At 47.8% G+C, this 139,928-nt stretch overlaps 1 protein-coding gene and 3 non-coding genes across 6 annotated transcripts; 2 read left to right on the forward strand and 2 right to left on the reverse strand.

The window, feature by feature from the left end:
* Window positions 1–19,966: 19,966 nt before the first annotated feature.
* On the forward strand, window positions 19,967–109,984 carry SEC14L1 (SEC14 like lipid binding 1). Of its 3 annotated transcripts, XM_069482900.1 has the most exons (19): window positions 19,967–20,485; window positions 23,159–23,263; window positions 56,954–57,058; window positions 57,839–57,931; window positions 89,150–89,299; window positions 89,419–89,550; window positions 91,125–91,253; window positions 92,021–92,264; window positions 93,847–93,956; window positions 95,422–95,611; window positions 97,585–97,673; window positions 98,782–98,852; window positions 99,744–99,915; window positions 100,257–100,391; window positions 102,973–103,107; window positions 105,533–105,784; window positions 106,951–107,129; window positions 107,543–107,644; window positions 109,429–109,984. In XM_069482900.1, the coding sequence occupies exons 4-19, from the start codon at window positions 57,869–57,871 to the stop codon at window positions 109,442–109,444; spliced, it is 2,169 nt and encodes a 722-aa protein (XP_069339001.1). In that variant the 5' UTR covers window positions 19,967–20,485; window positions 23,159–23,263; window positions 56,954–57,058; window positions 57,839–57,868; the 3' UTR covers window positions 109,445–109,984. The 3 variants fall into 3 exon arrangements, with proteins under 3 accessions (XP_069339001.1, XP_069339002.1, XP_069339004.1); XM_069482901.1 differs by lacking the exons at window positions 19,967–20,485; window positions 23,159–23,263 and adding an exon at window positions 55,641–55,779; XM_069482903.1 differs by lacking the exons at window positions 19,967–20,485; window positions 23,159–23,263; window positions 56,954–57,058; window positions 109,429–109,984 and adding an exon at window positions 55,716–55,779 and having other exon boundaries at window positions 107,543–107,960.
* LOC138392773 (small Cajal body-specific RNA 16) lies at window positions 20,521–20,704 on the forward strand. The gene has a single exon (XR_011235049.1). It is a non-coding gene; the product is annotated as a small Cajal body-specific RNA 16 (non-coding RNA).
* Window positions 29,206–29,306, reverse strand: LOC138392794 (small nucleolar RNA U13). Its single transcript, XR_011235065.1, has one exon. It is a non-coding gene; the product is annotated as a small nucleolar RNA U13 (small nucleolar RNA).
* On the reverse strand, window positions 31,504–31,607 carry LOC138392727 (U6 spliceosomal RNA). Its single transcript, XR_011235011.1, has one exon. It is a non-coding gene; the product is annotated as a U6 spliceosomal RNA (small nuclear RNA).
* Window positions 109,985–139,928: the final 29,944 nt, after the last annotated feature.

A 139,928-nucleotide genomic window follows, 5' to 3' on the forward strand; every position in this document is an offset into this window, starting at 1 on the left:
GGTTCCCTCCGTCCATCCGCCCTCCACAGGCTCAGCCGCGCTACCCACGTGTCTTCAGGTAGAGGACTGCCACATTTAGCAAAAATGAATGAATGCACGACTGAATGAAGGACATGCAATTAATGTTAATTTCAGATAAACAATGAAAAAAAGTTTAGTGTGTGTACCAAATATTCCCCTCCGAAAAAAAATCGTTATCTGAAATTCAAATTTAATGGGCTTCCTGTATTTTGTCTGGCAGCCTTATTCCAGTAGGATGGCTGTAACCATCACGACTCCACGCGTCCTCATTCTTTTGCGGCAGAGTCAAGGGAGGGAGCAGCGGAGTCACCAAGCAAGGGACTGACAAGACTCCCCGCCGGCCACCAGGCGCAGGCCCTTTCCTTTCGCCTAGTGGGGCCATCTTGGGTCACATGCTCGCTCCTGAGCCAATCACAGGCTCCAGGAGCACGGCCTGAGCTGATTGGCTCAGGCTCGGGTGCTTGCACCAATTGCTGGCCAGGGCTTCTGGGCCCTGATTGGCTAAGACCCTGGACCCACCTTTGAGTGGGATTTAACACTGTGACATGCTACAAAAAGTTTTTTTTTTTTTGCCCCCTTGGGGCCACAGTGTTTTATTACAAAAATAGAATAAAAACTCCAGAAACAAAAGATCCTTTCTAATTTAATGAAAAAAAAAATTTTTTTTTTATTGTTTTCTGTGCGTGAGTTATATGGAACTTGAAAAGGTCACGCAGCTCCCCAGTTAGAGACGTGGGAGTGACATATGCTTCACGAGGCCCCGGCTCAAAACTAGCGTGAGTTAAATGCAACTCACATGGCAGTTAATGTGTTAAATTCAACATCAAGATAAATTTATGCAACTTGAAGAAAGTACTGTTTGCACAAGAGAAGGAAAAAAAAAAACATCTGGGTCCTCTTGCTCCTGGGCTTTCTCCTGACAATTCTGGACGTGGACATTGATGGAGTGGGGGTGTCTTCTTGACGTTGCCTGGAAGGACTGAAGCCAGCGAATGCTAAGGGCTGACGCTTTTTCCTAGCCTCTAGAAATTGGGACTTTCACAAATCTGAAAGGTTTGGAGATGGAAATAAAGGGGACCTTGTTCCCTCTGGTGAACGTTAACCATTCACTGAGTCTAGTTCTGGGTTTACAGATGTAAACAAGACAAAAATCCTTGCCCTTCAGGCGCTTGTATTCTACTCCTATAGTAGTAACACAACACAATGTGCTAACAGCTGGAATAGCATTCCCCTCCTACACCCCTGCAAAAAAAAAAAAGTGTCACTAGAAGCACAGAAAAGGGACAACCAAGTACTTGGAGGGTTGGGGTGGTAGCAAGAGAAGATAAAGTTCAGACTGAGTCTCGAGTGATGCGTGAGCATTTCCAAGGTGGAAAGGGGCAGGAAAAGGGCCCAGACAGGAAGCAGGCATTTGGTTCCTCGAGCTCACCCTTTTTAGCTGTGTTTTTGTGGTTTTATAACCCACGTGAATCATAACCGAACCTCTACCAACCTAAAGTAAAATCACCGTGACAGTAAGGTAACTGCAGTCACGCCTAACTCAAGGGAGTGTCAGAAATAAACAATGCATGCTGGACTTCATGTGTGCTTACAAGGAGCCACGACCCTGTGCTTGTCTTTTTTCCTCCCTCTCCCTTCTTTCCTCGTCCTTTCTTCCTCCAGCAAAAGGGTGAAATCAGCTTGCAACATTTCCCCACTGGCAGAGGAGCTGGGGAGATGGGGTAGAGGAAAAATATGAGGATTGTTACCAAATGTTTAACTGGTTTATTGAGCAGTCTCAGACTCCAGGGGTATAAACACAAAATGGTTTTGTATTTTCTCTAATCAATGCCTTTAGCCACGCTCTGTCAATTTCCACTTTCCGTCTCCAATCGACATTACAGACAGATCACATATTTTTTTCCTACTGATCATTTTCAGTTATAAGAACTCCTTCCAGTTTTTCTTTTTTTTTTTTTTCCCCTCATCCCCCCTTCCAGTTTTAAACCACAACCCCATGTCCAGTTCAAAGCTCTGAGGTCCCATTCCTGCTACACCAGCCCAGCTGTGGCTCTGAGACAGGAAGGGAGGGGCTTCCCACCTCTCTCAGACTTGGTCTGATTCCAGCTGCCCCGGGTAGCATCTGCTCTCACGCTGGTCTCCATGGAGATAGTGTGCCCATCACCCGCACCCCCACATTTCCTGGAGTGATGTTCAGAATCACACTGGACATCTCTATTACTGAGGATGCCTTCAGAAAGGGATGCCCATGTCTCCCTTCAAGCCCTGCCAGTGGTCCCAGCCTTTTAACACCTTCTCTGGGTAAGGTGTCCCTCCCTTGAGGGCAGTCTGGGCAGTCCATGACTCCTGCCTGTCCTCAAAATCATGGTCATTCACACAGAGCCACAGGAAGCAATGAGGGTCTCTATAGTGCCTTCTAAGGGCTGCAAAGATATGGGGGGGCTCCTCTATCCTTTCTTCCTGGGTGATTACATCCCAGTCCCTACTTGCCCAGCCATCACCAGCTGCTCCAGCCAGATTCCTGCCCTCAGAATGGTCCAGGTGGGAAGCAGACACCAGTTTCTATGCTCACATACATGCCACACTCCTGAGAACCCAGGCCAAGATCCTGGGTACAACTTCTGTGTGCCCCAGTGTGTCCTGAGAGCAAGAATGAAGGAGACTGCAGACTCTGCAGCTCCACAAGCACCAGGTAGGGAGTGAGCTGAGCTGTCCATGACCTCTGCTTGCAGGAACCCCAATTACTGGAGCCTCACTTGTTTGGCTTGGTTGGGAGGGAAACACTGTCTCAGCCAGCTTGGGTTTGGGGGAAGAGTACCTCTCCCCTCCCTCTACTAGAATGACAGCACTATAGAGTAAAATCATAATATATTAATCACTTATAGTCAAAACAATTCCTATACATTATTCCATCTACCTTGAAAGAAATACTCTATTGTTATCTCCATCTTACAATGAGAAAGTTGAGATTTAAGGCAGATAAGTAATTTGCCCAAGATTGCATACTCGGAAGTGCGTATTAATTAGTTTTATTCTGTAACAAAGACACCTCACAAATCTCAATGGTTTATATACAGCAAGGGTGGGCAAACTACCTCCAACAGGCCAAATCTAGCCTAGCACCTGTTTTTCTACAGCCCATGAGTTAAGGATTTTTTTTTTTTTTTTTTTTTTTGAGACAGGACCTCACTCTGTCACCCAGGCTGGAGTGCAGTGGCCTGCAGTTCACTGCAGCCTTGAACTTCTGGGCTCAAGGGATCGTCCTGCCTCAGCCTCCAGAGTAGCTGCGAGTACAGGTACCTACTACCATGCCAGGCTAATTTTTTTATTTCTTGTAGAGATGGGCCTCACTGTGTTTCCCAGGCTGTACATATTTAAATGGTAAAAAAAAAAACAATAAAATAAAATAAGGCATATTTTGTGACATGAGAGAATTGCATAAAATTCTAATTTCAGTGTCCCCAAATAAAGTTTTGTTGGACACAGCCACACTTGTCTGTGTCATGTCCATGGCTGCTTTTGTATGACAGTGGCAGAGTTGAGGAATTGCAAGAGAGACTGGCCCTTTACAGGAAAAGTTTGCCACCCCTGCCAACTTTCATTTTTCTCCCTCGTAGTTCTCCAGGTTGGCTGGGAGTATCTCCAGGCTGCAGGTCGGGTTCAGATTGGCTCCGTCTCCGTCATTCTGGGACCAGCAGCTACCCAGGGTGTGTTCTTCTCATGGCAGATGGAGGAGATCAAGAGGGATGAGCAGAAACACCTGACACCACTGAAGACCAGGCTCACAGTCATGTCCTCCCATGCCCCACGTGCTCTGCCCATTCTAGCGGGAGGAACTACAAAGGCACACGCTGAAGGGCGAGAATTTGTCATTTCGACGCCAAGAGGGAGTAAAGAATTGGAAGCAAGGGTCTCATTCACCGCCGTTGGGGGATTCAGGATTTGAACTCAGGGCTGTCTGACGCAAGAGTCTGTCCTTGTTCCTCTGCTACACTGACTTCTGTCCCGGGCAAACTATTAGGTGCAAGAATAAAAGAATAGAAAAAAGAATGCAGAAAGACTCTCCCATCATTCTTCTCCCACAAGGGCTATTCCAGGGCATCACCAGGCACCATCCCAACATATCACCCTCTTCGAGTAACACAAAAAAGCCAGCAACTGTAAACAAAATCAGAATGGCTTCTGAAGCCTCCGGAAAGCCTCAGCAAGTGCTCGCAAGAGCAACATATTCTTCAGCAACGCCGTGATTAATAACCGAATGCATAGTGGCAGGAGCTTGAAAAATTCTGAAGAGCATCATTTCAATTACTCAGCAGGCGATTCTTGGAGCAAGCTTCTCTCCCAGCCAGAATATCAGTAAGTTATGTGTGTCTGAAAGCTCTTACAAATGAGCGGAAGAAGATGGGAAAATAACACTTTACGATTACCCCTGCTCCGGGTTTTCACCAAGGCAGGGAGGAGCAGACTCATTGCAGACCGGAGCCCATCAGCTGTGAAATAAGAAGCCTCACAGAAGTCGGGGCCATTAGGTGTTTGTTGTGCTGACAGTCAGGGCTGGGAGCAGCGTGGGAGATGGTGACGAATAAATGCCGTGTCACACAACTCCACGAGCCTCCCGCGGCCCAGAGTTGATTCTCCATGTCATAATGAAATCGGACTCTTGCCAGGAAATCGACAGGAGAGAGAGAAGAGATAAAAAACACGGACATGCTACTCGGTCTGCAGCTGCTGTTTCTAAAGAAAGACACGAGCAGCAGAGAAATATAGCGAATAATATGGTGGCGCCGACATGTTGTAGAACGCGCTGGGTGGAGATTTTCTCTGCAAGCTCCACTGGAAATCCAAGAAGCTAAGAAATGGGAAGTGGAGAATCTTTGAATAACCACGTTGGAAATATTGTACTTGACGATATGTCTTCTAGGTTCAAATTCCCCTGTATATGGTCCTGCTGAATGACGCTCCAGATAAAATCAAATTTTCCTGGGCAGGTGTCTTTGCTCACATGTGTAGAGGCGTAGAAACTACCGTTGGTTGAGAACTTATTTGTGTAAGGCACAAAATGCTTTACAGACATGATTCTGCTTCACTCTGCCATGAAATAGGCAGAACCCTGCCTGGGCTACACACGAAGAAACTGAGACCGGGACAGAAAGGTTCAGTAACTTGCCCAAGACAGCCCAGCTCCCAAGTGATAGGGCTGGGGCTGAACGCTGGATCTGAGTACAGACCAGTGTTTTTCATTCGTTATACGGCCTCTCAAAAGAGTAGGTTAAGTGCAGTGGACAGGATTCCTTCGAGGACCCGTGTATCATTCGGGAAAGCGCCCAGTGGCATGCTGCTCAGAGAACTGCAGTGTCTGAGAATCTCCTGGCAGTGTCACCTTGCAGGAAGTTCCCTTTGCTCTGCCACTTCCAAACCAGTTTGAGTCATTCAGATGTTTTCTAAACTTGTATTGTATTACTGCAATAAATCTTTTAACAGTTAAAGAAGTAGGTTAAAATACTTTATCTCCAAGCAGGCATCATTTAGCCAATTCATGTTGCTGCAAAAATTTTTTTGCAAAATTTAAAAATCATCTTCCCAACTATGAGTTCCCTGACTCACCTGCACATCCAACCCTCGAGGAGCTCACCACCCCCAGCCCAGTCATCCCAGTGTGTCCTGACTCCTTCGTCACTGTGATGAGACTTGCAGGACTCTCCTTCAGGGCCCGTCCACTGGCATCCCCCTAAGATATCACCCACTCTTTTCCCGCCTACATTCTATTATGAACATTTTCAAGTATATGGTGAAACTGAGAGTTCTATAGTGAACACCCGTGTACCCACCGTCTCGGTTCCACCATGAACATTTGGCGACCCTTGCTTTATCACACATCCACCCATCCATCCGTCTAGGCATCTGATTTTTGATGCCTTTCAAAGTAAATTAGTCATCAGTACACTTTCCCTAAATAATACGGCATGCCTATCATTAGCTAGAGCTCTACATTTATTTATGTTTTTATCCTTTTGAAGTAAAATTTACATGCAGTGACATGCCCAGATCCTAGAAGTACATTTGTTGAGTTTTGACAAATGTGTATCCCAAACCTCCGTCACCACCCAGAGCATTGCTATCACCCCAGAAAGCTCCCTCATGTTCCAATCAATACCCATCTCCAACTTCCAGAGGCAAAGGAGGTGTGATAATGTCCACATGACTTTGAGATCCATTGGTCTTACCATATACTCCGTCATCTGGAAACATCTGGACTAAAAGAATGGTCGAATGACCTCTTAAAGGTTCATCTAAGGCACTGGATGACGGGTAACATGTTGCAGCTTAGATGTGCTGTCCTCCAGGATACGGTAAATACACTAACTCGATGGCTGACACTTGGGTTGTGTCCACAAGTACTAGGATGCATTGGTCCAGGAAGCAAGGGGAGACCCTGTCACCAACTCTGCAAACTTAGGCTTTGCTAAATTCAAGGTCCTGGTTTCTGCGGAGGTAGAGGGACACTAGAGTTGCTTCCAACAGCGGCTACAGTAAGGGTTCTATTAAACTTGAAACTACAACTACTACCTGCTCATTTTAGCCTCCTCATGCAAGTGGACCAGTGGGCAAAGAAAGGATCTACCATCCTGGCAGGGGTAATTGACCACGAATGCCATGAGGTGCTATGGTTGTTGCTACACAATCGTGGCAGGGAGGGAGATGCATGTTTAGAAACCTGAGTGTTCGCTTTAGTGTCTTGGATGCTTCTGTTCCTATGATAACTGTAAATTGGCAATTTCAACAGCCAAAGCCCATTAAGGACAAGGCAAGTAAGGGCTCAAATCCCCCGTAGATGAAAGTGTGGGTCACGCCACTGGGAAATAAACCTAGACGGGCTGTAAAGATAGTAGAAGGCAAGAGAAATCTAGAAAGGGCAGCAGAGGGGACAGTTGATGTGGATCAGCTTTGGCCTTGAACCAGCTGCAGCATCAGAGACTGTGGCTTGTTCCACTAACGCACCAGCACTAAGTCTGCTCAGAGATGGTGGCTGGCCACCACCTTGAAGGGAACTCTGTGACAAATTGGACTTCAAGGAGAAAGACATGACTGGATGTGAGTGGTGCAAGGGGGGACCTATATCAGACACTTCCTTTGTGTCCCTGCAGATCCTCCCCTCCAGCCGCTTTCCAGGCTCCGAGCAGTTTTGTGACAACCCATTACCCCAAGCTTGTGCAACATTCTTCTTCTTTTTCATCTGGTACTTTTCCAACACCATTTCGGGATACCTGCAGAACAGGGTCAGCACTCACATATCATGTTAGTTATCTGTTGCTGCATAACAAGTCACTCCAAAACTTAACCCAACAACAACCCCTTGTTACCTCCCTCAGGCTGTGGGTCAGGAATTATGGGGGGTGATTCACTGGATGGCTCTGCTGCAGGGTCCTCACAGAGGTACAGTGAGGATGTCGCCCTGGACCGCAGTCATCTGAAGGCTCGACCGAGGCTGGCCGGATGATCCCTGAGACGGTTCACTTGTGGTTGTCAAGTTGGTGCTTCTGTTGGCAGGACGTCTCAGTTCCTTGCCACGTGGCCCTCTCCCCAAGGCCACAAGAGGGTCCCCAGGACATGGAGGTTGGCTTCCTCCAGAGCGGGTGATCCAAGGCACAGAGCAGATGCTGTAGTGTCTTTTGTGACCAGGCCCCAGTACTTGCACTCCACCACTTCTGCAATATCCTCTTGGTCACACAGTCAGCCCTGTTGAACACGGGAGGGGACTGTCACTGGGGGTTGTCTTGGATCTGGCTGCCACACATCTGAACAACCTAGAAGTGCCAAGGACTTCACGCCTAATGAGTCAACTGGGACCCCTGAGAGACAGGATCCAACAGGCAATGCTTCCCCTCTGCCCTTCCAGGCAGATGCTTCCGAGACGTTTCAAAGAGTTCCTGAGAAGGTCTTGGTGAAACCAAGCACCTGTCCCTATGGCAAAATTCATGATATATTCGTCTACTGATTTTCCCTCCTCCCCTGTCCTCTCCACCCATCCTTCACTCCTGCTCCCTGGGACCACTTCCCAAATCATCAAGCCTTTGCCTCTGGCTCTGCTTACCATGTGTGCGTTTCCATGTGTGTTACCATGTGTGCGTTTCCATGTGTGTTACCATGTGTGCGTTTCCATGTGTGTTACCATGTGTGTGTTTCCATGTGTGTTACCATGTGAGTTGGGGAGAGGGGACAGGACTCAGGCCAAGACAGCTATGTAGTATTTGTGGTTGGCTACTTATTTATTGAGGTACGATTATATGGTAAAATGCACAGCTCTTAAGTGTATACTTTGGTGAATTTTGATAAATGTATACACACCCACATGACTAACACCCCAAATCAATGTATAGAGTACTGCCAGCACCCTAGAAAATTCCCTTGTGTCCTTTTTAAGTCCGTCTCCCCCTGCCCCAGAGTCCACTGCTATTCACATTTCCATTCCCATAGACTAATGCTGCCTGTGTTTGCACTTCACGTCTATAAGTGGAGTAGATGTGCAGTATTTCCACTGTGGCAGTGGGTGGAAGACGGCTGCAAATCTTTGTCACTCCTGTCAAGACACAGAGTCTATTTCCCCCTCTCTAGAGTCTGGGCTGGCCTTGTGACTCGTTTTGTCAACAGAATGCTGCAGGTGCCACTGAGACTGCCAGGGCTGGGACTTTGGAACTCTGCAGCTTCCACATTCCATATTTGGGACGCTCCCTCCCAGGGCGGCACCCCTGCTGGCCGCAGCTGGAGCGAGCAGCTGCAGTCGGGCCAAGAAGACCCTCGGAGCGCAGGAGAGGAGCTCGATGCAGCCAACATCAGGCTCAAGGTCATTGAAAAGCCCAAAATGCATGTACTAAAAATAAAAGATGGGAAATACATGAGTCAGACATGCAATTCAAGAAGCCAGAGAAAAAGACAACAAGGAAAAGCTAAAGATAATAGAATAAAAGGGACAATAGGTAAAAGCAAAAATTCTTGAAATAGAAAACAATAGACAGCATCATCAAAACAAGCTTTTTCTTTGAAAAACTGATGAAAAAAAGAAAAACTGTAACCAACTGAAGCAAGAAAAAAAGATAAAAAGACAAATAAACAATGTCAAGAGTGGAAAAGGGGCCTTAGGTCCAGACATAACAGGGATTTCTTTATTATACGTAAATACTATGAACAACTTTATCTCAATACCTCTGAAAATTTAGATGAAATGGACAAGTTTAGGCTGGGCGCGGTGGCTCACGCCTGTAATCCTAGCACTCTGGGAGGCCGAGGCGGGTGGATCGCTCGAGGTCAGGAGTTCGAGACCAGCCTGAGCAAGAGTGAGACCCCGTCTCTACTAAAAATAGAAAGAAATTATATGGACAACTAAAATATATATATACAAAAAATTAGCCGGGCATGGTGGCGCATGCCTGTAGTCCCAGCTACTCGGGAGGCTGAGGCAGTAGGATCGCTTGAGCCCAGGAGTTTGAGGTTGCTGTGAGCTAGGCTGAAGCCACGGCACTCACTCTAGCCCGGGCAACAGAGTGAGACTCTGTCTCAAAAAAAAAAAAAAAAAAAAAAAGAAATGGACAAGTTTATAAATGAATCTAAATTACTCAAGGATAGAAAACCTGAATTAAAAAATTAACATTAAAGATTAAATTGAGGCTGGGTGCTATGGCTCACGCCTGTAACCCTAGCACTCTGGGAGGCCGAGGCGGGTGGATCGTTTGAGCTCAGGAGTTTGAGACCAGCCTGAGCAAGAGTGAGACCCAGTCTCTACTAAAAAATAGAAAGAAATTAGCTGGACAACTAAAATGATATAGAAAAAATTAGCTGGGCTTGGTGGCGCATGCCTGTAGTCCCAGCTACTCGGGAGGCTGAGGCAGGAGGATGGCTTGAGCCCAGGAGTTTGAGGTTGCTGTGAGCTAGGCTGACACCATGGCACTCTAGCCAGGGTGACAGAGCAGGACTCTGCCTCAAAAAAAAAAAAAAAAAGAAAAAGAAAAGAAAAGAAATTGAATCACAATCCATGAGTTTCCTCACCCCCCACCTCCCAAATACCAAGGAACAGACAATCCTTACCTTAAAAAAATTTTTGTTTTAATAAAAAAAAAAAAGAGGGGGTGAGAGGGAGGAGAAGGACTCCCCAATCTAATCTAAAACCCAAACTGGATAAAGGCAGTGTTGAGAAAGGAAATATAAGGCCAACTCACTTATGAAGGTATTAATAGAAGCAAAATACTTAAATTAAATAACAGCAAATTTAACTCAGCAGATATATAATAAAATTTATCATGCTTTATCCCAGGAATACAATAAAAATACATCATACTATCACTTAGCGTTGAAATTAAAGGAGAACAGCTATTATATGTGGCCACCCTCAATAGTCAAAGAAAAAAGAAATTCAATAAAATTCACAGTCATTCTTGATTTTAAAATATTCTAACAAACTAGAATTAGAAAGGAACTTTTTTACTTGATAACCAGGATTCATTAAAGATCTATTACAAATGTACTTAATGCTGAAATTTTAGAAACAGTGGCATTTAAATCACAAGTAAGACAAGAATGGCCCAATTTCTTTTCAACATTGTACTAAACATAGTAGCCGATACAAAAAAGGAAAATGAAGTTTAAGCATTTCAAAAGACAAAGTGTTCTTATATAACTATCCACATAGAAAATCCAGAAAAATCTCCAAACTATTAGAATTAATAATAGAACTCAGTAAGATTGCTAGGTTTCAAGTAAACATAAACATATAAACAGTGGTACCTCTGTATTAGTAATAATAATGGACACGTGTATTACATAAAACACTATATATTAATAATAGCCAATGGAATCAAAGGAAATTTTAATTTAAAAAATAAGATTCCATTAACAATAAGGATATATTCAGAGGGAGCAATCTCCATAAAAATTTTTAAACTTAAACTTTAAAAAATGAGACAACAAAATAAAATATGTACAATAAAACTCCTAGAAGATACAGGACACCCAAGAAGGAACATAAAACAACTTTTTGAAGGACATGAATGAGTAGAGAGACACTCCATATCCACGCAAGGGAAGACAATATTGTATGGACATCAGTTCTCCCCAAAGTAATGTAAAAATTCAGTGCAATCCCAATCAAAAATCCAATAGAGCTTTTCATGAAACTTGACAAGATGATTATAAAATTCATAAGGAAAAGCAAAAGACTAAAAATAATGAAGACATTTCAAACATGCGGAATAATGAGAGATATTCATGAGCAACTGCTCAGAACAGCAGTTGGGAGTTAGCGCCTTGCTTTTGTGGGGCGCTGTGGCAGTGTCAGGTCAAAAGGGGTCAGCCAGGCTTTAGGGACCACCACAGACCGCACAGACGGGGTCTTCTCTGTGGTCTCCATTTCGTCCTCATAATACATATATTCCTTCGGTTGGTTAATAATCCCCAAGGACAGAAAAGACAGTGTTCCACATAGAGATTCAGAAAATGGGGGTGGGGGTTACTTTCCTCTGGGAAGAGAGTTCCAGAAGTTGCAGTTAAAATTTTCCGAAGGAAGAGAACAGAAAGGAAGAGAAAGCACAAAGCAATGTGGAAGGGACTCAGGGCAGATCGGAGCCAACCCCTGTGGAGTTTGCCTTTGGGACGTCAACCAAGCATTAAGTTAGGGTCACAGTCCTGGTGTTCTTGCCCTTGAAATATCCAAGGGATGTTTTAAAAAATTAATTGGAGGTTATTAGGCCGAAATGGGCTTGGATTCCCATGTAAGCAAACCAGAACCCAACTGCGCGTAAACGGCAAAACAAAACTTAAGATTAACCAATCAGAAACCGCCAACTAACCTCTAACCAAGGACTTTAAGGCTACTGCTCAACTTTAACCAATCAAATGTTTTCTTATAAAAATTTTCCCCTTGGACCCCCTCAGTGGAGTCCTGAACCCCCTTTGGATTGGTGCTGCCGTTTGATTCTTGAACTGCCGTTTGCTCAAATAAACTCTTTATATTTTGATATGCCTAAGTTTTTCTCTTAACAGTGAGTTGGGTGCTGATGTGTGACACTGGGTGATCCATGCTGGTCCCCTCTGGGTAGAGGCTTTCTGGAAACTCTACTGAGTGCTGACTCTTTACCTCAAGCGGTAGCAGGTGCAGGGAACGCAGACGTCCCTAACCAGCGGGTGAAACGCAGGCCCCGTGGCCCTGAGCGTAGCTGGGGAGACAGCACGACGTGACAGCCACAGCCGGTGCGGGACAGGGCACGAGGGACCCCCCCCTTCCCTGAGGTGGGACCAAATGATACTTTTCAAACAGTTGAAATGTAAAATAAACCTGTAGCTAATTTTATTCAAACTCGTTAATGAGGGAACCAATAAGCTGTTAAGACCAGTTGAAAGGAGAATTTGAAAATCGACCATATACAGAGGAACCAGGAACACGGGGACAAATTTGCTAATAGTTGCAAAGCTGGGCAGCGTCCTCTAGGGCAATGAAATGTAATGTCTAATGTCATCTGTTCTAGAGGACAGGAACCAATTGTATCTCTGAGGACAAAATCCATTTGCATTGCTGTGGACAAGAATTATTTCAGTTTCCTACTATTTAACTTCTCCCCTTTTAGAGTTGTGCAGTAGCCTCGTCAACAGAAAGGCAAGCCGAGGGACAGACTCCTGTGGACACATGCAATCCCAGGAACCGGCTCACGCTGGAAGCATGCGGGATCTTTTGCCCATTTCCGAGTCCTGGACGATTTCTCCTGGCAGGGGACTAGCTCAGTCTGTTCACACCCGCAGGACCATCTAGGGCTGCGGTCCCCAATCCCCGGTTCGTGGCCCGTTAGGGACTGGGCTGCAGAGCTCCGCCACCCCCCTCACTGTCCCCATCCGTGGAAAATTGTCTTCCGTGACAGCGACTGAGCAACTGAAGCTTTATCTGTATTTACAGCCACTGACTGTTGCCGGCATCAAGGCCTGGACTCCACCTGCCCCCCGCCCCATCTGTGGAAAAACTGTCTTCCAAGAAACTGGTCCCTGGTGCCAAAAATGTTGGGGACCACTGATCTGGGGCATCTCTAATCTGGCACAGCAGAATCGCCCAGGGAGCTTCTAAATATCCTGATTCCCAAGCCACAACCCACACCCGTACCATCAGAGTCTCTGTGGGTGGTGCCTGGCTGCAGCAGCTTTTAAAGCTCCCAGGTGACTCTGATGTGCACCCACAGCTGAGAACCACAGGGCGCCTGCTCCCCACTCCCACCCTCCCACCCCTTCCTCCCCCTTGCTGGGCTTCCTTCACGGCTTGGGGGTGGGGAGGTCACTGCAGCCTCCTCAGGCTCCTGACATGTCCCTAGTATTTTGCAGAAGTGGTTGACTGGGGGGCAGCCCAGGACAACTCCCCTTTCAATGCCCTCTTCCCGGGAGTCCCAAGAGATGGCATCTTTTGAAAGGGTTTTGCTCCAGGACATGGAAGGAACCCACAGCTTGAGAGCAACTAATGATGAGAAATCTATCAGCCTCAGAAAATTGCTTCCTGGCTGTCCCACAGAGTGACAGTAATCACAGAGGCCTCTTAAAGTGCCCCGCTAAATAAATGGTTTTAATAGTAGCGAACCAGCTGCCAGCTCGGAAGCTCGTAACCACCACGTGGGTGGGCTTTGGGGCTGCGTCTTGGTGCCCCCACCCATGCCCGGCAAGAGCATAAATCCAGGCACGACAAGGAGAGGCTTCCGCTCTGGATCCTTTACCAAGAGGGTGATGGCAGATGTCGCTTTCAGTGGCCAGGTGTGTGTTCAGGCTGGAGGCAGTGGCAACCACAAAACTCCCCAGGTCCCCCAGCCCGACCCTAAGGAGCAGCCCCAGGGAAAGGGTCTGGGAGGTTAGGACTGGCCATTACTGGAACTGGCCAGATTTTCTGGCAGAGAAAACCCTGAGCAAATTGCTGGGCCAGAAACCGGGTTGAGGGGGAGGAAGCAATGGCTGATTTGGACTTGGCCACTGGGGTGACCTTAAGGGCATCATTGATTCCAGCAGACCATGGGGCAGTCAGGGAGTCAGAAGCATAAAATTTTTACCCTATTTCTTGTTTGCTGGGTGACCTCAAGCAAGTCAGTTAACCTTTCTGAGCCTTTAAAAAATAAGCACAGTAATACCTCATTCCCAGGTTTCCTTTGAAGTTAAATGACATAATGTATGTGAAAGCACAAAGCTAGGCACCTCCCCAGCTGAGGTTTCCCTCCCTCCCTTCCTCTCTTCCTACCTGAAGAATTAAGGGATTGGATTTGGGGAGACAACAGTCCTAGATCTGCACCGTCCAATGTGGCAGCCACGAGCCCCGCGTGGCTACTGAGCGCTAAAATGTGGCCAGTGTGAATTGAGAGGTGCTGTGAGTGTAAACCACACACTGATTTCTAAGACTTAACACAAAAAATGTAAAATTTGCGTAATAATTTTTATATGATTAAGTGTTGACATGATCATATTTTTTGACTGTTAAACTACATTATTAAAATTAACTTCACCTATTTCTTTTTTTTTTTTTGAGCCAGAGCCTCCCTCTGTCATCTGGGCTAGAGTGCAGTGGTGTCATCATAGCTCACTGTAACCTTGAATTCCTGGGCTCAAGCGACCCTCCTGCCTCAACCTCCTGAGTAGCTAGGACTACAGTCACATGTCACCACGCCTGCCTAATTTTTTTAGATTTTGTAGAGACAGGGTCTCTTGTTATGGTGCTCGGGCTGTTCTTTTTTTTTTTTTTTTTTTTTGAGACAGAGTCTCACTCTGTTGCCCAGGCTAGAGTGAGTGCCGTGGCATCAGCCTAGCTCACAGCAACCTCAAACTCCTGGGCTCAAGCGATCCTCCTGTCTCAGCCTCCCGAGTAGCTGGGACTACAGGCATGCACCACCATGCCCGGCTAATTTTTTCTATATATATTTTTAGCTGTCCATATAATTTCTTTCTATTTTTAGTAGAGATGGGGTCTCGCTCTTGCTCAGGCTGGCCTCGAACTCCTGAGCTCAAACGATCCGCCCACCTCGGCCTCCCAGAGTGCTAGGATTACAGGCGTGAGCCACCACGCCCGGCCTCGGGCTGTTCTTGAACTCCGGGCCTCAAGTGATCCTCCCACCTCAGCCTCCCAAAGTGCTGGGATTGGTGTGAGCCACCACACCCAGCCTCTTTCTATTTTAATGCGGCTACTAGAGAACCTGCAATGACGTGTGTGGCCCGCATGCTATTTCTGTTGGATGGGGCTGAACCCAGATGGAATCAAATGATCCATCCCAAAAGCCACGGGGCCGGCGCGGGCTCCTGATGGGGTCCCATGAGCCTGTGGTGGTGGGGCTTTTCTGAAAAGGGAAAAGCAATAACTGTTTAACCGGGTCACCCCAGCGGCTCCTGTCTGCCTCCCCTGGAGAGCTGGCGTTTCTTCCGTGCCTTCTAAGTGCCTCACATTAATCCCCACTGAATCCTCAGAAGTTCTAAGAGATAATAAATTACTATTCCTGCTTTGCGGAAAAGGTAACAGGCAAGAGGTTAATAAACTTGCCTTAGTTAGAGCGAGCGAGCTGGAGAGCTGGTATGTGGACTGGGGGACGGAGGCCAGGTCGGCACTCCCCTGGCACCATGGCCTGGATGTGGTCCTCCAAATTCACCTGTCGGAAGCTGAATCCCCAGCGCAACAGCTGGGAGGCAGGTCTAGCAGGAGGTGATCAGGGCATGAGGGCCCTGATGAATGCTTTAACGTCGTCCAAAAAAGGGCTTTGGGCCAGCCCTACAAAGCCAGGGCAGAATGCTGTCCTCCCAGAACAGGGCATGTGCTGCGATGTCAGTACAAAGGTACCACTTTCTGTGACACTGTGACAGTCAAACCTCGGGACTCCCCGACCCCGACAGGAAGTGGTGGGGTGCAGAAGGCAGCCCTTGCCAGCTTCTGCCGAAGCCCCTCAGCCTCTGAGTGAGGACGCCCAGAGCCACTCAGAGCAGTGACAGGGCTCTGCCAGTGGCCTCCTGGGCCTGCCTGAGCCGCTCCACTAAAAGGGGCTAAAGAGTTCTAATTAGCATGAGCGGAAATCACTCAGCTGACTACCAGGCAGTGCTCCAACCTTTCTGAGGACTGTTTCCTCCTCTTAATCAGAACTTCTGCAAGATGTGTCACCGCGTGATGAGACTGTTTGTTAAATCACAGTCAAGTGTCCCACAAATCAGTTGATCACTCCCAGTCTGCAGAGTTCCTGTCACAGGTGTGCATGTGCTCAGCGTTCAGAGGGGATGTTTGAAAAGAAATACCCTTCACGGACATCATTGCGGAGTCCCAGCTGGTGCCCGGCCCTTCTCCCTCCAGCCTTCCAACCCCCTGCAAGGCGCTTGCAGCAGACACACAGTCACCCCCCAGTAGCTGCTGTCCTCTTCTGGGCAACAGGAAACCCAGTGTAGGGTCCACCCGAGCCCCACTTTCTTTCTGTGTCCTGACCTAGAAACAGAGTGACCTGTCCACCCCGTGTCTGGCCAGCTGCAAGTTTCCCCTGAAGACGTGACCCAAAACCAGGGCCTTGCACATTCCCAGGCACTGATGAAGCTGTTTAGGTTGTTGATTGAAACACTGAACCATCTACCACACGTAGAAACCAGCCCCTGCCCTGAGCCAAATTCCTGCAACTGTCCTATAATAAACTCCACACCCCGACCCCCCATTGTGGGCACACCTGGGTATAAGATCTCTTTTCTTGATTACCGGCTTGAGGATGCTAAAGCCCTCTGTGCGTAAGGGCCCCTAATAAATGCTCTGGGCTCACCACCTGGGTGTTGAGCACTTTTTTCTTTGGAATCCAAACCAGCCCCATCTTGGGAGGTTTGGGGCAGTCCCTTTCAGGAACTCCCCTGCTGCTGCTTTTGGGGTGACTCTAGCCACAGTTCAACTGGACGGAACACCCAGGTGAAGGCTACACTTTCCAAACTCCCTTGAAGGAAGGTGGACAAACCAAGGTGCTGGCGGGGCTGGTTCCTTCTGGAGGCTCCAGGTGAGAGTCTGTTTCCTTGCCTTTTCCAGCCCCTCCCCTGCTCCCTCTCCCGCTCCCTCTGCCTCTGCTTTCGTTCTCACATCCCCTCTCTATCTCCGACCCCCTGTCTCCCTTTCGTAGGGAGGGACCCTGCAGTTACACTGAGCCCACCTGAATAATCCACGATAATCTCCCCTTCTCAAGCCCCTAACTTCATCACATCTGCTAAGTCCCCTCTGCCGTGTAAGGTGACATATTCACAGGTTCCAAGAGCTGAGATATGGACATCGTGTCCGGGGGTGAATTATTAAGCTAAGCCCAGCGATCATCCTTTTCCTCCCACACCCACCGTGCCACTGTCCCTCGCAGCCTTGCCGATGAGGTCGACTGAAGAAGGCTTTGGTCTTGGAGTTCCCAGATGAGAGCCAGCACCAGACTCTAGCTCAGATATGCCCCACCTTCAGGGGACACGTGTCACATCTCCCCCAAGAACTCTCTCACCACATTCTCTCTGGCAGCAGCGCCGGGATGGGCTGGCAGGTGTGCAGCTCAGCAAGCAGCTGGCCAGGGCTCAGATGTGGATCTCTGCTGCCTGCACCCCTCCCCAACTCCAGGATTCTCCTGGGGTCACCCCCCCTGTCTTGGGGGGGGCAGGGCAAAGGCGATTCTGCAAACCTCCTCTTCTCCAGGAGGCTGAGGATGCTGACAAAGTCCCACCTTCAGAGAGAGCCGTCCCCACTGAGTGGGAGACCAGATGTGCTCATCAAAAGGTGAGTAACAAATAGCGCACAGGACGTGTCGGGTAAGTACGACAAGGAACTGGGACTGATGAGCGTCCAGGAGGAAGCCATCACCTGGGCCAGAGCTGGCTTCAAAGGACAGGTGGGCTCTGCTGACGCGATTGTGCATGGAGCGTCCGGAAGCTGAGTGATCACAATGGTCGGAGCAGGGGGTCTGCGTGGGGACAAAGCTGCGGAAACCGGAGGTCACGTTCATGGGCTGGTGGAGCTGGGCTCTGGGGGGCTCGAATGCCGAGTAAGCTCTGAAACACACACGGACGGCGGTGCGTCGCGGCTGTCCGCCCGACTGAAACGAGGCGCAGAGGACCCAGGCAGGTGTGGTTGTCCCGGCCTCACTGCGCTGGGCGAGCGGACTACGCAGCCTTTCTTCGCACGCCTGTCCACGGCTTGACTCGCTGGGTGCACGTGGGATTTGTTGGGTTTTGTTTTTTTTTCTAATGAAGTAGAAATGGAAAAGGAGGAGGAAAGCAGTTGTTGGGCTTTACCCTGCAGGTCAGACTGAGCGCGGGAGAAGACCTGCCAGGTGCGCAGCGCGTCGGGCTGGTTTCTGGCCCCACCTGTGGTCAGCAGCACCACCAACAGCCACCAGCAGGGGGCACAGGTGGGGCCATGGAGTAGCCGCCTCGAGTTCTCACCTGCCCTGGACACCTTCGTCCCTGGTCCCTTTGGAAGCCGTCCCTCTCCCGCTCCAGGTGGTTCTGACAGGGATGGCAAAAAACAGAACAAGGGAAGCTCTCTTAATAGACGCCCGTCTCCTGGGCGCTCCAGCTCAGGGAAGGCCCCGTCCCCTCCATGAAACTCATGCAGTGGTGCCCGTGGCCCAAGGGACACGCAAGGCTGGAGGCTCCTCTCCCCGAAGACCCCGGTTTCTGCTCCCACCGGGTGAGCCCAATGCCTGCTGAAAGCCACTGTGTTGTTTCCAGACCTGTTTGTGCCAGTTAGACTTATTATATAATTACATGATGTAATTATTATGTAAACTAATGAAATAGGGTAAAACAAAACAAAATTGTTGCTCCTTCCCCAAAGAAAAATCTAAGACGAATATTTCAGAGTGAATAAAGCTAAAAATACTTATTATTGTACTAGACGTGAGCAAGACAACTCTAAGAGATTGAGGGGGGCAGGGGTCATAAAAACCCAAATGAGGTTGCTCTCACGTTATTTTGCAAGCGCCTTTAAGACCCGAGAAAGAAGAGCCAGGCGCCTGTAATCCCAGACACCTGGGAGGCTGAGGCGGGAGGCTTGCTTGAGTTTGAGACCACCCTGGGCAACACAGCAAGACCCTGTCTCTTATCAAATGGGGTTCTGATATATGCTACATCGTAAGGAACCCGGAAAATTTTGTGCTCAAGGAAAGGAGCCAGACACAAAAGGCCACGTATTGTGTGATTTCATTTGTTAATATATGAATGTCCAGAAAAGGCAAATCCACAGAGGTCAGAGGGGCTGGGGGAGGGGAGTGGGGGGTGACTGCGAATGGACACAGGGTTTCTTTATGGAGTGATGAAAACATCTTGGAACTAGATCGAATTGAGGGTTGCACAACATTTGAATACAGTAAAAACAAAACACTGAACTGTATACTTTAAAATGGTTAAAATGAAAAATCATATGTTATGTGGTTTTAAAAAAAGAAAAGTCCGGTCTGCTGCTCTGCTGCTCTGCTGCCCTCCGCACTAGCACCTCTCAGCTGCCTCCGAGCCTGTCCCGACAGGCAAGGTCGGCCTCAGCCCCCTGCCCCGGGGCGCAGACCCAGCGCGGTGCTGGGAGCAGAGCCACGCGGGTTTAAGCCCCTCCGCCACTTCCGGGCGAAGGGCGCCTAGCAGGAGCGGTCCCTGCACCTACTCCCCCGGGACCGCTGGTGAGGCGCAAACGGATGAGGCCCGCACGGCTCCAGGCACCCAGCAGGCTCTCAAGAGATGAGATGTCCCTTCTGCGTCCCTCGCTCTAGGGTCGTCCCCTCTGGCCCAGGCGCTCGTCTCCATTATTCAAATCTCCGCCTGCGTCCCCTTTAAGACCGCCTTGGAGGACCAGATTTAAAGTCGAAGGCGGCCCTCTAGCTTCTGTCTCTATGGTAAGTCCTCGCTTCCGGCCGGAAGTATATGGGCGGAAGTGCTTCCGTGCAGGAGGGTCGGCAGAGAGTGGAGACACGTGCTTTGTTCTGTCCGAGGGGAAACCCACTCTCGCCTCCTACTGGTCGCCGGTCCCCGGCCCGCAGGACGACGCGGGGCGGCCGCAGCTTCTGCTGCCACCGGGCCCTGCCTGCTGAGATGTTAACGGATGTTAATGGAGCTCCCTGGGGGCGGGAGGCACTGACCCGGAGACCAGAGATCCTCCCCGCGGGGCCCGGGACTCCAGGGCCCGCTCCTCCCTTAGCAACCGGGAATTGGACGGGGGCAAAGGGAACTTGGTCCGCACGCAGCCACCGAAATTGTAGTGCGAGGCTGTAAGGAGGCGCTGTGGCCCGCAGAAGAGCCTCGGGGTCCCAGGCCGCCTGAGCTCGGGTTTCTGGGGGTGCGGTAAGTATCGAATGACTTATTCTTTTACTCGTTTTCCCCATGGTTTTCGCAGAAAATGAGAAGTATCCAGTCCCCGACGATTGGCTGAAGCTATGCGAGGATTATATCCTGCTCCTCATTGGTGCGAGCATTCGGAGCGCCCGCAGTTTGCAGAATCCAGGTATGTCAAGCGTGGAGCAAAGTGTGCTAAGGTAGATGGTCTGGGGAAAGGCTCCTGTGTTGTTGAACCCGCCCAGTTGTGGGTGCAACCTTGTACCAGGCAGCCCAACCCTGACCTAAAGAAAATTCCCAGAAGTCTTTCCTGGGATTTGAATTTGCAGTAACAGGTGTGAGCATTCTAGCAGCAGTTTGATGATCATGTATGATACTGCAAACAGGACCTATGATGAAAGAATGCAAGTTAGTATCAGAGAGCAGGTAGTTTTTAAAACTTAATAAACAGTGTTGATGTTATCTGTTTCATGCACTAAATATTTATTGATGCTTTGGCCAGGCACCATGCTAAGTGTTAGGGGAACAGAAGTGAACGAAACAGTCATGGCCCTTGTTCTCAGGTAGCTACAGCCCAGGCAGGGAGATGAAGTTAAATGATCACACTTAATAGAGTGTAATTCAAGCCAAGGTAAATGCTCTGAAGGAAGGCACAGTCGTATAAGAATTTATATCACAAGGAGACTGGAAGGCTTTCCTGAGGATAGGGCCCTTGAGCTGAACTCTGAAGGGTGAGTAGGAGTTTGCTGGGAAGGCCAGGGACAGGGACAGCATGTGCCCAGTGGCCTGACGAGCGGCTGGTGAAGGAACTGAAAGTAGGTCGTTAGAGCCTGGAAAGCAAGGTGGAGAATGGTGTGGGATAAAGCTCAAAAGTAGGAAAGGGCCAGACCACCCAGAGTCTTGTGGCTCAGGTGAGGATTTTGGTCTTTGCCCTGAGAATAGTGGGATAGCATTGTGAATTTTAAACAAGATCATGTGCAAACGTCTGTAATTTTATAAGATCACTTTGTACAGAACAGCGTTGTGGAACCAGAACTTACTGCAGCAGTAAAAGTCATCTGTATCTGTACTGTCCAGAGCAGACACAAGACACATGTCACTGAGCACTTGCAGTGTGGCTGGTGTGACTAAGGGGCCGGATTTTTAACTTGAATAGCTACACGTGGCTAGTGGCAGCTTTGTTGGACAGTGTGGGTCTAGAGCACATTGGAGGGAGTGGCCACGCCTTCGTGGGACATGGCCTGAAGAGAGATCCCCTTTGCATCTCTTGCACCTCCTCCTCTCTAGGATAAAGGCTGAGACAGATTCCGCCTATGGAAATTCATGTTAATTGCTCCTGAGGGTCTCAAACAGTAGCTGTTTGTGGATTTATTTTTATTTATTTATTTATTTATTTTAAGGTGGAGTCTTGCTCTGTCACCCAGGCTGGAGTGCAGTGGCTTGATCATAGCTCACTGCAGCCTTGAACCCCTGAGCTCATGCACTCTTCCTGCCTCATCCTCTGGAGCAGCTGGGACTACAAACATGTGAGATCAGCACCACACCTGCCTAATTTTTTAAAAATCTTTTGAGAGCTGGGGTCTCACTGTGTTGCCCAGTCTGGTCTCAAACTCCTGGCTTCCTACCGTCTCAGCCTCCCGAGTTGCTGAGATTACAGTGGTGAGCAACAGCACCACCCAGCAAGTTTAATGTTTATTTCCTTGACTGTGGTTTCAGCTGCTCCTTCATGAAGCAGCATTCTTGCTTTTGTCCTTGCCTGTTTTGTTGTCAGCAAATACAGGTGACATCGTCAGTGCATTTAAGTATCTACAGTGATCAAAGCGTTAAGTCAGATGCCTTGGAGGCAATTTAAAGAAAAGTATGGACCCTGGAGTTAGGGGCTTCAACTCTAGCAAGGTAGATAACGGTGAGTGCTGTGGTACAAGAGGAAGAAGCATTTTCAATGGGACCCTCAGGGAAGGTGACCTTGTGAGGGAAGCAGAAGCAAAGGCTGTTTCCAGCTGATGAAGCATGTGACAAAGTCAGGAAGCATGAGAGTGCTTGGGAGGCTGTGGGGAGCTCGGGTGGGGGCCGTCCTGGGGAATACATGGCTACAGGGAAGGGAAGGCACACCGAGTGGGAATATATAGACCGGGGCTGGCTTGTAGGGGCTTTCAATGCCAAGAGTTCGGGTGGTGGCCGGGCGCGGTGGCTCACGCCTGTAATTCTAGCACTCTGGGAGGCCGAGGTGGGCGGATCCTTTGAGCTCAGGAGTTCGAGACCAGCCTGAGCAAGAGCGAGACCCCATCTCTACTAAAAATAGAAAGAAATTATATGGACAGCTAAAAATATATATAGAAAAAATTAGCCGGGCATGGTGGTGCATGCCTGTAGTCCCAGCTACTCGGGAGGCTGAGACAGGAGGATCACTTGAGCTCAGGAGTTTGAGGTTGCTGTGAGCTGATGCCACGGCACTCACTCTAGCCTGGGCAACAAAGTGAGACTCTGTCTCAAAAAAAAAAAAAAAAAAAAGAGTGGCTTTGTACCGGCAGGTTTCTGAGGCTGCAGGTGGTGGTCTGTGGTCTACTGATAACAGCCTGGGGAGAGATGGGGTAGGAAGTCCCTGTGACAGTCTTGAGTAGGAGGTGACCAGCCTTGGCTCTGGCAGTGCCATTAGACTTGGAAGGACGAGGGGCAGGTAGATGCAAGGTCCCCATGGGGCAGAATCCCAGGCACTTTCCACACTGTGTTCTGGGTAGAAGGTAGACTTAGATTTTGGAGAATATTTCATCATGCTAATGGTTTTAAATATTCAGGCCTGGTGAAGTAGAATCAAAGCTGATGAAGTGTCCTTTCTTTGCAGGTCAGTTTACTGGAAGATTTGTATGTGTGCTGGCTGGAAATCTGATTCCATTTCTGCTGGTTCTCTGTGCCTGGAATGGGATTGTTTTGGCTTAGGACCTGCCAGGTCTGTTTGGTCAGTTCCTAACTGCATACTTTTTGAGTGTTGGCCTGCTTAAGACCCTGTTTTGTATGGATACAGATAAACGGAATCAGCCCCCGAGCTGACTTGGTTTCTGTGCCCAGTGGCCACGCGTCTTCAGTGTGTAGCCTCTACTGAGACACACGATTGGCAACGCTGTTTCCAACTATTTTGAAAGAGTGACTTCCAGGGCCACATGTTTAGTCGTCTGTAGGAAAAGCGCTCGGGAGGGGGTCTGGGGCCCAGGAGCACTTTAGACCTGTTAGCCCGTGTCCTTATTGTCATTTACGTTTTTTCCTCTGACTTTCAGAGCCTTTTTAGCATCTTCAGCTGTGAAATTCCCTGGGGGGGCTGCAGCATGGCAAAGTTTTGGGGTCTTAACAGGTGCTGTTTGCTGCAGGAAGATGCCTGCCCCTTCCCAAGGCAGGGAAGGGGGGGAGTTTCTTGTAGGCTGTCGGTTTTTTACTGTTTAGTGTGCATGTTTGGGCCACTCATGAAAACATCCACACTGCAGTAAACAGTTACCTACATTCTCCTGTATGTGCTTGTCTGTAGAGGAAGAACATGTATTAATTGCCTTAAGATATGATATGTACTGGAAAAAATAGTATCAATTGATGTTTCTGGAATAAACCACTTTGATGTGCAATTACTGACTCATTCATCTGCGTGGTGTTTTTCCTGTATGCAGAATGTCGGCTTCCTCGCCGTGGCTCTAGGGTGCCTTGGCTGTCCTCAGAATGTAGGTCTGTTCAAGCAGCTGTGGCCTCCTGGGTGCCAAGTTCCTCGGGGAGTTGGTTCGGTCTTGGTTTGGGAGTTTAATCAGGAGCATTAGATCCTGGGCCCCTTGAGCAGTGACGTCTTATGGCACGAACGCAGTTCATAGTGGTAGAGCTGTTTGTAACCGCGAGAGCTTTCCTCTTAACCCGGGGAGGGTGCTTGAGTGTCCCTATGAGTCCAGGAGAGTCTGCCAAGAACAGGGAAATGAGGACAAGACGAGCGTGACCATCCCATGGCAGAGCGGCACGGGCTGAGATGACGACCCTTCCCAGGAGCCTCCACCCCTCAAGGTGCCATCTTGTCTCTGCAGCCCTGTCCTGCTCCAGTCTGCTGAAACGCTGCCTGGAGGTGGCTTCTTAACACTGAGCCACCTCCCCTTTTCTCTGACTAGACCCCAAGACAGCTGATTCTCCTACACAGTAAAGGGCCTGGGTGACGGGTGTGCTGGGCGCCTTTGTGGTGATGGGAGGGAGGCCTGGAATCCACGGGAGGAGACTCGAGAAGGTTTGTTTCACTGCCTGGAGTATTCCCCAGCTGTCCCCTGCTCTGTCATTCAGATCCGGCTCCATGGAGTTGGCGCCTACAGGCCTAGACGTGGTGATGCTGGACTTGTTTTCCCCAAAGAACACATGTCTGAAATAGGCTTCAGTGTCATGGCTGGGCCTTAGCGTTCTTGACTTTCTGTTCCGGATTGTGTGAGGGAGAGCTCAGGTGGGCGGAGTCCTGTCCTTCAACGACGGTACGTTCAGGACTAGCAAGGGATAATGAAATGTGTGGTTAAGTCATTTTTTAATGTTAAAAACTGCCGTGGGACACACAAGACCTTTATCAGGAAAAGTATAAAAATTGAACTAAAGAGTAGTTACAGCGAGTCAAGAGTGTGAACTTCTCTCTTCGTCCACTAGAGGATGTGATCCTACATCAAACTCTTCCTTTCATAACTTGGTACAAAGTTTGGGGTTTTTTTGTTTGTTTTTTTTGTAATTTAGCCAACACCTTCTTTCACCAGAAAGTTATGCAGAAGATTCATCTGCAGGGTTGAGCTCTTGCTTAGGAATCTGTCAGGGCGCCTGGTGGCATACGGTTCCCGGGAAGGGTTTGTCACGTCAGGGACCAGCAGAACGAAGCACAGGCACTCGCACTTGGGCGTCAGAGCACATGCTGATGCATTTCTTGCATTCACTCCGGTGCCAGCTGGTGGGCAGGAACCCAGTGTAATACATACCTGTGTTCGAGGGCCCAGACAAGGTATTACAGGTTTAGAACTATTTCTGGCACCAACATTGCTCATACTCGAAATTGAAAGTTATGTACCAAGACTGAACCAAGTTTGTACAAAGCCAGCACAGTTTAGCTTGCTGGCTGTTACCTGTTAGAACAGTGTTGTTGAACAGGGGGGAAGAGTGATTATTCTGGAAGTGTCATTTCAAGTAGAGGTCTGTATGTTTTCTGGTTTATGAGCCTCGTTTAACAGCTTTCTGGTGGATTAAACATGTTTAGTTGAGCACTTATGCTGACTGCATTAAACAAACGCCTGCCTTCAGGGAGCTTACATTCCAGGACAGGGAGACGGGAAGCAAATCATTGGAAAATGTGGGATAACAGGTGAGTGCTATGGTGAAAGAGAAAGCAACTTGGCTACGCTAGGGCTAGGGCGCCGTCAGGGGTGCCATTTGCAGTTTCAGGTAGGGTGGTCAGGGAGGTGGCCTTTAGCAAAACCCTTAGGTAAGGAAGTAGTAATTCATGGGGCGGCCGGAGGAGCCTCCCAAGCAGAGGGGGCGGCTAGTATGATGGGGAAGGAACTAGAAGGGTTTATGAGGGTACAGGAGGGGCCGGGTCTCACAGGGCCTTACACGCAGGAAAGTGTGGGGCTTGTGCTTTCCTCTGAGTACTGTAGCTCACATTCTCTTCTAACTGTCGCCTTTTGGGGACCATTTTCCCCTAAAAAAGTAGTTTGCATTAGCAGCGTTTCCCATTCTGGTGCTAACAGATTTGCCCATGAGAGGATCCCAGTTCTATGTTTAGGGAGCTTTATCTTCCTCTTGGCCATCGAACCCTGTGTCCCGAGATGAGTGATGTGGACAAAGACATTTGGATGTGACAGGTAAAGTTCCTGGCACAGCCGACCTTCACATGAAGACCTTGTGTCCTCCACCGTGTTCAAGCCAAAGACGGCCTGTCTCAGAGTGACAAGGAGCTCAGCCCTGGGTTTGTCCTCAGCCCGTGCACATCTCATTCATAGAACTCACCCTATTTTGTCATTGTTCCCTTGTCTGTTGCCACCTCTGCACCAGCTCCTTGAGTTTAGGATCCCTGTACTTATTTGATTTTTCAGCAGAATAGATATGTTTATTTCATTTATATCATTATTTAAATTGCTATCAAGAAGAATGCAGAAAGTGCCTTCTGTAATCTTTACAAGCAGGAGGCCTATTTGGGTTTTATGTGGTTACACCCGATGAATGCATACAAAACAATTATTCTGGGAGTTTTTATTTTCAGAGCAATTATGCAGCTACAGCAGAAAAGTAGTTCTTTTATTGCTAATGTGATGAAAGCAGATCCGTGTAAGTCACTGGAAGGTCACATGTCCACAGACTGTCAGCTGTGGAGAGTTATGTAACGTGGTTATGCAATGCCACGTTAGAACTGCAGCCAGCAGCAGGAAAGCATGTAGATTATTGGACTGAATTAAAATAAGACTTCTACTTTTGTTCAACAGCAAATTCCTTGTTAACAAAGCCACGACTTGGGAAAGTGTTGACTTCCACTAGAGGCTCTGGAGGCCACATTCCACCCGTGCGTGGCTTCTGTGCATCAAGCAGATCGCTTAAAGTCAAATTTCTGGCGTGAGCCTATTTGGAAACATTGCTTAGTTGTCATCTTATATCAAGATGAGTTATGGGCAAAGCCCCCCATGAATCCTAATGCACATCTCAGTCCCCTTCACCAACGTGCCAGCTTTGTTCCAAGATACTTCACCCCTTTGAAAGTTAGTGGGAATGACAAAAAGAGTTATTAAGAGGTGAAAATGAAATGAAGGCTTTACTTCCTCTGACTTCATGTTTCTTTTTGTTTTAAATTTTTTCCTAAAGCAAAACATACACTGGTTTAAACTCATAGAACTGAAAGGCTCCTGACACTAAGCCACACTCCCCTGCTCCGGTCCTGCCAGAGAAGGTGTTTTCCACTCCCGCCCTTTCTTGCAAGTCGGCCTGGGCCCTATCTGGGTAGCACACGCTGCCCTGGCCTGTTGACTTCCTTTCTGGTAAATTCACACTGAGCTCTTCCTACTCCCTCTTCTGCTTCTCCTTCCTCATCCTCTGTACTTCCTGTTTGAGTCAGCACTTAGTGTTTACGTGATTAGGCATCTGCAGAGCTCATCCTCCAGCTTGCGCTCCGGTGCACACTGCACTTCCTTTGTTCTGCCTTGTTTTGCTTCCCCCCGACTTGTCTTGCTTCTTCTTTGGATGGGCTTTCTTTGAGCCGCTTGCTAATTCTTCCCACATTTGCTGGTGGCATCTCAGCAGAACTTTACACAAGTTCAATCACATTAATCTAGCTGTAACAATTTTTTCTTAGGTGAGCGAAAGATGACTTCTCCAACAATTGAGTTACGAGTATGGGTTAAAGTTTTGCTACAATCTCGTATGCAAGGGGCAGGGCCCTAGCATGCCAATTCAGAAGTTCATTTTTACGTAGGGCTATTTTCAGGAAAACAAGGGCTGGATTATCGTTAGGCTACATGAAAAAAGAAATGTTGGCTAAAGCTCCTGACAGGCAGTGGGTGGGTGGGTAACTGGTTTCCCAGAAAACTTACCCATCTTGCCAATCTCTACCCAGAAGGAAATTATGAATTACACCAGGTAGAAAGGGCTGTGTCCCAAGCCTAGTTTAGACCAGTCCTTTATTTATTTATTTTTTTATTATTATTTTTTTTATTGCAGCATGTTACAGGGGCAATCCTTTATTTTACAGTCCTTTTTTTTTTTTTTAAACCAGATCATAACTGTCTTGGCTAAATCTCTGTCTTGGTCCAGAAGGCCCACCTCGTTGCATTTTGGTCTAAGAGCTTAAGTGAATTTGTCGTCTGGTTCCAGGCTTCCCAAGCAATGTGCAAAGGAGTCCCCTGGGTATGTCGTCGAAGTGCAGCTTCTGGTTCAGTAGGTCTGGGGTGGGCCTGAGATTCTGCATTTCTCTCAAGCTCCCAGGCTGGGCTGACGCTGTTGGTTTGGGGACCACACCTTGACGAGGGCTTGTCCTTTCTCACAGATGGTGGGACTGACTTAGGTGTAGGCTTACTTTGTAGGACACATGTATAATCCTGACTGCTAGTGCTATTTATGTACACGTTGATGTTGTTCCTTTCAGCGAATTTCCTGCATTAGGGAAGAATTTCCTAGCACAGTCCTGTCACAGTCACGATTTCTTGTAGTTTATTCACCTGGGCTTCTATATTGTGCAAGGTGGCTTCGCTGAGGCTGCTTATTAGCAAGAGGCGGTTAATACCATGCAAAGACCTCCTTGCTGTTTGCTTAATAAAACTGGGGTCACATGTTGGGGAAATAAAAACAATCTCACCGCCCAGAAAACCTCTGCACAAAGGTAGAAGTGAAAGAAAACAGTCTTATTGTTGAATAAGCATAAACCAAAATCTGATGAGCGGCCGGCAACCGCTAACGGAACTGCAAGGACAGAAAGAATCTCCCCGGCACGTAGCTGAGCGGGTGCAGCCCGGTCAGTAGGAAAGTGGGTTTTGCTGTTTGGAGTCAGGTGACAGATAAGTTGGGCCCATCCCCTCCCAGGAGTTACCTTCCTTATTAATTACCGTTCAAAGAGATGACTCTAGGGTCCTTTAGGAAACATAACTTGAGTCGTGAGGCTGGTGAGAGACCTATCTAACCCCTAAAAAGATTTATAAGCGTTTGAAAAAGACAGAGAAGTTCTGCAAGAAAAGGGGTGGAGGGTGTCTTCCCGTTTTCAACAGGGAGAATCAAGTCTTTAATTTCTAGTTTATATTTGCCCTTACACTAGGTGATTAATAAAGCCAAAGAGTTGACTGCTGTCGGGAGAGTTTGTAGAGACCCTAGAACAACAGTATTGTCCCAGAATTTTTTTTTCTGACTGCCTTTCTTTTTTTTTCCCCAGGTCAGACAGGTAATGTGCCGTCGTCACTAGGTTTGAGGGAGGCACATCTCACACATGCGTGTGAAAACCCGACCATCACGCTTATGAACCACAAAAGGTCACGTAACTGCCTTTCGTCACCAGTGTTCTGAGACCGTGAAGCAGAGGCCGTCTAACTCACCGCCGGGCCTTCCTGCAGCTCCAGTCTGCGCCTGCCCTTCCTTGAGATTCCCAAGCCTCTCTGGTGCGCCTGGCCGGCCCGGAAGTGCCTGTCGGCCTGGGACTCTTGTTTCTCATGGGAAGGAGTCTTCGTCCCTGGTGTGACCCTTGTGGTATAAACAGGATTATAGATTAGACATCTCTGTTTATATCCTGGTAGGAAGGAGGGCGATTGTCATTGAGCCCAAGCAAGTAGCTGCTTTGCCAGGGAAAGTAGAGGGACTTTGCAAAGGCATCGTGTCACTGTGTGATCACCCCTAGGAGTGGTTTGGTGGACAGGACCGATCTATATGTGTTGTATTTTCACCAAATGATAGACTCTGCAGTATTCTGTTCAAAGCTCAAGCCTTGGTTTTGCTGTGGAACCACGTGGGAAACCTTACCTGACTGAACCCGAGTCTCCCTTTCCTGTGCACCCCACCGCCGCCGTCTGCCCTCGCTGTGAGAACCAGGTCGGAGCAGATGCCTGTGGTGCTTGCCAGAGGCCCGGGGCCTTCCTGGGAGCACCCCGTTATGCTGTTTACCATTTCTCCATGGAAGGGAAGCCCCTGTCTGCCTCACTTACGTAGGAATGAGCGGGAAGGGGGTCCCAGGACTTCAGGGAGCTGGAGGCCTGGAGTTTGAGGAGAGCGGCTGCTGTGAGGGGAGATGCAGAAAAGAGAAGGCCGGAAAGGGGTGTTTTAGGAGACATTTGAGATAGCCATTCAGCGTAGGGTTGTCAGATTTAGCAAGATTTGCAAGACAAGCAGTTAAATTTGAATTTCAGATGAACAATGAATAATTCTTATAGTGAGTCCCTTGCACGGGCCATGTGGAGTGGAAAGCCCCACCTGTCCTCTTCTTACGCCACCACGACAGTCAACACAGAAGGCTCCTGAGGCCAGAGTGTGGGGGCTTTTGGCCACCCGCTGAGCAAGCAGGCAGTTCAGCAGACACCGGCTGGGTGTCACCTAATCAATCCGGTTCCGACACTGTCTACCTAGAAACGGCTTCAGATCCCGCAGGGCGAGGGCTCAGTCCTCAAGACTGTCTCACTAGCGACACACTCGCAAGTCCAGGCCTCTGGAACTGCTGACCGACTGGCTCCAAGCTGGGGTTCCCACGACCTGCTCCTTGAGTTCCATTAATTTGATAGTGAAGCTCACAGAACTCAGGGAAACACATTTCCTGGTTTATCATAAAGGATATTACAGAGATTACAGATGAAAAGATGCACAGGGAGACATGTGGAAGGGTGCAGAGCGTCCACGCCCTGTCTCGGTGCACCACCCTCCCGGAACCTCCGCGTGTTTAGCTACTGGAAGCTCCCCGACCCCTGTCCTCTGGGCCTTCTGGGGAGACCTCACTGGATAGGCACGATTGGCAACTGCAGGGGGGTGTGACTGGGCTAAAAGGGTGTGATCCGACACTGATAGGCTGAGTGGGGACACGCAGCGAGGCCCGTGTGTTTGGATTCTTGGCCTCTCTCTGCAGCATCCTTCCTCCAGGACGTGGGGCAGGCCCCTTCTGAAATGGGGGTCTTGTGACCCACAACCAGACAAGGCAGGGCAGAGAATTTCTCTATGGAAAGGCAGGGAATTACAGTCCTGCCTTGGGTGGGGGGAAAGGAGGGCGGGAGATCAGGGAGAGAGATCCCATTTTCTGAGGCCTGAAGGTCCCCCACATCACAGCAAGGGCTGTGGGAGCCGCAAGCCAGGAACTGTGGATGAAAACCAATGTACAGCTATCATAATATCACACTTATACTAAGAAAATTTATCTGAAATTCAAAATATAACTGGTGGTTCTGTATTTTATTTGGAAACCTTAATTGAAAAAAAAAAACCTAAGTGATTTTCCAGGGTTTCCGTGGAGGATGCTGCTGTCGGCCTCCTTGCTGGCTGCACTGGGCCTGGGCAGCTGCTCAGACCCTGCTGGGCCCCACGGGGAGATGTTTGCCTCCTACACAACCGCTCCGAGGCCGTGGTCTCCAGCAAAGCAGGGACTGGCCATGTCGAGTTTCACCTCAGCCCTGTGCTCCTGGAACAGGGCCTCGGTTAAAAGACACCCCTGTGCCCTTCCTGTGCTTCTGGAGACTGTTGTGTTTAGTTTTGTTTCTTAAAAATATGAAATGTTTCACAAATTTGCAAGTCATCCTTGCACAGGGGCCGCGCTAATCTCTGTGTCCTTCTGATTTTAGTAGATGTGCTGCCGAAGCCAGCGCTGTTTCTGGAGACGGTTTTGGTGACCTCAGATTTAGATGAGACCTACAAATTGCCATGCGTGGTCTCGCAGGTGATCTGCTGAAATGCTTGTCCCCACTGGTCAATGAGAACAAAGTGCTTGTTATGAAGCAGGGACCTTCACCTGGGTTAAGTTTCACGTCTTCTTCCCCTACCCCACCCTGGCCCCTGAACTTTGGCCTCTCCCCAGTGGAGCCAACACAGGCCCCCCAATCCCCCCCCCCAAGGCTGCTGGGAGCAGAGGACGGCCTGGGCAGCTCTTCTCTGCCCTTCCCTCCTCTCCGCAGGCCTGCTCCCTCCTGGGCTTCTTCACTGCTCCCTGTCAAGGACAAATTCTTTTTGTCTGGCCCCTGAGGCGCTTGCAGACCTCAGGCTGAGCGTCCTGTTGCAGAACAGAGAGCCGCAAACAGCTCCCACCCAAGCTCCACTGGCCCCCACCAGGCCCCCTTCACTTCCGTCTCATTTAACCCCTGAAACGGATTGCTGAGGCTGGTCTCGTTCTTATCTCCACTTTATGGACGGGGACAGAGGCACGTGACTAGCGAGCCCTGGGTTGGGACGAAAAGAAAGAATCCCGCTCGTGTGGTTTCAAACTAATGAAAAATACAAAAATATTAAAAGTATTTTAAGTACAAATTATCTATTATATATCTCCATGCTGTGTTGTATCAAGTTGAGGAAGACATAGGAGGAGAGAAAAAGAGAGAGATTGAGAAAGTCCAAGTGGGCAGGGAAGAGAGAAGAGAAACGGGAATCTGCAGACCAGATCAGAGGTCCCCACCCACGGCGAGGAAAACACGACCTTCTCCAGGCCGAGCGTCTTGGGTGATCCCAGTGATTTAAAGGTGCCGTCCTTGACTTTCTTGCTAACGACAACACAGGATTGTCTCACAGTAGAATTCAAAAGGTTTTATAAGTGCTAGTGGTTGAGTTGGTTTTCAAGCTTGACTTGGAGCTTGCCAACACTATTGGCAACACCTGAAAGTCCCTTTGAGAAGGGGACTTTGCTGACTGATTTTATTCTGTAGTCTCTGCATATGACAATTGGCATTGACGTTTAGTCGGCGTTTGGCCCCCTGCAGCACACACACACCCATGTGCATGTATGCACGCGTGCACACACACACACACACACACACACGCATGGACTCGTACTTCCCCCATTCGAGCAGTTTTATTTTTATTTTTTGTTGAAATGGAGTCTTGCTACGTTGCCCAGGCCGGTCTTGAACTCCTGGCCTCAAGCGATCCTCCCGCCTCGGCCTCCCTAAGTGCTGGGATTACAGGTGTAATCCGCACCCGGCCTCTTCCAGCCCTTTGTGCAAGTGTGTAGTGGGATCAAATAAGCATGTTCAATAAAATCTTGATAAAGCAGCTCCGCGCTGTGGGGCTCTGCCATCGTCCGTATCCGGAGTCTGGAGTTTCTGTGTTAAACATGGTCGGCACAACCTGAGTCCGGCAGGGGGGTGGCCCTGTGTCACCTCTGGACAGGTGGGAGGCCAGCTTGACCCCATGCTGCTCTTGGATCCTTCCCACAGGTAAATAAACAGAGGGCCAGAGAGCTGGGACCCCAGTTTCACAAGATTATTGTATGTGCACATGTTGTCTTATATCCTAAATAATTTTTCATCTCGGTCCTGTTAAAACTGTGGTCATCCCAAGAAAATGAATCTGATGGCTCAGTTGTAAGGGATGTTTTTGTTGTTGTTTTAGAGACAGGGTCTCACTTTGTCACCCAGGTGGCAGCGCAGTGGCTATTCACAGGCACGATGATAGCCTTGAACTCCTGGGCTCAAGAGAGCCTCCTGTCTCTGCCTCCTGAGTAGCTGGAACTGCAGATGCACCGAGTGACGTTGTCTGATGTTTTAACTACCTCCCTTCTGCCAAAAGGCAAAATTACAACAAACTTAGTTTAAAGATCTCAATTGGCTTTATTTTTGATTCTAGAGCCAGGCAACACTTCTTCCCATAAAACAGCCTAAATTTTCAGTGAGCAGAGCAGAGGAACTTAGTTTTGTGGACAGAGAAGGGCTGGAGAAAGCAGAAACAAAGAACAAAGATTGGATTGGTCATTTCGAAGTTACTTTCCTTGTAAGGCAGGGACCAGTTCAGGTTAGTCTTGAGGATTAAAACAGGGAACTTCATTAGCATGCGGGTTGAAGACTGAAACTGGCCTGTTTGGGAAACTAGGCTATTATTTCTCTCTCCTGATTTCTTGGAAGGCCAGATGACAGCTCAGATTCAGTTTGGTGAGCCTGGGTGACTCCATTTTAAGTTTTAGTCTGGTCTTTTGGGGCCTGGTGCAGGAGTTTAGTCCAAAACAATGGCCCCCTGTAATTTTTGTTTAACACTCTGAAAGAGAATGAACTGAAATTAATTGTCCAAAGGTATATTTTTTCTCTGCTTTTTATAGTTTTTATTTTTCACTCCTGGCCTTGGAAGCATATACTGTGTCATATATTCTAAAGGAACAAGAGAGTCCATGCATACTTAGCATCTACTAATTTCCAGCCACCAAAGAGCCCTCAGCCTCATTACAGTCTGACACTGTTAGCTGTTACATTAATTAATGCATAAAATGCTCCTATCCTCATATGCCTATTTTTTGAAAGTGGTATCATAATTCATAGTTTGTAGGCTTGCAAACATTTTCCTTGGGCTCCCCTGTGCTTCTTAATAATGTACTTTCTGTGCAAACAGCACAATAGTTGGAACTGGCTGCAGGCCAACTGCTTCCTTTTAACTTTTGTCATGTTACCCAGAATAGAGGCGTGGACTTGTTTACTTGGTCTTCCTTGAGGAACGTTCTTTGTCTTCCAAGGAATACATGAGAAGAGTTCCTGTCCCATAACAGGAAGCTCTGAACCGTGACTTTTCCGCTAATTAGGCCGGTTGACTGAGCTCCGGAGATAAAATATGTTCTTGGTTGCCCAGTTGCAGGGAGAGGAAGTGGTTTATATGTCGGACTGTAAGAAAAACGATTGTTTCCGAGGAGGAGTCCTCAGTCTCCCTTTAGAGAGCCTTGATCTTGCAAAGATCGATTATGGAAGTGGCTCTGGGAATAGCCACTCACCTGGTGATAATGCTGTGGGAGGAGTCAGCCGGCAGCCACCGCTATAAACGTAAGAGACATGATGCATCTCGGCTATTTAATTCTCAAAATTAGCCCAAGATGGCAAGCAACCAGAGACGAAAAGGAGAAATCGATTAAACAAACTGTGGCACAACTGTACAGTGGAAAGATGCTTATGATATTTTGATGAGTAAGGACAACACGTTTTCCACATACTGTATGATTCTATTTATACAAAATCCAAAAGCAGGCAGGAGTAATTTTAGGGTAAGCCAGGCATGATGGTGTGAGACTATAGTCTTGGCTACCCGGGGAGGCTAGGATGGGAGGATCACTTGAGCCCAGGAGTTTGAGACCATGCTATGATCACACCTGTGAATAGCCACTGCACTCCAGCCTGAGCAACATGGCGAGACCCTGTGTCTCAAAAAAATAATAATTCTAGAGTGCTAGAAGTCAGAAAACTGATTATTTGGGGGAGAAGGATATAGGCTGGGAAGGGGGTCAGGAAGCTTTGGGGACATGCTCCTGATCTGGAGTCACACGATGGTTAATTGGGTATATGCATATGTAGAAACACACCTAAAATTTGTACATTTCACTCTATGTAAATTATATCTCAATAAAAAAGAAAACATTATGTGATTTCATTTGTAACGTTCAAGAGCAGGAAAGCTAGGCTATGATGTTAGAAGTCAAGATAAGGTTCTCTTTGGGGAGGGTGTTACTGAGAATAGGACGGGCTTCTAGGGGCTGTCATGGTCACCTTTGAGTTCTTAATTGGAGTTGCAGTCACACAGTATGCTGTCTTTGTGATGATCCAGCTGCATAGTGGGGATTTGTGCTTTTCTGCTAGACGTCTATAAAAGTTTATTTAAAAATATTAGGTACAGTGTGGTCCTGTGCTTATTTATTTATTTATTTTTTTTAAGCCCAGGCTGGAGTCAGAGGCATGATCATAGCTCACTGTAACCTCCAGCACCTGGGCTCAAGTGGTCCCCCTGGCTTAGCCTCCTGGGTAGCTGGTACTACACATGGGTGCCACCACACCTGGCAAATTTTTAAAACTTTTTTTAGAGATGGGGTCTGGCTGTGTTGCCCAGGCTGGCGTTGAACTCCTGGCCTCAGGTGATCCTCTTGCCTTCACCTCCCAAAGTGCTGGGCTGGTCCTGTGCTTTTATGTTGAAAATATATATGTAAAGAAAAAGAACTAGAAGGCACTCACCGTATTAGTTTCCTATACTGTTCTAACAAGTTATGGTAAACCCACAAACTTAGTGGCTTAAAACAACACAAATGTATTATCTTACAGTTCTGGAAGTCAGAAGTCTGACTTGGGCCTTAGTGAACTGAAATTAAAGTACAGGCAGGACCCTGTGATTACACTGGCCTCCCTGGATAAGCCGGGCAAATCTTCCTCGTTTAAGGTCAGCTGGCCAGCACCCTTAACTGCCCTTTGCATGTGACCTAACATAGTCACAGGTCCCACGGCTTAGAATGTAGACATCTTGGGGGAGGGGCATCACTTTGCCAACCACAGGCATATAATAAAAAGTTAAGAACGATAATTTCTAAGTGGTAAGATTACCCCAACCTCTTTTTCTTATCTTTATTTTCGAAAGTTTTCCTGGAAATACACATATTGCTTTTGAGATGAGAAAAGTTAGGTCTCAGTTATCTACATTGATGATATCTTTATAAGGTGTGTTAAACTGCCTCCCAGGACGGCCCTGAGCAGCTAATTGTGTATCTGAACGATTAATGTTGAAAAAAGATTAATTAAAAAGCACTTAAGCCTTGAGCAGATTATCATCTGCTATCGCTGCCCTTGGAAATCTTCTATTCTTTCCAGGAATGCACAGAGATCTTATCCAGAAAGACAGCTTTTCTGCTTAAAACATTAAATTTTTAAGTAAAAGGATGGTGTACTCTAGAAAAATATGTGAAACAAATGAATTCTTTTATGGGGACAGAGTATTGGTAATTTGCCAGTGATAGCTTAATGTTCCTTTCTGCCTGCAAGGAAGGTCGCCTTCCCTGTGTTTCTGAGAGGTCAGTGCCACCTCGCCCACAGAACCCCAGAGTCTCACCTCTCTGCCCTCCCAGCCAGCCCTCCCTTCCTGGGTACTTTGCTGGGACACAGGCTGAATGCACCCAAAAATCATCTGCAGCAACACACTCGATAAGAATGAGTTAGAAAGAGACACCAGCCAAAGTAAGTCTCCCTGATAATCTACCCCTGAGACACTCCGGGGCTGAAGTTATCACCGTCTCTAGGACAAACAGTTCAGATCAGAAATAAAGATCCTTAAGGCTTCTGCAGCAGAGAGTTAGACCTGATAGTTAGGTCTTATTATTCCCACCTTATGCAGACAGTCAATCTCTTATCCTACTCACAGGCCTAAAATACTCCCCAGGCACAGCCTTCTGGTCCCAGGAGAGAGATTCTGGCTGCAAAATGCAGGTGCCAATAAAATCAGCAAAGGGCGCCTTGGGTGGGAAGGAGGTGCAGGTGTCAGCCTGCAGGGCCCGCCCGAAGCAAGATGTCTTTCATAACACTGTGTGGCCACCTGGCTAGCTGAGAAATAATCCCAGGAGTCACTCCCTTCCCTCCCCTCCCCCCTTCCTGATTCAAGAGGCAGGCACAGACTTTAAACAAGCCATTAAGTCCCGATAGCACTGTCTGGAGGCTGGCAGCTATAAACCGCAGGAACACAGGTCTCTTCTCAGTTCCTGATAGCAGAGCTGTCTTCTTGTTCTGCCTTTAGTCATTCAATTGCTCCAGAAAACTGTCCCCTTCCTACTCCTTCCTGTGTCTGACCAAGCACCAGGTACAAACTGGTAAATGCAAATGTGGTTTTTTTCCATAACCTGCGGCGGCATCTGCAGCTGTATATTTTGTTTAAAGCTCCAGGCCTTTGTGGTTAACCTTTCCAAGTTCGGGCAGGGGTGTTTCACCAATGATCCCACTTGTTTCAGGCCCTTTGGGGATTAGACCCTTGTTCTTGGCTGTGTGTGTGGGCGGAGGGCGGTGGAGGTCTCGGGCCTTCATTCTGAGTGGCTACTGCTCCTCCCTGATGGGGGAAGGTGCCTGCCACCTCCGAAAAAAGGGATATTTTTGGTGCTGACTACCCTGGGAGTTGTTGCAACCAAAGCAGCGTGTTCTTTTACTTTCAAAACACAAGAAACAAATCACTGTTTCTTAAAGAAAAGGAACTGAGAGAGGCCGTGGGAGATGTTTTCCAAGTGTCTCGGTGTACTTGGCAGAAAGAAGCAAGAACACTTATATTTAAAATACTCTTTATCAACGCCTGTTTGAAGTCAGCTTATTGTGTGGTAAAGAAAACTAAAAGAAGAATGAGAAAGTTTTGACTTTCATAGTTTTAAACCTTGCAAAAATTCACATCAATTTAAGCATTTTGAGGGTTCTTGCTGTTGCAAGAAATTGGTGTGGCTGAGGAACCCCTCAATAAGGCAGAATATTATTGATACGAGAACTGTAATAACGATATTAGCAAAACCTAGACCCAAAACCCACAGGAAAGAGGAATTAATTCTGACCCTTGGATCTAGGTGTTACACAGAGGAACTGAACCAGGAAGGATGGTGTGGGATTTTGGAGGGCAGAGATTGGGAGAAAAGACCTTCCAGGTGGAAGAGGCTCCAAGTTCTGGAGAGGGAGCCAGGGAGGGAGGTGTGTGCTCCTCTCTGGACAGGCAGCCGCGTGAGGGACCAGGTTTATAGCCTTTGGCTCTTGGGGCACCGTCAAACTGAAATCTCATATTTTTATCAATTTTCATAGTGTGCTTTACAATTCTGACAAGCAACAGACATAAATTTGCTAAAAAAGTCAAGGATTTTGATTTGGAATTTCAAGAGACATTTTTATTAGTAACAGGATGTTTGAACAATCCTGGAATTTCATAGACTTTTCTGCAACCTCCTCACATATCTCCGAGGAGCTACCTGGCAGGATGCATAGTAGGTATCTGACTGTAGGTATCCTCCTTAACCCCGCGGATGCGAGTCGGGGCTGGGGCCGTGGTGGGAGGATTTTTGGACCGTGATTCCAGGCCAACACCCGCTCTTTACAAAATGCAATGGTAAGCATGGTTTTCATTTGCCGGAATTGGTTATCTCTGGCATTTGCTGAGTGCCATCTACCCAGCAGTTTTCAGTTCTCTCTGTTCTAATGCAATGGAAGTAAGCTGTATGCAGAGGCACTTTTTGGGTGGGTGCATGCAGAAATCCAGTCAACGTCTTTGCAAGAGACTGGTATTTTTAAAAGCCCCAATAAGCTGTTCTCACAGGCTGAACGAATGTTTTGACAGCCTAATGGTGATCGATGTGCTCTCTGTCTTTTAGATGGGGCTGATGAATTATAGAGGAACCTCACAGATCAACCCTGAGAAGAGAATTCTCCCCATGGACTTGGCCTGTCACCAGTGAGTTACTCAAGAAAACCCAGCCCCTGTTGACCTTGCCGTCTCCTGCAGGAAGAGACATTCGGTAGGGCCGAGGGATAAGGAAGTCTGTCATTGTGATGGAGTCAGCGAAAGGACTTAGTTTGGGGCCTTGAGGTCTTGGAGAGTCCTTTAAACTGTCTCCCGGGCTTTCTTCTTCATTTTCACCAACGGGGTGAGTCTGTGTACAATGGCCGGGTGATCGGGCCTGTTACAATCGGCCTCCCTAGGACCCAGCACGATGAGCAGACCCTAAAAACAAGACCTGCCTGACAGATCGTCCGTCCTCCTGCACAAAGTTGGCACTGAAGTTCTCTTGAACCTAGGACCGGAAGCCCAAGGCTGCACAAGGGTGTGTTTCATCTGCGTCAGCTTCAGGGTCAAGTAGACGGCAGGGATCATTTGATTTTTCCCATCTGGGCACACAGTAGGCCAGCAGATCCACCTGGCTCTCATTGGTCATCGCAGGGCCCCAGTGGCTGGAGGTGTGTGGCCACTCAGAGTCATTTGGGGTGGGCACAGCAGGCCGCTCTTCAGAAGGGGTTGGAGAGCTGCTTCTCCCTCTTCCTTCACCCTACGGCCCTCTCACCCAGGCGGTCTCGCAAGGGGGTCCATTGCCACCCGGGCTTTGTCTCCCTTCTTCTCCTGGAGGACAATAAATCAGTGCTCTTAAAGTCTGTCTCCCAGCCAGGTCCCTTCAGAGAGCGAAGGGGGCGTTGTTAATAATTACCTCAGTCACTAGGCATAAACCGAGACTATCTCAGGCCAACCTGGGTGTGTGTCACCCTAATTATAAGGGAACAAATGTGACTCATTAATGAAACTCTTAATCTCCACCCAGTTAAGGACTGTCCTCTGAGCCATGCACATTCCAAGGACAATGGACATTTTTCATTATGTAATAGTATCCCGGGTGCCGCTGGGTCCAAATGAACACGGTACAGAGCAGTTCCAGCTGTCATTTAACTCAGGGAGAGCCTTGGCCCCAGCCAGAGAAGGCCATGCTTCCCTAAGTCGACGTTATAATTATGCATCTCGAAAGCCTCCTTCCTTTGATTGTTCTAGTGCTCGTGGCAGGCACACATGCAGGCACCTCGAAGCTGCTGTCTATATTTAGCTGCCATTAGCATCGCCTCTGTACCGAGTTCCCATCTTATTATGCGGGGAGCACAGGCTTTGACTGGCAAGGTAATCCCAGGAGATTTAAAAAGAGAAAGAAAGAACTAGTACCTCGCAGTAACCATCCCACCATCTTCAACACGATGAAGGCAGCCTGGCTTTGCTGACTTCCTAAGTGGGGTCCCACAAGCTATCTTAACATCCAGGAAAAATGACTGTCCGCATGCAGCGAAGGAAGGAGGAAAATACAGCTTGGAAGATCACTAGGCCACCTGTCCTTTGGGGCTATGGGTGAATTCCAGGGTCTGTCCTACCCTGGAAAGAATACCTTTCAGGAGTTGGAAGGAGGGCTCTCACATCACACCCAGTCCTCATCAGCATTAGATTAAACAAGAAAGTTAGCTGGAGGAAAATTGTACAGGAGCTGGTGTCCTTGTGCAAGAGCAGACTGGGCTGTTGTCAAGGACCTGAGCTGTCTGGCAGGACAAGAAGCAACATTTCTTTTATCCACCCACAGGATAAAAGAGTATGTATTTAATGAAATAATTTATGCGGAGTGATGCAAAATACCATCCATAACTGCAGGTAATTAATGTGTTCATCCATAAGAAGAGGCTGCCGTCTGATTAGTCTCAAAGGGCCCTTATGCTCGAGCACTTCACACTTCTCTTATGTCTGTCATGCCTGGATTACATAAACCCACCTGTGCTCCACCTGCCCTTACAGAAACTGACTGTTGGGAAAATCAGAGCTTTTACAGATACATTCTGCTCCAATGCCAAAGAAAAGGCAGCAGCTTGGGACATCAAGAACAGCTTCAGGAAGCTGACCTTGGGGACTTTTCCCAGGCTGAACTGACCCTAGGTGTGGATCTGCCCTTACTAAAAATATTTTCCTTTATTGCACCAAAAACAATTTCAGGTCTGTTGTCATACTGCCTCAGAGGTCATCGGTTGGAGATCAGAGCTGGCAAGCATCTTTGCAAAAATGTGAAACTCGAAGGGCCCATTAGACACATACATCGAGGAACAGGATATTTTAATTACCTTGATTGGCCACGCACGTCTGAGCTCAGCTGAGAATTTACCTGGAGCGTGTCACATGCCGTCTGTGATGGATGAGAACAGAGGTCCTCCAACTTCATTGAGTGTCTGCTTGTTCTGCTCCTTATCTGAGGCTGTCCTGAAGGTTTTGAACCTTCTCCTCACTTTCTGAGTGCAGGCACCTTTCCAACACAGGAATATAAAACCTGCTGGAGTTCAGATGTGGGATTTAGATTCAACTAATTGCATGTTCCTGCAGGAGACCTTAAGTCAGAACTGACTTAGGTGGAGAAAGAGGCAGAGAACAGGGCCTCGTTCCGTTGGCACAGATTGCGGCGGAGGGAGCTTGGTTCTGGAGACAGGAGCAAGGCAGCCACATCCTGGCTTGGCAGCTCCCGTGGGAGCCAGTTCTTCAGTGTGATTCCGGGAGTGGGCTGTCCCTGGAAGCCTGCCTAGTGCCTGTGTCTCTGGCCCTCCCAACGGTTATGTGAGCTCTCTCTATCCCTTCCTAAGCCTCTTTTGGTATGAATTAGCTGGAGTGGATCCTGTTGTCTGCAACCGTGAACCCCATGGCTAATATAGACAAGCAAGAAGGGAGGCTGTGAAAAGAGATGCCAGGAAGTGTAGAAGAGTCCAGAAAGAGACATAATGGCCACCATTTGTTGAGGCCACACCATGTGCACTATCTTTAACTCTTACGACTGGGCTAGGCATTATCATTCCCGTTTTACAGATGAGGAAATAGCCTCAGAAAGGTTAAGGGGCCTGCCCAAGGCCACACAGTCTTTAACAGTGAATCAGGAAATTGAACCCAGATCTTTCGTGCTCAAAGCCCAGGCTCTCCCCACCGTGTTTGTCTGCCTGGGCCAATGCTGCCTGCAGAAAGGAGTGGAAACTCCTGTCCCTGTCCCTTCTGCTCCTCTTGGCTTCCAACTCTCAGGGCCCAGACGTTTGGCTACTGTAACAACCCAGTTTACTCGTATGGGCTTAAAAGGTAGTGGCAGCTCTCATTAGTCAGGAACAGCCCATACATTAGAACACACTGATATTCTGGGAGAAATACCCAGAATAGACGACAACCTGCAGAGAGTCCACCGCTCAGGGGATGGGACCACAGGAGCTGTTTACCTTCTGCATTCAATAATCGTGCTATTTGAATTTTTTTTTAATACAAAGTAGTGTATAGGAGAAGCCAGGGCTGGTCACTGGGCTAACTGGTGAGCGGCTCCCTGGCCATACCGGGAAGGGGTGTGTGCTGGCCACAGGCACCTCCTGCTTGCTGGGCCCTCTTGCTCACCTCTCAGTTCTTATTTCCATAAACACATCAGCAATGGGGAGGGCTGACGTGGCAGAGGGACAGACAGGACATATGACCCTTGTACATAACACAGAAGTCAGGGGTGTGATCCTTTCAGCTACTTGTACCCTATCCTCAGTGCATAAACCTATCCCATATTTATCATCTTGTGGTTTTTTAGTTTCTGTCGGGTTTTGTTTTTTGCTGTGTGTTTTAAATTGATTCAATAAATCATGTGATCTGAACATCCTAAAAAAAAAAAAAAACAAAGTAGTGTATTGGTTTTGTAATCCTATTATTGCAATTAATGCCACCAAATCAGTTGTTTAAGGGGGATGGGAAGGCAAGAAAACATAAATTGTGATTATTATTAGATGGTGAGATTATAGGTGATTTTTATTTTCTTTATGCGTCTCTGCATGACACGTTTCTAAAATGAGCATGTGTCCATGTTGCTTTTAGCTATAAGGAGCAGAAAGCCCTGACTCGCACTGGGTTGCACCGTGAAGTTGTGGACGAGTGCACACACCCGGAAGTCGAGCAGAGGAGGAGCCCGGGCACGGCCAGAACAGCCACATCACCCTCTTGACTTTTCCACCTCTCCTCTCTGCAGTCTCAGCATCCCTCCGTCAAAGGCCGCTTCCCCTCCTGGGCACACACGGCTGCAGCAGCCCGGGAATCAGTGTGGGCACGACAGCACCCAGACACGGAAACACGGGACTTCTTTTCTGGTGTCTCCTTTTTAAGAGTGTGGGAACCCTTCCAGAAAGCCCTGAACTGTGTCACAGGCCCCCTCCTAAATCGGTCCCTGGCAGGAGGGATGCCTTAGCCTTGAGTCCACCTGCTGGAGCTGCGGCAGGGGCCAGCTTCCCCTGGAGCCGCCGGCATGTGCCGGAGGATGACACCGCGCAACGTCGGGGCCTTGGGAAGGAAGATGTGGGGAAATAGATGCCGGTAGACAGTCTGTGTGTCTGCTAAGGTGTATGTTATTTTATAATTTGAAAAATTTCATTGATTTAAAAACATTTTAAAAATTATCCTTGTTGTGGCCAGAAGTGCCCTTGAGGACTGTGGCAGGAGCTGTGGTGATGGGTTCCTCTATTGAGGAGAACTTCTGCTCCTCATGGAAAATAATCGTAGCCAGACACGAGCGAAAACCCTGTCTTGCAACTGCTTCAGGACATTGCCCTGTCTCTGGGAACCTCAGGAACCAAACAGGTCCCACCTGGAAGTCACGGGGCCCAGATTTCCTTAGGTGCATATCACGGGGTCACACGAGGCAGGCCACTGAACTAACGTCCCTCTCTTAAGCCGTGGTGGCTCAAAATTAACTTTTGTCCTTAGCCGTGAAAAGTGCTAAACTTTTATCAGACATTATTTGATGCGGACTTCTTAAAAATCTAAGAAGTCTACATGAAATGGTCTTGAAGGTGACTCCAATTCCAGCATTGCAAATCTGAGGGCTGGAGTAAGAGAAGCCACTTGGAGGCAACTTGGGTTTACAGAGTCTGTAAATTTTCTCAGTGTTCCTTTCAGCAAGTTGGAACCAGCTGAGGAGAAACCATTTATTCCTTTCAGCGTGTTGTACAGTGGCTTAACCGCTTAAAGCAAGGGCCGCAGAACTAAGACGGCGAATTCGATGTCTTCCCTCAGAGAATGAGGCTCTGATACTTTGTTTTGGGATCCAAATTGACCTGGCAGCCTTTCCTGCTAGGATGTAAGAACAAGCGGATTGACAGAAAAAGAAAAAACCCTTTCTATGATTCTCACCAAGTTAAAGATACCTTTATTTTCATTCGGCATTCTCAAATGGGAACTTAATCCCTAGATTCCGAAATTGTAGGGTTTTTTTTTTTCTTCCTCCTAACATGTCACATGCTGGGCACTCAGGAGCTACGTCATAAGTCTCAGAGGAATGAATGGAACCTTACCGAGTCATACAGGCTATGGCCACTTGCTATGTAAAGAACTTATGACTCAAAGCAGTTCAACTGCTACACAGGGACTGTATGGAAATGTTTTAGGGCCAATGTGTTTTTGGTTTGCTGGTCACCAGAGTGTCCGGGGACACGGGCACCTACCTCAGTCAGGTGTTCACTTGGGGGGCCTTCTTGAGTGGGATGGCCCTGGCCATCCCATGAGCCTCACGTGCTTAGGGCTGATGGGCTTTTTACCATGACACCTGGACAGACAAATCTGGAAACTGGAGAACTAGAAGAAAAAACAAAAAGGGAAAACCGTGAGTTCAACAGAAGAAAGTGAGCGGAGCAGGAACTCCCCTGTGAGTGCTGGAGTCAGAGTGTTGGGTTCAGATTTTGTGCTCTGAAAGTCACTTATTCTCCCTGTGCCTTGCTGTCCCCATCGGCGAATGGGCTGTTAGGAAGATCGGTGATGACGCACGTAAAGTGCCTGGCACGGGGCCTGATAGAATTGGTGCGCAACAGAGGGAGCTACCATTGTTCTTGGAGGGAGCTGTTATTAATCTGCAACCAAAGGGAACAGGGCACTGTGTTGACATGTCATATGGGGAGAGGGGAACTGTCAACTGGCTCCAAAGTTCTGATCTATAAGGACTAAACAACCAGACTGCCTTGTGCCTCAGTTTCCCTGGGTGTGGAATAAGCTCAGGTTGCCAGCATCATAGGGTGTCCTCGAATGCTTCCTTGTACGGTTAAGAGGCTGGTCCCCAGCGAAGCCCTCTGTGTGTCCAAGCGTGCTGTGGCAGTAAAGTCGAGCTCTCACAGGTGTGCCTGAATCTTTGAACAAGGCCAGTCCTGACAAAGGCAGCGTCCTTGTTCTTTTCAGAGCCTGGGGTCTACAGAGTGACAAGCAGGGCAGCTCCGCCATTCCCTTGGCCTCATTTGCTTCATGGGTGACAGAGGTGTGTGGGTCAGGCAAGATTGAGCACCCGTGGGGTCCGGGAGGCCGACTCTGTGGGGTGCGGGCTCCTCATCACTGCACCGTGCTTGACAAGGTTGATGCTAGTGGCAGGACAGTGAACAGGAGTGTGTCCCCTCCCTCCAATGGGGGTTTGTTTTCTAAACAGCTGTAGAGGGTAGACTGTGGCCTCCAAAAAAGATGTGTCCAAGTCCTAACCCCTGTACCTGTGAAAGTGACCTTATTTGGAAAATAGTGTCTTTGAAGATGTAATTAAGTTAAGGAGCTCAAGATGAGAGCATAGGATTTAGGCTAACCCTAAATCCAATGACAGTTGGCCTTAGAAAGGAGAGAGAGGTTTGACTCATGGAGGCACAGGGGAGAAGGTGGAAGCCGAGCCTAGAGGGATGCGGCCACAAGCCAAGGAATGCCTGGGGCCGCCAGCAGCTGGTGAGACAGGAAACCCCCCCTGCAGGCCCTGAACCAAGGCCTCTAACAAAACCAGGAAAACAGAATGCAGTGAAGAAATAGGTTAAGACCAGTAAGAGCCAAGATGGCTAGAGAACGACCTCTGCTCGCCCTTGTAACTCATTATGCTCTGCTTATTATGAGTTACATGCTAATGGAAACTTCCACTGGCGCCATGACAGCTTACAATCACCATGACAACCGTAGAAGTTACCTCTATATAGCATGAAAAGAGGAGGAACCCCTATTCCTGGAAATCTTGCACTTTACCCAGAACGTCCATGAATAACCTACCCCTTGTTAGCATACAATCAAGAAATAGCCATAAATAGACTTTGCCAGCATTGTTATCGCCCCTGCACTGTCTGTGGGGTCACCTGCTTGCTGTTTGTTTGGTAAATGTTGCTTTGCTTTCCAAAGTAAGGCTTGTGCTTGAATTCTTTCCTGCACGAAGCCAAGAACCCTCTTGGCCTAAGGCCAGACACCTGTTTTGGGGTCCACTTTCCAGAGTCAGAATGACCCTCCCAACTTCACTTTGCCTACTTTGATGCAGCTGTGTGGCACTTTGTTTCAAATGCCGGGTCAGGACTGAAGTTAGCCAGTCCAGCAACGCGTCCCCAGGCTGTGCAGCTGCCAGTCACACAGCTGGAGGTGGGGCTGGACTCACTGCTTTTAATTGGCAAAGTGTCGGCCTTGCCAACACCTTGATTTCACCTCCAGAACTGTGGCCTCCAGAAGCGTGAGAGAATGGATTTCTGTTGTTTTAAGCCACACAGTTTGTGGTCATTTGTTAGGGCAGTACACCAACAACCGTGGGCACTTCCTGAGCCTTGTGTTGTCCCTGGGGATATGGAGAAAGGTCATGCGGGTTCTTGGTTTTGCGTCAGTGTGGTTGTACATTTCTGGGGTGCAGCAGAACCCCCCACCATCACGAAGACATCTGAAGGTCACACCTTGGCACGAGCACAGCACTTGACCAGAGGCCCAGGACAAGGCTGGGCTGGCAGGCACAGACCCTTTTAGGTGCAGTTATGCATTCACAATTTAGTGTTTTAGGGCTGAGTGAGCTTTCTGAACTCGGAGGGGTGTCAGAGACTGTGAGGCCCAGCTAAGCAAGGTAACTGTCTCTCTGTGCACCCCCCGCCCCTTGGAGTCTATTTAGCTGGTAATTATAGAAGGTGGTTTACCAAGAAGGACCCCTGCATATTTTCAGCCTGTCTGTGCTAAGAGCCGTATAAATGAGGACTGGTCTTTTGAACAATTCTCATATTGTTTTTCTGTTTGGGGTAAATTTAAGATGGGGAAGAATTTATCTAAATATAGAGGATGATGCTGGTAACCAACTAGAGGCGTAGGGAGGTGATAATAATAATCTATGTGTACAGAACATTCTGGAGGCAGAGCTGTAGGATGCCTGGCAGTGGGGTGCATTTACATAGAGCCTAACCATTTACAAAGTGTTTTCATAAACATTTTCTTATCCGAGCTTAACAACCCAGCGAGATACATTTCCTGACACCAAATTCCATCAACATCCAATTTAAACATTTTTTCCCCTTTCCTTTGGAGGAGAAAAACCCTAAAAGCTGCTTTGTGCTACTGTGATGTCTCCATCAGGCACACAGGCCCTGCCACGGTGGGGAGGGATACAAGATGGAATCTTCAGCGAGGTGTGAAATGAGCAGATGTGTGACTCTCAGCTGGAGGTCACACTGTGTGCAGGGAACCTTCTGGGGCAGAGCTGTAGGATGCCTGGCTGCGGGATGCATCCCGAATAAGAAATGGAACAGAAACCCTCTCAAGGTGAAACGGGAGATTTGCGGGGCCGAGTGGTCCTCTCTTTCAGCCACAACTAAGAGACAGTGGGAAAGCTCTGGGCTCTGGTGACCTTCCCGTGTCTTCCCCACGTGGTCGTCTCTGCCCGCAGAACGAAGGTGAGAGGTGTTTTCCGTAGTTAGCCTTGGGAAGGCTGCTCCAAGTAAATGGATTGAGGATGCTCTGCTGTTCATTCCTTACCCAGTGCCCCTTGTCACCTGGCCTTTGGTCCATCCCTTCCTGGAAGCCAGTTAAAAGCAGCACGTCCAACCCCAGCTGTGTGACCGGCAGCCACACCTTCCGGGGACTCACTGCTGCACTTACTAACCAAAGTCCTGACCTGGCACATGAAAGAAAGTGACACAAGTGGCGTCAGAGTAGGCAAAGCGAGGACTATGTTTTATGAAACAAACAAGCCAAAAAGAAATATGATTGGGTTGGCTATTTTTTATTTCTCTGAGCTGGAAGCAAAAGGCCTTGGGGTAATCCTTTGTTGTCCTAAATCTCATGGAATGCACGCTATGCTTCTCTCTGCAGAAACTCTCCACCCGGGCTGAGCCCCTTCCCTGAACTTGATGTCCCTGCTTGGTGACACAAAGTATACAAGAGCTGTCTAGAGGGGGTGGGGGGGCGAGAGCATCACCCCCAAGGCTGCTTCAGCTCCATCCATATGACAGGGAGGCATGTTTAATGCACTCAGAATAAAGGCCCGATCAAACGCTTGTTCAGTTCAATCCAGCCATTATTTAATAGAGTTCTGGAAAATGCCAGGTGCTATGAAAAATAGAAGAAAATGAATGGCAATGGTCCCAGTCCCCAAACAACACATATTAAATATGTATGTGAAATTAGTCAATGCAATTTAAGGCATTAGGCCTTACAGTGCAAGTGCAAAGTCCAACGGGTGATGGAAAGAGCCATCAGAAAAGGCTTCCGGGTGGAGCAGCAGTGGGCTGCTGGGGACCTGGGCTGCGTTTCAGCTGTCGGAGTTCTGTCCTGTAGAGCAGGCTGAGCACCTTGACGGCAACCTGCTCTCCTGTAGTGTGTCTTTCTATACCCCAGTGCTCACTACGGCGTCTGAGTAAATGAAGGTGCTCAATAAATGTTTGTTCAATCAGCAAAGGAAGGAATAAACAGAGTGGAGATGAAAATAAAATCATTCTGGACAAAGGGACTTTGGGGACAAGATTTATAGAGGATCTCGAACAGCAGGCTTTGACGCTTAAATTTAATTCTGTAGTCAACGTAGATTCTGGGAAAGGGAGTGAGGTTGTATTTTTGTTCTTGAGAGAGAATTGTGCCAGCAGCGTGCAGGGTGCCCTGAAAGGAGGAAGACTCTGAGTCAGGGAAACCAATTAAGTTATAGGGAGCTTTGCCTCCCCAGATTGCCATGAAATATTTTAGGAATATATAAGGCTGGAAGATAACTTTTGCAGATCTGGCTTCTTGGCCTGCAGTTTTCCCAGGTTGGGAATGATGCAATGAATTAGCTCAAGGCCACTGGATCCCTGCCAGGGCTCAATTAGGAAATTGTGCCTGTAGGGTAACCTACATTTTCCGTACTTTTCCAGGCTGGAAACTTCACCAGATGGCCCATGTCAGGAGACTCTGTCATGCCTTGCAAGGCTGTCCTTAACTCTTTTACCATCCAGTGGGAAAGTGGTCTCTTCCAGAAGTGGGCTCTGACATGTCCCTGTAACTGACTGAAGTGGAAGCACAAATGCCAGGGCGTGTGAGGCCACCAGAGAATAAGAAGTAAGTGCCACCGGGCCTCTCGGTACAGCCTTGATAATTAGCTAACCTTGACTCAGCATTGTTCAAAGGGATTGTTCAGACTTATCTCTGGCTGCTTTTGCTGTGGTGGAGAAGAGGCTGGACTCTGGAAGCTGCAATTTTAGTTACGATCATCACGTGCCCCCCAGTGTCTTCTCTGCACCCTCCCCTAGTCTACACCCCCACGCTGCCGGTGTCGGCACCTTCTCATACTTTCCTTGAGATATTGCCCAACACTGTGCTAAGAACAACGGAGAAGACATGGCCCAAGGAACGAGGAGGTGTCCCTACCTCGGGTTAACCCTGCTGGGGAAGATGTAATCTGATAATTCTCGTCCACCTGCTGGTGGCTTTGCAGGTGTGAGCCGGCCGCTCACACTGCATTCTGAGTTTCAGACTCAGGCCCTTGAGGGGGGGACAGCTGAGCAACCAAAGGAACCAGAGTGCCTTGCGATGGGTGTCAGGACGTGGCATCCTCAGCCTCGCCCCAAGGGCACCTGATAAGTGTGGCCCTTACACAGCGTCCATCAAGGCTGCCAGCCACAACAGACAGGTGAGGAGCTTACTAATAAAAATGCTCATTAATCAAGGTGTTTTGGAATACACACTTTCATAATACGACTGTAAAGAGGGAGTCTGAGGAAGCGAGGAGATGTGCTCTTACAGTCAGGGCAGCGCTGTTCTCATCTCTACTCGAGTGCTGCTGTCCCACCAAACCTCCCTTCGCTCTGTTCCCCGATGCCATTGATGGGTTTGGTGGGGGGCCTTGAAGAGCATTAATTCCGCCCTTCCCAGCCTACAGATGACACTATAGCCCGGAGAATAGAGAAAGGAGGAGTGCTACTTGGACAAAACTTGCAACGCTTGCACAATTCTTATGTTTTGTTTATGTTTTCTGTAAAAAGGTTGTGTCCCGTCACAGTGACTTGAGCATGTACAATCACCATCCTGGTTTCCATATTCTCTCCTCAACCCACTGTTGAATTCATGTCCAGCCAGGACACAAGTGACCCTCTTGTCACCAAGACCAGGACCTCTCTTATTTCTTATTCTGTTCAGCATCTTTGGCCTTTGGTGCTGTGGACTCCGCACAACTTTACACTCTCTCCCGGTGAGCAAGACACCATTTCTTTCTTCTAGTTTTTCTTCCACCTCTCTAACTGCGGATCAGCACCTACTCTGGTTCTTGTTCATGTCCTGACTCTTAGGATTCCGCCCTTGGTTTTCTTTGCATCTGTGTGCACACACGTCTGAGGGACGCGATGCTCCCACGAGTAACTGCACTGCCTCCTCGGACAGCTCCCGCCCTGTCCCACTGTCTGCCCCATGAGGCCTTCTTCAACTCCCCAGTCACTGCCGCGCACGGCAATTTCCTGTTTCTCATTGGCAGCACTTACCAGACTGCACATCTCCCCTCCTTTTGTTTCCAGATATTTCAAACACACATTCACACTACATTTTAATAGTGTGATGACATCCTTGATGAGAGACATTGTTAGTTGCCACCAACATTCATCCTCTGCTTCTTTTGTAGTAAAAAAAAGTCATAATTTTTAGCTGCATATGTGGCCACTTGGAACACGGGCTACATTTCCCAGCCTTTCTTGCACTTAGATGCACCCATGTGGCTAAGTCTGGCCAGTGGGATGTATGGGGAAGAGTGTGTGTGTGTGTGTGTGTGTGCACACTATCTCCAAGGAAGCATCCTTCGAGGGTGGGGGGAGATTTGATTTTCACCCTCTCCTCCTACTTGTTGGCCGGAGGCGAAAGACACATTGTAACAGCAAAGCAGCAACACGGGAGGGGCCTGAGTCCCTGACCATGAGAAATGCGACCACCTGCATCCACACAGCTGCACCGTCAGGACTGGGATCCGAGACCTCCTGTGTCGGTGTGACTCAGGATTGGACCCCAGAAATTCTAGTTCAGGAAGATCAGACTGTTACCCAACAACCGGCTTCACTGTTTGCTTCAGGAAATTTGTGAAAAAGAATTTATTCTGACAAAAGATGGTTCATCTTGGCACATAACCCCCTTCTCAGGATGACAGATTGCTCACCGGGGCAGACAGCGCACTTATCAAACAACGTGAATCTTCCAGACCTTGTTGTGCTCACCAGGCCTAAACCATGATATCACAACCTTGGCCCCGTCCTACCCAGATCCCAGCACCGAGAGACCTGCCTGGAACACTTGAGCCAAGGTCCCCAACCCCTGGGCCTCCTGTCGTGACACACCAAGAGTGCTCCCGGTGTGGCCCCGGTTAAGGAAGGTGCTGTTCTTCCCTGCTGCAGTTGGTTTACTCAGCTAAGCTTTTGTTCATCAGCAGTTGACAGGGAACACGCAGGTGCCATCTCAGCCCTGGACTTCAATCATGTGAGAGGGACCCACTCTTCTATCTCACCATGTCGCTTTTACTGTGGGCTCTTGGTCGCTGGCAGCAAACCTGACCCCTGTATACACCCTACGTCCCCCTCCACGCCACAGTCATCTTTATGCATCACACAGTGTCTGACACACAACAGGAGCGCAGGGCAGTGTGTGGACACGATGAAGACTGCATCTTTTCGTTTCACTCTGCAGCACGTTGCACAGTAGAATTTCTTATAGATTATGGACACCTGCCCAATAAAACTGATTTTCAAACAAACATACCATAAGTTGCACGTCTAAACAAGTGTTGCTTTCTTCAAATTATTCACCTTGGGGATTTTTTAAAAGTATTTTAACGATACAGTTATTGCTTAAGACATTTTCAAATACCTCTTTTGTAATTATATCTCGATCTGCCATCCTCAGTGATGACAAACTGTCTTTTTTGTTAAGAAACATTTTATCATGGATAATTTCAAGTGTATACAAAAGTGGACAGAATAGTTTCATGAACAGTGATCAATTCAGGACCAACCTATTTCGTCTCCTCCTTTTCTTCATCTGGATTATTTTTTTTTTTTTTTTTTTTTGTTGAGACAGAGTCTCACTTTGTTGCCCAGGCTAGAGTGAGTGCCGTGGCGTCAGCTTAGCTCACAGCAACCTCAGACGCCTCGGCTTAAGCGATCCTACTGCCTCAGCCTCCTGAGTAGCTGGGACTACAGGCACGCGCCACTATGCCCGGCTAATTTTTTTCTATATAGATTTTTAGTTGTCCGTGTAATGTCTTTCTATTTTTAGTAGAGACGGGGTCTCGCTCTTGCTCAGGCTGGTCTCGAACTCCTGACCTCGAGCGATCCACCCGCCTCGGCCTCCCAGAGTGCTAGGATTACAGGCGTGAGCCACCGCGCCCGGCCCTTCTGGATTATTTTGAAGCTAATCCTAAGCATCATATCATTTCACCCAAAAATATTTCAGTGTGAACCCTAAAAGATAAGGCTTCTTTAAAAAATATTAGCCATAATATCATTACCTCACCTCAAAAATTAATAATTTCTAAGTGTCATTGTATGTTTGAATAGCATTTAAATTTTCCTGTTTTTTAAAATTTTTTATTTTATTCTATTTCATTTTAGGGACAGTCTCACTCTATTGCCCAGGCTGGAGTGCAGTGACCAGATCATAGCTCATTGCAACCTGAGCTCAAGCGATCCTCCATCTCAGCCTTCCGAGAAGCTAGGACTGCAGGTGCGCACCACCATACCCAGCTAACTTACTTATTTTTGTAGAGATGGGGTCTTGCTATGTTGCCCAGGCTGGTCTCAAACGCCTAGCCTCAAGTGATCCTCCTACCTTGACCTCCCAAAGTGCTGGGATTACAGGCATGAGATTACACTGTGCTGGGCATAAATATTTTTTTAGTATTTGTTCAAATCAAGATGGAAATAAAGTTCGTATTTTGCAATTGGTTGATGTTACAAGTCTGTTTTTTCTTCAAAACTTTGTGGGTTGTTTTCAGGATCAGGATCATCAAATTTGATAAAATTTTTAATTTAAGTATAATACACTTGGCCGGGCGCGGTGGCTCACGCCTGTAATCCTAGCACTCTGGGAGGCCGAGGCGGGTGGATCGCTCGAGGTCAGGAGTTCGAGACCAGCCTGAGCAAGAGCGAGACCCCCATCTCTACTAAAAATAGAAAGAAATTATATGGACAACTAAAATATATATATACAAAAAATTAGCCGGGCATGGTGGCGCATGCCTGTAGTCCCAGCTACTCGGGAGGCTGAGGCAATAGGATCGCTTAAGCCCAGGAGTTTGAGGTTGCTGTGAGCTAGACTGACGCCACGGCACTCACTCTAGCCCGGGCAACAGAGCGAGACTCTGTCTCAAAAAAAAAAAAAAAAAAGTATAATACACTTGGAAAAAGTTTACACAACTCATAAGTGTATGGCTAATACATTTCTTAGTGTCTTTAACCTATAGGTTGTCTATAGATTGGCCCTTTCTCTTTTTTCCTTTAGAATTTATTTGATAAAGAACATGTTTGAAAACACAAAAACAAATTTTTTAAATTAAAAATAAAAAAAACAGGTCGGGCGCGGTGGCTCATGCCTGTAATCCTAGTACTCTGGGAGGCCGAGGCGGGTGGATCGGAGTGGCCAGGAGTTCGAGACCAGCCTGAGCAAGAGCGAGACCCCGTCTCTACTAAAAATAGAAAGAAATTAGCTGAATAACTAAAAATATATACATAAAAAATGAGCCGGGCATGGTGGCACATGCCTGTAGTCCCAGGTGCTCAGGAGGCTGAGGCAAGAGAATTGCTTGAGCCCAGGAGTTTGAGGTTGCTGTGAGCTAGGCTGATGCCACGGCACTCTAGCCTGGGCAACAGAGCGAGACTCCGTCTCAGAAAACAAAAAAATTTAAAACAGAAAAAAGTTTGTCTTGTAGTGTTTGCCACAGTCTATCCTTTGCCAATAGTCCCCTACCGTGTCCTTTGGCATGTTCCTCTGTTCTCTGCTTCCTGGAAATCAGCGGTGCTGGAGCTTATCGTGGCCAGACCATTCCAGTAGGTGCTGCGGCTTACTCCAGTCAGGAGGCCCACTGTGCCTGGGCTGTCGCTTTTTCAAAGCATCTTTTGCAGGTGGATGTGATGTCTACAAACAGGCAAAAAGCTAGTGAGACTGAGTCTAGTGAATGATGGAGATCAAGCTGGAAAGTGACGGTTCGCGTTGAAAAACAAGGTGTGATCAGGTAATGAATGATTTGCCCATGTGGCTGGTAAACTGGCTCTGAAGGAAATTCCAGAACAGTTCCAAAAATGTTCTGTGATGGCAGCATGACACGTACAGCCGCCCAGGGTGACTAATGTCTCGGAACAACAGTGACACTGATGCTGAAATGGTATGTTGGTTACAAAGTCAGCTTTGCTGCGTGGGTGGACATGCGAGGTGTCCCTTCCAGGTCACTGGCTCCTCCTAAGGACCCCTAAATGTCCCGTGTACAACCACTTAGGTTCTAAAGTCGGAGCTGAAGTGCGGCTCCCTGCCAGAAGGCGAGAGCCCTCAGCACCCGCCGGGACCCGGGCCCGCGCAGGGCAGGCGCGGACGGCTTGCCACAGCCGGGGCTGACAGGGATGCTGCCCGCTGCGCGGCCTCGTTCGCCTCAGCGCCACTGCTCGGCAAGAATGCGGCCGGGCGGCCTGTTGCTTCAGAGCAGATGACAAAAAATGAGGAAGCACAGCGGGAAGACTCCAGGGCCGCCGGAGGCGGGCCTCGGAGCGGGCGCCCAGCCGCCGGCCCCGCTGTCTGCACATCCTGCAGACTTCCCCGCGCCAGCCCGCCCGGCGGAAGCGCTCCCCGGACTCGCAGCCCCCACGGCGCCTCACTCCACCTCCGCCTGCTACTCGCGGAGCCCCGCCCCCGCATGACCCCGCCCCGTGACGCAGAACTGGGCGGAGCCACGGGGCCTCCGGCGAAACCAGCTGTGCAATAGGGCTGACGTCTTCTCCGAGCTCCTCCCGCGCCCGCCGGCCTGGAGCTTGCGCCTGTGCAGCTCGGGCCCGGCCCGGTTGTCACCCCCTCCTCCTCCCTAGCAACTGTCGCCCGCTCCCACCTCGGCCGCGTTCGCGCATGCGCGCCCCTTCCGGCACTCGGCCCCGCCCTCCCCGTCACCCGTAACAACCACTCGTGCCCTCGCCGCGCCCCTCCCCGTTCCCTCCCCCCCAGCCCCCTCCCCGGAACCGGCGGTCGAGCTGCGGCCGCCGAGCAGTGGAACGGCGACGGCAGCACGGAGCCGCCGGCATGAGCGCCCCCCGCCACCCCGCGTCCCGGCCCCGGCCTTTCTGACAAGAGGTAGGCGCGCGTCTCCGCGGTGGGCTCCGAGCGCGCCCCGCGCCCCGCCCCCGCCCCGCCGGGGTCCGGCGCCTCCCGGGTGGGCCCCGGACCCTCGGCTTCCTGCCCGTCGCTCGCGTCCTGCCCCGGCCCCGGTTCTCTTCGGCCCAACTCCCCTCCTCGCCCCTCGCCGCTCCTCCCGTCCCCCGCCCCCACCCGCCAGGCTGCCCACTCCCGAGCCCCTTCTTGCGGGGAGCAGAGTTCGGGTCCGGAGCCCGTCCCCGGCCCGCGTCCTCCGGATCGCCCCAGCCGCGTCCCCTTGGGAGCAGCCGCGCAGGACCCCTGCGGAGCGGTCCCGAGTATCCGCCCCCAGCCCCTCCCCAGCCTGCTTGGGACGTATCCCCTGGGTCTGGCCATTGGCTCATTTTAAACTCCAATTGTCATGCAATAGAGGCAGCCCGGATCCTTGATGCCACTTAGCCGTTGTTACTCCGGATGCCCGCGTAGGGCGTTTATCTGGACCAGAGCATCAGAAGCCGGGAACTGGCAGGAGTTCAGAAGCTCGTGAATTAGCAGGTTCTTTAGTGTAGTCACTTGGGTTCTGCCAGGCAGTGGAATCCTGAGTGGATATCACAGTTTCTTAAACGAGCATTATGCTGTTTTGCATTCTCTACACCTGTTCGTACCTGGGTAATTGTCCTCCTCTTATCTGGGCGATAACCTAAAATTAATTTTCCCAATTAAATTTTAAAAACATGATTAGATTCCCACTGCGCACCAACATTTGTAAGGTTTGCAAAAGCGAAATAGAACGTGGCCCCAGTGCACCAGGACGCATCGGTCCCAGAATCAAGATTTACGAAAGCTTTAACTTGAGTTTGGAGGAGAACTCAAGACTTTGGCTCCAGTTCTCACGATTTTAGAGTTGGAAGTCATTCAAAATCATCTCCCCCAAAACCTCGTTTTACAGAGATGAAACTGCGCCCTGGGGAATTCAGACGACTTACTTGAGGTCCCCACAGTTTTTCCTTAGCAGTTTTCCCTCTGTCAAGTGGTGCTGTTTTCCGCTATAATCTGCTCCTTGTGCGAGGTATGCCACGAATACCAAAAAGAGTTCCAGACCTGTTTAAATGTAATAATATAGATAGAAATTTTCTGAAATAAAATATATTTTCCTAACTTTTTTTTTAAACAGCTAGACTGTGGGCTCTTTGAGGATATTCCATTTTGTACTTTTGAATATCCTCTCACCATATTCGGCATAAAATACCATTCTTAATGATTATCCTCAGCAGGACAGGTAGGCTCTTTTGAATTATTTTTCTTCCGCACGTTTAAATAGGGGAATAAAGACTCACCGACGACTCGAAATAGAAGTATGTTTTCAGAAAATCCTCTGGGCTGGCACTAGAGTGTGATTATGTACCTCGCAGGAGGATTCCTTGACCTGTGAATTAGGCTTGAGCATTTAATTGACTACTTACAGATATCGCAGCCATTTGAGGCTGGGGATTTCAGCGGAGCCTCTAGCCAGAGTACTTGGGATCTCTGCCACTTGAAGACAGGTCTTCAAAATTGTAGTGTACACAGAAAAAAGGAATTGACGAAAGTTTCCTTTGAAGCTGGCTTTTGAGGATTATTCCATAATTTGAGACACAGTAGTATTTTTCCACTTTTACTTTTGTTTTCCCAGAGCTGATGTCTTAACATGTGACCATTTTTATTTGTCTCCTAGTAGAAGTTGTTCAAGAGAAAATGACTTAAACATTAATTCTATCGGTTATTAGAATAATGGAATCATGATGTTTCCTTGCTGGAAAGGACTCAGTTCATCTAACCCATGCAGAGGAGGGGAATGGAGGCCTCCACCCTCACACTGTGCTGTTTCTCTCACTCTGCTGGGGCTTTCTTCTCCTTTTCTTATTATCTTACTACTTCCCCCTCCCTTGTGTATGTAAGTATCATCTTCTGATGACCTATTGTGGCCTCTTTCTGTCCTTAGAATGTGGTATGATGTGTCAGTGGAGACTTAATTTTTTCTGTATGGTGGTTATTTATCACATATGTTTATGTTTTGCAGGTGTGAGAGGATTGCTATTACATTACAATCATGGTGCAGAAATACCAGTCACCAGTGAGGGTGTATAAACACCCCTTTGAATTAATTATGGCTGTAAGTACTTTACATTTCAATTTATTCTTCGGCTTATTTTTTTAAATACAGTATTAGAATTTGATGATCTGTAAACAACGTTTATTGTTTGTTTTCATTGCTTCACTTATACTTATTCTGTTTTTATGCTTATGAATTATATCTATGGTCTGTAAAATGTTTTTAAAATATGAGCCTCTGAAAATTAAAATCTATGTGTTTTTAAAAAATGCACCCCAGGGTAATGTATGAATTTCAGTTATTTCTCCCTTTGAAAATACAGAAGTGGGATTCTGACTAAATACTTCTTCCTCTGGGTTTTGCTCTTTTTTTCCTTTATTAAAATAGAAAAGGGATATGAAGTGTGATTTCTTCCTGCTGCTGCTTATTTGAAGAGTGCCCTGGTTATGGGTGAACTCACTTTATATAGTCTTAGAACTGATCATTATAGCATGGAATTGTACTTATATTGTTCAAACGACTCTGTTGAATGAGTTTTTCCTCCTAATATCAAATCCATGAGTCAAATTAGAATTCCACAAATGGGGTAACTAAAGTCTTAATTTTCTTTATTTACCTGGAGAATTTGGCTGAAAATAGGCATTTTACTAGATGCAAAACAAAAATCTTTTCTGATCACTTTTGTATTACAATAGGGTATTCCTTCTCTTTCCTTCTCTTTTGGGTTATTATTAAGACATAATATGCATACAGGCAAATACATACAGGAAAACACTTCTATCATAAACATACACCTGATAAAAATATGTACGGCAAACTGAACATACCTGTTACTGGCACCAATATCAGAACATAAGGAGCCCAGAAAAAAGTCCCACTCATCCCCTCACGCCTGCAGTTAGCCACTGTCTGGACTCTAACACCATAAGTGACTGTTCCCTGCTTATGTTCTTTATATAAATAGAAGCTCAGTGTTTTAGCATCTGGCCGCTTCTGCTCAGCATCATGTTTGTGAGATGTATCTAGATCAGTTTTAAAAAACAAAACAAAAACTCAAGTGCTCTCAAGGGAACAATTTAGGGGAGGTTTTTGTTTTTTTTTTTTAATTGGGGTATAATTTATGCACAATAAAATGTTCACATGTCAGATGTCCAGTTTGATCAATTTTAATAAAAGAGTCACCCACACCCTCTATCAAAACAGAGAGCATTTGCATCGATTACTCCAGAAAGTTCCCTTGTGCCTCTTCTCTGTCAGGTGTGAGGCTTTTGTTTGTGTTTATGTGCGGGTATTTGTATTAAATATATTTTAAAAGATCTATATTTTTGTTAAATATGTTTAAGTAGGACTGTTCAGTATTTTATTGACTTATCAGAAAGGTGGTTCCTATTTGCATGTTATCTGTGTTGTTTTGGCTTTTGGTTGTATGGAGCGAAGACTCATTCCAGCCAGCTTGAGAGGAGTTTTGTTAGTGGGAACACTTGTGGTGTGATAGGAATCACACAAAAATCCAGGAATTCCAGCGGGAATGGACTGAGCAAGAGCCAGGCTTTGGAGGGTGGTTCCTGGCAGCTCTGGGGGCCTCAGCAGCAGTTGTCCCTGGAGCTTCATTTCACCTCATGGGACTCTGCCTTTCTCTCCCACCACCAGCTGGCTTCTTGGCTAACTCCCAGTTTCCCCAGCCCCGTGGCTTTAGTTCAGGGGCTTTCTTAGCTGGCCAAAACCCCTCTGGCCCCAGTTCAACTTTGTGGCATTTTCTTTCAGTTTCTAAGTGACCAGTTCTTGTCACATTTCCTAGTTCACATTCCCGAGAGAAACTTGATCTGGTTCGTTTTTTCCTCCTGGCCCTAGCATATAGGATATTGGCCAGCTGTGGATCGTGTGCCCTGGTGAATTGCCTGACCCTCCTTCAGTTAGCTGGGCTGACGAGAGTTCAGGGAAGAGGCATCAGGGGTAGTGGAGGCGGAAAGGCAAAGGCAGCTTTGTCTAAAGCAAAGTATCTGTCCCTCTGCCTGGGACTGGGGGCCTGTGGGCAGAGGGTGAGGTGGGACAGGCACTGTTGATGGGGTGATGCTTTCCAGAACATTTGGTGTGATTTAAAAAGCTTGATGCTACCCTGGTAGTTTGAAGCAAAGGCTGGTCTCTTAGCCAAATGTTAGATTTAATAAAGAGGTGTTTTGATTGTCCTATGTTCAAACTTCCTTATTTCCTTAAGGTTGCTATTTTCAAAATTGTGAAGTTTGCCTTGCCAATTTTATGCATGAATTTACAGAAGAACTTGAAATTCAAATTCTCAGCCACCCCCAATCTTTTAAAATTAAGCCATTTTTGAACAGGCTCGTGGTTTACGCCTGCAATCCTAGCACTCTGGGAGGCCGAGGCGGCAGGATCGCTTGAGGTTAGGAGTTCGAGACCAGCAAAAGCGAGACGTTTTCTCTACCAAAAATAGAAAAAATTAGTTGGGAGGCTGAGGCAGGAGGATTGCTTGAGCCCAGGAGTTTGAAGTTGCAGTGAGCTACAATGACTGTACTTACCTGGGGCAATAGAGTGAGACTTGTCTTGGAAAAAAAAAAAAAAAGCCATTTTAAATTTTTTTTGTTTTGAGGCAGTGGTTAATTTTCTTTTTCTTTTCTTTTTTTGTTTTTTCCTGGTCCCACCAGCTTCAGGCAATTTTCTTTTGAATTGTTAGGGAATATTTTTTAATCTGAAAATGAAATATGTTACTTACCTTTTTTTCTCCCAAATTAGAATGTTTATTAAGTTGTTAGTGATTTTTGTAAGGTGTCATTTGCTCCTTTTTTTTGACTGTAATTGTGTGGTATAAAATTCTGAGTATTTACTTTGCTTTATTTTTTTGTCATTGAGGAAAAATAGTGGTATGATAGAGTTAATCTGAAAATATCCTTTTCACCTCGTCATTCAGAGTGAGGAAAGAGATACCCATTTAAGGTGAGAACAGAACCATAGCTTCAGTTGACATATTAGTGGAAATGTCAAAAAGTGGATGTGCCCCAGTAATCACAGTGCGTGGCAGTGCTGGGAGTGGCTGGGAGGTGGTGGTCCTGCGGTCATGGGTAGGGGACCCAAGTCCTGGTTTCTATGGGCTCAGTTCCTCTGAGGAGAGGAACTCGGAGAAAACAGCACCCACTCAACACCCTTGTTTGTTTTAACCAAGAGGCTTGTTATTATTTAGCATTGCCAGGAAATTATTTAGGTGGAAAGTGCCTGGTATAAAATATGTACACGGCAGGGATCAAATATGTTAATTGCATCTTGATTGATTTAACGAAAATTTACCATTTGTTTTCAAGTTCTCATTAACTCATTTGAATTTAAGCATGGTATTTAAACAAGCAAAATCGAAGTTTTCAACAGGCATTTGCAGCATTTGACACGTGTTCTTTGGTTAGATATGAGCCCAGAATCAGAATATTAGAGCTTCCGTGAGTTGGAGAAGTTACCTAGCTCAACCCCGACTTTGAAAGTGAGGAATCTGAGACTCTGAGGCATTAAAGCTCACACAGTTGGTGGCAGAGATCCGATTCTTGAGTTTAGTGTCCTTTTTTTCATACCATGTTTCTCCCTCCCCCGATAATGTATATCCTGAAATATTTTATGGAGGTTCTTGTCCATGAAAATGTCTTTAAATTTTCTAGTCCCAGCCAAAAACATTTCCGAGGGCTACTTTGCCTGGCTTGTGGGGAGGAGAAATGAATCAGCGAAGGACGCTGCAGTTGATTGTGCCGTAAAAGACTGACAGTCTCATGTGGGCAGAGTGATGTGACCCCACAGATTAGGAACCCATGTTAATGGCCCCTTAATAAAGGATTCAAAGGAAAAATGAAGGAGGTGAGAGGGCACACGGTGTAGGAGAGCAGTGTGGGACAGAAACGGTTAGGTGCCCTTACTGGGAGTCCCGTGAGAGGAGGAGGAACTCGAGAGCTCACCTTCTGGACCAGACCTCTGTGGTGACAAGCTGCAGGTGAGACGATGAGTTGGTCTCTGGTCTTTTTTCTGCTGAGGACAGCTGTCATTTGGACCTGCCGGAAGACATAATAGAAGAGGCTCCACTAGGTTCTGTACATCCCAGAATTCATAAGCTTGTCTGGTGACCTTTCTGCCTGGGCTTTCCATTATCGTAACAGATGTGGTCACCTCGTTCTTTCCTCTCTTCACCCTCGCACTCAGCCCAGTCTCCCTGTTCTCCCGGATCCCTTCAGCTTCTCTGGGCCCTCAGCAGACACACAGCTCTGTTCCTGTCTCTCCCAGCCACCGCCATGTTCCAGCCTAAGTCCTTGTTCCTTTGGGTAAGGAAAGGAGAGAGACCAGAGGTTATTTGTTGGTTTCCCTACCTAATGTGTTTTGTGCCTTTAGGTCATCCTGCATTCTGCTGCCACACACTTTCTGTTTCCACAGTCCCCTGTTGAAGGATTTCCTATTATCTGTCCTCTCACTTCTGAACTGTGCTTTTTTTCCTGAGGCCCATTGTGACTGTGTCCTACACAGCCTGTTTAACCTTATTTCATAAATTATGCACACTTCCCAACATGAACTTTAAAAATGGGTTTTTATCCTGTTCCCGTGTGCCTGGACATGCAGTGTCTTTTCTGGTCCCTCCCCTCCCCTCCCCTCTCCTCCCCTCCCCTCCCCTCCCCTCCCCTCCCCTCCTCTCCTCTTCTCTTTTCATACGTCTTTACCTCAGATGTTTGCCTTTCCCCATCTGTCTCTTCAAATCCTGCTCATCTGGTCCCACCCAGCTTCCTGATGCCTCTGGAGATGCCATTCATGTTTCTCTCCCTTCCCTCTGACGTGTTCTCCACCTTGTCGTCAGTATTAGGTACTATCACTTGTGGTTGGAGTTTCTTTTATTCTCAAAGGTTCCCGAGTGGTGTTTTCCAACTATTTTATGTGTTCCTTCGGGGTGGTGACCTTGTCTGTTACTTCTCTTGTTCCAAGTGTTGGTGCTAAGTACATAGAAAGCGCACAGACGTATGCGATCAGCTGATTTCTGTTTGTTCACATGAACTTTGAATACGTGGACTCTGTAAATAGGTTTGGTGGAAACTCAGATCTAAAATATATCCCATCCTGTTTTCAGACAAGGGATTTATGTTTTCTCCATGCAACAGAAGTAACATGCTATGGTACTGCAATTAAACAGTGCCTCCCTTGGGACCAAAGACCTTTTGTGATGAAGCTGGCCAATTGTTTTTTACATCTTCGTAAGTTATCTAAAACCCTGTTGGCAAACACTGCCAAAGCAGTTTAAGCGCTGTGCTTTTCTAGGTTGGATAACCAAAAAACCTATTTGCCAGTGTACAGCTGTTGATTAAATTGCTCCAACAAAATTTGTTTTTGCTGTCCTCATCCTTTTGCTTTATTTTGTTTGTTTCATTCTCTGGCTTTTGAGGCACTTTCCCCTTTCCTCTCAGATGTCTTATGTCTTCCCACTGAGATTAGAGAATGAAAGGAAGAGAAGGAGATTTGCTTTGAGACCAGGTACAAATCCAGGCCTGCCAGAGACGAGCTCTGTAACCTGGTAACTAGGTCAGGGACTAGTGGAAGGCTGCTGCGAGGCGGTACTGGAGTGAAGCAGACTACAGGGGAAAGTGGGTGAGGCAGGGCTTGTTGGTAGCCACAGCCTCCTTCTCCCCCTTTCTCATATCCTGCCCTTTTCCCCACCTCCAAATACCAGGGACAGAGTCAGTTTACATGTAAATAAAGGACTCCACCACGAATGCGTACCTCTTTTAGATCAGTAGGCATTTATATTTAAGCTTTATTTCATCCATTCCAGTTTCATATATTAAACAGTTAAGGAGACATGGGGGACCCTGGGATAGACTTGTATATCTTACAGTGTGAGGAGATCCTGCGCTTCCTTAAGTCGAGCCTGGTCTTTGTGGAGTGAGGGTGTGGTATGCAGAAATCCTGAGGTAGAGCACTTTCTGAGGAGTCGTCTTTGGAACAAAAGCCACCGCACGTGCAGCTGTTTCCAGATGGTTTCTTTGGTTGGTTGAGGCCAGGGAGCCCAGGTCCATCTGGAACTCCTCCATGCTTTGCCCTTTCTTGGTCTGTGTGGCAGCCAGTGGCCTTCTGAAGCTCCATCCACTCACCCTTCCCTTCCTTGCCTGAAAATATCCTGAGCCGCCATCCCCTTTCTCTGACTTTGTTTTCTTCCACTTACTCAAGGCCCACGCACATCCGGTCTTCAGCATTATTTTAGTTATTATGAGATATTTTCATTCCGTCTTTCATCTTCTCAAAGCACATCCTCTTTCTCTCATTCCTAAATTTCATCCCTGCACCTTTTCATATTTCTGATTCTTGTTTCTAAGTTTCTGGTAGTTAGGTGTGATATTGAAATACATGTTTTTTATTAATCAAGGTATTGTTAGATTTTTCAGGCAGCCTAATGTGCATTAGAGTTCATTTTCACTCACATGAATAAGCAATCTAGTTTTTGGGGTAGCTGGCTTAAAACTCAACTTTGTTCAGGTCTGAACGTGGAGGAAAATATTGTTTTTTCTATGATATATTAAGTGTACTGGTCAGTTTTTAGTGGAGGATTGTGCTCTTCTGATTTATAAAATTGTTGAATGCCATAGTGTGAATCAGTCCTATTGCATTTAATAAAAGCTGGGGTGTAATTAGTCAGATTTACTTGGTTTTGAAAATGGACAATTATGGCACTTGCTGCTTTGTACAGAGCCGGACCTTTTCCCTTTTGCTACCTCCCTCCTGACACAGGGTGCATTCTGAATTGTTCTTAATGTGCTAGGATGAAGGCGCTTGTTGCAAAAGGAAAATGTTTCAAAGAGAAATAAACGTGGGCTGGGCGCGGTGGCTCACGCCTGTAATCCTGGCACTCTTGGAGGCTGAGGCGGGAAGATTGCTTGAGCTCAGGGTTCGAGACCAGCCTGAGTAAGAGTGAGACACACCCCCCCTTCCCGTCTCGAAAAAAAATAAACTAAAAAAAAGTATGGATCAGATTCAGCTCCTTGCCTCTCTGATTAACCTGTTTCGTAAAAGCAAACAAAACCAAAACCTTGTATTTTGGAAAATTTCAAGCATACACAAGTAGAGAATTATACAATAAACGCCATGTATCTATCACCCGGTTCTGATATTATCAACATCTTGCCAATATTTTTTTAATCTATTCTCCCCACTTTTTCTTTTCCTGATGTGTTTTATTTATTTATTTATTTATTTATTTATTTTGAGACAGAGTCTCACTTTGTTGCCCAGGCTAGAGTGAGTGCCGTGGCATCTGCCTAGCTCACAGCAACCTCAAACTCCTGAGCTCAAGGGATCCTCCTGTCTCAGCCTCCCGAGTAGTTGGGACTACAGGCATGCACCACCATGCCCGGCTAATTTTTTCTATATATATATTTTTAGCTGTCCATATAATTTCTTTCTATTTTTAGTAGAGATGGGGTCTCGCTCTTGCTCAGGCTGGCCTCGAACTCCTGAGCTCAAACGATCCGCCCACCTCGGCCTCCCAGAGTGCTAGGATTACAGGCGTGAGCCACCGCGCCCAGCCTTTTCCTGATGTGTTAAAAGCAGATTTCAGATATCATTATTTCATCAATAAATACTTAAGCGTGAATCTCTAACTGTTAAGGACCTTTTTCTTTTTTAAACATAATTACTATGTTATTATCACACCTAACAAAAATGCTAATAATTCCTTGATATCATCTAATGCAGAGTCCATGTTCAGATTTTCTCAATTGTCTAAAAAATGTCTTTTTATAAGTTATTTGGATCCTGTTGAAATAAAACCATTTACGTTTGGTTATTATGTTTCTTAAGTCTCCTTTATTTTCTGACATTCTCCCTTCTCTTTTATTTCTTTTTGTGCCATTGATTTGTTAGAGAAACTGGGCTATTTGTCCTGTTCAATTACCTTAACCTTTTGCTGATTTAATTGTTTGTTACAGCAAATAGGCACAAGGAAAAGGCACAGACCTAAATTCAATCAATTCAGCCACTTTTTAGCAGTTTTGTTTGAACATTTGCTGATAGAGGTTGAAACTAATGGTCAAAACCAGCTGCTCCCCTTTGTTCCCATGATTATTCTAGGTAATTTTGAGTTGCAAATAAGATGCAAAATGCTTTTTCCCAAATTAAACTGGGCCATTCTATTTATAGTTACTTTTTAACCCACTGAATTGGTCCTCATATTTTGTACTGAAAGCAGTTGAGAGGGATTAATTTATTGGCAGTGTTTCTTCATAGTGCATGCACCAAATGCTTGGCAGCAGTCTGGCCTGGGGCTGATGAGGTGGTGGTGGTAGTGTTGGAGGTGTCCAGCTGTGCTGGTCAGTCACTCCTTGTCCTTTTCCTTCTTTCATTAGAGCCCTGGATAGGGATATTGGGCTGCTTGGGGAGCCCAATGCACAGAGAAATGCACACCGTGGAGAGGATTTTGGTTGGCAGATAGTATGATTGATCCATCTTTCTTGATTTTTTTTTGACCTTTATAAGAGTGAAACAGACAGCTTTGTGTATTTCTAATGGAATTATTTTACATGTTGTAACAGAAAGCATATATTGCATTGTAATTCTCTTGAAAGGTACGATTTGATGTTAGGAGTACAGTAGGCTCTCTGCATCCACAGATTCCACCAACCTCGGATCAAAAAAATTCAGGGGAAAAAGTAATAAAATAAATGACAAAAGATAATATAAAAAAATACAGTGTAGCAATTATTTACATTGCATTGGATAGTATGAGTACTCTAGAGATGATTTAAAGTATACAGGAGTATGTGCATACATTATATACACATACTGTGCCGCTTTATACTTGATCTTTGCCAAAAGGCCAAGAAGTGATTTCTGTGCCATTTCATATCAGGGACTTGAGCATCTGAGGATTTTTGTATCTGTCGGGGGGTCCTGGAACTAATTTACTGCCCCCAAGGATACCAAGGGATGACAGTACTTGCTTTTTGCAAAAATAAATTAAAAAAAAAAAGTCTTGGCCAGGTGCAGTGGCTCACTCCTGTAATCCTAGCACTCTGGGAGGCAGGGAGGTTTTCTTGAGGTCAGGAGTTTGAGACCAGTGTGAGCAGGAGTGAGATGCCATGTCTACTAAAAAATAGAAAAATCAGCAGGGCATCGTGGCGCACACCTGTAGTCCCAGCTACGGGAGGCTGAGGCAAGGGGATCCTTCAGCCCAGGAGTTTGAGGCTGCATGAGCTATGATGACATATAATTATGTATCATTATAGAAGATAATTTTATGTGTATCTTTATATAGACTGAATCCATTTTCCTTCAGTAATCTGCCTCTCTTCATAGATCTGTACTGCTGTGTTTTTGCAGTGGTGTGTTTTGAGTTACTGATAAGCAACCGATTTGTAAATGTCTTATGTATATTTGATCCAATGGCTGCGTGCTTAGCTCTCTCCCTCCCAAGTTTTTGGCCCACCCCTTCTGATCTTTCTTACGTTTCTTTCTCTGTCCCACTTTCTTGCCTTCTTGGATAGAGATCCCCTCTTCCTTTTCTTCTCATTTTGCTATTTGTGGACCCTCAGTTGCATATTTTGTGTTTCCTGGTCATAATAGGTGCTTTAATTAGTAGTTGGTGCTATTTTAGGCATAGCTATTCAGCTCTTTCACCTGACAGCTCTTCCTGGGCATTTAGCCTCATTTAAACCTGTAGCTTCAACTGCCACTTTGTAAACCAGAGATCTCAAAGCTTTACTCCAGCCTAGATGCCTCTCCAGAGCTTCCAGACTCGTAGCCAGCTGCCTGCTAGACATCTCCATTTCAGTGTGTCAAGGCAGATTTAGTACCTCTGAAACAGAATTCACCCCCGCCTGCCTGCACCAAAAACACAACCCAACAGGAAAACACACAAACACAAACCAGTAAAAAAACCAAACCAATAAAATGCTACTGAGAAGCTCTCCCTTTTCTTCCGAGCAGCTTGTTGTGTTTTGTTTTTTTTTTTTGTTTTTTTTTTTGTTTGTTTTTTGACACAGAGTCTTGCTCTGTTGCCCGGGCTAGAGTGCCGTGGCATCAGCCTAGCTCACAGCAACCTCAAACTCCTGGGCTCACTGCCTCAGCCTCCCGAGTAGCTGGGACTACAGGCATGCGCCACCATGCCCGGCTAATTTTTTTCTATGTATTTTTAGCTGTCCAGATAATTTCTTTCTATTTTTTTAGTAGAGACGGGGTCTTGCTCTTGCTCAGGCTGGTCTCGAACTCCTGGCCACTCCGATCCACCCGCCTCGGCCTCCCAGAGTGCTAGGATTACAGGCGTGAGCCACTGCAGGCAGCCTGAGCAGCTTCTTTTAACAGGGGCCCCACCTTTTATCTTACCCTCAAGGCAGAAACCCAGGCCTCCCTGGCAGCCTTCCCTCCTCACCCCTCTGCTTCATTCAGTGCTGACCAGAGTGGAGCTGGTAGAGGAGTCTCCTAAATGGGTTCTGACTTTGCCCCTTCCAGGGCCCAGTCCCAGCCCACTCCTCACACAACAGCGTCTGGACTCCCACTCCAACCCCCTTGCACCCCATACCATCCTCAGGGCTGCTACCAGAGAGACCTCTAAATTGTCAATCTGACCTTGTCATTTGCTAGTTTGAAATAAGGAAGTGGCTGTGCCTCACCTGGAAGATGAAGTTCAGACCTTTAGCTTGGTGCCCAGGGCCCTTCATCACCTGCCTCCTGCCTTTCCCTGGGGCCTTGTCTCCTTGGGTGAGGCCCGCACATCTACTCCTCAATCTCCTTATGTTGAATTACTCGCCCTTTCCTAACTACACCCGTTTTTTCCATGGCCTCGGTGCCTTTTCACATACCTGCCTGGAATACCTTTCCCCCTCTTAACCTGGCTAACTCTACCTGGTCAGGTTTAGTTGCACCCAGCTGGAGTTCCGTCTCTGTGCGTCATAGGGCCCTGTTACCTCACTGTCCTCTGCTTCATTCTGTCCACTTCCTGGCACTGCACGCATCTCCAGGGTGGGAATCAAACCATCTTGTCTTCAAAATAGATTTGTCTAAAGAATAACTGAGTTTTGGAATGTATGCTTGTGTTTCCTGTGTTACTTCTCCTTCTGGTAATGAAAATTTTGATAAAAGGTCACATTAGAATATATTCTTTCGGTTGACTGTATTTATTACTTAGATTATGCTTCAGAAGAATCTGATGCAAATTATATCTTGGGAATAAAATAGAGTTTATTCAGTGAATTGAAGCTTATAATTACTATAGTTGCCTGAAAAAAACATGTCCTGGTTTATATATCACTTAGTGTTTTGAGTGGCTTTTCTCCCATAGTGATGAATACAAAGTATATAAAAATAAAATTCATTTTAAGTAAGATTCTTGACTCTGATAGAATGGTAACCTAATTTTCCTTTTAGGATTTTTCCAGGTTTAACCTGAGAGGTTGGTTATTACGTGATTTTTTTTTTTCTCAGTGAATAAGTTATTCCATAACATTAGGTAGTCCTAGTCATAAACTCTGTGTGATTCTTTTCTTTTTCCTGGTTCAATGCCTGTGTATGTGTTAAAAACTAAGGCCAGAACTAAACTCTACAAAGTTCATATTTTAAGAAGTACATTGATTTAAGTGATCCTTGTTGTGTTGCAGGATTTATGCCATTAACATTTAGAAAGCTCTTCCTCAAATACCTATTATTTCATTTTGATTTTCTTAACACAAAGTTGGTTCAGAATGCAGATTATAACAATTCTAAATTCTGATTCTTTACTGAATCAGAATTTCTGGAGTTGGGCCCAGCAGCGTATAAAACGATGGTTCTTAAACCAAGCCCTGCAGGTGATTCTGGTGCCTGTGCAGGTTTAAGAACCATTGGTTTAGATCTCCTTAATTTGAATTTTCAGTAAATTGAATAGCAGAAAAGGAGGGTAGTTTCAGTTATAACTTTTTTTTTTGTTTAAAAGTTTTCAAAGGAATGATTTTTTAGCAGGCTGTATGATAGACTCTTACTATATTATGTTTTCTTGTGGAGGATTTAATAGTTACCAGGAGACTGACTGCTTTATGTGCTCCTCCAGACCGCTGTTCCTGTTTATTCAGTGTTACCAAAGTTATATTAACAAGTGTGTACTTCCTTGAACTTGTCTTAATCATTTGTATGACTTCATTTGCTAATTTTCAGGTACAGTAGATTTGTACTGTACATTAAATCTTTTTTGTTGTGGTAATATGTGTGTGTATATATATATATATCATAAAATTTACCATTTTAATCACTTTTAAGTGTACAATGCAGTGGCATTAAGTACATTCACATTGTTGTACCATCACCACCATCCGTCTCCAGAACGTTTTCATCTTCCTAAACTGAAACTCTGTCCCCATTAAACACTGATGCCTAATTATTCCTTTCCCCAGCCCCTGGCAGCCACCATTCTACTTTCTGTCTCTACCAATTGACTACTCTAGTACCTCATTCATATAAGTAGTATCACACGGTATTTGACCTTGTGACTAGGTCTTTTCACTTAGCATCATGTATTTAGGGTTCATCCATGTTGTGGCATGTGTCAGAATTTCCTTCCTTTTCGAGACTGAATTATAGTCCATTGTATGTACCTAACACATTTTGCTTATCCGTTCATTTGTCGATGGACACTTGGGCTGCTTCTACCTTTTGGTTTTGTCTGTGCTGTGCTTTTTTTTTTTTTTTTTTTGAGACAAGGTCTCACTCTGTTGCCTGGGCTAGAGTGCAGTGGTGTCATCATAGCTCACTGTAACCTCAAACTCCTGGGCTCAAGTGATCCTCCTGCCTCAGTCTCCCAAGTAGCTGGGAATATAGGTATAGGAGTGCACCACCACGACAGGATAATTTTTCTGTGTTTTGTAGAAATGGGGCCTCATTCTTACTTAGACTGGTTTCAAACTGCTGGACTCAAGCAATCCTCCTACCTCAGCCTCCCAGAGTGCTAGAATTATAGGCATGAGCCACTGCACCCAGCTTGTTCTGTACATTTTTAAAGGCTAGTTTTTTGCTATAATGTCAATCAAAAATATTTGCATATCTTTTTAGATTTTTTTATTTTATTTTATTTTATTTTATTTTATTTTATTTTTTTTTTGAGACAGTCTCACTCTGTTGCCCAGGCTAGAGTGAGTGCCGTGTCGTCAGCCTAGCTCACAGCAACCTCAAACTCCTGAGCTCAAGTGATCCTCCTGCCTCAGCCTCCCGAGTAGCTGGGACTACAGGCATGCGCCACCATGCTCGGCTAATTTTTTCTATATATATTTTTAGTTGTCCAGATAATTTCTTTCTATTTTATTTTTTATTTTTTTTATTTTTATTTTTTTTTTTTTGAGACAGAGTCTCACTCTGTTGCCCAGGCTAGAGTGAGTGCCGTGGCGTCAGCCTAGCTCACAGCAACCTCAAACTCCTGAGCTCAAGCGATCCTCCTGTCTCAGCCTCCCGAGTAGCTGGGACTACAGGCATGCACCACCATGCCCAGCTAATTTTTTCTATATATATTTTTAGCTGTCCATATAATTTCTTTCTATTTTTAGTAGAGATGGGGTCTCGCTCTTGCTCAGGCTGGTCTCGAACTCCTGAGCTCAAACGATCCGCCCACCTCGGCCTCCCAGAGTGCTAGGATTACAGGCGTGAGCCACCGTGCCTGGCCAAGATTTTTTTCTTTTATATTTGATAGATTCCAGATCCAAGAGGTAAGTTCCTTGAGGGATTCAACCACTGTATTATATTTTCTATTCAAAATACAGCCTTAGTTTACATATCATGCTTGCCATTGCTGTTAATTTGTTAACAAAGAAAGAATAGCACCTAAAAGCAGGTGTAGAGTGATGAGCTGAGGGGTAATCCCTCCAGGAAAAGGTAAGCTCCTGAAGTAAGGGAATGGAAGTGGTAGAGAAAATAGAATATTCTGCAGGTGATCCTACCCCACCTTTAAGTGTTCAAGTCAAGGTATTGCTCCTAATTTTCTTGTCTTTGTTCTTCTAAGTGTGATTTAAATTGTAAATGCTTCAGGGTCTATGAGGCACAACTTGTGTAATAGGCATTTAATAAATAGTACATGATAGATATTTTCCTGATGAATTAAATCAACTCCAACTATCAGCCTAACTGACTCCATGGAGTTTTTATTCTGGTGCATGAAACCAGATAGTATTTCCATAGCTCATTGCATTCTTTTATGTGGGCAAACACATGGCATCTTTAGAAGCTGACAGCTGCAATTCCAAATGCTTTTCTGAAGTCCACAAATTTATCTTTTATACTATGGAAAGTAAAACAGTACTCTGCCAAGTCCAACTTGATTTGAAGAGGAATATGCAAAACTGCTATTTTGTTGTCAGAGATATATTTATACTCAGTTTGCTCTTTATTAGACCAAAAATTTTATGGGGATTAGAAATGGTTTTTGAAAATCATAACATATTTTGGTTTCCATTGGATCCTTTCAGCATGTGATTGCTTTAAATACAAAATTAAACACATGGAAAACAAAGAGAAGTAAAACCTTATAGCACTGTAGACATTCCAGTTTGCCTAGGGCTTAAGTAATTGTGGCATGTGAAGCATTTGACATTCAAGATTTATTGACAGAGACCAGATATCTTAAGTATAAGAATCTATTTAAAGATGTGTACACCTCTATTTTTCCTAACTAATGTCCTTTGATTCTCTAACAGGGATCTGTTAATATTGTACTTTTATTTAGATAATTGAAAAACCACATAAACAGATTATAGATCATCTGGATGTCTGTCCTGTTTATAGCTAAGCATTATCAGACAGTATGGGGTTTGCTTTTATGTTTATTTTGTGTGCAACAGATACTACTATTTTTATGGTTGAAAGCAAATACAAAAAGAATAGAGGTGGAATTAATATGTAAATGATGGGATTGGGGCAAGGTATGTGTATCTCACAGACAGGCAGCTGTACAAATAAAGATTTAAATAGAGCAAAGAGATGTCATCAGACAGCCTGTCACAGTGGGGGCCCCCAGGTTGGAAACAGCTGTGCCCTGCTGCTCAGTCCCATATTGGTTCTGAAGGGGAAATCTGTCTTCACATTGTCATCGTCCCCATTACGTTGTATGCTGTTATTTCAGATTTTATAATTATATGCGGCTTTTTTTTTTTTTTACCTAGTTTGCACCTATTTAACATTATAATAAAAATAACTGTTCAACACTAAAGGTTCAAGGAAACTTTTCTAAAATGGGTTTGTGTATTACTCAAGTTTGATAAGTGATTTCTCTGAGTCGTAGAGATTTTGTGTTCTTTCATGAACCTGAATCAATGAGGTCCTTAAATTAAGTTTTGTTTGAAACCCAACTAGTGGTTGAAAACAACCAGAGGTTAAGAGGGGGAGGGGAATAAACATTCTTATATTATCCCATCGGTGTTTAACATGAGTGGTCTGTTGGCTCATTTTTTTTTTTTTTTTTTTTTTTGAGACAGAGTCTCACTCTGTTGCCCAGGCTAGAGTGAGTGCCGTGGCGTCAGCCTAGCTCACAGCAACCTCAAACTCCTGAGCTCAAGCGATCCTCCTGTCTCAGCCTCCCGAGTAGCTGGGACTACAGGCATGCACCACCATGCCCGGCTAATTTTTTCTATATATATTTTTAGCTGTCCATATAATTTCTTTCTATTTTTAGTAGAGATGGGGTCTCGCTCTTGCTCAGGCTGGTCTCGAACTCCTGAGCTCAAACGATCCGCCCACCTCGGCCTCCCAGAGTGCTAGGATTACAGGCGTGAGCCACCGCGCCCGGCCTCAAGTATTTTTAAATACGCACAGGCAGCCCTTCAATGCAGGGAATCAGCAGTGATGGTCCTTTGATGGTCATTTCAGTTGGGGTAGGTATTGACTGGATGGGCTGAGAATGGAAAATAGGGATGGCAGTGTCTTCATTTTCTTCTGGGTGTAATTTAGAGCTGTGGAAATTAACATGATGTCTGGATTTTGATTCCATTGTTACTAGACAGTAGAAAGATTTAAAAAAAAAGTATGTTTGTAGATTCTCATGGTCATGGTTTCTTTTTCATGAAGGACTTTTTAGAGTGCTTCGTAAGTGATGTTAAGATCCTCAAATACAACTATATCATGTTTTTAACTTTAAAAGTTTAAAACTCTTAAAGTGTTTGAGAATATTAGTCATGTACCAGGGAGGCTAAGTAGGGCCGACTGTATGCCATTAGGGGATGGGAAGTGATTCTAAAACAGGTTCTGCCTTCTGGGGGCTTGTTATTTCCTGGAGAGGGTTGATGCAGCTCATGCCGTTGTAGGAGCCTGCAGCGAGCAACACAGCCATCTCCATGGGCTTTGCTCCCAACCAGAGTGCAGTCTGTGAAAATTGATTACATGAATTGGGGTTATCTTGTCATACCCAACTAAATTAGAGTTGAGGGACCAGGGGAAAAGAAAAGCACTGTCCAGGGATTATCTTGAAGGCCAGCTGCCGAGATGACTTGCTATGATCTTAAAACCAGTTTTACATAGAAGCGGTTGAAATGAACTGCTGTTAACTCTAAGATTAGTTTTACCCACCGCCGTCGTCGTCACTCGTCAGTCAGAGCTTGCAAGTTTTTCAAAACATGTGACACTCCTTTCTCATAAAACTCCAACCTTCTCTTTGCTCATCGGACATAGTGAAGACCACCCAGTCTGTGTGTATGCCTGGAACTGCAATTCTGTTTTCCCAAATAAAACATTTTGTTTAGAGATTCATTTCTGTATTTTTATTTGACCATGACAAGTCCTGTGAGATGATCGCATTGCCTGGGCTCCTGTGTGCTGGACAGGGATCCTACCACTAAACCACTATTTGCAAAACAATTAAAGAACATATGAAAGGTCTAAGAGCAGTAGCTAGCATTTAGAGAGTGCTTATGTGCCAGCGTCTCATTTATTGCTCACACTTCCTTTGTGGGTAGGCTCTTCTTTTATCCCATTTTACAAGTGAGGAAACTGAGGTTGAAGTTGCTTGACAAGTGGTCACTGTGACCTGGCTGCCTAGTCCGCTGACAGTGGTGTGAGCTGACCGGATGTCATGAGCCCCAGCAGGCAGAGCAACTGTGCCCACCTGGAGGCCAGCAGCTGCCGTGCTGAAGACTCTTGGCTTTCCTGATTCAGACCTCTGCTTTTCTCTTCCCCCAACCTTTTTCCACCTCTGATCTGTCTGGTCTGATCTGGTTCCCTGCTGGGTGGTAAAACTTTTCCCCTGGGCTCCATCTTTGATGTCTCACAGGCTTTCTGCTTTCTTGAATGGGAGGCTTTTGCTTATAGGTGTTACCACGGGGGTTCCAATCCAGGTCCATTGACATAGGAGCCCAGGCTTTAATCTGCTCTGCCTCATGCCTCCCCTGTTTGTGTCTTAGTCCTACTATGACATACAGGAGGGGTGGAGGGAAAGGACACTTGACAGCTGAGCCACATACCGGATAATTGGGTGGGCGGAGGTGAGGGTCGGGTAGGAGAGTGGTTGGAAAGTTGCTAGGAAAGCTGGGTTTACAGTTTTCAGCTTGAGGCCATAAAATGTGGGTGCAGTATCAAATCTTTGGTAGATAATTGTGCAGGATTGTCCAGAGGAGGCTTTTGTCCTGAGAACAGTAGATGACTCTCCCAGGACTGTGGGAACAACAGTCTAATGTTTACATTTATTCAGGCCACAGTGGAACTGAGCGATTTGTTTCCTGACATGAGTTCTTTCTTTTCCAAGTAGATTGTGTTTCTTCATTCTGTGGAAAATGTTAATACCATTAGCCTTAAGCCTGATCCTGGGCTACCTGTAACTGAAAACCTTTTCAGAAAACATCTTGTTATTCAGTACCTCTTCCCTGTTTGTTTTATGGAAGTTCTTGTCCCAACTTGAGTCATGTTTATCTTCAGGGCCATATTTTTAGTGAATTAGATAACTGACTAAATCCATGTATTTCCTGTATTCCTATAATAAAGGGAATATTTTACTCCCTGTGCCTAAATTGAAATAAGACTATTTTTCCATCTTTATTTTCCTTTGATCTTTTCTTATAGAAGGAATTTACTTATACCTAATTTCTTTGTTTTAGTTGGCTAATTATAAACTTTTTTTTTGTTGTTGTTTGAGACAGAGTCTGTTTCTGTTGCCCCGGCTAGAGTGAGTGCCGTGGTGTCAGCCTAGCTCACAGCAACCTCAAACTCCTGGGCTCCAGCAATCCTTCTGCCTCAGCCTCCCGAGTAGCTGGGACTCCAGGCGTGTACCACCATGCCAGGCTAATTTTTTTTTTGTATATTTTTAGTTGTCCAGCTAATTTCCTTCTATTTTTAGTTAGGATGGGGTCTCTCTCTTGCTCAGGCTGGTCTCGAACTCTTGAACTCAAACGATCCACCCGCCTCCGCCTCCCAGAGTGCTAGGATTACAGGCATGAGCCACCACACCTGGCTGGTATTTTTTTTTTTTTTTTTTTCTTTTTGCCTTGAGGCACCATGAAAAAGTTACTGAGACAACAGGGGTGCCCTGAACCCTCTGACTTGGAGCACCATGTGACAGTGCTGAAGGACAAATGTACCCAGATAAGCCATTCAGGAATGTCTTAAACCGTTATCTTCAGGACAGTAAATAAAGCATGGAGCTAATGTCTCAGATGTCAATCTTGGGATCTTCTGGAAATATAACAGTTGAACAATAATGGGCCTTATTTGTCTAATTTAAATTAAAATGCAGAAGATGCAATTAAGCATACTAGATTATACTTGGAGTTTTATTTGAAAGCTTGATGACTCTATGTTTATCTATTACATAATGTTAACAGAAGTTTCCAGGTGGTCTTGCCTGAAAGTTCTTAAAGAGGAATATATTACAAGTACTTTGAGACAAAACATTCAAGAAGACCTTGTTAAACCAAGACTTTAGCTGTACAGTTAGTTGCATACATGTTAGGTTCAGCAAGAGAAGGAATAGTTTTTGTGTTTCACCAGGAACAATCTGAAACTGTCCTCCTGTTAATACATTATATCTTAAGCAATAGCTGAGTGGTAGTGTTGCTTTAACCAAATGTAAACATGCTAATGTTTTAGTAAATTAGATGATTATTTTTCTTTTGAGCAAAAATCTTTGTGTTCATGCTTGTTTTGTGCTTATAGCAGTGGTTCAAAACTTAGAAGCCATGATACTCTGCTGCGTATTGTGAAATATGGATATATAGTTAGTTTTCTCATGTGAACCAGGAGCAGTTTTGGTAGGACACATGACTGCCATATGTGCAGTACAAAATCACAACCACAAGCTTACTGCCTTCTGGGGGAGGGGTGGGGGGTGCAGAGCTGTCAAATTACGCTTGCTGGTGCTATCTTAGTTCTGTGCAGTTTGCTTGCCTGCTCCTTTGTCCCCATGCCTTTGTCTTTTGTTCACTGATTTTGGCGGACTGTCATGTACTAGCACTAGTTTGCAGCACCAGAAGAGTTAGGAAAATTGATGTAAAATTTATGGCAGAAAAATCTTAAAATGTATTTAGAACCAATTTCTTTTGCTCTTTTTTTTTTTTTTTTTTTTTTTTTTGATAGGGTCTCACTCTGTCACCCTGGCTACAGTGCAGTGGTGTCATCATAGCTCACAGCAACCTCAAACTCCTGGGTTCAAGCAATCTTCCTCAGCCTCCTAGGTAGCTGGAACTATAGGCTCATGCCACGAGACCTGGCTAATTTTTCTGTTTTTTGTAGAGATGGGGTCTTGCTCTTGCTCTGGATGGTCTTGAACTCCTGATCTGAAGGGATCCTCCTGCCTCCACCTCCCAGAGTGCTAGGATTACAGGCATGAGCCACTGCGCCCGGCCCAATTTTTTTTTGCTCTTTAGGAGGGGATCATTTTGAGAAACTTTTACTCAGAACATTTTAATCCCACTTGCTGGTCAGATCTGCAAGAACACTGCCTTTCAGAATAGAGTCAAGCACAGCTTAGGTATCACTAACTTGAATTATCTTAAGAGGTCAGGAAAAACTGTACTACTGTATGGGTTTTTTTTTTTTTTTTAACACTATTTTTAAAATGTAACATAGATAAATCAGATTAGTGACCTCTGTGGAATTAAAACTTTTTACATGTGATGGCTTTTAATTTTATGGGAATTTATCCCATGTCCTTTATTTTATTTATTTATTTTTTTTGAGACAGAGTCTCACTCTGTTGCCCAGGCTAGAGTGAGTGCCGTGGCGTCAGCCTAGCTCACAGCAACCTCAAACTCCTGAGCTCAAGCGATCCTCCTGTCTCAGCCTCCCGAGTAGCTGGGACTACAGGCATGCACCACCATGCCCGGCTAATTTTTTTTTATATATATTTTTAGCTGTCCATATAATTTCTTTCTATTTTTAGTAGAGATGGGGTCTCGCTCTTGCTCAGGCTGGTCTCGAACTCCTGAGCTCAAACGATCCGCCCACCTCGGCCTCCCAGAGTGCTAGGATTACAGGCGTGAGCCACCACGCCCGGCCCCATGTCCTTTAGAATTGGATCACTGCTGCCTGCCAGTAAAGTCATGAGAAGGCCTGTTAAAGGGAAGGTAGGATAGGTAGAATTCAGTGCAGGCTGGGGTAGAATACACAGGTAGCCATTGGAGGTAAGGGCCTTGCCTTGATGCGGGCCCCCCACCCCTGCTGGAATGAATACCTTGAGTCCATGTGCTGTTTCCTGAGAGAAAATACGTGGATTTTAGAAGACATCTTCAAGTTTCCTTCTCGTATCCTCTAACAAAAATATGTCATGTTTAGAACTCTTGGAACAAAGGAGTGGGTATATGAATGAATGAAAGAGACTATGATATGTGTATGCAGAATTTCTCACACTTCTTACTAGTGTTTTGCCCATTTCCTTTCTGTTGTGTAGCGTAATATATATTGAAATGGCTCCTTTATCAAAAGTAAATATAGCTGTTTTATACCATTGTATGGTAAACTGTGAGAGTGGGTGTTGGGAGAGAGGGATGGTAAAAAGAATATATTCCTGGTCAAAAATGTCTAAAATACTTGGAATTGCAAATGTTTTGGTGTGTGATATATGAGCAACACGTTTACCATCTGTTCTTTCAGCTATAATTAATGCCTCCACAATATTCATCATGATCATACTTTAATGAGAAGGCCCAAGAACAGAAACCCAGGTATCATGATGCCCTTTCCTTAGATTTTATAGCATCATAGGTTGAACTTACAACTTTTCCAGACTAAATGTTACTTTTGGAAAAGTGTGTCATCAGGACCATGGAATTTGTGGTTTTTAAGATGAAGTTTATAATTTAAACTTCAGATGTGTTTGATCTCATAGTAAATGGCTTGGGGTATGTCACAATTTTACATATTCTTTTTTTGTTTGAGTATAGTCATTGTATTTTCTTGTTTGATCTTACCAGCACATTTCCATTGTGCTGTTATAACTTGATACATTTGTCTCACTGAAGACTGGTAATTGAGGAGGATGACTTTGGTTTAGATACAGCACTTAGCTAATATAATTGTACAAGCCCTTTTACAGTTGTTAGTTTGATAAAAGTGGTCTTACAGTAGCTTGAAAATAGCTAATGTGGACTTATCAGTATTTGGATGAATGAATGAGGTATGCCTTAACTATCTGGAATGTAATTTTTCTTTAAAAGGACTTAAGTTTTTATTTTAGTTTTTGTAAATACTTAAAATATGAACACATGTATTCACAAATAGTGTAATTTGAAACCTCAGGTTACTAGTGGGCTAAACAGAAGCAGTTTCTCTTCATAGCCTTCTGATGAGACAAGAGGTAGGATACAAGAGCCCACAGAGGACTGAGCTGTGATAAAACGCTCTCTTCCCTGGGCAGTTGTCACTCATGATCTAGAATTAGCTTGGACATTTATTTGCTTTTGAGTTTCTGCAGTAGGCCACGGCGCTGGAACCTATCGTGGTAGGACCACTTGTGTTTGAACCAGCTTCTGAGTACACTTGCAAACAGATCTGAAAGAGTTTCTCCGTCAGTGCTTTGCTGCCTTTTGCTTTGCTGGCCTTCCTCCCACCAGGAATGTTCCTTTCTCCACAGCTTCAGGGCCCTCTGCCGACGTACTTCCCCAGTAAAGCCTTTTTAAACCGTCCCAACCCAAAGTGGTTTTCTGCTGAGTATCTTAAGCAGTTTTATTGTCAGTGCAGCTCCTTTGCTGTTGTTAGTCACCTCCTCCCGTAGCCCTCTTCTCTTTTGTACAGTTTTAAGTTTTTCTCTCTGCCCTCCCCACACAAGCCGTGCCTGTGTCTTTCACTCTCGTGTCTCCAGAATCCCTAGCATGGGATCTGCATGGTAGGCTCTGTCTACAGCTGTTACTTTGATAGTCGGTGCATTACAGAATTAGAACTCTGAGGGACTTTGGTCAGTTTGCCACATTGTCTCGATGTGGTGAATATTTGTTTCTTTGAGCACTGGCAGCTTCTAAGAGAGACGTAAGCCGTAGTGTTTTCACTTCTGCTTCTTTCCAGGGTAAAACCAGATCTGTTTATAAATAAGTTTGATAGTCATGTCTGGTGCCATAGGCTATCCCGGTTGTATGGAAAACAGCTGGCTTGGTTTGTTGGCTACATTGTCTATGAACATAGTTCAATTTAATAAAGGTAGGTTCTTTAAATGGAAATTCTTTTCAATGGGTTTTCCTGGCAGAGTGCAGCATTCAGCTCGTTAATTCTCAAGTTGAAATTTCTCCTAAAATATGATTTTCTTTAGCACAGTACTAGCTTTTAATATGTCAAAATTGCATTCAAAGGTTGGTTAAAAACTGAAAGTACTGTTGCCAAGCTTCCAAACTGCAGGCTCAGAAATTCCTTTTGAAAGAGAATAGTGGGTGTGGAAGGCAGGGGAGAGCAAGGTGTCCAGAAGGCAGCTTTCCTCTTAGGGCAAGCTGGGAAGGCCCTGGTGGTGTTTCTATTAGGGAAACAATTGCTGTGTTAAAATGAGTGATAAAATGATTACAGTAGTTATTTCTTTTATAAAAGTAATTTTTCCTTTAAAAAGGAGACATCAAAGATCATTTCTCCCTCTCTGAAGAAATTATTTATGGAAGAGTTCATTTTGTTCAGCCTTTGTTGATTTTTGTATTTGATAAATGTTAGATGTGAATAGGAAATGGCTAGATAATACTGCAGCTAGTTTGCAAGAAAAAAAAAAAAGAGAGACATTTGGAAATTACTGCTGCTTTCTGGCACAGTGATTTGAACCCAGTAAGAGTTGAAAGAGGGCTGCTTCTGAGGTTCTCTTAGTGCAGCTCTTAGAAAGCCTGCTGATGGAGGCTGTTTGGCCCAAACAGGGTTTTTAAAATAGGGAACTTCCCATACAACTCCACATTGCTGGCTTCTGTGGAAAAACTTGAGCTCCTGGGGCTGCCACTGCTCAGAGCCCCAGGAAGCTGGAGCTGGGTGGTGAGGTCCCCCTGAGGAGGCCGGTCCCCCGCCTCGTATTGCACACTGGGTCTGCCACCACATTGGGTAGAGCTTTGGGCAAACCTAAGGTTACATTTTCACGTGTAAAATGTGGCAGTGTCACATTTAATCAGTTACTTGGATAAGACCATAAAAACTGTAGGTTGGTTTCTTGATTTGTACCAATCTGTGTAGGCTCTGGCTTTGTGTAATAAAAGCGCTTTTCAATTTTACATGTGGGCTTTCCCCCCTAAAGCTACCTTTTTCCTATTAATGTTTTTCTGAAGTTTTTAATTTGAGAAATTTCCGTTTTTTAAAAAAGTTGATAGAAAAGTACAGTGAACACCTGTGTACATTTCACCCAGATAAATCAACAGATTTGTTTTATCACGCTTTCACACACATACACACACACACACACACACACACACGCACACACACATTTATTTTATAGCAGCATTTGAAAGTAAGTTGCTAGTATCATGATACTTTACCCCTAAATACTAAAGCATGTACTGTCTAAGAATAGATGTTCCCCTACATAGCTGTGATCATTACCACACCCCAGAAATTTAACACTGGTAGAGTAACATTATTTAATATGTAATGCATGTTCCTGTTTTCTCAGTTGTTCCTCACATGTTCTGTACAGCTATTTCTATTCCAATCCAAGAGCTAATACAGCATTGCACTTGGTAGTCCTTTTTAGATGCCTTTATACTAGACATTTCTCTGCTTTTTGTTTATCTTTCAGGATAGTGACATTTTTTTCTAAGAGTTCAGCTGATTGTTGTGTAGAATGTTCCATAATTTGGATTTGTCTGGTGACTTCCTCATGATTAGCTTCAGGTTAACCATTTTTGTTTTGAGGACTACAAGGTCATGTATACGTTCATTGCATCACATCAGATTGTTAGACTGTCCCGTTATTGGTCCTCAGTTCAATCATTTGGTGAAGGTGGTACCTACTAGATCTTTCCATTATAAAGGCGCCTTTGCCCCTTTGTAACTAGTAATCTGCAGGATGATAACTTGAGGCTGACTACCTCCTCTGACCACTTTTCAGTAGCAGCCATGGGTGATCCTTGCCTGAGTCAATTATTGTACACTAGTGGTTGCAGAATGGTGATTTTCTAATTTTGTCATTCCTTCTGTGATTATTAGATGGATGACATTTTCTGTAAGATTTCCTCCCCTGTTCCCTTTTTTTTGAGTATTGCTATATGGTTTGTAAATGCTTTGCCACCTTTTTTCTTTCCGGTGCTCGAATTATTTCAGACACAATGAGTGGAATCCCTTCAGGCTAGTTTCCTGTGTCCTTTGGACATGTTCCATCAGTCATTGAGCGCGCCCTCGCTTTCTGGAAAGAAAGGTTTCTGACTCGCCTGCCGTTTTCTTGCTCCAGACTCGTAATCAGCCATTCCTCAAGAGACACTGATGCTTTCAGTAGGCAGTGGAGCTGAGAGAGCCAGATCTGGGTGCCAGGCGTGCTCACTTCGAGCTGAGGTGTCATTGTTTCTAGGCCCTTCCAAAGGGTAGAGCTAGGGCACAGATTGGTGTTTTTAATAAAATCAGAATGCTTCTGTTTTTCAGGGGCCACTTACACACTTTGTAGGAACTTTTTAGGTTGTAGTTCATGCTGGAAAACTAGGGTGCTGGTATCTGTAAATAGTCCCAGAGATGGAAGTTATATCAAGTTTTTGCAGTCTTCCTTTTGTATAACTCTACAGAAAGTTAAGAGTTTTATATGCTAACAGTGTGCAGAATTCATCGACCGTACATATTTCTGAAAACCAGGCCAAGGTAAGTAAGCGCAGAAACAAAAGGCTGGATTCATTTGTTTATTTAGTAAGCTTTTATTCCATAATTCAAAAAATGTTTATTGAGCAATGACTTTGTTTTAGGCATTGAGGTTCTTACTCTCCTGGGGATAGGAAGAGAAGCAGGACTTGGTTTCTGCCCTGTGGGTGGGTACTCCATTTAGCCGCAGAATGAGGGAGTCGAGGACGTGCTTACTAACCACTTTTGACACTGACAGAGCTGTGGAGGGAGATACTGATTCCCTGTGTTAGCCGCTCCTTGGCCTGAATACCTTAAATGCCATCTGGTTGGACATACCAAGGTAAAAGTGAATGTCTCTGCAAGTATGAGTCTGTGTGGATGGATAGTTTTATAGGGAATGGAAAGTTTTTAGTGTGGTTTAGATTCAAGGCTGGGCTGTGTGGGCAGTGCCTTATGCTGCCCACTCTATTTCAAGAACTTAAAGTATGTTGTAGATATTTTGAAAATGGTCTAATTCAGGTACTTAAATAGGAGAGACCTAGCTTAGGTTGTTACTCGGTAAGAATTTACTCTCCTTTTACCTAACTTAAAAAGAATTGTTTTGTTTGAAGCCCTTATATTCTCAATTTCTTAGTACGTCATAGTTCTGCAATGTACAAAGCCATTTTTTTTTTTTTTAGCATAGTATAATTTAAAAGTCAGGTTAGAGGCTTTCAGTGTCACTATAGAACAGATGATGGTCAGCAATTGTTTTTTCTAGAATCGTTCCTGTGTTCAGTACTTAATAGTAACAGATTCCTAGGGCCTCACATGAAACTGACTGTGGTGTGATCTAAGCAACATCTGAAGTGTTGTTTATTATAAAATGCATTAAGAGACAGATACTGTGTGATTTCAAGATTCTGGAAATAATGGGATTCAGAATATAATTGAGTGGAGGAAGGGAGTAGATAAATATAAAGAATGTATTTTTAACTCTCAAAGTAAGGACATTTAAAAAGCAAATATAATTGGTCACCACACATGGGTTTTGCTTCCTCTCCAGACCCTCCTATACATGACTCTCATATTTTCTGAAAACGTGACTCTAGTCACATGTTAGTGTTCCCTCCTTCCCTGTCCCCTGAAGAGGAGGGCAGGGCCGTCTGTGCCTGGTGACACACTGTCAGTGCTCAGCGGGGACTTACTGGATGAGGAAGCACCTTATCACGGTGTCACTGCAGCGATCCCTAGCCTCCCCTCCTGCCACCTGCCTCCGCTTAGGGTTGTGGGTCCCTGCTCCCACCTGAGGCTTCCTTGCAGTCGCACTCCTGAGCTCTCTTTCCTGGAAGCGCTCTCCCCTTCACTGACTATGAACAGACCGTTGCACACCCTGAAGCCCAGTGTAAATGCTCCTCTTGCAACACCTTTCCCCGTGCTGTCTCTCCACGCAGAGTGTGTACTCTTTCTCCTTCGTTCTTTTTTTTTTTTTTTTTTGAGACAGAGTCTCACTCTGTTGCCCAGGCTAGAGTGAGTGCCGTGGCGTCAGCTTAGCTCACAGCAACCTCAAACTCCTGAGCTCAAGCGATCCTCCTGTCTCAGCCTCCCGAGTAGCTGGGACTACAGGCATGCCCCACCATGCCCGGCTAATTTTTTTTTTTTTTCTATATATATATTTTAGCTGTCCATATAATTTCTTTCTATTTTTAGTAGAGGTGGGGTCTCGCTCTTGCTCAGTCTGGTCTCGAACTCCTGAGCTCAAACGATCCGCCCACCTCGGCCTCCCAGAGTGCTAGGATTACAGGCGTGAGCCACCGCGCCCGGCCTCTCCTTCGTTCTTAATAGCACTTGCTTATTGTTGGGACACTCTCATCGATTTCATCCACTCCCTTTCCTGAATTGTCGACTTCATCTTCCCCTCCTTCCCTCCTGTACTGCCTAGCATGGCGTAGCATACCTTTCTCAGCTTGATGTAACCTTATAATGTTATGGAGAGAAGTGAGATACAAGAAAACTGAGGCTGACTTTGAATGGAATTGTAGTGAAACCCCCATGTAGAGGAATTCCTGTGATACTCTGGTGCCTTCTGGGAGCTTCATGGCGACTCTTGTGATCCAAGTATTGCTTATATTAAGACAGGCAGGTCTGTTCAAGGTAAACATCAGCAAATTTCTCCACAAAAGGCAGTGTTTTTAGTATGATGATACTCTGAAACTGCTTGCACCCTGTTAAAGGTAAAATCAAAGCAGTTTGGGCCATTTTCCTTAATCTTTTTAATACCGTAGATTTCTTTCTTAAGTCTGTTTTTGGTTGTGGTTAAGATAGAAAGTCACAGGACTCTCCCTCATCCCATTTTTAGTTCAGATTGAGCATCCTAATCGGAAGTCGGAAATACTCCAACATCCAAAACGTTTTGAGCACTGACATGACACTCAAAGGAAGTACTCATTGGAGCATTTCTGATTTGGGGTTTTTGAATTTGGGATATTCAACCAGTAAGTATAATGCAAATATTCCAAAATCTGAAAACAAATCCCAAATCTGAAACATTTCTGGTCCCAGGCATTTTGGGTGAGAGAGAACCTGTATAGCCGTAGCAAGAAATGGCATCTGTCAATCAAGGGTGGGGCCAGCCGCAGGGGCAAGCACTGAGCTTCCTTTTTCAGGTTCCTTGTTACAGCCCAAATTCTTCCTACCCTGTGTCCTGTGGTTTCGTTTTTACATGCACCTATGAGCCATTGGATTGCCTAGGTTTTAGTGTGAATTCAGCGATGTCTATAGTTGGTAATCTTTGTAGATTGCTACAGAGTAAATTAAAGCCGGTGACTATGTGCATTTTCTAAAAGTTTTGATATATAGCAAGTCTTTGTCTTTTTTAATTAAGTTTTAAAAATTTTGAGATAATTGTACGTTCACAATATATTAATATATTATCCACAAGGAATAACATGGAAAGATCCCATGTGCTCTTTACCCATTTTCCCCTGTGGTAGCATCTTGTAAAACTGTCAACAACATCATGCTCGGGACATGAATGTTGGTACAGGCATCATGGTAAATGTTCTGCAAGTTTCCCTCTTGTTGTCTTTTTACAGCCACATCTACTACCCTCCTGCCCACACCCTTTCCTTAACCCCAACAACCACTAATCTGTTCTCAATTTCTATAGTTTTGCTCTTTCAAGAATGTTACGTATACAACTGGCAGACCTCTTTTGTAAAATAAATAAATACAAATTTACATAAGTGGAATCATACAATATATAACTGTTTAGGCTTTTTTGCTCAGCATAGTTTTCCAGAGATTCATCCGAGTCTTTGTACATATCAATAGTTCATTCCTCGATGTTGTGTGTGGAAATTAAAAAAAAAAAAACAAAAACAAAACTAGGTGTGGTGGCTCATGGTTGTAACCCCAATACTTTGGGAGGCCGAGGTGAGAGGATCGCTTAAGGCTAGGAGTTTGAGGCTGCAGTGAGCTATGATTATGCTACAACACTCCAGCCTGGGCAAAGTGCAAGACCTTGAGTGCAAGAGCAAAACCTTGTCTCTCAAAAAATGTTCATTCTTTTTTTTTTTTTTTTTTGATGAGTAGTATTCCCATGGTATGGATGTTCCACAGTTTGTTTAGTCATTTAATTTACTCATTGAAGGACATTTCTGAGTTGTTTCCAGTTCATAGCTATTATGAGTAAAGCTGCTATGAATGTTTGTGTACAGGTTTTTATGAGAGCATAAGTATTCTTTCTCTGGGATAAATGTCCAGGAGTGCAGTTGTTGGGCTATATGGTAGTTGCAGGTTCGGGTTTTAAGAAACTACCTACTTGTTTATAGGGTGGTTGTACCATTTTACATTCTTATCAGCTATGTCTGTGTGATTCTGTTTCTCCATGTCCTTACTAGCGTTTGTTGTTGTCCCTATTTTTCATATTAGCCATTCTGATAATTGTATAGTGAGACCCCTTTGTGATTTTGATTTACATTTCCCTAATAGGTCATTTCTCTAATGCAGTGGGCCCCAACCTTTTTGGCACCAGGAACCGCGTTCATGGAAAAGAATCTTTCCACAGGGGCGGCAGGCGGGGGTGCCGCCAGCAGTGGGAGTGATGGGGAGCAGGGTGGGAGCACAGCCCCTTAAATACAGATGAAGCTTCCCTCCCTCGCCTGCCGCTCACCTCCTGCTGTGCAGCCGGCTCCTAAGTTTCATGGAAGATAATTTTCCACAGATGTGGGGGAGGGAGTTTGGGGGGGGTGGTGGCTCAGGTGGTGATGCTCGGCCCAGGGGGTTGAGGACCGCAGCTCTAATGAACATCTTTCACGTGCTTATTTGTCATCTCTATGTTCTCTTTGGTGAAATGTCTGTTCCTGTTGTTTGCCATTTTCTAATTGAATTTTTTTAACTGTTGAGTTTTCTTTGTTTTTTAATTGTGGTAAAAACACAAAAATTTACCATCTTAACCATTTTTAAGTTCAGTAGTGTGTCAGAAGACAAAATTACAACAAATTTAAAGATATTAATTGGCTTTTATTTGTGATTCTAGAATCAGGCAACAACACTTCATTCTATAAAATAGAATTTATATGCCAGTGAGCCGCTGACGAGGTTGGCTTTGTAGACAGAAAAGGCTGATGAAAGCAGGAACAGAGAACAAAAAGCAGATTGGCTGTTTCAAAGTTAGTTTCCTTGTAAAGGTTGGAGCAGATGAATGATCATGCTGGCCAAAACTGGCCTGTTTGGGGGTTTGGCTATTCTCTCTCTCTCCCTCTTGATTTCTTGGAAGGTCAGATAAACAACTTAATTTTGGCTTGGTGGTAGGGAAGTTCAGTAAGGGTGACTCCATTTTTATTTGGTCTGTTGGGCCTAGTGCAAGAGCTCAGTCCAAACCAATGGCCTCCTATAAATTTTATGTAACAATTGTTAACTATATTTACACTGATGTACAACTAACTGTTGAGTTTTGAGGGTTTTTTTCCCCCTTTTTGGTAGAAACAGAGTCTCACTATGTTGCTCAGGCTGGTCTCAAACTACATCCTCCCCCCCTCAGCCTCCCGTAATGTTGGTATTATAGGCATGAGCCACTGTGTCCAGCTAGGAGTTTTTTCTTTGTTCTAAGTACTAGTCCTTTGTCAGATAGACATGTGGCTTATAAATATTTTTTCTCAGTTTGTAGCTTGTTTTTTTTTTATCCTCTTAATAGGGTTCTGTAGCAGAACAAAAGTTTTACATTTTGATGAAGTTCATTTTATCTATTTTCCTTTTCTAGATTATGATTTTGCCTAGCCCTAGATCCCCCAAATTTTCTCCTATTTTTTTCTATTAATAAAAGTTTTAGTTTTATATTTAAGTTCACGATCCATTTTGAGTTTTTATATAAGATGAGAGGTTTAGTAGGTCAAGGTGTTTTTTTGTTTGTTTGTTATTTTGCCTATGGATGTGCAGTTGCTCCAGTAACATGTTTAAAAGGCCGTCCTTGCTTGAATCACTTCGTGCCTTTGTCAAAAATCAGTTGGGGCTGGTCCGAAGATAGTCAGTTATCTCACTTGATTGTTCACAGTCACAGATTGAACTCCTTGTTTTACTACTTTCCCCCCCTCCCCCCCTCCTCACTACTGCACTTGACCAGTAAAAAAAAAAAAAAAATCGGTTGGGCATATTTTTTTGGGTCCACATCTGGATTCCGTATTCTGTCCCATCAGTTTCTGTCTGTTCCTCTACCACATGGTCTTGGTCACTGTAGCTGTATAGTAAGCCTTGCGGCCAGTTTGAGTGGTTCTTCCCAATTTATTCATCTTTTAAAAACTTGTTTTAGCTATTTTAGTTCCTTTGCCTTTCTGTATAAATTTTAAAATAATCTTGTCTATAGCTGGAGAAGAATCTTGCTGGGATTTTGGTGGGAATGATGTTAAACCTGTGTATCCGTGTGGGGAGAACTGACAGCTTCGCTAGGTTGAGTCTTCCAATCCATGAGCATAGAATGGTGTTTTTCTTTTTTAATGAAAGCTTCAGATGTAAAGACACAGAGAGTTGTGATGCCCCCGTTGTCATTTATTGAGAGATGCTTTTGTTGCAGGGAGAATTATCAACAGACTGATTGCATCTTTGTTCAGTCTTTGTTTTATATATATGCTTTTTATTTCACAGGCCTATGAAAGGAGGTTTCCTACATGTCCTTTGATTCCGATGTTCGTGGACAGTGACACTGTGAATGAATTCAAGAGTGAAGATGGGGCTATTCATGTCATTGAAAGGCGCTGCAAACTGGATATAGATGCACCCAGACTGTTGAAGAAGGTAACTAAAAAGGACATCTTAGAAGGCAGTCTCCCAAAAGACAAAATGAACTTGTGCTTACAGCTCCTGTTGCAGTTGGGTGTTATTGATAAACTCTTTTTCTCTTTATGTCTTTAAAGATTGCCGGAGTTGATTATGTTTATTTTGTCCAGAAAAACTCACTGAATTCTCGGGAACGTACTTTGCACATTGAGGCCCATAATGAAACGTTTTCCAATCGGGTCATCATTAATGAGCATTGCTGCTATACAGTGAGTAATCTCCGTCATTCGGCAGAAGATGGCAAGATCGTGCTGACAAGGACTGTTTGATCACTGTTTTAAACAGTGCATCTCTTTGTGTTAGAGGGCTGTTCTTCCTCAGATATTGTTACTCATTTCTGACCCGTGAGATCAGGAGGGTAGCAGGTGTGGTCTCCTGCAGAATGGATTTCATGGTTGTGGCAGTTCAGGCAGCCAAGTGATGCCTTGATTTGTTTTCAACCATTACTTTCACAAGCCACTTCTTTTCTGGTCCCACTATAATACTTTAGAAATATATATTGAAGGACCAAGATGATGTGTACCTTTAGATTAGAGCTGAGAGCATTTATTTGTCTTAGCATCTTCATTGCTTACCACCCTGGTTCAAGAATTTCTTTTACCAAATTGTTAGAATAACTCCTACTGGGTCTCTGCTTCTGTCCTTGCCCTCCTGCACAGTATCCTCAACACTGAATCCAAAGTGATCCATTTAAAGTATGTCAGATGACATCACTTCTCTGGGCTCAAAACCCTGTAATGTCTCCACAGTTCACTCAGAGAAAAAACCCAGAGTCCTTCCCGTGGCTTACACGGCTCCCGCGTTCTCTCCTGATTGCATCTTTCCTGTGCCTCCCTTGGTGTGTGCAGGCCTGCCGGCCTTCCTGCTGTTCCCTGGCCATGAGGCAGGCCTCCCCCAGGGCTTGGCTCCGAGAGGCGATGCCAGGGCTGCTCTGCCCAGATCTCTGCTTGACCCTCTCCCTCACTGCCTCCTCCATGAAGACATCCCTGACTGCCCTGTTTAACTCTGCAGCCTGCCTTCCCATCCTGGTGCTTATAACCCTGTTCCAGCTTTTGTTTATTCCATGGCACTTATTTTCTAACAGCCATGTAGTTTCTTACCTGTAATACTTACGGTTCATCCTCTGTCCCCCATCAGAGAGGAAGGGTTTTTTTGTTCGTAATGGAGGATGCACAGCACGAGTATGTTGAATGCATGAAGGAACCAAGAATGAAAATGAAGCTCTCCTTTTATGGTCATTTTTAGAATATTTTGGAAAAATTATTTGGATATCTTCATGATTTTGAATTTTGCTGTATAATTTTTTTCTGCATGGCTGGGCCCAGTGGCACGCCTGTAATCCTAGCACTCTGGGAGGCCGAGGTGGGAGGATCGCTTGAGATCAGGAGTTCGAGACCAGCCTGAGCAAGAGCGAGACCCCATCTATACTAAAAAAATAGAAAGAAATTAGCTGGACAGCTAAAAATACATAGAAAAAATTAGCCGGGCGTGGTGGCACATGCCTGTATTCCCAGCTACTCGGGAGGCTGAGGCAGAAGGATCGCTTGAGCCTAGGAGTTTGAGGTTGATGTGAGCTAGGCTGACGCCATGGCACTCTAGCCCGGGCAACAGAGCCAGACTCTGTCTCAAAACAAAAAAAAAAAATTTTTTTTTCTGCTGTTTTCATGGTAGTGACATTTTTAGTAAAATGTGTGTTTCTTCTGGTTACCAGTTAACGGAGGAGCTGACAAACGATAACGCAGTTGTCAGGGTAGTTAGTGGGAATCTTTCTCTCTATTTGTAGGTTCACCCTGAAAATGAAGATTGGACCTGTTTTGAACAGTCTGCGAGTTTAGATATTAAATCTTTCTTTGGTTTTGAAAGTACTGTGGAAAAAATTGCAATGAAACAATATACCAGCAACATTAAAAAAGTGAGTTGATCTTGGGATTCTCTCTGAAATGATGGGTTGGCAGTCTTTTTGGAAGGCTGGGGAAGGGGCAGCCATTGCTTACAGAGGAGATGCTTTGACCCTGCCTGTGCCTCAGTTTCAGGTATAAGGGGTCCAGATTGCTAGTGCTGATGGAGGGAGGAGGCGCTTGTAGCTGCTGGCCACAGCACTCTGCTTGGAGTTGCCGGGAAAGGTGGAAGCTGGGGTACAGCAGCAGCTAGCTTACGGCACCCCCAGGTCCCAGCCAGGGTTTGCTGGTGAGGAGTACTGTTGCACTGAGGAGATTCTTACCAGGCAGGCTCGCGGGGGTCCCCAGCCCCCAGATGGTTAGTTCCATCTTGCAGGGAAGACCTTCCCTTCTTGTTTGTGTGCTGCTGCTCACCGGTTATTATGGAATCATGGTTTTGAAATATATCATATGAGATCTTGAAGGCTTATTTTATTTTCAGGGTGCTGTATTAGAAAGAATTTGGGCTGAGACATAAAGCATATATTGAGTAGAAGTACGGTAAATCAGTGTTTTAAAATAGTCCTATGAAAAGTTCCATCTCTTTAGATATTATTTTCCTAAACTTTAGGAGAAGAGGAAGTAAAATAGTTAAGAAAAACAAAAATGCAAGGTGTTTGGCTTTTGTTCCCCTATTTATTTTCATAACAATTCAGTTTTATTAGCGTTTTAAAAACTTGCAAGGGTTGAATTATTTCAATATTGACTATATATTTACCTCAAAATGGGTTTTGTTTTAAAGGGAAAAGAAATCATTGAATACTACCTTCGTCAGTTGGAAGAAGAAGGCATAACCTTTGTGCCCCGTTGGACTCCACCTTCCATCACACCCTCTGCAGAATCAGCATCATCATCTTCATCGTGCAAGAAACAAGCAGCGGCTCTGGCCATCGGCATCCCAGATGCTGCCCTTAAGGAAGGGCTGAGCGGCGAGGCCCTCGGCAGCCCTGGCGGGGCACCTGAGCCCGTGGTGGGCACTCCTGACGGTAGGTGCAGAAGGTGCTCAGTTCAGAGAGCAGGACTAGGGCTGAATGTGGCGTCTGCTGCCTCTGCTCACGCTGCCTGCTCTGTTTCCATGGCACGGTAGATAGCACGTGAAGAAAAGATCCAGCTTTTGTTCCTGGCCCTTGTCCTCTAGCTTATAACATACTCTTTTTATTTTTTCTTAGATTTTTTAATAGGCAGGAAGTGATACCAAGTTATTCTTTTATTGAGACCGGAAAATTATTTCTTTTCATTTATGTCAGGTGAAGGTACCTTCAGTGAATGTGAGGCAACAGTCCTCTCAGCACAGCGATAACATCAGCTAACACTTTGTATGCTTACTGTGTGCCAGGTACTGTTCTCTTCACTCAGGTGATGGTGGGGCCGTTTAGGTAGAAATGCTTATTATCCTCATTTTATACACGGGTTAACTGAGGCACAGGGAACCTGAGTAACTAGCCTAGAGTCACACTGGTAGGCAGTGGCCTGGCTGGGTTGAGCCCAGGTGGGCTGGCTCCAGGCTCTGTGTTTGGTGCCTGTGCTGCCTGTCTTGTTTGTTAAACACACACTGCCTTTTTATTTTTAATTATAGGGTAATGCCCATTGTACAGAGTTTAGAAAACATAGAAAAATAAGAAAATTCTGCCACTCGGAAGTTTTGTTAAGATACTGGTATTTCTATTTCTATACATTCTTCTCTGCAGCCAAACTATGCCTTTTGTTAGCTTTCAACAGGTGGTGGGTGTGGGCAGATGGTTTAGAATACATTTTATTTTTCACCTTTTTTTTTTTTTTTTTTTTTTTGAGACAGAGTCTCACTTTGTTGCCCAGGCTAGAGTGAGTGCCGTGGCGTCAGCCTAGCTCACAGCAACCTCAAACTCCTGGGCTCAAGCGATCCTCCTGCCTCAGCCTCCCGAGTAGCTGGGACTACAGGCATGCGCCACTATGCCCGGCTAATTTTTCTATATATATATTTTTAGTTGTCCATATAATTTCTTTCTATTTTTAGTAGAGACGGGGTCTCGCTCTTGCTCAGGCTGGTCTCGAACTCCTGACCTTGAGCGATCCACCCACCTCGGCCTCCCAGAGTGTTAGGATTACAGGCGTGAGCCACCGCGCCCGGCCTATTTTTCACCTTTTGAAATTTTTTTTGTTTTACTTATTTTGCTATCTCATTCTTCCAGCTTGTTACCTTATCGTGAAAAAGATTTCTCGTATTCTTGAACATAGCAGCTCTATTCCAAATAGATTTAGATCCACTTTTATATATGTATATCATGTAGAGCCTCTCTGTATAACTTTGAATTAAACAGTCATTAAATATCTGTTATGGCCATTGTTCTATTATGTACAGTATTGAGACTTGGCGAATCAGGAAGTTGACCTGTGGTTTAGTCAGTGATTTGATCTTAAAGACTATCACTGAAGTTCTCTAGGGTGTCTGGTTTAAATCTGCCATCTCTGCAGTCTCCTTCGCCTCTGTGACTCTAGGAACACACATTAAGTTCACTGAGCAGGAGGACTTGAGAAGCCTGAAGTGTCGTGTTCTCTGTTGTAAATAATGTCATGTGACTTATGTTCCAGACAAGCTGGATGCAGACTACATCAAGAGATACCTGGGCGATTTGACCCCACTGCAGGAGAGCTGCCTTATTAGGCTTCGCCAGTGGCTCCAGGAGACCCACAAGGGCAAGGTGAGCGTTGGCACCAGCACGCGGGAGTGGTGGCCACATTGACGTCACGGACTCTCTCGTCCTGTCCGTAGTTGCTAAGAGCGAATATTCCCAATTGCCATACCTGGAAATGTTCCTTCCAAACTGAAAGTCATTGAATTTCTGTCTTGTGTGTGGCATCTGAGTCCTTGGTGGCAAGTTATAACGTGTACCCTTCCAAATATAATTAGCTATATTTTTCTAGACTTCACGGAGAATGATCTAGATTAATGTCGAGTTATAAAGCAATAGTGTGTCCCAAATATTCCTAAATTTAAATTTTCAGAGGTTTAAAAGGAGTTCAGGGATTAGAAATGTGTGAGCTTGAATTTTGAGGTTTTTGGTGAAATTTTAGCCTCATGAGGAATTAAATTTTTATAATAAGTCTTATGTAGCAAGCAGAGGCTGATTCGTGTGTGTAGCAAGTTACTGACATTATTTAGTAAAGGGAAGCTAGGCATTGCATGTAGCCAGCCTAATGTCTAATTTTGTCAATCCTGGTTACTGGAGACCAAATTACTATGTACTGTTCAGTACCTGTCATCGAAAAAAAAACCACAGTAATAATAGCTACCATTTGTTTTGTATCATGTATTAGACCCTGTTTTAAGCTTTTTATTAAATCCCCCCAACAGCTCTATGAGGTGCTGTTTTCATCATCTCTGTTTTACATGTGAGGAAACTGAGGCAGAGAGCAGTAACTTGCCCAAGATCTCACAGCAAGTGGTGGGTCAGGATTGAAACCCAGGCCTTTTGGTTCCGGAACCTGCATTCGTAACCACCTCCATATAACTGGTCCTTTCTGAGTGAAGATGGTGCCACATGAGTAGGTCACGTGGTTTGAGCTGCTTTCCCAGGAGTGGGGTGGTGAGTGGGCTCCTGCGCCCACTCTCTTGGTCTGCCAGGGGACCAGCCGTCTGCATGCGGAGGCTGTAGCCATGGAGGAAGGTACCTGGTCCACACCAGACCCAGAACACGGTGTTGGTCTTGTTCTTTCTTCAGGGAGGCTGACTGATCAGTTGACAGTAGTGGAATCTACAGAAGGTTCCTGTAAGTTAGGAGCACCACCACATTACCAAAACCAATGTGTTTGTGTATTCTAATTTTTTATTTAAGTGTGATACATACACAGAAAAGTGTACAGATCACAGTTCATAGATTCATGATAGTTCATGGAATTGAAGTGTTTGCTTAAGAAGTTATGTATGCCTTCACTCTATTGTGCTGAAACTAAAATGGAATACTATAAAGATTATTCAAACTAATAATGTTGGTTTTTTGAAGTATTAAGGAAGATTTTTCTGGTAACAGCTACTTTTGAATAGCATAATAAAGCAGCTCACTGTTGATAAGAAGTGTGAGTTTTACAGTCTTATTCTCCTAGCAACTTGGAGTTTTCCCTTAGCAACTTTTAACATTGCTTGGAAACATCTTCTTCTCTTAATAGATTCCAAAAGATGAGCACATTCTTCGGTTCTTACGTGCTCGGGATTTTAACATTGACAAAGCCAGAGAGATCATGTGTCAGTCCTTAACCTGGCGGAAGCAGCACCAGGTAGACTACATTCTGGAAACCTGGAACCCTCCCCAGGTCCTTCAGGATTACTACGCGGGAGGCTGGCATCATCACGACAAAGGTGTGTGTGCACATGCAGCTATGTTCTGTCATGTCTGTCTGGATGTGTCATTAAAGATACCCTTACAGATGTCCTTCCATAAGTTACATGGAGCCCAGATGGGTGCATTGTCCCTCCTCACTCTCTGAATTTGGAAACTTTCCCTAGCTTGAACACATTGACAGCAAATTTCATCATGGCCACGCTGCCATCCCACCCTGGGCAGCCAGGGAGGGGCTGTGCCTGCTGCTTCTCATGACTTGAATCTCCCTGGGAAATGACTTCACTTCCCTAGCTCAGTGGAGTTCGTTTTGACCTATTAGAAACACTGAAATGTCTGTGGCAGAGTTTTTTCAGTGGCATAGTGCTAACAAAGGAACTTTTCAGTGACTTAAACCCCCACAATAGCCGTAAAAATGTTTAGCCAGGTATTTAATAGTTTACATCAAAACAGTGAAGAACTTCAGTGTTGCTTTGGGGAGTAAGTAAAGCATAGATGAAGGACTTAAGTACACTTAAAATGAAGATAGTTTAAATGAGAAATTTAATAAAAAGAAAACTTTTTTAAAAATGAGAAATTGAAAACACGGTTCATTCGAATTGCTTTTCGTATCACGCCTTGCAGGAAGGACCTGCGCTGTCAAAGGTGCCCTGTCTGTTTCCTGGTCCAGAGTGAGGTGGCCGGACAGGGTGGGATTGCAGGCACTGCAGGGCAGCCGTGAGCGGTCACCACGGACCTGGCCCTTCTGCCTCTGCACAAGCCCTTTCAAAACTGTCTGTATTTCTGACTTAATCTTTTGTGTTTCTCCAGATTAATTGTAGCTTTATTAATTTTTACTGGCAGCATATAATATTTATATTTACTCTGCTTTGTGACCCAACCCTTAAAGGGTTAAAAAGTTTGATAGTAAGACACTGACAAATGTGTCTTATTAAATGTCGGGAGAAACTTTTTATAAATTTGCCTGTCAACAAGGTCTTGGGGCACAAAAAAACATTATGCTGTAAGTAGGATGGTTGTAGAGCCAGAGTCTCCTCGGATATGAAGTTCACTGGGTGATATATACACCCCTGGTGAATGTTACAGCACCCCCTGACCCCTGTGTCAAGATGACACTCTGGATCCTCCATTAATGACAGAAGACAAGTCTTAGCTCCTTTTCAGGACCATGATCCATCTGTGTTCTTTCTGCTACTCCCCTTCGACACTGAGTGGCAGCTGGCTAGGTTGTGCTGACTCCAGGGATACACTCTGGCCTGCAAGATCTTTTTCCCCTCTGAGTAGCTGGTCCTTGGCGATAGGGCATTACCTAATGAGTTAGGGTCCTCTCAGGCTCCATCCGTTAGACTTCCAGGCTATGATGAATTAGAGCCAACCTGTGCTGGTTGGTATGGATTTAAGGATTTCCAGGATCTTCTCATTTATCTTGGTCCTTAGAGTGGGAATTGAGGCTGGCATTTTAAAAATCTTGACATTAACTTTTTAGTAACTTATGAAATAAATTATTTTTCTAAGAAGAGAAATTTTATAAGTGCTCTGTATTCATAGGAAAAGTATGTATGGATGTTCTTGTGTCCCCTGCTGTTGAAAATCAGGGGTCTTGCCCAGCCCTGGTTGTTCAAGTGAGGGGACTGTGCCCAGCCTGTGGGCAGCACAGGTGGTTCCTGCCAAGCCTGGGCGGGGGCCCCAGCTCCGCTCCCCTCTCCGAAGCACGGCCGTCTCCAGGACCCTGCTCAGCTGCCACGCCAGTTGCCTCTTACTCTTTCTTTTACAGTTTTTTGGGGGGAAATGTTGGACACACTACCACACACAGAAATCACAGAAGTAGGAAAGAACTTCTGAGGGTAGGAAAGAACTGCTTCTAAGGGCAGGAAAGAACTTCAGCCTCCTCTGGAATATAAGAGAACACATTTCCTTAAGGTTCTTAGAGTTGTTTCTTCAGCGTCACGTCAGGGATGGTGCTGATAATACCCTCTCTGCCCCTCTCCCGCAGACGGGCGGCCACTGTACGTGCTCAGGCTGGGGCAGATGGACACCAAGGGCCTGGTGCGAGCCCTCGGGGAGGAAGCCCTGCTGAGATACGTAAGTGCGCTTGCCGGGATGCCAGGCTACATTTTGGCTTCACACTTCCTTTCTTTGCCTGCAGGATTGGTTTATTACAATGGATCTATTATAACAAACATGTATTGCTTTTATAGTTAGAAAAGAAATATTAATGTATTTTAAAATTTCAACAAAGGACACAAAAGTTATAAAAATGTTTTTCACCGTGGAAGCATCAGTGAAGCAGGGTGCCTCCGCCCGCTGCCTCAGAGCTGACTCTGAGCGTTGTCTTCCCTTCACTCCCACGGCACGTTGGTCCCCACGCTCCTGAGCTGTCACTCACGTCAGATCTCTTAACCGTGTTCTTTCCACTGGCACGTCCTTAACGCAGGCTCTCAGCGTCTTGCGTCTGGACCGTCAGAGAGGCCTGCTGACCTGTCCTCCCCGTCACTCAGGCCACCCCTTCCTCTGCCGCAGCTGGCGTGTTTCCCCGCCCCAGAGAAGAATAAAGAAAAACTGACAGGCACATCTGTAATCTCATATCTAAAGTACCTGCTGGTGGCATTTTGTTGTATATTCTGTTAGGCCCCCTCCCCCACCAAGTGTGTTTGTGTGTTGTGCATACGAACACATCCATGCGTGTGCACGCACACACGTGAAGGTGTGGGCGGACTTCTTCCGTAGGGGAAGGTTTTGCTCATGTAGATCGAGGGGCTCTCTTACGCCAAGCTGTCAGTTGTTCTAAGACTGCCTTTTCTCTTGGCTGGTACGTGTGGTGCCACAGTGTTCCCACGCGTCACAGACACTTGTCTCCTACTCCCCCGAATGCACTTGTTCCGAAGACAGGTCCCCAGACGGAGTCCTCCCCTGCTCAGCTGGTGACTGCCCTGAACTCTCACTTCACTTCCAATAGCTGGTACCTTCGCCATAGATGTTAGTGTTTATTCTCTTTTGAGAGTAAAATATCTTTTTTTTTGTAATATATTTAGTGTGTATGGATGTGTGAGAGAAAATCTAAATGACTTTTTGGTTTACGTGCTTACTGATAATGCGCTGTACTAATGTCACTCTCTTTCGTAGCTTGATGCGATAGTTTCGCCCTCCTTAGACTAGTCATGGTGAATCTGTGTGGCCCCTTTATGCGCAGGTTCTCTCCATAAATGAAGAAGGGCTAAGACGGTGTGAGGAAAATACAAAAGTCTTCGGTCGCCCTATCAGGTAGGCATGGGATTTTGTTTTTCCTTTCAGCTTATTGAGAATATGAATTAAATATTTCTAGTTGATATTTAGAACCAAAATCTGGTAGTTTACTGTTTTCCAAGGGGTTCTAAAAGGTAGAAAATAGGTAAACATGTAATATGGTCAGGTATGGGGTGGTTGCTGGGTTTTGGTATGTTTTGTGCCGCTAGGTGTTGCTGTCATGTCAGTCTGGGTGGGCTGCGGCCTGCCTGCTTGGCCTGCGTGGTCCTCAGGAGCCCAGGCTGCAGGCTGTTTGCCTGTTTGTTTTTGCCTCCCCCTCCCCAAAATTATTCTGTATTTTTGAACCACACTTCTAGTTACTGTAAACTGTTTTGAAAATGTGCAGTGATTGAGAGGTTGACATTGAGCAGGGTATAGAGGTGGTTCACTGGAGTGTGAGTTCCATGAGGGCAGGGGCTTTGAGGGTTTTTCCTCACTGCTGTATTCTCAGCTCCTGAGACAGCACTTGGCTCATTGAATACTTGTTGAAGAATAGCTCATTGCAGTTCCAGCACCGTGCATGTTAAAATGCCAGATGTGTGGCCTGTGGACAGCAGGGCAGGGAGTGGCTTCACGTGTCTAGGGCAGCACACTGGCCTTGCTTGCTGGATCACTGAGCGTGTCTAAGAGAGATTTTTATTCATTGTCAGTCAGCCGTTGATTGCTTTGATATTTCAAGGATTAGTCCTACCGTACTGATTCTAGTGTTTTACTCAAGTGGATATAAAGAGAGTTCATATCACTATACTTGTTATAAAACTGATATATATTTGGAAATGGCTACCAGTGACAAAAAAGAAAAGAAATACAGGACACAGTTTGCTAAATATGCCGTCTATTGAATAAAACACTTCTCTGGGCAACCTGCAGTTCGTGGACCTGCCTGGTGGACCTGGAGGGGCTGAACATGCGCCACCTGTGGAGGCCGGGAGTGAAGGCCCTGCTGCGCATCATCGAGGTGGTGGAGGCCAACTACCCCGAGACGCTGGGCCGCCTGCTCATCCTCCGGGCGCCCAGGGTGTTTCCTGTCCTCTGGACGCTGGTGGGTGTGGGGCCTGTTTTGTGGTAACTGTTAGCATCTCCAGCCATTCAGAAAGCAGATGTGCACGCATTCATGTGCACATGTCTATGACCTTGTCTTAACCGGTTAGGAAAAAGCAAGCATGAGAAGAGAAAATATTTCAAATTGTTTAAGGAGGGGAACAAAAGCAAGATTTTTCTGAGTGTCCTAATGCCATGCAAATAGACCTTACAGAAAAGTTTATCAAACTAGAAGTTCCCATCCCCCGCCATCCTACTCATAATATCACATTGTAATTTTAATCTTTGAAAATCAGACAGCAAAGCAAACATGGCTAAATGGTCTTTTCTCTTCCCATATAGGTTAGTCCATTCATTGATGACAACACCAGAAGGAAATTCCTCATTTATGCAGGAAATGACTACCAGGGTCCTGGAGGCCTTCTGGATTACATCGATAAAGAGATTATTCCAGATTTCCTGAGTGGGGAGTGCATGGTACGTATCAGGCGTGGAGCTGCACAATTGGCTACTTATAGGGTAGGAGAGGTGGGTGTTGCTTTGCTCAAATAATAGTGAGAACTTTTAGTTTGGATTGTTTTTGTTTTGTTTTTCTTGGCTGTCATCTCTGTGATCCAGGGTTAAACCAAAGAGAACAATTTAGATAATTATTGATAATACACATTTCTTCATTATTAAATACCAAGGAGAATTTGTTTTAGAATCTAATATAATTGCAGCTTGCTTTATTCACATAGCTTTGTGTGTGAATCAGATCTTTTACCTGTTTTAGAGGAGCTGTGCATTAAAAAGGAACTATTTTTTTTTTTTTTTTTTTTTTTTGAGACAGAGTCTCACTCTGTTGCCCAGGCTAGAGTGAGTGCCGTGGCGTCAGCCTAGCTCACAGCAACCTCAAACTCCTGAGCTCAAGCGATCCTCCTGTCTCAGCCTCCCGAGTAGCTGGGACTACAGGCATGCACCACCATGCCCGGCTAATTTTTTCTATATATATTTTTAGCTGTCCATATAATTTCTTTCTATTTTTTAGTAGAGATGGGGTCTCGCTCTTGCTCAGGCTGGTCTCGAACTCCTGAGCTCAAACGATCCGCCCACCTCGGCCTCCCAGAGTGCTAGGATTACAGGCGTGAGCCACCGCGCCCGGCCAAAAAGGAACTATTAAAATCAAATCAGTTCTCAAGATTTTTCCCTTGACAATAAATAAATCAAAATAACATTTTTGACTGGGCGCGGTGGCTCACACCTGTAATCCTAGCACTCTGGGAGGCCGAGGTGGGTGGATTGTTTTAGCTCAGAAGTTTGAGACCAGCCTGAGCAAGAGCGAGACCCCGTCTCTACTAAAAATAGAAAGAAATTATCTGGCCAACTAAAAAATATATATAGAAAAAATTAGCTGGGCATGGTGGCACATGCCTGTAGTCCCAGCTACTCAGAAGGCTGAAGCAGTAGGATCGTTTAAGCCCAGGAGTTTGAGGTTGCTGTGAGCTAGGCTGACGCCACGGCACTCACTCTAGCCCGGGCAACAAAGCGAGACTCTGTCTCAAAATAAATAAATAAATAACATTTTTAAAGTGAAAAAAGTAAGGGAAGTGTTTCTCTTTCGTGTAAGTTTGGCGTTTTTAATACATTGAGTCAGTGGAGGCAAAGGCCTCCACTTCCATGCCCTGTGCTATGAGAAGCTGAGAGCCCTGGGGCCCTACAGCCACGGCACACGTCGAGCCGTGGGAGGGTTAAAGGCACTGGAGCTGTAGTGTTCCAAGTGGAGTGCTCCATGGTGCGCAGTGGCAGCTAAAGCCAGCAGGGAATCATGGCTCTTATCAGAAAGATCTTCAGTCATCCTTCATACAAAGTTAGCTTTTTGAGATGTGTACCCACTGGATTCCACTCATGTATTTAGCTAATGAATTGGGCTTTCAGGGGAATCTTTCTGAACGGTTAGAGAAATTTAGAAAATGTACGAGATTAGCTCTCAGCTCATCTGTTCTGCTTTGAGGAAATTGCAGGCATAATCACGGCACAATGCAAAGAGCAAGTAAATTATAGGACTAACTTACCGAGTGCCCATGAGATAAACCATGGGGTCAAGTTTGTAGAAACCCATGAACTGCTATCATTATAGAAGAAACTACTCCCTGCTTTTGCTCCTTCTAACCACGACTAGAAGAGCTGAGCTGGAGCAGGAGACTCAACTCACAGTGCAACAAGCCTGTGTGTGTCACGGGTGAAGGTGTTTATAATTGATTCCCAGCTCTCCTGAACTGCTCTTCCAGCTGGGTGTTGAAGAGGAGGCCATTCACTTCCGCTTCCTGTGGCTAGAGAGTGTTTAACCACTATTCAGTCTGGTATTTTTCTAACATTTTGTCATTGCTGTGACATTTTCCATTCATGCTTCTCTAAAAGCTGAAGACTATGTTTATTTTCCACATAGTTGCCTCCCAGGGCTAATAACATAGGCAGTAGTTGGATTTTATGAACTTGAGCATGAAGTCATTGTATCAAGGTCATTTAAGGAAATTTATGGTATATACAAATTCTAATTCAACTTCACCTAATTCAAGCAAATGCAAAAGAAATTCACTTTTATTAGTTTTTTGCTGGTGTTATAGACCAGTCATTTGACTTGGATTAGACACAAAGCTGTATTCATTGATTATATATGTTGACTGTAATTTCATATCATAAAGAGAATGCCTGTGGCTGTTGAGAATAAAACTTTTTCTTAAAATAATGATTTTCCTTTACAGCACAATGTAAATACTTCTAATTCTTGTATCAACCAGCTTTCGTAATTGCGTCCAGTGCCTTGTGCATATTAGTACGGATTCTGTGGTCAGTCTGCCTCAACTGGTCCCATTTATTCAAAGTAAAACACATGTATTTAAGTGGTTTTTAGGAACTATATTGCTCAGTGGTACAGAATATTTTACCACCTTACCAGTGTTTTCTGTTTCTAGGCAGATGCCAGGAGTTGGGCGCGCTGGAGGGTGCTGGCCGGCACGTCTGGGCTTTACGGGGTTGGTTTGCGTTTGCCCAGCCCTCACTGCCATGTTTTCCTTTGCAGTGTGAAGTGCCAGAGGGCGGACTGGTCCCCAAATCTCTGTACAGGACTGCAGAGGAGCTGGAGAACGAGGACCTCAAGCTCTGGACTGAGAGCATCTACCAGTCAGCGAGTGTGTTCAAAGGGGCCCCGCACGAGGTACTCCCGCCCCTCCCCACAGTGCTCTGCAGCCGGCCTTCCTGCCGGGGCTTCCGACAACAGTCAGCTCGTCTTTCTGGTCTTTGTCTTTGGACTTCCGTTGACACTTGATACTGAGTTTCAGTCCATGTCAGCGTGGGAGAGCGGGGCTCCCGGAGTAGAAAGTAGCTGTGCCCCGTCGGGCGAGGAAATCCGACCTCTCGACCACCTCCCGACCTCCTGTTACGCTTGGTTTATTTAATGGTTATAGAGAACAAGTTTCATTTCCTATTTTTTCTTGACTGGGTTTGGTTATTTATATTTTTTAAGGAATTTGCTGATTTTTGTGTCTTATGGAGCGAGGAGAAACAGCACGTCTCTATTCCCTTCTTGCTGTCACATTGTGGTGCAGAAGCAGGAGGATTCCTGTGTTTCCGTGCACGATGTGCCGCACTGTAGCGTCATGAATGACCCTAAGCTGTAGGACCCACAGTGGAATCGCCCTTCTTAGCTCTAGGGCAAGGTTTGTGGCTCGGAGTGGTTGGAGAGGACGGTGGCGCTTTGTACCGAGCAGGTGTTGGTGGGAATGCGGTGCTGGCTTGGCTGTTAGTGGAGCCGACCCCTTCCCACCTTCTGCTCTGGCAGCACCGGCTCGGAGCATCATTGCTGCAGTCGGTGCCTCCCTGTGGCCAACCCGACACTTGTGGGGCAAGTGGACAAGGGAATACTGTTGCCATGATTTGAACAAGCAGAGACAAATTTGGTGTGCCCTGCTCATCGGTTCTATAGGGGGAGTCTGAAAGTTTGTAACTGTCTGGAGGATTATGTGTATTTTTTTTTTTTTTTTTTTTTTTTTTTTTTTTTTGAGACAGAGTCTCACTCTGTTGCCCAGGCTAGAGTGAGTGCCGTGGCGTCAGCCTAGCTCACAGCAACCTCAAACTCCTGGGCTCAAGCGATCCTACTGCCTCAGCCTCCCGAGTAGCTGGGACTACAGGCATGCGCTACCATGCCCGGCTAATTTTTTCTATATATATTTTTAGCTGTCCATATAATTTCTTTCTATTTTTAGTAGAGGTGGGGTCTCGCTCTTGCTCAGGCTGGTCTCGAACTCCTGAGCTCAAACGATCCGCCCACCTCGGCCTCCCAGAGTGCTAGGATTACAGGCGTGAGCCACCGCGCCCGGCCAGGATTATGTGTATTAATTTCGCACTTGGAGGGCTGGCTCGACAAGGCAGAGTGCTTGCTTGTTGTTTACGAGTAACTGTCAGTCTTGTCCATGTTTGAAGAACTCAGGGGCACTGCGTGTCCCCTGTGAGTCACGGAGCATCTGCAAACATGAAAATGGTAACAACTTCAGTTCTGCTTTGGGGATTATTCAAACCACAGATCCAAGAAAGCAATACACCTAAAATGAAGGCTGAACTAAATGTCCCCACTGTGAATGCAGGAAGAAAATGCCTGTCAGAATGGGGGACAAGGTCTCAGGACAGATCTGCCCTGGGGAGCCACTTTGCCGGAGATAGTTGGCTGTGCCATGTAGTGCCACCTACTGTTCTTGAATCTATTTAAGGACATTCGGATGTGGCATTTAATGGTGAGAAGTGGCAGTGGTAGGATTGAAGAAGGTGTCTGGCGTGCAGAGCAGCGAGTGCAGAGGGCACGGTGGGTGCCGGCGGAGGTGACAGGCAGCTGCAGGGGCGAGAGCAGGGCCTGCTCCTCTGTGTCCTTAGGTGGGGAGTTTGCAGTGACTACAGAACTCTGTGCAGCTGCTTTTAATCCTCACATCCTTCCCACACTAATCTTTTGAAACTATTAACTTTGATCATTCCCTGCTGGGAAGCTTCTGTCAGCGCAGCGTAAGTTCAGGTTTTAGATTGGCACTCCACAGCTGGGCCATTTCCCACCCCTGCCCCGACAAGGGCCTTGAGCACGCCTCGCTCGGGCAGGCCCGTGCCTTGCTCCGGCCTCACCCCTGGCTCGGAACGCTGCCTTGTGTGGCTCCTCTGCCTGCTATTTACTTAGCTCCCACCTTCTCCAGGGCCTTCTGGTGCTTTGCAGCTGAGAGCAGTCCACTGAGCCCTCACGTGCACGGTGCTGCTGTGCTGTGCTGTTAAGACCCAGTCTCTTGGAATGCTGTCTGAAGGTCATGTACTGGAAATGTCTGGACTGTGGGTATAGAGCACAGCACAGAACTTGGTACATGAACACACGTAGCAGGAACCACTGGTTGAAAGCATGAAAAGAGTGAGTGGGAAGGCTGGATGGTCATGGTCGAATGACCGACTCTGTGTAGAGAGACCTGCCCACAGGGATCTGGGCCCGGCCGGACCCCCCAGCTCATACACATCTGGACTGAGAAGCCCCTGGAGGGGTCAGTGTTGTCACAGCATCAGTGTGGGGCTCATGCCCATGGATCTCAGTTGTCTGATGCAGTCTCTCTTTCCAGATTCTCATTCAGATTGTGGATGCCTCTTCAGTGATCACTTGGGATTTTGATGTGTGCAAAGGGGACATTGTCTTTAACATCTATCACTCCAAGAGATCACCACAGCCACCCAAAAAGGACTCCCTGGGGGCCCACAGCATCACTTCTCCAGGCGGGAACAACGTGCAGCTCATAGACAAAATCTGGCAGCTGGGCCGTGACTACAGCATGGTGGAGTCGCCCCTCATCTGCAAGGAAGGAGAAAGCGTGCAGGTAACACCCCGCCTCTTTCTCTGCAGCAGGCAACTGACTCGAGAAGAGTCTTTTGCTTCGTTCCTTCAAGAAGCCTGTGTGGCTTCTCGAGGTGCTGTCCATCCGTGGAGAGCCCTTAGGTGTGGCCAGTGGTAGTTCTGCTTCTTGACACCCCGAATGGCTCCAGAAGCCCAGTGAGTCTTAGAGAAAAAGAGCTCAAGCCTAAGCAGTCGTTTTGGACAGAATCCATGACTTGTATCTAAAGCACATGAGTTTTCTCAAAAGCAACATGTGACAGGAAGGAAAGAGCATTATATGCACATAGACAGCTGGGTTTCAGAAGGCTCCACTGAGACATAATTTGACCGTGTTGTGTTTGTCTTTTTCAAAGGAAAATCACACTAAATAGAAGTGAGAGGAACAAGTACTTAGAGAACTATTAACTCTCATTACCAAACATTCTAATTTGTTTAAAAATGCTGTCAGTTCATTTTTAACATTTTGGCCAGTTATTTTGAGTGCCTGTGCTCAAACGGTAGTTCTCTGGGTGTTTTTGGCCTTCATAATAGATGCATAATTTTGCTGCCTTTACAGTTTTCAGGGATAAGCCTGTCAGTGTTGCAGTGGTCTTAGATGCAGATTAAGAGAGAATGTTTTATCCAGTTTTTAAAATAATGAACATTTTAAGCTGTATCATCACAATTTTTAAATCCAAAATTAATGGAGAAAGTAATTTTCTTAGATTGACTGTAGATTGACATCCTTTTAACCCAGAATATGCTGGTAGGTGATTGGAAGCACGTCAGAGAAGAGCTGCCTGGTCCAGAGGACCTCTGCCGAGCCCCCGAGCCCACGCGGAGGGCCCCTCCAGAGCTGCCACCCGCCAGGCTCCTGCTTCCCTGTGGCCTTCCTCCCCGTGGGGGCGTGGCCTCACCAGGGCGGCAGACACAGAGTCTGTCCCTGTGGCCTTCCCAGCACAGGCAGAGCCTTGCCACGTTCAGTAGGTGGAAGGATGTTGAATTCCTGGTAGTGAACCCAGATAGCAGGTCCTTGCTGCCGTCGAGATGGGCACATACTACTATTAAATAATAAGTCTCAGAGACACCTGCCCTCGGCAGTGCTCAGACCACTTTAGGATCGGGATCGAAGGAAGTCCTCCTCAGCTGCCACTGCCTGGCTTGTTTTAGGGCTCACATGTGACCAGGTGGCCGGGCTTCTACATTCTGCAGTGGAAATTCCACAGCATGCCCGCGTGTGCCGCAACCAACCTGCCCCGGGTGGACGACGTGCTGGCCTCCCTGCAGGTGTCTTCTCACAAGTGTAAAGTGATGTACTACACCGAAGTGATCGGCTCTGAGGATTTCAGGTATGGCTCCCTGCCACAGCTGCTGCTGTGAGAGCTAGGTGTGGTCCGAAGGAGGCTGCAGTTCTGCGCCGTGTACAGGGTCAACAGTGACGGCAGGTCCTAGGTATGCTCAGGGAGTGGCTTTGGGGTCATCTGTTGGTGCTAAGAGTCCTCGCACATGTGCCGCGGGAGAGCGTCAGGGAGGTGGGGCAGACTTTGCTTCTGCTTGCTTTGCGATGTCCATGCACAGGCCATGGGAAGCCGCTCCCCCAGGTGGGACACTCACAACCCACCTCCACTTTCTGAGTGCTGACGGGGACGGAGTGGAGCGGGCGGAGAGCAGGATGGGCTGGGAAGTCCAGAAGGCAACGTGGGCAGGTGGGTGACTTACAGATGGGTCCTCACACCTTGTCCCCTCCGTGTGCTGTTTGCAGAGGTTCGATGACCAGCCTGGAGTCCAGCCACAGTGGGTTCTCCCAGCTGAGTGCTGCCACCACCTCCTCCAGCCAGTCCCACTCCAGCTCCATGATTTCCAGGTAGTGCCGCGACGCCTGTGCCTAGTGTGCGGAGGGGATGGCCACACCTGCTTGGACAGCCAGCCACGCTCCGCCCGCCCACCCAGCGGCGACATTGTGCAGACTCCTCACCTCTAGATAGCAGATAGCTTTCCAGATGGTTAATGTAGTCATTTGATCCCAAAGCTATCTTGGCAGGTAGTTTTAACTCTAACCCTAACTTTAACTCAATAGCCATAGATTTTGTATACAGTGTGCACAAAATCAAACCAGAGCACAAGGGCTCTCTTGAAAAAAAAGTAGTTTATATACCAATTAAGAGATTAACTTTATCTCAAATATTGATGCAAAAAATTTTTCTAACAAACTCTGCATTGTGCATTAGTGGGTGAATTCCTGTTAACACCCTCCAGAGCTGAGTCCCACCTCCTCCCACGGAGCAGAAGCTGCCGCCTTGTTTCCCCTAAACTGCATCATAGTCCTCACGTGTCCTTGCCGTTAGTCGAGATGGTCTGTGAATTTAGTGACAGCCCTAGAGGTCCCTCCTCTGAGAATTGAAAGGCAGCCTGCGGAGCACCCCGTCCCACGGGCCCATCCCCTCACTGTCCTGAAATGGGTGCTGGGGGCTCAGGAAGGACTCCCCGCAACTCCAGGAAAATGCCGCCATCATTAAACATTACTTTCTCTTTCCTCCTTTTCAAATCTCTGATATTTTTCAGAGCAGGATTTTTCTGTGTAGGGGATTCTTTCCCTTTTTTCTTCTGTGTCGCTCTTAACTGCAGCATGTTACGAACGCATTGTAGATCATCTCCTCTGTGCTCTCTAGTGGCTTTCCGCCCTCAGAGCACAGGTGGCCCTTCCAGTCGCTGGAAGGGAATTTTGGAAACAGAGTAAGTCAGGCTTGCCATGTCGACACTCCACAGTGCTGGTTCGAGCTAACCAGCATATGCCCGCGTTGCCACTCAGGTGGCGTGTGGCTTGTAGGAGCCCTGCTTCTTTGTATATGGAAATTGTGGGCTGTGTGTGTGCGTGTGAGCGAGTGTGTGCTTGTGCGTGTGTGCACACGCATGGCAGTGGGTGCTGGTGGGGAGGGGCAAATAGAAGCTTAGGTCAAGTCACAAAGGATTCTTCATAGAAGCAAATCAGAGTGTGGGGTTAGTTTGCCTTTTACATTTCTGTTTTGATTCCCGATGACAAAGCTGCTCTGTCTTGTATAGGCCCTCATTTTGTTTTTCAGCTTTTTGTGGGAAAAGCAGGTTATTTGTGAATCTGTCCAGAAGTTGCATAGGGGAAGCCTCCATGATAAAGACATGTGTGTGTTTTTGTGCGTGGCTGTGCTTTTAAAGGCTGTGCTTTTAAAGATATGTGCCAAAACCTACACAGCCATCATCTGTGTGCATGGTGGGCACATACATGCTAGATTGCGTGTCTTAGCTCCACTCTGAAGGTGCTAGGTGGGTGCTTTGTGACCACAGAGCTGTGTGGAGGCCATGCGCCCCGTGGGGGTGTTGGGAGGGCTGGGCTGAGACCAAGAAGCCCCTCACCTGTCAGGTGAGCCCTCATGGCCGCCTGCACCCTGAAGACGTTCCTGGGCCTCTCCTGGGATTGCCTGCCCTTCTGGACCACAGCTGTGCATTTCCACAGAGGGTGGGCTCCTCATTGGCCTGGAAGCCCGTCTCCCAGAAGCACGGCAGGGTTGGTCAGTGCCTCTGTGCCGATGCCACTCGTGCTTCCTGTTTCCAAATTAGAAGGACCTGAAGATGGTCCCCTGCTTTCTCTTTCTTCTCTCTTTCTCTGTGTCTCAGATGGCGATTTTGCTGACAGCTGCCAAGAAAACGCTCCACTCAACAGTCCTCATGTGCCCAGAGATGTTTATAGAACTATTTGAATTGCAGCAATCCCCCCCACCCCCAGGCTGAAGATCTGTTCTTTTAAGTTGATTCAGGAGCGGCTCTGTTTTACCCCATAGAGTCCAGTGCATCTCTAAGAGTTCAAAGCACATGACTGCACAAACGCTCACAGGGTTTACTCTTGAGTAACGCACCACCTCATCCTCCTTGTAAGGAAGTTACGGGGCATCTGTGGTTTGAGTATGCAGTTTGTGTTACATCTCTCGACTTTTATTACCTTGCCACTCTTTAAAAATGCTGCTGTCATTTCCCTTTTTTTCAGTACTAATGATTCTTTGGTTTTCCATTACTAGTGTCTCAATTCACTTTCCTTCCTAAATTCATTATTTGCATATCAAATTCTGTAAATGTTTTGTAAACATATTACCTCACTCTTGGTAATACAATACTGATAGTCTTTAAAAGATTTTTTTATTGTTATCTATAATAAATGTGAACTGTTTAAAGAAAAAAGGGTCTTTTTCTTGTTGGGAACGGGAGTCTCCCTTGAATGTTTGAAATTCCTAGGGGACTTTAGAGATTGAAGAAAGAAGAGAGCTTCAGAAGCCAGAGTACTGGTATTCTGGAAGTTCGAGAAGAGTGTTTAGCTTGTGCAGGACTGCGTTTTGCAGGCAAGTAGACCGTCCTGCAGGCAGGTCCCAGCCGTAAGTTTGCTGATGGAGAAGAGAAACCCAGTGTTTGTAATCCTGTCACTTCTATAAAAAGATATGACATATCTTTTCTTAAACTCAGCCAGATCAAACATGACTATTGTTATGATACCTGATGTGAAGTTTCTTTAGTAATAAAAAGGATTGCTTTAATCAGGAGCCTCCCAGAAAATGAAAGAGGCAGGTGTGGGCCATTGGAAGCCTGGGTCACCTTACCCCGGCTAAGCAGGTGGGACTGCAGGGCCCGAGGACACAGCAGGCTGCCGTCTCCACGAGGCACAGGGCAGGCCAGGAAGAAGCTGTGGCAGGCCGGCCAGGGTGCAGAGGCCGGAGCCGCCTCCCTCGGGAACTTGGAGGTCATTTGCTTTCCTAGCCAGGGTCTATCTTGGTGGGACACAGCTGAGGGGTCTGGTGGTGCCTGGGGTGGGAAGTGGGGGATGCCTGAAGGTGCCCCACACGTCTGTGGGGTGGCCTGGGCTATGAGTATGGCCATAGGCAGCCAAGATAGGTGACTGCCCAACCACAGCTGCACCGAAGTCGCCATGACTGAGCCAAGCTCTGTTGAAAGAAGGAAAGACTTTTCACGTGGATTCCTCCTGGGCGCCGTGTGCCTGTGCTGCTGGTTGAGTCGGACCTGCTCTCCAAGCCTTTGGGCTGGCGGCAGCGCGGAGGTGAGCAAGGTCAGGGGCATCTTTACCCGCAGCTCGTCTCCCGATGTCCTCAGGAAGTGCCACGCTGAAGTGGAACGTCCTGAACAGCAGTCGTCATGTTTTTATATTGGGCCACCAAGCTGTTACTATGAGTTTATCTTTAAGTGTATCACGTTTCCTTTACTAACAGATCCCTGCGGAACTGTGGCAGAGCCACACCGCAGGGTGCCTTCCCGTCCCTGAGCCGTGGTGGGCGTGCTCGTCAGCGCCATGGGACACACCGATTGGATCAGTTTTGCTTGAGGAGTCAGGGGATTCTGGGAAGATGGTAGTGGCATCCCCACAAAAACTCAATTGCAAAACCTGAGGACAACTGAATCGCACACTTCAAAATGGTGACAATGTCCATGTCTGTTGTATGTATTTTACCACAGGAAACCCTGTGGACGTCATTTACAGCACACTAGGGAATAAGGCATCCCCCGTAAACCCCAAAATGGAGGCGTGTCGGGACAGACCACCAGTGGTCACAAGACCTACCTGAACCCCAGGTCACTGATGTTTTGGGTCACGGGATGTCTGAGGGACGGGAGCAGGACGAGCCCGGGAGGCACCCCGGCCAGTGAGCGTGTAGCGGTGACAGGCCGGCAGCGCTCCCGCCAGAGGCCCCTCTGGACTCCCTAAACCGACCTGCCCGGGCCCCCTGCTAGGAAGGGACCCTGCACTGAGGAGAAATGACTTGGAGCGGAATAAAAATTAAGCAGGATGGGGACAAAGTCCAGGCTGGGAGGGTGCCGGGCAGGCGGCTCTGAAAGCAAAGGACACGTGGTTAAGCACTTCACAGGACAGAAGAGGGAGCTCCACAACACTAGCGGTGCTTCCTGAAGCCCCCTTCATTGCGAAGGCCTGTGAAGTACCGTTACATAAAAATGAGCTCAGAAAAGCATCACAGTCAAATGCACCCAAGCTGGGAAGCGGCGGAACGAGACCCCACGGCCAACGGACGCCAGGCGGCGCCCGCAACACGCTGGGAACCAAAGCTTGAACACCAAGTTTTAAAAAATGAACTAAAAGACACAAAGAAAATAATACAAAACATGAAACTCATAAATCGGAGTTAGAAAAACTCAGAAGTGAGGTGACAGAACCCAGGAAAGAATTAGCGATGAATGAAAAAAATCATTTCAGAAATTGCGACTAAATTAGAAGGAACACAAGGTGGAAAATACAACAGACACCACCCAGCGAGAAAAGAGGACGATTTCGTAAGTCAGAGAGGAAGAAAAGGCCCGGGAGACGAGCCGAGTGGGCTGCGGAAGGCGTGCCGGGCAGGCCGGCCCCCTGATGAGGCTCCAGGGACAATTATAGGAAAAAGAAAGACCTGGGGTGTCTAGGGAGGGCAATCAGTCTTTTCAAGGACTAAGCGCTGTGTCAGAGGAAAATGGAATAGTTAAGATTACTCAAGGGAAGAGTAAGCAAACCTGGCTTTGCAGCATGAAGGGCGCTGCCAGGGCTGCCGGTGCGCGACAGCTGGGGAGAGCTGCTCCCGCAGTCCGGAGTGCGAGAGGGCTGCGGGCCCGGGCCTGGCGCTGTCTGCGGAGCCCAGACGGGCCGGGAAGGGGTGGGTGTGTTGGTTCTGCCCACTGAGAGCTCGCACGTCTATTTTTTTAAATGGAAGGAGGATGTGAGGGCACGTTCGGTGGTAGGACCCGCGTTAGCAGCAGTGCTGACTTGTCACTCTGGGAGTGTGGGTGCTGTGGCATGGGCTGGAAACCAGCGAGTAGCTGGGTGCTTTTCTAACTCCAGCGTTCGGAGCGGAAGGTGCCGTAGGGGAGAGTGAAAAGTGAAGGCTCTGTGGTCTCAGATTGGAGTAGGAAGGTTAATGTGAGCTCGTGAGGCATTTTCATCTTTCAGTATGCGCGTGAGTGTGTTTCTAAGTATGTTCATATCTTTTAGTCCATATATGCTGCTACAAAGAAACACCTGAGGCTGAGGGTCATTGGCTCACGGTTCTGCAGGTGGTAGGTACAGTGTTGGTGGCAAGACCGACATAACCCAGCCTGGGTTCATTAAATACTCAGCATTAGTAGACTCATTTCTTCTTCTGATTTTAAAAATTAAAATTAAAACATGCTGTGGTGCCCTAAAAGACCATGGGTGCTGGTGGAGAAGGAGGCCCTGCTCCCAAAGGCTGGGGCAGGAAGGCCTCAGCGCTCCCCATGCCCTGCCCCACAGCGCACGGGGAAGGGACCTGCCTGGGGTCATGGGCAGTGGCAGAGCCAGACAGCAGGGAATCCTTGAGCCCTGCGGAGCCGGCCCCTCCCTCCGCCCTCCCAGAACGTGCCATGCCGTCTGGGGAACGACGGGCTGAACAGGCTCTTCTGTGAAAGGGGGTGGGGGCACCACCTCCTCGTGCCCCTCCTGCGGGCGTTGGCAGGGTCTGTGCCCACCCTCTGCCCACCAGTGTGGGTGCAGAACTCAGCACCTGGGGAGTCCTCTGGAAGGGGTGCCTGACTGCCTTCGTGAGCTATGAGGGGGGCAGGAGGGCTTCCCTGGCTGCTGGGGTGTGGGGCAGGCTGGCCGCCGGGCAGGTGCCCAGTCCAGGTTCCTAGGGGGCAGCTGCTTGCTTAGTCCTGGGCAGTGCCACCTGTCCAAGGGGCATCGTCCCTCAGGCCACGCACTGATTGCTCCCTAGAAGGAGGTGACAGCCCCAGCTTAGAACAACGGAGGAGCACAAGGACTGACAGCTTCTGGAAGGCTCCAAAGCTGGGTAGGGAGAAGACTCTGGAGACCTTCAGGGAGTCACAGCCTGTTCCCACCTCCTCTCCCCCCGCCCTCGACGTGCCTCCCTGGGCTCGGCTGGGAGAGCTGGGAGCCCTGCACGGGCTGCCCACACTCTGGCCCCGAGGAGGGTCTGGCGGAGTGTCTGTGTGGCGGTCGGGCCACACTGGTCCTGCGCTGCCCTGTGGCCCTTTGGATCCTCTCTCCAGACCCACCCGCCGCCTCGGTGTCTCTCCGTAGTTTTCTGCTTCTGCCCAAGCTGATGCATGACACACACCCGGGAGCATCCGGGCTTCAGCCCTCCCTGCTGACCCCAGCTCAGTGAGGGCCCAGGGACAGGGGGTGGGAGGAGGTGGACGGAGGGGCGGGTGGGCCTGTGGCCAGGCTCACACTCGGGATCTGGCTGCCGTTTTGTTCACAGCCTGGCAGGCGTTCTCTGAAGGAGCGGAGGGACGAATTAATTTATCCTTTGTTGACTCTGAAAGCCTAAAGCCCCCAGCAGAACCGGGCTAATCTCTCTCCTAGAGGCACAGTGCTATTTGTAGAAGGATCTGAGCTTGCTGACTGGCACCTGTGCTGGGGTGGCCCAGGCGGGGCCGCACTACCCTCCTCGAGCCCAGTCCAGGTGAGAACTGGACCACCCATCAGCCAAAAGAGACACACCTGAGCTGACAGGGGCCTGGGCTGAGAAGGGGCCTGGGCTGGGAAGGGCCCTGGGAGGGGCCTCCATGCCCGCTCATTTCTCAGGGAGGCAGCGGGCCTGGAAGGACCTCTGACTGGCCCGAGGGTAGAGGCTGGTCTGCCACCGGAGCTCAGTGTGGCAACTTCGGGTTTCTGGGCTTACGTGTCCTGGGCCAAGGGTGCCAATGAGACGATGAAGCTGCCTGCCGGCGATGAGATTCCAGGCAGGGTCTGTGCGTGCCACGGCCCTGGGGTCTGCACAGCTCAGAAGAACATGTGAGTCCCAGAGAGAAGAGTCCGCCCAGCCCCCGAGCGTGAGCCCAGACAGCCGAGGCTTTGGGGCCTTTCCTGCTCCATCCAGCCCTGAGGTTCCCGGGGCTCCTCGAGTCAGGGCAGGGCAGAGGGTCTTTCCCCAGCAGTTCTGATTTGACAACCCAACCCACTAACTCCTCAGAGCCCTCTCTCTGGCCATGCACTGAGCTCAGTGCCTGTGAGGTCAGTATTACCACCCCCATTACACAGACGGGGAAACTGAGGCTCTGAGGGGTTGGGGAATTTGCCCAAAGTCTCAACCAATGAAATGGAGGCAGGCTCCAGCCCAGCGGCCAGCCCTGGACTGCTGACCACTGCCTTATGTTCCTCCCCAGGGCCCAGGGGACGAGATGCTCCCAAAGCCCTGCCACAGATCCCGGCTGGAGGGTGGCCTGGCTGTGTATGTGTCCACAGCAGGACAGGGAGCCAGCCGGCAGCCTCCCTGGCGGCCCCAGGCTGGTCCCAGCCAGGCACAGCAACAAGCTCCTCTCTGCAGCTCCTGCCGCGGGCACTGAGGGTGCGACGGTGAATACATGTCAGAATCCCCTGCCTCGCTGGGCAAGATGGATAAGTCAGAATCCCCTGCCTCGCTGGGCAAGATGGATAAGTCAGAATCCCCTGCCTCTCCGGGCAAGATGGATAAATACAAAATGCGCCAGAGAGTGACGGCTGCTGAGGGGGAAATGTGGCTGAGAAGGGTAAGAAGTGCCCGGGGGAGGGGAGGGTTTGACATTGGCTGTGCCCCTGTGTCCCCCACCCTGTCCCCAAGCTGTCAGTGTCTAAACTCCAGTCCCAGCCCTTCTCCCCTTCCTGGGACTCAGCCAGCAATCCTTTGCCCACATGAGCCAGAATATGCTGCCTGGGCTGCCCGTGGGTGGTGGCGGCCTGCCCCTCCCAAGTTCAGGGGTTCAGGGGCCAGCAGGTGTGGGCTAGGCCTGCGAAAGGTGAGACAGGCCAGGTACAGGTAGGGGCTGCAGGGGGATCACGCCCCTCCCCCACCTGCTGTGGGATGGAGTGGAGGCCTAGGAGAGTGGGAGGGACCCGACTGGGGGCCTCAGAGGTGCTTGCTGGGGCCAGTGGCAGCGCGAGGAAGATGCCCGCAGGACCTCGAGGTGAGGAAACAGCCCTGGACACAAGGCAGGTGGCAGGAAGGCTGGGAGCTTCGTGAAGGCGAGTGTGGGGGACTCAGAAGGCAGCCACAGATGGGGCTGAGGGCCTGGGGGCCAACAGCCAGGTGAGGGCTGGGTGTGGGGAGGCAGGGAGCTACCACCAGGCCTCGAGGGTACTGGCATGCCTGACACTGAGAAGTCAGGGCCACCCAAGCCTTGAGGCAGTTGACCTGGGAGCGGGGAGGAAGTGCCTGCAGGAGCAGCGCTGGCCGAATGGCCGCAGAAGCCGTGCAGCCCATCTGCAGGCCGGGTGGGTCTCGCTTCGGGGGCATTGCTGCAGGGATGGCCCAGACTCCCGCTCTAGGACATGGCAAGGCTTGGCTGCTCTTGGCCAGTCTCAGCTTTTGGGGCTCTGCTGAGACAGCAGGAGGAAGAGCAGCTGGTTTCTTGCTTAGGACCCTTTCAAGACAACGTCTAGGGTGCAGGTGAGTGAAGGACCCACAGGCTGCAGAATCTCGGAGTTTGCGGCTCCTGGTCGAGAACCGCTGCTCTTTGCTGCCCTCCACAGGGCGGTACGTGAACAGCAGGCCCTTTGTTGTGGCCGCAGAATAGAGAACATGGGAGGCAGCAGGACAGGGACCAACTATGATTCTGTGCACAGGCACCTGCTGACATTTTCCCCATTGCTGTGGAATCTGGGTTCGTGACCACAGGACTAAACTAATCAGGGTGAGCTGAGGAGACAAGCCGCGCACTGATGCGCTCAAACGGCCTGGTGTCGTGAGCTGCTCTTGCCACAAAGGCCCAGGGTCAGTTAAAACAGGGACTCCGCCTGGCACGGTGCTCACACCTGTGATCCCAGCTCTCCGGGAGGCCGAGGTGGGAGGATTGCCTGAGCTCAGGAGCTCGAGACCAGACTGAGCAAGAGCGAGACCCCGTCTCTACTAAAACTAGAAAAGTTAGCCAGGTGTGGTGGCACACATCTATAGTCCCAGCTGCTCGGGATGCTGAGGCAGGAGGATCACTTGAGCCCAGGAGTTGAGGTTGCAGTGAGCTGTGATGACGCCACTGCATTCTAGCCAGGGTGACAGAGCAAGACTCTGTCTCAAAAAAAACAAAAAAGTGGGGGCTCCGGAGTCTTTGCACAGAAGCCGGATCTCCCAGCCAGGGTGGACTCTGTTAGTGCAAGTGTGTTTGCTATTCGTGTCACCCCAGTTTATTTTTAAACAGTGAAATCAAAATGAAGCCATTGAATCAAGTTTCGAGATATGGAGAAGGCCTGTCTCTATTTTTAATTGAGGTTTTTATTGAGGTAACTGTAGACCCACATGCCATTGTAACAAATCGTACAGAGGAATCCCTTGTGCCCTTGACTCAGTTGCCACCACCGGTCAAAACCCAGAACGTGTCTGTCACCACAAGGACCTCACATCTCTCCCCTCGTGTAGGACGCCCACCTCCCTCCTGCTGCTCCCGTCAACCACTCTTCTCTGTTTCTAATACTCTGTCATTTCAGGACAATCAGGACATCAGTGTCCCTGGCCCTTCAGACTCAGACGTGCACTGACACTGTCGGCCTTGTGGCTCTCTGGCCTTTGGAGTGGGAGTGATGCCACCGGCTCCCAGCTCTCGGGCTTTGGGCTGAGGCTGGAACGGTGCCCTACGGTGGGCAGGTCATGGGACTCATCAGCCTCTGTAATGATGAGAGCTGATCTCTCATGATAAACCTGTTTCTAAATATCTTTACATATCCCGTTCGTTCTCTCTGGAGAACGCCGACTAATACGGTACTAACCTTTTGGAAGTGGCCTTTGTTCCTCGGTGTTACTCCCTGGAGACTCACGCGGTTGCCGTGTGTGCCAGCAGTTCTTTCCTGTCACTGCTGAGTAGCACGCCACGGTGTCGACGCGCGTTTGGTTAGCCACGCCTCACGGAAGGACACCCCTGGAAGGGCTGCTTTTTTTTCATTTATTACAAATAAAGCAGCTACGAGCATTTGTGTGCAGATTTCTACGCGAACATAAACGCCGTTCCTCTGGGATAAATGCCCGAGAGTGCAGTTGCTGGGGCAGGTGGCAGTTAGTTGCATGTTTAATTTTACAAGAAACTGCCACGCTATTTTCCAGAGTGACGGTACCACTGCCACCAGCCACGTGTGAGCCTATTTCCCTGCATCCTCATCAGCATTTGTTATTGTCACGGATTTTTAACTTTAGCCATTCTGATAGGTGTGTAGTGATATCCCGTTGTGGTTTTAATTTGCATTTCCCCCGTGGCTCGTGACGCCGGACAGCCTTCCTTGTGCTCATTTGCCATCGGTGTGTCTTACTTGGTGAAATATTTATTTAAATCTTTTGCTCATTTTGTAATTAGGTTCTCTGTTGCTTTATGGTTGAATTGAGAGTTCGTTTTTTTTTTTTTTTTTTGAGACAGAGTCTCACTCTGTTGCCCAGGCTAGAGTGAGTGCCGTGGCGTCAGCCTAGCTCACAGCAACCTCAAACTCCTGAGCTCAAGTGATCCTCCTGTCTCAGCCTCCCGAGTAGCTGGGACTACAGGCATGCGCCACCATGCCCGGCTAATTTTTTCTATATATATTTTTAGCTGTCCATATAATTTCTTTCTATTTTTAGTAGAGGTGGGGTCTCGCTCTTGCTCAGGCTGGTCTCGAACTCCTGAGCTCAAACGATCCGCCCACCTCGGCCTCCCAGAGTGCTAGGATTACAGGCGTGAGCCACCGCGCCCGGCCGAGAGTTCTTTATATATTCTAGGTACTAGTCCTGTGTTGGATGTGCACTTTGGGACTCACCTGGTTGTAACAAAAAAGATACACCCCTGTGAGGCAAAACTGAAATACTACAGAGATGTAAATATCAATACTTTCAGATCACTCCCTTTTCTTTTAAAATTGCAGATAGATGTTCTCAGAGGACGGTGGTATTGTGTTTCCAAAGGCCTTTTAAATCTTCATAGAGCCCCTGTGCTTCTAGGCGACCCAACAAGCAAATTACAGTTCCTGCCTGTCACCTTAATGTGTGAATACAAATGCTAGGTTTCAGGGGCGACACCCTCCCTTTCTTTGCTCCAGTAAATTGAGTCTCCTTCCTCCCTTCCCTCCTTCCTTCCTTCCAAACAGAAGGAGTGAACCAGCAATAAGCGTGTCCTCCCGCGCCCGCCCCCACTCCGGAGACACCGCAGTGCCTGTTCGGGCGACCCCTGGAGCCTGCCAGGCGTGTGGAAGCACACAGTGCGTGCACACGAGCAGCTTGGCCTTGGCGCCCCTCCCTTTGCCCCTGTGGCGTCACAGGGTCTCTCCAGGCTCAGACAGAGCCACCTTGTTCTCTAGCTGCCTGTCCACCTCCTTTGTCTGGTCGTCATCCTGCTATCGGTCCTTTCCGTTTCAACTCGAGTCTCTTCACCTCTCCAGGGAGGTGTCCCCGGGTCTCACTGGTTGCAGGTATTTTTCCCAGTTCCCCATTTATTCAGTCCTATCACTCCTATCCAACACGTGCCCAGTGGGTCCAGGAGGGTGGATACCACCCGCCGAGAGCTGGAAAGGGCAGCTGTGCCCTCAGGGAGCTCACACTCGGGCCTGGGAGGACAGGCAATGGCAGACCCCCCGGCTCCCCTGCCTCGGCCGCCTGCTGCCCGCTGCCCTCAGCTCTGTGCTGGGCCTGGAGCTCTGGCAGAGGCTGGAAGGAGAGAGGGGAGAAAAGGGACTTTTTTCCTACTTCTTGCTCTTGGTGGCATCATCCCAGCAAGAGCAGCCAGCCAGGGCGTCAGCTGCTAGCTTCTGCGGCCCCAGCTCCATAACAGCCTTGGGGCTACCAGCACCAGGCAGTCCGTGCCCCCAGGCAGTCACCTCCCGACCAGGCCACACTCTGAGCCCATGGAGTGCCTGCCAGGCTGTGCCCCCTTAAGATCTTAGGACCCCAGAATGCACCCCTCCTCAGATGCCCAGAGCTGCTTGGAACATCCCCACAGAGCTGGGCCTCCAGCAAGGCCCACCCCCCCCCCCCCCCCGCCCCCGACAACCCATCTCTCATCCCGCCTGCTCCTGCCCTAGAGCTGGGAGTTGCTTCCTGCCTACAATAATCCCTTTTCTCCTCCCGCCTTCCAAACCGGTACAGCCAACTTCCTATATTAAATTCCATTGTTTGGAATCCTTAACATTTTTTCCAGTTCTCCCGACTGGACTGTGCCCAACATGCTGTATCAGATGGTGGCAGGTGCTATGAGAAGAAATCTGGGCGGGCAATGGGGGATAGGGTGGGTATGGGAGATCCTGATCTTCAGTACAATGACCAGGAAAGGCCTCATGAAGAAGGTGGCACTGAAGCGGATGAGGGAGCCAGCTGAGCAGATTGCCCAGAGAAGAACATTCCAGAAACAGAGAAGAGCTAATTCAATGGCCACAAGACAGAAGCAATTTGGTGTGTCTAAGATAAAGCAACGAAGTCAGCGCAGCTGGGTGCGTGAGCCAGGATGAGGCAGAGCCTGCGGCACAGAGACGCACCGTCACTGACTGTTCACACCCGCCCAGCGGCACCACGCGGCCAGCCCAGCAAACGGGCTGTGCCTTGCAGGAACGTGTGTCACCTCTGGGCGGAGGCACTGAGGAGCAGGTGTGTGACACCCAGCCTTCCCTCCCTGCCTTGATGATCGCTGGAGGCTCGAGCCTGGATCCGTGAGTCACCGCATGGCGTAGCTGCCACCCTGCAGAGCTGCCTGCCCTGCACCGGGCTTAGCGTGACAGAAGTCAGTCTGGACCGCATCATGGCTTGGAGACGTCGGGGCTTATCTGTCACTGCTGCAAAAATGAGCCCACCCTGACAAATACAGGCATGAGGTCAGAGGTGGGCGGGTGTGGGGGGCTTGGCCAGATCCTACAAAGGCTCATGGGTTTTCGTAAGGACACCGACATTTAACTTGAACTCCGAGTGGGATGGGAAGCAGCTGTCTTGCGTCCTTTGGCTTTGACTCCATCCCCCTATGCAGAAATCTTTCATCTTTATGAGGTCAAATTTATTATCTTTTTCTTAATAGCTTCTGGGTTTTATTTCTTGCTTAGAAAAGCCTTTTCCATGTTCAATTCGCCTACATTTTCTTCTGGCACTTTGAGGGTTTTAATTTTTTACATTTAGACCTCTGCTGCATCTGACGTGGAGTCTGTGTCAGGAATGCCATAGGGCTGTTAACGAATGCGAAATGGTTCTGTAGATTCGGTGGCTGCGTGGCCGAGCTCGTTTCTGGCTCTTTGAAACCCTCTTGAGAAATCCTTCAGGGCCTGAGGCTGGGTCTGGGCTGGCAAGCGCGTGGGCGAGAGGCGGCCCCCAGCAGATCCCCAGGGAGGGCCAGGCCGGCTGGACGATTACGAGTGCTGAAATATTATGGGAATAACCCGCAGCGCTAGTGCCAATGAGCTTAGGTGTGCACCTCGACCTTACACAACCACAGCGTGAGGGGGTTCTGGCCCACCGCAGCAGGGCGTCCTACTGTGGATGCGACAAGGGTCTCTTGCGAGGCGCCCTGTCTTCGGGCCACGGCTGCCGGGAGCCCCGGTAGGACTCTGGGCAGGCCCTGCCGTCAGCATCCCTGTGTCAGCAGCAGGTAGTCACTTCCGAGAACAAGTGATTTATTTTTATTGCCTCATTTTAACACTTCAGCGTCCCTCCCAAGGAGCCGCGTGGTTTGGAAAATCACAAGAGAAAGCCGCGTCCCGGTGCCCAGCCCAGCCGTCCCAGATGGCGCCCCCCGCACCACGGGGCCACCTGGCGGCGCTCGGGGACCCCAGAGTGGTGACAAGGGGGTCGGGGCTGGCCTGGCATGAAAGGTCACCCCCGCGCCCAGAACAAGGCGGGCGCGGGACCTCGGCTGTCGCAGGCATTGGAGCCGGGCGTGGGGGGCGGGAGTGGCGATGGGAAGTCCTGGGGCCACGCGCACGCGGGGAACAGCAGCGGTGGCCGCGCGGACGCAGGCAAGGGACCCGGGCGAGGGCAGCACACCCCGGCACAGGCCCCACCCCTTCCCGCCCCGCCCCCGGCCTGCCGCTCCGGGCCCCGCCCCTCCAGGACCCCGCCCCCGCCCCGAGCGAGCGTCGCCTGAGGGGCTGGTAGGCCTCGTTCCAGAGGCGACAGCGCCACCTGCCGGAGCCTGAGCGTCTGCGCACCCGGGACCCGCGCGCCGGATCCCATGCCGCCGCCAGCGCGCCCTGGGGCGCCCCTGAGCGCCACGGCCAGGAGCCTGGGCGACCCGGAGAAGGGTCTGATCTGGGCTCTCTGGTCCACCGGGCTTTCGCTGGGACTCCCCGACCTCGGTGACAGCGACCTCTCGCCTCCCTCCAGGGCTGTTGGGACGAGGCGCTCACCACGCCAGGCCAGGGCTGCGCTCCGTGCGCACCACCCTCGCCGACCTGTGGAGTCCGGGCTGTTCTCTCTCCATCTTAGAGATGAGGAAACTGAGGCACAGAGAAGCCCCCGCTGGGCGATGAGGCCTGGGATTGGATCCCACCCAAGCTGGTTGGCTCCAGTCACCTGTGGTTCTCTCTGCCCAACTTCAGGAACTGCTGCTCATCCTTTGGGTGGCAGCTTAGAGGTCACCTCCTCCAGGAAGACTTCCCTGCCCCTCCACATTAGGGCGGACGCCCTGCTGTGTACTCGCCTGGCAGCCCCATCGCCCCATTGCGGCCCTCGCTGCTGTGGCCGTCTGCCTTCCCCCCAATCCTGCGCTCCTGGGGGTCACTTGTGTCTGTCTCCTTCACCTGCGCTGGTAACGAACCAAACCTGTAACTGAGCAATGTAAAACTAATCTACAAGGGGCTGAGAGCTGTGAAGGAGGAGCCAAGTCAGAGGGTGCCCTGAAGCCCATCTCCTACTGGGGTGTCACTGGGGTGTCCCTCCAAGGAAGGCGCTGAGCTGGGCTTGGAGCCCCGTGGAGGCAGGATGCCTGCCATGCTTGGGGATGGGTGCCAGGACCCTTGTCCATCAGCGAGGTCCAGGGGCAGCCCCCAAAGCTGGTCACAGCTCATGTTTCCGTGCGGCATCTTATGGGGTGCTCCTCACCAGGGTGCTGACTTGTCACTCAAAACTTTCCGCCCCATCTGCCCTTCCACACCTTAACCAGGTCAGACCTCTGAGCCCGTGCTCTGAGCAGGTGGGCCGCCTCTGAGGTGGTCTCCACTCATGCTCCCCAGTGCTGGGTGCCCAGGGACGGGAGGAAGGCCAGCATGCCATGGCTCCCACGCCGATTTAGGCCTGATCCCTGCCCTCCACACCTGCCCCCCAACCCATCAGCCTCCCCCAGACCATACACCTGCAGAAGGCCGGGGCTGTTGCCTTCTCCTCCCCCTGTGCCCGGATTCAGTTGGCATCTAATCACAGATGAGGGACTCTCCGTCTGTGTCCCTTTCCCCACCTCCATGGAAACTGAGTCCCTCTGTCTATTCAGGCCAAGCTGTCTTCTGCTGGGAACGCTGCGCCACCACCAGTCACCTCCCTCTCTGAGCCTAGACATTCTCTCTCCTGGAAATAAATGTGCCCAAAGCTCTTGGATCAAAAACCAAGGAGTTGTCTCCCCCCCACCCCCTGGTCTCCACCTCCTCCCTCTCCTGGACTCCCCCACCCCTTCCCATCCCTCCTCCACGACCCTTGCCATGGTCACAGTCATCGATGACTGCCCCCTCCACTGCCAACTTGCCAACCCAGGAGCTGTAGCTCGATTCTTCACGGGCACTCCCTGGCGTGTCACCCTCCAAACCTTGGGTCCCTCGTCTGCTAGTGCAGTTCTGTCCTGGTTTTCCTCCTGGCTTGTTGACTAAGTCAGGGTCTCTCTGCTCTTGACCCTGTATCACTGTGTCCTGTCCTTCTCTGTCTCTAGTAATTTCCTTTCCTCTGAAGCCTACTTGGTGTCTTGGTGTAGATTTCTTTGGCTTATCCTATTTGTAGTTCGGTTTCTTGAGTCAATAGCTTAAGTCTGTCACCAAATCTGGGAAGTTTTAGCCATTATTTCTGCAAATGCTTGTTCAGTCTCACTGTCTTTCTCCTCTGGTGATGTGAATGTCAGACCTTTTGTTATTGTCCCATAGGCCTCTGAGGCTCTGTTTATTTTTTATCCGTCTGTTTTCTCCCTGTGGTTCAGATTGGGTAAATCTGATTGATGTGTCCTCAGATTCATTGATTCTGTCCTCTTCTCTGTCATCTTCTCTCTACAACTGAGCCCAACAGGGAATTTAAAAAATTTCTGTTGTTATGTTTTGCAATTTTATAATTTCCACTTGATTCTTTTATACCTTCTGTTTCTTTGCTGAGGATTTCTATATTTGCTTTGTTTCAAGAGAATTGGTAATTACTAGTTATTTTTATGGATAATTGCATTAAAATCCTGGTCACATAATTCCAACGTCTGATCCATCTCGGTGTTTGCGTCAGTCGGCTGTCTTCTCATTCACCTTGTGATTTTCCTGGTTCTTGGTAGGACGCATGAATTTGATTGTGTCCTGGACATTGTGGCTATTATGTTAGGAGATTCCAGGTCCTATTTCAATCTTTTATTTTAGTAGCAGTTGCCCTGTTTAGGCTTAGCATGCAGATCTTCGCCTACTTTTGTGGGCTGTAGTTCCAGTGACAATCTAATTTTCAGAGCCTTTGTAGTGCTACTGAGGGCAGCCAGGTTCACGGGTTCACGTGGTGCTGCCGGAGGGGCAGAAGGAGCTTTCCTAGTGGGACGCCTGTTGCCTCTAGGTGGGAGATGAGTGTCCAGCTCACTTCCTGGGCCAGTTGCTTGTCGTGGGGGGCTTTCTCCTTGCCATCAGCATCCCCCGTCCCTGCTGTGAGGTGTCTCTGGGTGGGGAAGTGGAGTTTCAGGCCCAGGGAGGAGGAGAGGGTTACCCTGGCCGATTATTGTTCTGCCGGGCTTGCCTGGTGTTTCGGTGGGACTCCTATTTCATCCAGAGAGAACCCCTACTTGGGCCGCCTTCTGTTGCTAGGGTGGGGGTTGGGAAAGGTACGCCTGGGTTGGTCCCTTCTTCTGTTGGGCGAGGGTGAGGGGTGTCACAAGATGCTGTTAAATGTTCCTGACTCCGTCCTGGGGCGCTTAGCCAGCTCTCCTCTCCACCATTCAGATTCTCTTGTGTTGTTTCCATGTTTATACTGCACTTAGCAGACAAGCACAGGAAGAGTCCAGTCTATGCTGTCTCATCCAGCCTGGAAGCCGCTAAATATTCGATTGTTTGTTTGAAGGAAAGTGATGAATGTAAGAACCTTGAGCCAGACTTTTGTCTGGAAAACATAGAGGTGGGGACTCCTGCCGGAGCTCCGAGGTCCAGGCTGGACCCCAAGGCTGGCCAGCTTCCTTCACAGCCTGCGTGGCTCGATGTTTGGTGGCCTCTCCTTGCAGCAGTGGGCACCGTGGGTTCTGGAGAAGCCCTGCGTTCGTTCCTGCAGGGCTTGTGCTGTAGAAACCACGGGACCACTGCGGGAAAGCAGCCGAGTGCTCCCCAGCTAAGGGGGTGGCGGGAAGCAGGGAGGTGGGAAGCCCCCAGCAGAGACCCCCTGGGAAACAGACCCTACAGTGGGGCCACTGCTGTCCCAACGTGATGGTTACCGATGTGATTGTAACAATGGTGGGTTGTAATGATGGCGGTGCCAGCAGGAAGGTCGAAGGACAAGACCTAGGAGCTGGCCCAGAGACCCTGAGGCCCAGTCTCTTTCTCTGTGCTCCAGCCAGACGTTTCCCCTGCGAGCAAACCTCGGGTGGGGGCTTTAAAAACCTTGCAGGGGATCCACGGGCATCTTGGGTAGATTGCTTTCCCTGCCCCTGGCAGGTGTCTGGGCTCCCCCCTCGCCCCCCGTGGAGGCCATTAGCTGACACGTGTCAAGGCTCCCAGCTGGGCCAAGGCCTTTATTCCAGGGGCGATGGCCGCTGGCCTCCAGGACCCATCTGGCCTCCCAGCCCCTTGTTGCCTGGACGCTCTGCCACTAGTCAGTGTGTAAACACCTCTGTGGGACGTCAGGGGAGACTCCATGAAGGCAGCTTTTGGGGGATGGGGAAGAAAGGGGGACCCCGAAGCTAGTTCTTTCCCATCCTGTTCTGTTTCCTCCCATGAACAGAGGATGTGTCTTTCTGCACCCAGCGCTGCACAGAGAGGGCACGGCGCACACAGAGAAACCAGCCCCAGCCCTGCTCTTTCAGGCAATTTGTAAATCCTTAACCCACAGCTCAGCCCCCTGAACGCACCCAGCTGGCCCAGGAATGCGACAAAGTGAGTACACTCTGCAGTCCTGCCCCACAGGTAACGATTCAGAACTCGGGAGGTTTCCAAGCGCTAGTGTGTTTGCACAGGGCTGGTCTTTCTGTTGGCACCTGGCAGGGTGAGGGGCTGCTCCCCTGGCCGAGTGGGAAGCTGAGGCTCACAGGGGCCAGGTCCCCAGCCCCTAGCTCTGACGAGTCTTGTCTCCCTCCTGCAGAGGCCCAGCCCTTGCCTCACTCTCCAGGCCTGTCCCTTTCCCACTCACCTCTCCTGCTGGGGCCTGTCTGTGGTCCCGGAGGTGTGACCCGGGCACCCATGGGCAGGGCCCGCTCCCCTCACTGACTTCTCGCATTGTGTCAGCCTGCCCGGCTCTCCTTCCCCCGACGTGTGTTCAGGCTGCTCCTGGGCTGCCTCCTCCGACCGGCCCACCGTCTCCCTGGCATTTCCGCAGGCTGAGTCACCCCAGGCTGGCTGAAGCTGGTCAGTGTGCCGCCTGGCACGGGGCACTGCCATGGGCCACCGGGTCCTGTCCCCTGCGGTTAGGAGCCCAGAGACCTCTTCCCAGGAGGCCTTGCCTGTGAATAAGTCTTTAAATGCAGAGTGACGGGGGAGAATAACTACTCCTTTGTCCCTCGCCCCGCCCATGCCAGGAACTGCTGGGCTCCGGGGACCAGGGCCTTTCCCAGATGCCCTGGGATTCTAGGCGAAGCCTGGAAACAGAGTGGCAAAGCGCCGGCATGTTGCAGGCTTTCAGGTGCTGGACATACCGGTGTGGGACCCACCAGAAGGTAGCTTGAGAGTCCAGTGGAGGGTACGGTGAGCGCACAGAGCCCGGAAGCTGCCGGGGCCTGAGTGTGGGCTACCCTGCTGAGCAACTGTGTGACTTTGAGCAGGTGACTTGAGCTCTCTGTGCTTCTGTTTCCTCGTCTGTGACGTGGGATGATACAGGAACTGTGACGAGGCACTAATGAATCCGAGCAAGTAGAGCCCAGAGCCAAAGCCACGTGCTCATGTGGCCACGCTAGGACCTGACACTGGGGTTCACTGGGGGCAAGTTTTTCGGAATAGAGCTGGGGGGCAGGAAGGGGCATTTCCCCCCACCCCAAGCCAAGAGAGGGAGCCCCAAGAGAACCACTGGCAGTTTACTGAACTTCGGAGTCCAGGCCCCAGGGCACAAGATGTGGGGAGAGTTCTGGGGGGCTTGGCCACGTGGGTGCAGGGGGGCAGCTGTCCCACTCCCTGGAGCTGCCTGGCGCCCTGCTCTGCATGTCTCCTGTTTCCTAGGGAGGATGCCCAGAGTTTCCACGTGATGCCAGGGGTGGAGGCCAGGTGGGACACTCCTGAGGGGCTCGCCACTGGAGAGGCTGGGACCTGCTGTGCCCTGGGCCACCTTCCATGGGTTCCCCTCTGAAGTGCCCCAGGCTGGCCCTGCTGACCTTTGGACTGACCTCCAGCCTCCCTCAAGCTGTCAAGGCACCCCTCCCCCAGCACCCCCACCACCCCCACCCCTCCCGTGCAGGCAGCGGGCACAGCTCTTCTCAAGGGACAGGAGGGCCACCCTTCACCACGTCCCAGGGCTTCAGGCGTTACACAAAATCCCCAACATCTCAGAACAGGGGCTGGGGAAATACAGGAAGAATGTGACCAGGGTCTTGGAATCATGCTCAGGCGGGGACCCTGCTGCAGCCCGGGCGGCCCCTGCGGGCTCTCGGTGTTGCTGGATGGAGGGGCGGGTCCACCTGGGGGATGGTCCGGTGACCCAGTCCAGGATTGCCCAGGTTAGTCCCTTCTGGGGCCCTTCAGCCTCTGGCAGGTGCCCATGTTTTCAGGGCTGATCGAAGGGACCACGCCGGGGGTAGAGCCGACGCCCCCTGAGAGATGACCTCCAGCTATCTCAGCTGCTAAACAGACATTTAGGAAAACAAACCCCCGGCAGCACCGGGAACAACTGCTCCCTTCTTTCCATTCAGAAGGAGCATCCAGCACCTGTGAGTTCCCGATCACCTGCGGGCCACCTGTGTGCTCTGGATCACCAAGGCAGCGGGGCCTGGCCCATTATTCGTGCACTTGCATGAGGGCCACAGAGGGGGCCACAGAGACTGGCCTGGGGACAGTGCTCGCCCACCTCCGGTGCTCAGAGGAAGAGGCAGACGAGGAATCTTGCTGTTTCACAGGGTGGCTTCCTGCAGTAGGTGTCCCTGTTCCTTTTCCCCAGCTCTCGTCCACCTTCCAGAGAACAGTGACGGGAAAGATATTGGACCCCAGCCCCAAGAGCAGAGCCCAACAGCGTCACTGAGTCCCACAGGGCAGGACTCGGAGGGAAGAGGAGGTGTTTCCAGGGCCCATTCATGTATTTCAAGCATCAGAAAAATGGAGGCCTGTGTCCCCACAGGTGGACACACACCTGTGTCCACTGCCCAGCGCTGACGGAGGTGAACCCCTCCCCCCTTCCAGTAAACATTAGCAACGAAATGTTCCACCTGAAACTGAAGGCCCTGCCGTCCCGCCCCAACCCCATTCTTCTTCCCTCTTTCCCAGAGCTGGCTGCTGTCCTCGTGCTGTAAACCTCCTGACTTCTGTGGGACGGGTAGGTGTTTCGACGTTCTCTTTGTCTTTGCTGGTTTGGAAGCTATAGGATGCATTCTTCTGGTAGATATTTAAATACAGTTATTTAATTATAAATTTTTATAGCAAAGTTGAAAGTTATTCAGTACTTCTATCCCCCTTAGCAAGCTTGAACTTTCTGTTGGACGTAGCCCCCCCCTGCTAAGGTTTGGATGTGTTTCCCAAAGTTCAAGTGTTAGAAACCTAATCCCCAATGCAAAGCTGTTGGCAGGCGGGGCCTCACAAGAGGCCACTCGGTCTCGCGGGCTCTGCCCTTGATACCGAAAGCTCGGCCGCTTGTCCTCGAGGCCACATCAGAAGAACGAGAACAAGCGGTTTGAGGAGGAGGAAAGAGAAATTTTATTACTTTGTCGGCAAAGGAGGAGGATGAAGACTCCTGTCTGAAATGCCATCGTCCCAATAATAAGCAGAAATATAGAGCTTTTAGAGGATAGGTTCTCAGCTTCAGGCAATTGCTGTCCAACTGTAGTTGATGATTCTGATCTCCCATCTCCACTGAAGACCATCTCCCGACCTCCACCCAGGCCCTTTCTTTACCAGGTCCACCTGAGCCGACCTCCACCCAGGCCCTTTCTTTACCAGGTCCACCTGAGCCGGCTCCTGCAGCACAGAGAACAAAAGACTTACCCTGCTCCTCCCAACCACTGCCCTGAGGCAGGGATGCAGGTTTTCGTTCTCCAAAAGAGAGTGGAGGACGTTTTAAAAAAACGGAAAATATTTTTTGCTGATTTTTCAGGCCATTCCCTCCGTTACATATTCCCCACTGTCAGTATTTCCCTCCCATATCTGTGGGAGGAGGGGCCACCACGCTGTTACACCTTCAGGATTGGATCAACGTTGCTATCACGGGAATGGGCGAGTTATCGCGAGAGTTCAGCCCCTCTTGCCCTCGGGCTCTCTCCCCTTTTCTGGCCCTTCCACCTCCACCCCGGGATGATGCAGCTCGAAGCCCCTCACCGTGTGCTGCCACCTTGATGTTGGACTTTCCAGCCTTCAGAACTGTAAGAAATACATTTATTTTCTCTATAAGTTACCTAGTCTGCGGTATTCCGTTATAGCCACACAAAATGACTAAGGCAAAAAAAAAAAAAAAAAAAATTGGTACCCAGCAGGGGGTGTTGCCATAACAGATACCTGACCCTGCGGAAGGGCTTTGGGACCCAGGAATGGGCGCAGGCTCGGAAAGCCGGGACTGCCGAGGGCAGAGCATGAAGGCTGATTCTGGTAAGCGCCCAGAAGGAGAACACAAATGTCGGGGAGGTCTGGAACTTCTCGGAGACTGCTGAGTGATTTGATCAGGATGTGGCTAGACACAGGGGTGGTAGAGGCAATTCCGACGTGTTCTCAGAGGGACCCGAGGAGCCAGGCGTCGGAGACTGTAGGACTGGCGTTGTCACAAAGTTGCAGAGAACTTGGCTGAACTGTGTCAGTGTCCTCGGGCTTTATGGAAAGTGGGATTTAAGGAAGACGAACTAGGCTATAGGGCGGAAGAGGTTTTTAAGCAAAATATCGAAGAAACTTTGTGGCTACTTTTAAACACAGATAGTAAGATGTGAGAGGAGGTAAATGCTTTAAAGATGCAATTTATAATTAAAAGGGCAGCAGAAAGCAAAGATTTGGAAAATTCACAGTCTGGCCATGAAAAGAGTGAAAAGGCATCTTTGGGAGAGCAAACCCAGGTGTGGCCACGCAACTTTAGCTAAAGAGGTTAATTGGGCTGGAGGGAAGCCAGGGGCTACTTACTCATCAAGACAATGAGAGGGTGACCCTGCAGGTATTTCAGAGATCTGCCAGGCAAGCGAGGACCTTGAGGTAAGATTTCCAGACGGACCAGGTACCCCTTGCCTATGTCTCCCCTTTGGAACGGGAGCATCTGTCCCGTCCCACCGTTGCATTTTGGAAGTAGATGCCTTGTTTGATTTCACAGCTGGAGGGAATTGGCCCCTGGAGGAATCATGCCGTGAGCCTCACCCACATCTGGTTCAGATGAGACTTTGGACTTGAACCTTCTGAGTTGGTGCTAGAATGAGTTAAGACTTTGGGGACTATTGGGATGGAATGAATGTATTTTGCATGTGAAAAGGACATAAATTTGGGGAGCCAGGGATAGAATGCCAAGGTCTGAATGTGTCCCCCAAAGTTTGTGTGTGGGAAACTTAATCCCCAGCGCAACAGTGTCGGGAGGTGGGACCTTTAAGAGGTGATGAGGTCAGGAGGGCTCTGCCCGCAGGAGTGGATGGATGGTGTTCCGGGGGGAGTGGGTTAGTTATCTCGAGGGTGGGCTAGTTATAAAAGTGAGTTCATCCCCCTTTTGCTCGTTTTCTCTCCTGTTCTTTTGTCCTTCTGCTTCTCACCCTGAGAGGATGCACCAAGAAGGTGCTTGCTGGATATGGGCCTACTGACTTAGACGGCCCGTCCTCCAGCACTGTAAGAAATCAGTCTCTGCTCTTTATAAATTACCCAGTCTCAGGTGTTCCATGAGAGCAGCACAAATCAGACCAAGACAGCCCTGTAGTTTTGTTGTTATCAGTTTAAGAATTTTAACTCTATCTTGTTTAACGCATGAAATTAGTTATTGCTGTTTTCATAATCAATGTTATTTAACCAGCATATTTCTGTGTTCATTTTTTTTTTTTTGCAATCTTTTCTTTCCCCAGGGGTTGACTTTTCTTCTTGCTAATGTGGGTGGGGAACTCTTTTTTTGAGACAGGGTCTCACTCTGTCTCCCTGGGTAGAGTGCAGTGGCATCATCACAACTCACTGCAACCTCAAACTCCTGGGCTCAAGTGATCCTCCTGCCTCAGCCTCCCAGAGCTCTAGGATTACAGGCGTGGCACAAAGGGAGCTCTTTATTAGACTTTGCATGTCTGAAATGTCTGCTTTTCCCCTCACCCTGAATAATTTAGCCGACTATGGAATTCTAGGATGACAGTTGTGTTCTCTTAGCCCTTGAAAATGTTGCTCCAGACTATGAGAAATCTGGCGAGTTCTTGCCATTTCTTTGCAGATGATCTGTGTTTCTGTCTCTGGTAGCTTTTCAGATTTTCTCCCATCCTCAGTTGGGCTGCAGTTTCACTACAGAGGATCTAAGCATGAATCGAGGTTTATCTATGTGCAGTATTTTGTGTTTAAAGGTGCTTGTTTCTTTTCTGTTTTTGAAGAAGTTCGGCTATTATCTTTTGGAACACTGTTTTCGCATCATTCTATGCTGTCTTCTAGCAGTTCTCAGTCTGCCTCCATGTTTCCTGCTGGTAACTTCTTGCTTTGAACTGATTCATCTGTTCAGTTCCGTGTCGCGTTCTCAGTAACATCTGCCACCCAACGTGTTCTCTCTTCAGTGCGTCCAGCCAAGTACGTTCTGTCTGTGGAGTCTTTTTTTTTTTTTTTGAGACAGAGTCTCACTCTGTTGCCCAGGCTAGAGTGAGTGCCGTGGCGTCAGCCTAGCTCACAGCAACCTCAAACTCCTGAGCTCAAGCGATTCTCCTGTCTCAGCCTCCCGAGTAGCTGGGACTACAGGCATGCGCCACCATGCCCGGCTAATTTTTTCTATATATATTTTTAGCTGTCCATATAATTTCTTTCTATTTTTAGTAGAGATGGGGTCTCGCTTTTGCTCAGGCTGGTCTTGAACTCCTGAGCTCAAACGATCCGCCCACCTCGGCCTCCCAGAGTGCTAGGATTACAGGCGTGAGCCACCCGGCCTGTGGAGTCTTTAGTGTCAATATAATCACACCCTTAACGTTCGGGATTTCTCATTGATGCTTTTTTCATGACCAGCTTTTCATTTCATATGAGCCATTTGGGCTTTACAATTTCTTATTTTCTTTGATTATCCCAAACACTTTTATTTGAAAATCATTTTCAGATTCTTCTATTATTTCCATTTCATCTGGAGTGATTTAATATCTCCATGGTCGATTTTCTTGATTCTCTTTATTTAACATTAGCTTTGGCCCATGTGTTTGGGGTGAGGCTTGTAGATTCATTGTGAGTAGGTGGGTCTGCTGCTCCCCCTCCACTCCCTCCCCTCCTTTCAGTTGCCTCCACTTGGCCTCCTGGGGGCTCCACTCTCAATGATGAGGTTATCTGGTCAGAGCTCCTACCTGCTGGGGGACATTGTCAACCTGAGTCCCTGGCTGCCCTGGCTCTGAGGCTGAGGCTACTTCCTCCCCCTCCAGGTACACAGCTGGGGACCCCTGCCCCAGCCCCTGTTCAGAGCTGGGCTCTAGTGCCCTGCCTCATTTTTAGTGTCTGTGACGTGGAGATGGTTATCTTACTTTCTTACTGTGGCTGTATCTTTTAATTTTCTCTTTTTAAAGCTTATCTGTCTGTCCTACATGGGATGACTTGAAAAATGAACTTAAATGCCATCTTTTTTATGCTTTAAATATTTTCTTTTATTGTAAGTCCATTAAAAATAGAAACCCAGTGTAGTTTTTTAGTTTCCTGGAATGTAATGGGTTTGAAGGTTAATTTTCTAAAATAAAACCTCATCAAGCTGACCCAAATGTGAGTTCAGCTGAACTCCCCTCCCCACTCCCACCCCCTGCAGTGGTGGGTTCTGCCAGCTGTGGACAGGCGACAAATAATAAATCACTGTTCCCATTTAGAAGTTGGAGGTAATAAAATTTCCCTGCAAGATCAGTTGTATCAATTTCTTGCTATTAGAAGCCTCTTTGCTAATTGAAGTTAATTGTTAATTTCTGACAAATTATTTTATTCAATTATAACATTGACACAGAAAAATGCACAAATTATCAGTGTGTAACGTGATGAACACGCACATGTGGACACACCCGTGTAGCCTCTGTCCCATCATGAACAACCCTGGGGTGGGGTGGGCGTCATTACCCCATTTCATGGGCAAGGAAGCAAAAGATCAGAGCGGTGAAGTGATGTCTTCCAAGGTTTCCAGCTAGGAAGGGACATGCAGAGAGGGGCACAGGCCAGGCCCCAGGGGCCCCACATTCAGGGAATGGCTCTGAGAGCCCCATGCACAGGCAGAGGGGCTGGAAAGGTGGGAAGTGCAGCCGGGAGCAGAGAAATGAGCAACTGAGAGAATCACTGAAGTCAGAGGGGCCCAGAGGGACTCGGGAGCAGGCAGGGGCTGGAGTGGGAGGTGGTGGCCAGATTCTGGCTGAGCCTGGGGTCCTCAGGCCCACCTGGCCCTGCCTGTGCAGTTGGGACAGTCATTTTATTAATAGCTGCCCAGGCTTTGGGATTTCACAGTCCAGTATTTTTTTTTTCTTTCAACTACAGACCTCCAGATGAGATTGCTAAGTTTTTGTTTTGCCAAAAAGGTATACATTTTAAAAGACACACACTACTAGCTAGTACCATCCTTTATTTGATTTATTTATTTATTTACAAAAATTTTTGGTGGCCAGTTACTAGAAGCCATTGTTTTATTTTTTTAAGGACAGTTTCACATACAAGAAGGAAAAAAGAATAAAGACCAGTTCTTTGAACATCTTTAGTTAAAAAAACACAAAAACCTCTCTACGTTGTCCTTGTTGATTTCATTTTACCTTGGACAGGTGAGAACTTGTCACAGGCTGGCCCCAGTCCTCGGCCTGCTGTTTGGGAAGCCGGAACGGCAGGGGCTTGGGGCAGCGGGGGGTTAGCAAAGCTCCTGGTCAGGCCTAATCGTCCAGGTCTGGAGGGGCCAAGGCCAAAGGGTTTCCAGACTCAGGGAGTAAAAATACAGGCTGCAGAGTTACATTTGAATTTCAGATAACAATTTTTTAAAAAATGTATGTCTCCAATATTACATGGGACACACTTATGCTGCAGAAATTATTTGCTGTTTGTCTGAACTTCAGTTGTCACTGGGCATGCTGTGTTTTACCCAGCAACCCCGGCCAAAGGACACCTTTCCGGCACATTGGGACGGAGCAAAGTGTTCCAGGGAGACCAGGGACGCCGCCCACAGGCACTGAGCGGCCAGGCAGACCCTCACCCACACGTGCCCCTGACTCAGGCTCCCTAAGGCCCTGAGCCACCTGAAGCTGCAGCCCATGCTGTCACGTCCCAGCGCTGCCACCGGCACTGTCTGGCAGGCCCTGTATTTATTTATGTTCTTAATGAAAGCAAATTAAGACTCACTTACTCTTGAGGGCGGCACTGCTATTGCTCTTGTGATAAGTGGAGACACCTGGCTTTTCCTGCCGCCTGGCGGGTTAGCCTGAGAGAGGCCCACAAAGGGGCTGGTTTCCAGCAGGCGGTTCCTTTTCAATCCGTCATCATCATAGGGTCTTCGTCAAGCCTCCTGCACGCAGGGCTGGGGGTGGCTGTGGGGTCGGGGAGGGAAGTCACTCGGGCTCCCATCCCAAATTGCTCATCGTCTACCTGGGGAGGCAGCTGCACCCCAGGGGGACAGTATCAAGACAATAGGTACATTGATCCACGACCCATGGGACAGACAAGGAAAACTGAGGCTCAGGATGCTGAAGGATCCTGGCAAACAGCACAGGGCTGGTCTGGGATTTCAACCCAAATCTCTGGGTCTCCTCCGCCACACCTGTGCTTCTCAGCCCTTGGGGGCGGGGGGGCAATTGACAAAGCTCCACCCCAGAGATTCTGACTTTGTTGGTCTGGGTGAGGCCTGGTAGGTATTTGTAAAAGCTGCGGGAAGATTCCAATGTACGGAGACCACTGCAGCGTCCCCAGCAACAGATGAGCGTGTGCTCCGGCCCTCAGAGGGGACAGCCCTGGCAGGAGAAGCCACCGAGGACAGATTAGAGGCAGTGGGGGTGGGGGATGGGAGGTGGGGGGGGCACCGGGGCTGGGATGGCGTGAGCAAAGGCACAGGGGTGGGACTGTACAAAGGATGCTTAGGGCAAGGACTGGCCCAGTTCTACAGGCCCAGAGGGCTCAGGAGCCGAGTAAAAGCGCGAAAGCTGAGATTAAGGTACGGTTCACGGTGGAGGGTCGCCTTGGGTTTTTCTATCGACATTTCTTGGGATGCCCCACTTCCTCCTGCCACGGAGTGGTAGCTCTCCCCTCAGAGGGTGCATCCTGGCTCCTCCTGCAGGGAGGGCCCTTGAGGGACAGAGGAGTGGGTACAGCAGCAGTGACAAGGGCACCCGGCCAGGAGAGGAGTCCTTATTTGCCGCTGTGGTTGGAGGCCCACCTGACTGCTAAGGTGCGTGCCTTGCTGAGTGATGGACACCCTCTATCCCTGCTGAACGCGTGGACAAGCAGTGTTCCCCAGAGGGTGTCCCAACTGGCAAGGTGCCTTGTGATAAGAAGGTTCTGGGGTCAAACAAGCTTGGGAAATGCCGCATGCCCTACCCTAGCTGGAGATTCACAGCACCTACGAGCACGTTCCAGGCTCTGAGAAGTCCTGCGTCGAAGAGAAGCCTATCAATGTTTGTTTACTGTTGAAATGTTGCCCCTGTGGGACCCCAGAGCCCTCTTTTCTGTATAACAGTGACGCCTGTGGCCATTACGGAAGACACCCTGGGAGCAGGACAGAGCTACACGAGGATCGTGGCTGCTCCAGACACCCCCTGGAATGCTTCCCTAAGGAAGGCGGGAAGGGGTGTCGTTAGCACCACACCCTTCTAGAAAGTCTTCTAGAAGAGTCACCCCCTCCGCAGGCTGCTGGTGACAGAGGGAGACACTTTCTCCAAGGATGCAATTGTCATGAATCCAGAGCCAGGATAGGTCTAGAAAAACAAGAGCGATCTCATCCTCCAGATTTGGGGACGGCCCTGGCTTGTGTGGCCTTGGGAGCAGCTCAGGCCTCTGTGGGCCTCAGTAAATGGCGGGCCCAGAACCCCACTCCATGGGGGCCAAATCAGTGTGTGTGTGAGCTGCGTGACCTCAGACTCGAGGCATGTGATCTATGGAAGATCATCTTCCATGAAGGCTGCCCGCCTGGAGTGGATGGCTAAAGCCTCCTTGAAATTTGGCAGATCAAACTGCTCACATCCAGGAAAAAGAAAAAAGCTTGTTTTAGGTCCTAATAACTGTGAGTTTAAATTATAAAAGATTTCATTAAGATAAAACAAAAGAGCCTTTTAAAATATACCAATATTAACCTCAGTAAAAGTGTCCAAGGATGAAATATTACCCATTGATACATTCCTGGCCATCTCAGTACATACAGCATGCATGTCTGATTTTTTGAAGTTATGAAAGCAAAATAAATTGATTGTGGAAAACACAGAAAAATACAATGAGAACACGAGTCATTCATCGCCCCACAGCTGACAGGCAGCCGCTGTTGGCACTTGGTGTCCTGCTTTCCTATGTGCTTATGTTTTAAATTTATTATGTGTTTTATTTTGTTTCCGTTTTCTACACGAGTAAAATCTTTATGTACACATTGTCGTTGTAGTTTTCATTTAAAAACATTTATTGAGGTATAATTCACGTAGCATAAGATTAACCATTTTAAAGTGAACAACTCAGCGGCCTTTAGTCCATTCACAACACTGTGTGGCCGCCACCTCCAGCTGGCGCCAGCGCGGTGCCGGCAGCCTGCATCGCGCACTCTCGGCGGCTATGCGCGCCCCCGCCACCCAATCGGAGATCTTTCATTTAAAGCTCAACCTATGACCGAAGACTTGCTTGCTCTAGATTTCCTGGTCTCATAAACGTCGTGGTGCATACCTTTGCTCAGAGTGTCAATTGCTTCCTTATGGCAGGGCCCCGGGCAATCTCGTCCCTCCCACCGCTGGGTTCCCACCTCTGCCCGGCTGACTCACGGAGCCGTATTTCCAGCAGGGACCCCGCCTCTGTGCACCGAACCTTATCCCACAGCCACCCGGTGTCTCCCCTTGGATGCACTGAAGCCTCCTCAGTGCCACCTGCCCGTCCTCTCCTGCTCTTTCCTCTCGGCCAGGGGAACCGCCTGCCACCCCACTGTTCCTGCTGGATCTTGAGTCATCCCCGCACCTCGCCCCCACTCAGCCCCCGGAGGCAGCCCGTTCCCAGGCCTGCGCAAGTTTAGCTCCAGAATTGCTCTTGACTATTTCTCTTTCTCTCTCCCCTACCTTGGTCCATGCAGGCATTTTCTCTTGCCTGAAGCACAGCTCAGGCTCCTAACTGGACTCTGGGCCCTCTGGTCGTGCCACAGTTCATCTAGAACCAGGTTTTCAAAATGCAGATCTGGTCACTCAGCCCCACCTCTCTCCTCTTGGAACATTTCTAGGACCTCCTGCTCCTCTTGGGATAAAAATCCAAGTCCTTAATGTGTCTGCAAGGCCTGGGTCCTCCACTACCTTCCCGGGCTCCAGCCTCCAGGGCCCTCCTCTGGTTCCTTGTGTAAACCACGTTCCCTCCTACCACAGGGCCTTTGCACAGACTACTCTCTGCCTGCAATTTCTCACTCTGTTTTTCCTGGTTAATCCTTCCTCATCATCCTGATCTTAGCCCAATCCTCCCTGACCTCCACACCAGGTGAGAGTCCTGGCACTTTCCTGTCACCTTCTTAGCCTTTACCTCTGCTGTCATTTTATCTGTATCAAAGGATCATTTGCTCAACATCTGTTTTCCCTACCAAAGTATAAGCACTCCGTCCCCAGGGCCCATACTGGCTAATCAAGACGTATACATTGAATCAGCAAATGAAAAACACGTGATCACTGGGCCAGAGTACGGGGCGTCTGAAACTCTCGATGGGTATTTCCAGAGTGCTTTCAGGAAGGGTGGCAGCAAGGTGCACGCCCACAGTGCGAGTCTGCACAGCTACGCCTTCACCATAAACTTCACACGTGCAGCAAGCCAGGGACGGCCATAAAGTCACAGTGCAGTCAGCAGCACAGACTCAGAGCCAGCTGGGCAGAGCCAGAGATGCAAAGGTGTCCCCAGGCCGGTGTCACAGGCCCCTCTCGGGCCAGAAGATGGGCACAATCTCCCTGGAAGGCCTGTGAAAGCCAAGTGCAACCATTCAGGCCTGGAAGTCTGGGGGAAGCAGCAGGGGAAATGGCTGCAAAGACACTGACAGAAGAGCGAGAAGAAAGGGCAGGTGGAGGTAGCAGAGCTCAGGGACGAGGCAGGTGTCACAGACAGTGACTGGCTCAGGAAGTCTCAGACCTGCCAACAAAGTGAGAAGGGATGGTCCGGGGCCCATCTGAAGGCTCATTGGCTCCCATTCCTGGTGCCTGGGCTGGGAAGACTCGATTGGGACCTACTGGTGGCTTCTGCATGGTGGGCTGCTTCTAGGACGGCCTCCTCGGTCCTTGCCTCTTGGTGTTCACGGCCTCGTGTAACCCTCTTCTAACCAACAGAAACCTGGACGTTAAGGGGCTGTCATCTCCACGATCCAACCGTGTGAATTAGGCCTGGTGCAGAGGAGACTGCTGGGCGTGCGGGCGGTCATCCCGTCCTGTGCCAGGGTGGCTCCTTCCTCTTGGTCGTACTTCCCTTTTCATAAAAAACTGAGTGTGCAACAGATTGGCTTCCCAGCCTGCTTCCTTCCTCTAAAACCTTTCATTTTGGCCTGTCTTCATTCTGTTCCGAGAAGAACCTAACTTCTTTAACAATTTTGGAGCTTCCAATGTGTCAATCTAAAATCCACCCATTAGACAAAAACCTCACCCACAAAACTTAGTTTAAAAATTAATAGACCTGGCCGGGCGCGGTGGCTCATGCCTGTAATCCTAGCACTCTGGGAGGCCGAGGCGGGTGGATCGCTCGAGGTCAGGAGTTCGAGACCAGCCTGAGCAAGAGCGAGACCCCGTCTCTACTAAAAATAGAAAGAAATTAGCTGGACAACTAAAAATATAAAAATTAGCCGGGCATGGTGGCGCATGCCTGTAGTCCCAGCTACTCGGGAGGCTGAGGCAGTAGGATCGCTTGAGCCCAGGAGTTTGAGGTTGCTGTGAGCTAGGCTGACGCCACGGCACTCACTCTAGCCCGGGCAACAAAGTGACACTCTGTCTCAAAAAAAAAAAAATAAATAAAAATACATAAATAAATAAATTAATAGACCCTTTTTTCTTCTTTTAATTTAATTTTTATTTTTTTATTTTTTATTTCAGCATATTAACGGGGGTACAAATGTTTAGGTTACATATATTGCCTTTGCCCCACCTGAGTCAGAACTTCAAGCATGTCCATCCCCCAGATGGTGCACACCGCACCCATTAGGTGTGAATATACCCATCCCCTCCTCCCCTCGTCACCTGCCCATCACCTGATGAATGTTATTACTATATGTGCACATAAGTGTTGATCAGTTAACACCAATTTGATGGTGAGTACATGTGGTGCTTGTTTTGCTATTCTTGTGATATTTCACCAAGTAGAATGGGCTCCAGCTCTATCCAGGATAATACAAGAGGTGCTAGATCACCATTGTTTTTTTGTGGCTGAGTAGAACTCCATGGTATAT

This window comes from Eulemur rufifrons, chromosome 9 (genome assembly GCF_041146395.1).
Source record: "Eulemur rufifrons isolate Redbay chromosome 9, OSU_ERuf_1, whole genome shotgun sequence".
Classification (NCBI taxonomy): Eukaryota; Metazoa; Chordata; class Mammalia; order Primates; family Lemuridae; genus Eulemur; species Eulemur rufifrons.

What these genes read in the sequence shown, in the direction of transcription:
- SEC14L1 (XM_069482900.1), top strand. Translation starts at nt 57,869, where the DNA reads ATGGTGCAGAAATACCAGTCACCAGTGAGGGTGTATAAACACCCCTTT. An exon ending in ATGAGCATTGCTGCTATACA is followed by an intron (nt 89,551 to 91,124) that starts GTGAGTAATCTC and finishes CTCTATTTGTAG; the next exon opens with GTTCACCCTGAAAATGAAGA. An exon ending in ATCGGCTCTGAGGATTTCAG is followed by an intron (nt 107,130 to 107,542) that starts GTATGGCTCCCT and finishes TGCTGTTTGCAG; the next exon opens with AGGTTCGATGACCAGCCTGG.